Source organism: Camelus dromedarius, unplaced genomic scaffold, assembly GCF_036321535.1.
Source record: "Camelus dromedarius isolate mCamDro1 unplaced genomic scaffold, mCamDro1.pat HAP1_SCAFFOLD_114, whole genome shotgun sequence".
In the NCBI taxonomy this organism is placed as follows: Eukaryota; Metazoa; Chordata; class Mammalia; order Artiodactyla; family Camelidae; genus Camelus; species Camelus dromedarius.
The window spans coordinates 3,223,647-3,367,825 of NW_026989787.1; the positions used below are offsets into that span (position 1 = coordinate 3,223,647).

The 144,179-nt window shown below is 39.9% G+C and overlaps 1 protein-coding gene and 2 pseudogenes across 5 annotated transcripts; all 3 read left to right on the forward strand.

The window, feature by feature from the left end:
* Positions 1–5,275: 5,275 nt before the first annotated feature.
* LOC135320662 (saccharopine dehydrogenase-like oxidoreductase) lies at positions 5,276–67,161 on the forward strand. 5 transcript variants are annotated; one of them, XR_010379914.1, is made up of 8 exons: positions 5,276–5,511; positions 6,745–6,857; positions 14,275–14,324; positions 39,715–39,754; positions 40,547–40,628; positions 52,937–52,977; positions 57,523–57,643; positions 66,221–67,161. XR_010379914.1 is itself a non-coding variant. In XM_064483790.1 (4 exons), exons 1-3 carry the CDS (start codon positions 5,406–5,408, stop codon positions 14,281–14,283), a joined length of 228 nt encoding a protein of 75 aa, XP_064339860.1. In that variant the 5' UTR covers positions 5,276–5,405; the 3' UTR covers positions 14,284–14,324; positions 39,670–39,688. The 5 variants fall into 5 exon arrangements, 3 of the variants coding, with proteins under 3 accessions (XP_064339860.1, XP_064339859.1, XP_064339858.1); XR_010379915.1 differs by lacking the exon at positions 66,221–67,161 and adding an exon at positions 59,740–61,409; XM_064483790.1 differs by lacking the exons at positions 39,715–39,754; positions 40,547–40,628; positions 52,937–52,977; positions 57,523–57,643; positions 66,221–67,161 and adding an exon at positions 39,670–39,688.
* On the forward strand, positions 14,387–17,844 carry LOC135320660 (EMI domain-containing protein 1-like; annotated as a pseudogene).
* An 18,061-nt stretch (positions 67,162–85,222) lies between the features above and the next one.
* On the forward strand, positions 85,223–96,535 carry LOC135320661 (diphosphoinositol polyphosphate phosphohydrolase 1-like; annotated as a pseudogene).
* Positions 96,536–144,179: the final 47,644 nt, after the last annotated feature.

The window sequence follows — 144,179 nt, forward strand, 5'->3', positions numbered from 1 at the left end:
TTTAACAAATGTCTTTCACTGATACAAAGATTACCTCTGATATAAATTACGGCAGCATACAAGCACAGAAATTCACAAAGCAACTGACATTTACTGAATAGTGCTGTGTGCTAAGGGTAGTTTTGAGGGTTTTGCACAATTCTAAGGAGGTGTTGGAACTCTCAATTTGCAGATAATGAAAACAAGTCTCAACTAAATTACCATACGTGTCCAAGATTACAAAACTAATAAGGAAGAGATCCAGCATTTCAATCAGATCTGTGAAAGGCATAAGGACCAAAACACTGAAAACAACTGGCCAGGGCCGCCCCTTGCATAAACAGCAGCTTTCAGACTCTTCTCGTGAAAATGAGAAGAGGAAATAATGTGTTTGTTTGCTATTGAAGCCACAGGATCAATCTCTTCTGAGGGTGAGAGAGGGATAGGTCCCAGGCCTTTCTCCTGGGCTTCCCAGCGGCCACCTTCCTTCTCTCCATGTCTGTGTCCCATCCTTCCCCACCATCCTGCCCTCTTCCCACTGCCAACAACAATGGCACAACATATACACTGGGTGAGATATAAAAACCCGCTACAGAAAGAACACTCTGGCCACAACAGGTTCAGAAATGGCATAGTACTACCCCAGTAAACTAAGCGACAAGAGCTGGTGGGTCTGGTCCCCTCCAAGTGGCAGAGGCCAGCACACTGGGGGTTTGTCCCACGAGGACTCGGGCTAGTAACTATGCTGTTTTTTCAGTTCCGGAGTTCCATTGCTTCCCTGTAGTTCTCCACTGAGCTGTGCGTGGAACACGAGGGTAAAGTGTTGCTGAAAAGGATATACTGAAAACGCAAAATTTTACATTAAGATTTGATTGAAACTCAAAGTGATGTCAATTTTGCTTTCTTTAGTTCTGAGGTCAGGAATGGGGGTTGCATAGTCTTCTGTTCTACAATTCCAAATAAATGTTCATACAGAGTATCCAAATTTCTGTTTTAACTTTGTTTTGTTGGTCACTCAATAATCATTGTGTTAAGCCCTAGGGCTGAAGAGGGGGCAAGCCTGAGGTCCTGTTGTAGGTGTCAGTTCATGGAGAAATCATTATTATTTACCTTTTTTGTTACTCTTAACCTCTTTTTGTAGGGACAACTTTCCATCTGCTGTCATATTCCTTTTATCAGAACTCTGTATTTCTACTAGTCTACATGTGTTGGTGAAAAAGTATCTCAGCTTTTATTTCTCTGAGAAACTGTTTTGCCTTCATTTTTTAAAAGGTGTTTTGGTCTGGGAAATGGTCTAGACTAATGCTTTTTGTTTGTTTGTTATTGTTGTCTTTTCTTTCCCCCAGTACTTTAAAATATCTCTGTGCTGCATTCGGGCTTGTGTGATGCCCGACAAAATTCTTCTATCTTTCATATCTTTGTTCTGCTCTACATGTTGTGTCTTTTTATCTCTGGCTGCTTTTAAGATTTTCTCTTTACCTCTACCACTGTTGTTTTTGTTTGTTTGTTTGTTTGTTTTGTTTTGTTTTGTTTTGTTTTGTTTTGTTTTTAATAATTCGATTTTGTTGTACCTTGGTCTGTTTTTCTCATCAACCAGGATTTTCCTCCTGGTTATGCTTCATACAGCCCTGCTTGCTTACATGGTGGGTCATTTTTTATTCGATGACAGATGTGATGGGTTTTACACTGTTGGGTGCCCAGTTTTGTTGTAATTAATTATGGGGTATCATGTTTTGTTTTGACTTGCAGTTTTGGAATAAATTGGTTTCTTTTAAGGCTTGCTTTTAAGATCTGCTAAGCTGAATCTATAGCAGGCTGGAGTCTGGGGCTAACCTAGCCCCTCCACTAGGGCAGGGCCCTCCAGTTGCTTCACCGCAGTCCTCTCTGTTACAGAGCTGTTCCCCATTAGGTGGTGGGAAAACACGCTGTTCCCAGCTCAGTGTTAGCTCCAGGAACTGCTTCTTTTCGTGCTTTTTGGTGGTTTTCCACCAGCCTTAGGAAGGTAGTGTTCTCCATCCAACTCAGTACTCAGCTAGTCTGGACGTTCCCTTTTACACCTTCACAGATATCTGCATTGATTCTCTCTCTGTCTCTGTCTCTCTCCAGCTTCCTCTTCTCTAATATTCTGGTCCACAGTTTCTAGCTTCTTGGGCCTCCCTTTGCTCCAATCCTCCTCTTTCAGACAGTGCTGTCTGGGTTTTCCCTCAGTGCACATCACTTCGGAAACTTCACTCAGGCAACACTCCGGGCTACTGTCGGCAACACTCCGGGCTACTGTCAGCCTCACCTCATTGGTTTCTCTTTTCTCAGGGATCACAGTCAGACACTATCTGTTGTTCAGTGAGACTACTGTTTCATGCTTTCTTTCTCAAGTTTTCTTGTTGTTTCAGAAAGGTTTATTCAATCACAGTCAGAAGCAAAAATTCCAAGATAATGCCTTTCAAGATTTTTTAGTATGATTTTTAAAATTGTAGCCTTTGTCTCAACTAGAATTTATTTTGATGTATAATAGGAAGTCGGGGTACAGACATGGATGCTTTTTTCTCTTTAGATTACCAGTGGTACCAGTAGCACTTATTGTATGGTCAATCCTATTGTCTTTGATCTGCAATATTTATTTTGTTCAAAGTCAAGTTTCCATACATGCATGGGATATTTCTAGGCTATTTTTTTCAGTTCCATTGATCTTTTAAAATCCATTTTCATACCAATAGCATTTTGTCTTAGTCATCATTTCTTTTTTAAAATGAGTCCAAAGTCTTTGCATCAGATAAGTTTGATTAAAACTCCATCTCCATCTTTCTTTTAGGATTTCCTTTGGTTATTTGGTTCCTTTGTTTTTCCATATAGAGTCTATCTATGGTACTTTTATTATTTATTACTAAAGGACTTATTTTTAAAGTGTTGTTTTAACTGATTTTTGCTGATGTAAAAAAAAACCAAACTGCTTTTTAATATTAATTTTGTATACGGTTCCTTTCTAGATTCACCTATTAATAATTTATCATCTCAGTTCACAAAGCAGATAATCATATCATCTATAAATGACAGATTTGTTCCTTTCTTTTCAATCTCTGTATCTGTCCAAATCTTCTAGTATGATGTTAAATAAAAGTGGTCACAGTGAAAATTGTGATCTTAAAGGATTCTTTCAATATTTTATACTAAATAAGATATATACACTATTCATTTCTGTGTAGATTCTCTTAATAGATAAAGTGGAGCCTTTCCAATCTTAATTTAATATTCTTTAAAGCATCATGAACCATTACTTAATTTTCTCTTTCCCTGACTCTTATTGTGATATTTTTCCCCCCTCTCCTTCAATCAGTCACTATTGTCAATTACTTAAACTGATCTTTAAATATTAAACCAACATTGAACTTTTGTGATAAAAGCAAAGTGGCCAGTTTAGTCTTTACCATTTTTCTACATTATGGATTCTGATTGTTCGTGCTTTGGTTGGCAAGTTTGCATCTATCTTCACAAGTTAGTTTGGATGGAGATTTCTTTTTTCATACCTCCCTGATTTCAAGCGTATCAAGCCACATAAAATTGCTTGAGTAGTCCTCATGATTCTGTTCTCTGGTGTAAGATTGTGGAACTTTTTTAAGGTTTAAATGTCAATTGAACTCAACTGTAAACAAAATAGACCTAATGTTATCTCTATGAGAAGTTTTTTTTGGACTACTGATTCAATTGCTCTTAAAGTTCATGTGACTTTTAGATTTTTTTCTCCTTGGAGTCAATTTGATTAATTTTCATTATTCTAGAAATTTACTTATTTATATATTTATTGTGTGTAAAGTTTTCATAATTTTTCTTATTTTTTAATTTTCTGGAGTAATTTTATTTATATTCAAATTTGTACTTCTAAAATTATGTGTAAATGTACCCACTTTTTTCTCTATTAATCTTGCCAGAGCTTGTAATCTTTATGAAACCAAGGTTTTGATTTCGAGTTCTCTGTATTGATATACATTTTAGGTTTTCTTAATTTGCATATGTAGAAATTCATGTCTTTGTTGATGTCTTTCTTATGCTTTCTTCTGGCTAAGTTGTTCAAGCGTCTCTATTCCAAAGCTAAATGCCTTACAAGAACTAATAAACATAATTAAATGAAAAAATGATTAATGAGAAAGAGCTAGAAACATATGAATTCCAGTCATGACTATCTCTTACTAGTTGGTTTATCTTGGTTAGCTGATCACTTGGTAATGTATCTTAACCCGGATGAAAACAGAAATTCACAAGTAAGTTGAATATCTTAGGTGACCTGCTTTGTGCAGAATCTGTATAACCATTACCTCCTTGACCCGGCCAGTAAATTCTTACCAAGGTAGCCTAGCTTATGTTAGTTTTGTTTGCAACCACACCACAAAATCAACTCAGATTTAAAATGCTGTTAAGTGAAGGCCTTAATTTTTTCCACCAAATTGTTGTTAGACTGAATATTCCCCTATTTAGTACTTGTTCAGTCATCAACTTTAAAAACTGATCTTTCTTCTCATTGTACTTTATTACAAGGCACTGTAAACAGAATAAAGCGTATGAACATGAAATGTTCTTTTATATAATTTGCAAAACAAAATTATCTCTGGGAGTTACCTCCCCACGGAGCTTCACCAATAACTGTCACAGGCCATGAAGAGGGCCTCCAAGGCGGTGGAGGCAGGGGCCTGGAGAGAGGGCGGAGGCGATCCGTGGAAACCCCAGAACCCAAGTCCACTCACCACCTCCATCAGGCTCCTTAGACACTCCTTGGACAACGTAATTCTAAAGCCCAAATAAAAATTTTAAAAGGGGTGGGGTTCCGGGTGTAGGCTCTTCGGCCATCAGAAGGTTTTCATGAATTCTTTGGTTGCACAACCCCCTCTTGCAACCACATTAACTGGCTACAGCCACCGCCCGCTCCAGCCTTCAGGCGGGTGGGAAGATGCAATGCCTGGGGCCGGCAGAACTGCGCCTGGACCACGACCGGGCGAGGATGGGCCGCTGTCAGGTCCTGCCTGCCCCGGACGCGCACCAGCCGCGGAGCCAAGACCGCCGACACCAGTGCGGGAAGCCCCCGAGAGGAGGCGCGGGGAACAGACCCGGCGCCAGGCGGGGTGGGGTCGTCCGTGGGAGGGGCTCTGGCGCAGCGGCGCGCAGGCGGAGGGGCTGCTGCGCCCAGTACCGGGGTGGCTGCCTGAAGCTCTGGGTGGGCGCGGGGGCCAGGCGGAGTGGGCGTGGCCGTGGGCGGGGCTCTGGCGCGGCGGCGCGCAGGCGGAGGGGCTGCTGCGCCGGGTCCCCGGGTCGCTGCCTGAGGCGCAGGCGCGTGGACGCAGCCCGCCGGGGCCTCGCATCGCTGTGGGCTTCCTCTGACGACCCAGCAGAGGCCTTTCCGCCTGGCGGTGCTCGGCGCCTCTGGCCTCACCGGCCAGTTCATGACAGAGCAGGTGTCCCAGAGCGGACCTCCCACCTGCCGTGGGCCGCGCTGGCCGCTCCCCGGAGAAGCTGCGGAGAGTGCCGGAGAGGCTGCTGTGAAGCCGGGTGAGGGGCGCGGGCTCCGGGGACCCGGATTCGGCCCCGCCGCCACTGCCCCCGCTCGCACCCAGAAGCCCCCTTCTCGGGGCTGAGGGGTTCCGGGCACCGGAAATGGGCGTCCCTCCTCCCGCAGCGCCCCTCCAGCTCCCCAGCCCTGCTCGAGGCAGGGAGAAGGGGAGCGGATCTTCAGAAGTGTCAGCTTTGTTTTGCTCCCTACATCAAACAGTAAAACAGATGAAATCTCCCAGCTTGGGTTTTTCCTTTACTTGGGGAGCCCCGCTGGGGAAATAGAACTTTAGGTTTTCCTTTCCCAGCTCCATCCCATTTAGTAGCTGGTGGGGCTGGAGTTCTCTTGGTATTTGATGGAAGCGAAAGTGGAGCGCTGGTTTCTTTGGAATTGTTTGTACTTTGCCTTGTGTTTTGGAGCTGGGAGAAAATGCTTCCGAGTTTTACTGATAACATTCCTGAAGCTTTATTTTTTGCTTGTAAGAATTCTCCAGCAGTCCCACTGTTTAGCCGATAGCGACATGAAGGGAAAAGCCCAGCTGGGCTAACAAGCTAAGTCACAAATCTAAATGTAACAAGTGTCGGATTACTGATCTGAGTTCTGCTGGGCTAACTCGTAAATCTAAGTTAATAAGTGTCAGTTTGCTGATTCCCTGTTCATGTTTTTGCTAGCCAGCTGGATTTTCAAAGAGACATATCTGGCCTTGAAATGTTGGTTTGCTGCCTCATTGCCTCTACTTTAGTGATAATGATGTTGCTAAAGCTGTTCCATGCCTATTGGCCGAATACCCCAAGCTTGTACTTAACCCTATAAAACCTCATGCGCACGTCTTGGAGGTGCTCAGAGCTTAGGAGCAGAATCCCCTCTGAGCCCGCCAGTGTAATACATCTGAGTACTCCAACCCTCCGAGTGGTGCTTGTTTCTTGGCTGGCCTGTCATTTCCATAACAGCAAGACCTCTAAATTAGAGGGCCCGCCATTTACACGTTCCTTATGTTAGATTTTCTTTTAAAGGTTAGTAATGTTTTTTAGCAATCCTTTTAACTCCATTTTCCTCATAGTCTTTTCCTTTTCTATTACCTGATATAAAACCCTTTTGTCTTTTGTTTGAGAGGGAGAGTTAGATTTCAATATAGTTAGTAAATTTGTCATCACTGGTTACTATGAAAAGAAGATCTGGGAGATCTAATACTGTATCAGGATTTGCTTAAGACAATTTATTTCTTATTTTAGGAAGACCAACACTGTCATCTGAAATTGGAATAATAATTTCTGATATCACTAATCCAGCCTCACTTGATGAAATGGCTACACCGGCAACAGTTGTCCTCAATTCTGTAGGACCCGTAAGTAATCAGCCTCTCTTTGTATCAGAACAACCTCTTCATTTCTAGCAGAATCTGGTATTTTATATTCCAGAGAAATGTAAGAGCAGGGGATGGAAGAGTTGATTCAGGGACTTAACCCTATATGGGGAATTCTCACTTCTTGTGACAAGCAAATGGATATGACCAAGGTCTCCTGAGACAGAGAATGACACCAGACTCAAGGAACACATGCTGGTTTATTTAGTGGCTACAGCTATAAATGTCAGAATTTTTAAAAACTGTATACCCATTAAAAAGTTTGAGCATGTACCCCTAATCTAAATTTGTTTATTTTTAATTACATTCTGTATTACTGTACCAGTATATATGTTAAAATATGTACAGAGGTTAAAAAAAGGACTTGTTCATTTATGCAAAAAATATTTCTTGAATGTTTATTATATGTACACTGTACTAGTCTAGGAACATAATGTGCCTAAAACCAAAAATCCCTCACAGAGCCTTCAGTCAGTGAGAGAGACAGAGAAATAAGGTTGAAGATGCAGGTAGTGACAAGTGCTTTGGAGAGAAATAAAACAGGGAAAGGAGGTAAAGAGATTGGCGCATCAGTCTCTGTTAGATGGATGATCAGGGAAGGTCTCTGTGAGGAATGGAAATTTGCATGTGGACCAGAATAAAGTGAGGGAGAAAACCACCTGAGTGTTTGAAGAGAAGGGTCTTCCAGGAAAGAGCAGATGCAAAGGTCCTGAGGTGAGCATTTGCTTGGCAAGGCCAAGGAATGTGCCAGAGGCCAGTGTGGTTGGGTGAGCTGGGCAGAGGGGTGGGAAGTTAGAAGGAGAGGTATCTGGAGCTAGGTCACTAGGTCTGAAAGGTCAAGATTGAGGTTTGAACTGTCTCCTAAATGTGACAGACTCATTGAATGGTTGAAAGCAAGGGCATGATTTGATCTACAGTTTTGAGATTCTTTGGCTTTTGAGAAAGAAAATAGATGGTAGAGGACCAAGAGTGGGTGGTCAAAGCAAGCCAAGCACAGGGCAGGAGTGTTAGAGGTGCTGAGAAGTGGCTGAGTTCAGGTGTTTTGAGAGGAGAATCATAGCTTCTGCTATTGGACCAGATGTGAGGGGGACACTTTTGGTCCGTGGAACAGGGTGAATGTTGGTGATGTTTACTTTTCTGAGGAGGCTACCACAAGTGGCAAAACATTTGAAAACTAAGCATCTGAAAGTTATTGATAATTTGAAAAATGCAAGCAGAAAGGCCTTTATGAATTTTAGCAAGTAAAAATGTATTTAAATTGTTGTTAACTTAGATTTATCTCATTCTTAACTAGCTTAGGATGTGGTTCTGTAGTTTGTTGCTTGAATCACTGTCTTATGTACCTTCTTAGCCAGCTCCCTAGTCCTTCCCTTCCCAGTACCCTGGAAAAGCCCCAGCCCTGGTTATTCCAGCTCCCTGCTGACTCCATACCTGCATACCTCCTTGCTGACTGGTCCCACTTTAAATACGTGGGGACAAGCCTCCCCCAGGGCCTCAGCACCTCCAGCAGACCTGCTCTGTTTCTCTATGTGATTCTCCCCTACTCTCTGAAGCAGCAGTTTTATAACTTCTTTTCCCCACACTTTTAGCTTCCCATTTCTTTTTCCACACTCTTATCTGGTGATTTTCTTTCTTTTTTTCACTGTGACAGTAGAAGCTGTCAGAAGGGACCTTTTCTTCCCACTACAGGTCTTCCTACCCGCGCGCTTGCATTGCACCCTGACTCCTCTCACCTCTCATTGAAGGGCCCTGCCCCTGCTTCTACTGGGCGTGGGACTCAAAGCCTTCATGTTTACAGGTTCACAGTTATCATCATGTTCTCCCTCTCAATTGGGTTATTTCCCTCAACATACAAATATGGTGTTATCTCTCCCATCATAAGTAAAGCCTCCCTTAGTTCTCCGCACTCCTCCCACTGCTGCCATCTAGCAAAGGCCTGGAAATAGCTCCCTTTACTTACTGTCTCTCCTTCCCCACCTCCTCCTCCATCTCAGAGGAGTCTTGTGGGGCTTTATCCTTCCTCCTCAAATGAAACTGCTCTGCCCAGGTCCCCCTGTCACATCCCACCATCAGTTCTCAGTCCTCATCTGAGTCCTGTCTCCCTGCATTGCTCCCAGTCCATCACTCTCTCCTTGCCTCACATGGCCCTGAATTCTTGCCCTCTCCTAGCTATTTTTGATCCACCAGCTTTGCCTCAGTCTCCTCTTTTGGATCTTTTTATCCTCCTCCAAATGCCAGAGACTTCAGAGCTTAAGCCTTAGAAACTCTTCTGTTTATACTTCCTGACCACTTTTTTTTTATATTATTATTATTATTGTAGTAAAATATACATAAAATAAAATTACCTTTTAAACCATTTTTGAGTATACACTTCAGTGACATTAAGTACATTCACAATGCCGTGTTAACTGTCACCACTTTATTTCCAGAACTTTTTCATCATCACACAAAGAAACTGTAACTGGGCCAGTATTTTTTTAAAATGTTTTAAATGTTTCTTTCCTGAATGGAGGCACTGGGGATTGAACCCAGGACCTCATGCATGCTAAGCACATGCTGTATCACTGAGCTGTACCCTCCCCCACCGAGCGAGTATTTTTTAAACTGTGAAATCAATTCAGTGGGTTGAGACCAGGCATTAAAAAGGAAGTATTAGATAAACTGAAATAGAAAGTAAGGTGAATTACACATAATACTGGTAAGTGACTGGTTCATGAACACTTCGTTTCAGCTAGGTATATTCGTGCCTCGAGCTGCTATGTGAAATGCATTTCTTAGGGTGGGTTATGTCACAAAGATCTGAAAGCCTTGGCTGTAAGTAATATATGTCAATGATACCACATTAAGATATTCCCAGTGAGAACCTGCCCCTTAAACTCCAGACTGGTGGATCTAGCTACCTTCTTCTGGCTGGTTCTGTGTGGATGATTCATGGGCATCTCTAGCTTTTGCCCCCAAAACCTGCTCACCCCTAAGTGCTAATTGCATGGCTGTTTTCACTTTGTGATATGAATTATACTCCCGGGGTAGATGGGCTAACTCTGCCATGTGGGGGTCATAATTTGTTTTTTTGCAGGTTTTGTTTTTTAACTCATTTCTCTAATCTGTGACAGTTTAGTGAGAATCAAATGATATCTGTAAACTTGGTCAGGCATATGTAAACAAGCATTCTATCATAAAATACAGAAATGACTGAATGATTGCTTTTAAACATTATTGTTTATTGTCTCCTATGCCAGAAACTGGAGGAGGAAAAAACTGGTTTTGAGAGAAAGATGATGAATCTGATTTTGGACATGCTGAAACTGAGTTAAGGCAGGATATTTTTGAGTTAAGACAGGAAATATATACAAAATAGTGGAATTTTTTTTTAAGTAAGGAAATCTGGGTGAAGAGAAAATACTGGAGGGAAAATGAAGCCAAAATGAAATTGGTTTTGCCCCGTGTCCTGTGCTCTGTGGGTCCTGACTTTTATAACAGAGGCCACAGCTTTGGCACCTGCATCCCTGTGCAGCTCTGGAGAGAGAAGCCAGAAGCCAACGGCATGATGCAGCTGGAGTCAGGACAGCAGGTGAGATTTTCCACGGAGCAAGTCTAGGGGGGCGAGTCTCCTCTAACGGACAAAGAAGCATCTGTGGGGCTCACTGAACAAGCAGGTTACTGGTGTCTTCCCCAGAAAACCTGTTCCTGGGGAATTTGGGGAGGGACTAAGTAACCAGGGTGTTTAATGAGTGGCACAGATGATTCTAGCACAGGCGGACTGCTGGCCAATTTGGGATCTTTGGAGGTAAAATGACCAAGAGAAAGGCCAAGGAAACCTCTAAATGAGTTTCAAATGGTTCTGTGTAAAGGCTACTCAAAGGGATCTATTGGGTACAGAAAGAAGATAGAATTTTGAGTTGTATTCATTTTAATCTCAACTTTGTTGCCATTTTATGTATGTTTAAATGTATATTAATATAGTAGTCCATGTAAATGATTTGTAAATAAATTCTATAGTTTAGTAGGTGATGGATTTAAGGTGTGAACTTCAGTCTTGCTACTTTGAAAGCCCTTATTTTTTTTTTTGCTGCAGAGCCATTTTGGTTAGCATTTTAAAAGTTTAATTGCTTTGTTCTTAAATATTTTAATATTGGTCTAGATGTTTCTGTAAAGCTCTGCTTCAGATTTTTTTTCTTGAATGTTCAGTTTCTGGAACTAACATATTGATAGTATCATGAGAAAGCTGCAGAAAAGGAGGTTTATATCATTGGAAGCAGTGGCTCTGACTGCATTCCAGCAGATCTGGGGGTAATAGATACCAAAAATAGAATGAATGGTAGTTATTGATTAATAAGCAGTCACGGAATTTGAAATAGAAAGACTTCACGTTTGTAACCGTGATGAACTAAAATCTGCTTGGGAAAAGAAACATAACTATAAAAGGGGAGTGTTAAACACATGCTCTATTTTTAATATAGCTATACTTATTAGAATTACTATTGACACTATTATTTTTTGAGATGGTTAGTCTTATAAGTGTTCCAATTAAGGAAATTATCCATTGTTTCAATTTGGTTGTGGTTACAGCTGTAAAATTTCTGGAAAAAAATTCAGCAGGCGTTATGAATTCTAACTTGCTTTGTTTAGGAATTAATACATCTTACACAAAGTATACTTTGTATAGATACTATAATTAGAAGTTTTAGTTTTTTTAACCAACAAAGCTAGAAAGTATTGAACAAAGTTTTTGACATCTTTTTTCCTCATTTATAAAATGGAAACAATTTAAAAATGGAAAAAATCAAAACAAAAAGAATGGAAGAATTACTATTACAGTAAAAATAATGGGTATTAGTAATGTGCATATATAAAAAGTGTCCATCTAGAAAATGACTTGAAGCAAGTAAGTCCAGTTCTGTATAAACCATACTAGAGCTTAAAAAGGTGGAAACTGTTCCAATTTATATTGAAAAGACCAGCAAAGATAACACGGTACGTACGCGCGCGCAGACACACACAAACACAAACGCACGAGGAAGAAAGCTACAAATCAGTCTTGCTTGGGAAATTAATAGTAAGTAGAAAGTGCTAAATAGAATCTTAATAAATTCCAGTGGCATTTTAAAAGGATAATATATCAAGGCAGAGGTTTATTGTGAAGTTACATAATCACATCAGAATATCAAAGGCAAAAAGCTATATACACATTTCAGTAAATGATTTGAAAATTCATGCCATTTACTAAGTTAATTTTTAGAAATTGAGTAATAGAATACTTCCCTAACACAATCAATGTCAGAAAGTAGTAGCCAACATCATACTTAATGATGAATTATGCACAGTAAAGAGAAGGGCACGAATTGAACATCTTTAAAATATTTACTTAGTCTTCCAACCCATGGATCTGGTATATTTCCATTTTTTAAAAATCTCCAATTACTAAAAAGTTTAGCTTTTTTTCATGATGGTCCTACATATTTCTTATAGAGGTTATTCTTAAATATTTGATAATTTTTATTTTGAATAAGTCATTTTCTTTTTAAGGGAGAAATATTACTTTAAGATTTGTTTTCCCTCTGAGAAGCAAAATGGCGGATTTAAAACTGTTTCCAGATACTGAAACTTAGGAGTCAGCATTTTAACTACCCCAGCTGATTTTGGAGGGGGGCCCTGCAGACTGTTTTGTGGGGGAGGAGCCACTTGGGGGAGGCACTTGGGGTGGCTCTAGGCTGTGGATCCCCCACAGAACCCTCCCAAACTGGCACACTGGCTCTAGCTGGGAACCAGCCTGCTGGGAGGGGACCACTCTGAAGGCTGGCCTGAGGGATAGCTTGATCCAGAGGGCTTGTCCAGCAGGCCAGCCTGGTAGGCCTGAGGAGTGGGCTGGAGTGGGCCCCATCCCAGTGAGGGTGCGCAGAAAGAGGCAGCAACAGGGCAGACATCCAAATCTCTTTTACTGGGGGAAAGGGGGCACCGAGGCAGCCCACTCACTGCACAGCTTGTCCATTGGCGCTGCTTCCTGAGTCCTGTGGCTTCATCACACCTGGCAGCTGGGGCGGGCTGGAGAAGGGCTCAGTGCTCAGGACCTCAAGGGCATCAGCTGCCCGGAAGACTGGCCCCACGGCCACTGGGGACTGCAGCCGTGCTGTCTGGCTGGTGAAGCCACACTTCACCCAATGTCTTGCTGTTGTCCAATAGCTGGTCATCCAGTGGCTGCTTGAGGATGCCCTGGACACTGCACTTCGGCTGGAACACGATGCTTGACTCCCTAGTGTCAGTGAAGACTGCGGTCTTGTGGCACCGATCATGAGAAGCACATCCTGGGGATGGCTGGCCGTGTGAGCTTGGAGCCCAGGGCTCCCCCCCCAGGTGGCCCGGCGTCCCCAGCTGATGTCTGCTGCAGGTGGTTCCCATCTTTACTGTCACTGCTTTAGGTGGTGCATGTTCTTTCTGAGGAGCGCCTTAGCTCACAGAGCCATATTCCCAGGCCACGTTCTCTTAACCCTCAGAATCATCTCTAGGGAGTTGATTTTAATGATCTAGGCTTAGTTTCCCTCAGTGGTCAGACTAGCAGCATTTATGTGGCTTTGCTTCTCTTCTACTGTCACATCATTGTTGATGATGTGGTCATTCATTACCTGGCTCAGTGTGAATTTCCTAAGGCCCCACACTTTAATTTACTCTTGGAATTAAAAAAACTAGTAACAATGTCTCTTAAGAAATTGATATATTTCATTTCACCAGATTTTGAGAATTAGCTAGTCCGTTACGTTTTTCTTTTGTCTTACTGCTCTTGATAAGCTCAAAAATTATTAATTAAATACTTAAACCACTATCTCTATGTATTAGTCCCCATGGTTAATTGATTTCTCCCCTTTTTTCTGGTCTTGGTTTTATATTTTTATTTTTTACTCATTATATTTTTATTTATAATTAAAACAGCCTTCCTGTAGCATTTTATAAGTCATCACAGAGGCCCATTTTGGTAGGTTTTCTGTACGTTCATTGTAAGTCACTACTAGTAAGTCTTCTTGAAAACTCTCATATTGGAAAGTAGAATAATTCCCATGGATGTGGTTTTGAGAACCTACGGCCTTCCAGAATGAGTGAGCTGAAGTGTTGCCTTACTGGAAGAGACTTTCAGCACTGTCAGTCTGAATACTAGAAAAGTTTTTGTCAGTACCAACTGTCAGTTTATGCTAAACTACTCTCTTTTTGACAATTTACCTGGTTTTAGTTCCTTAAGTCTGTTAACAATAACCTATTAATACTGTTATAAGTGCATATTTTTCTGATTATATCAGCTGTAGGCTTAATAAAAATGTTCCTTAAATAAATAGGAATAGATTATTATTATTTGTCCTGGGTCAGTAGATTTTTATTTGATTTTACTTTTACCATTCTCTTCCTCTTTTAGGTACATTGACTGTTAAGGAAAGTTTCCTGACCTTACATTCAGGACCTGAGGTTAGTTTTGGTTTGTCCCATGTTTCCTATGTTAATATTCAAAATGTTTTGGAAATGATACACACCTGTTAAATACGATTTAGATTAAATTTTATATATAGTTTTAATTTTTAGTGTATGAAAGTCACTGTGCCTAATTTTAAAAAGATGGCTGAGAATTATTTTGATTTAAAACAGATTTTGTTGGGCCCTGTGCCTGCCTCCTGCCCTCTTTCCTGCCACTGCACTGGGGGCCTGGAACCAGGGTCTGTGCATCCTGGGGAAGAGGGTGGAGATGCCAGGCTGGGGGCGCTGGATGCTGCTCTGCTTCAGGCTCCTGCTCGCTGGGGGCAGCGTCATGTGGAGTGTTGGGGACCCCATTCTCTGAACGCAGGAACTGGCGCTCATTCATGGTGATCTTCGCTGTCTCGTGCCATGTGCAGAATGGCACCTATCTTCAGCGAGTGCTGCAGAATTGCCCCTGGCCTCTGAGCTGCCCTGGGCATAGCTACAGAACTGTGATGAGACCCACACACAAGGTGACATAAAAGACAGTGATGGCCTGCGAGTGGAGGTGCTGCCCCGGGCACTTGGGGGTGAGCTGCAGGGAAGTTGCAAGCTCCTCTGGCCCAGTGGAGCCCAGGTGGCTGGGCAGCACTGTGCGGCAAATGGCAATTTGGCCCATAGCCTTCTCAGGTTGTCTCAACTGCAGCAAAGAGATGAGTGGATGGAGCGGCTGAAGCTGTTGGAGGCCAAGGTGGCAGTGCTGACTGCCACCAAGCAGGCAATGCCCCTGACCCCAGTTGCTCCCAAGGACCCCACCCTGATCTGGGGCTCCCCAGCTGCCCAGGGCAGCCCTGGAGATGGACGCTTCCAGAGAAAATGTGAAAGCCTCACTGTTCCTGGAGATGATTGAGTTGGTGCCTAGGGACTTCCTGGGCCCACTGGCCCAAAGGGAGAACCTGGCAGCTGGGGCCAATGGGGATGAGGGGCCTGCCAGGTCTGCAAGGCCCCCAAAGGAGCCCTGGCCAGGCCAGAGCTGTGGGTGCCCCTAGAGGGGACCTCCAGTGCCACTTAGGCCCCTGGACCCCCAACCCCTGTTGGACCACGATCCGCCTGGATCTCCCAGCATGAGGACCCATTTCTGTCCAACACCTTCAATGAGACCAGCAGCCACTGGCTCATGGGTCCTCCTGGACCTCCTGGCCTCATGGGCATCCCTGGGAGTTTTACACACATGGGACCCCCAGGCCCCTCTGGACTCAAAGGAATCTTCAGCCACCCAGGAGAGAAAGGTAAGAGAGGACTGCGTGGGGAGCTGGCTCCTCAAGGCTCCATGGGGCAGTGGAGAGAACCTGGCCCCAAAGGAGACCCTGGTGAGAAGAGCCACTGGGGAGAGGCGTTGCACCAGCTATGTGAGGCTTTGAGGATTTTAGCTGAGAGGGTTTTAATCTTGGGAGCAGTGATTGGGCTCTACAAGCCAGAGGTGTCGGGGCCAGGCCCTGCTGGCACAGGCACCCCCAGCCTCCTGCAGGGCAAGAGGGGAGGACACACAGCCAACTACTGGATCGTGGCTCCTAGGAGCCAAAACAAGAGTGACTGAGTGGTGGTGGGCCCTCGGGGTTGGCTGGACCTGGCTTCCCTGCCCAGCCTGGGCTTGGCCAGCTGCCTCCAGGGTCCTACTATCCATATTTGTTAATATTCTCAGGGACCCTTCTGCCACCTAGGCCTTTGTGGTGGGCAGGTCTTGGTTCTGGCACCCTGTGCATGTCTGCCTCCCATGGGGCTGAGTGGGGACTGGGGCCCGAGAGGGAGGCATGGCCCAAGGGAGATGTGAGCCCTGGCTCAGGGCCTAGGTCTCAGTTTCCTTCTGCAAAGGGGTGATGCAGGCCTGCGGGGTGGAGATGGCAGGTGTGGAGCTTCTGTCCTCTTATCCACTGCCTTGCCCTCCAGGCCCCAAGCAACTGAGCGAGTCAGAAATCACTCCAGCACAGGTAGGGGTGAGGAGGGAGGGCAGTGTCAGCGCCCCCTTCTCCCCAGCCAGGCCTTGGGGCATGCCTGTACTTCCCCTCTCCTTGTTTCCCATGATCACTTCCCTGAGGTCAAGCAACCTGATCTGACTGGACCTCCAGGGCTCCTAGTCTCAGTCAGTCTCAGTTCTGACCCCTGAGCCCTCAGTCCCTCCCGTGGCCAGGTAGAGGGGTATATGGAGAGGGAGGGGCCCCCTGCTCCCAGAAAAACTTGTGACAGATGCCAGGAGGTAGATGTGTACCAGCCAGTAGAGGCCCCTGGCGCAATTTCCCCCAGAAGAAAACATAAAATAGACTTTGTTTACAGGAGTTGCACAATTCATTCTATCTGAATGAATTACCATCATCCTACAATAAAGATCGCCCTTTGTTTTGTGATGAATGTGGTCAGCCAAGAGCATTGTCACCTTTGTGCAAATCAGTGCATTTTTATTACGTGCCTAACTTGGAGTTAGATGCTACTGTGACCACACAAGAAATGTATGATGTAAATGAAACCTTATTGAATATACGGTCTATTAGAGAACATAAGACAGTTGCACTTCTGGGAAAGGACCATGCTTTATGATAGCACTTTTATGGCCGGTACTCTCTGACCCAATTCATGCCTATAGTTGAGGCTTCATAAGTATTTGCTGTCTTTAAATACATTCAGTATTTCAAATATTGTGTAGTCGTGTAAGAGAGTGTGGCACATGAGTAAGATGCAAACCCTGCCCTTAGAGGGTTAATGATTTGGCTCAGCAGGAAGTTAGCAGGCTTGTGATTAGAGCGGCAGGTGAACCACTGTGGGATTCTGAGAAGGGAGAGAACATCCCAGGGGGAGGCTAGAGGTGAAGGGTGTTTGGTAGATGCTGGGGTATAGATGGAATTTTAAAGGTTGGTGCTGAGGAGCTGTGGGTTAGGGAGAGGAAACAGTTTAATAAAGAGGAAATTGGGATGGTGTGGAGCATGTTTAATTATGGTTCCGCTTGTCTGGGTTGTGGGTTCAGATTAATGAACACAGAGAACTCTGTAAACTGTGCTAAAATGCGTGGTTACAGAGAGTATCCCCGGAGCATCAGAATAAAGGGAGACGCTGGTGGGCCTGAGTCACCGGGAGTGTCTCACAGAGGCCTTGTTAAGTGACCTTGAACAGTGACCAGCGTCTGTAAGGGGAGAGGCAGCAGCCTCAACAGCGGCTTCAAAGTAAGTCTGAGAGACGTGCGTGGACCCCGGGCGGCGCATGTTAGCAGCTCAGCTCGCCGGGAGGGGGTGTGCAGCTCGAGCAACAGAGCGCATTTAGCACGCATGGGAGCCTTGGTTCCGTCCCAGCACTTCCTGTAAAAAAGTGACTAAATACCCATTAATACCTCCCCCTCAAAAAGCAAGCAAACAACAACAAAGAGAAACTCACCTGGTTGAAACCAACAAAACAAAAAGGAGTGTGTTGATTCACATAACCAGATGTCTGCAAGTACAGTGTGGCTGGATCTAGATGTGTAAGTGGTCTTATCGGAAGTCTTTTTTTTTTTTTTTGGTCCCTTTTCCCTTCCTGTCTCTTCATTTCTTCTGTGTTCCTCTGGGCATGTGGGCTCTCGCAGTGACAGGGAAGGTGCTGGTAGCCCCAGGTATACACTGCCCCTAAGGTTCACGATTTCCTAGGAACAGCTGCCAGGTCTGTATATCAGATGATGAGGAGATGAGTCAAGCACTGGGTCCTCTGGTCCTTCTCAAGCCCGTCAATGTGACCTGGGGTAACAGAGTAATCAGACTGCCCTGGCCTGAGTCGTGGGCCTCTGGAAGGGGGATCATAGGGAACAAATTCCAAATAGAAAAGAGTTTTGTAAACAGAAGATGGGGCAGGGGTTATAGGGGATTAGTGCAGGACTGACAAAAGGCAGATGCCCACCCCGAGGAGACGGAGATAAAACAGGGAGAGCTGGAAAGGTGCTTCCTGGAAAGAGCAGCAGGAGGCGCTCTATGACAGGAGATGGTGGCCGTGCCCACTGCATAGTTATTGAGGATTCAATTAGTCAGTGAATACAAATCAGGACAGTGGCTGGCACTTAATAATCACTCAGCAAGTGTCATTATTATTATTATAAGGGCTCAAAGTTGGGGCTTACCCCAGAACCAGATGATTGAAGCATCCACATCAGCACAGCTCCCTCTAATTCCCCATAAAGCAAAGTGCAGAACCTTAATCTCACAAGGACGGGACAGAAATAACGCCCTTGAATCTGCATCCCTTGGCACTGGGTTGTTCTCCTGCCCCTTCTTATCCTCCTTTTCCCCTTAAGCTTTTTAATTTTACATGAAAAATTGAACCATAGACTATCTGTTAGACCATGAAACAAGACTCAAAAATTCATAGTTTGAAATCGTGTAGTCAGGAACGGTGCTGTGCAGTAGCGGTCCCCATGGTGACAAAGGTGTTCCGCACGTGCTGTGTGATGGCTTCCATGCTGCACGGTGTAGCTGGAGAGCGGGGCTCAGCCCGCGGCCTGCACTTACGTGGCTGCAGGGAAAGGGTGGTTTACACTTGGACAGGGGTGTGCGGCAGAGACCACACGTGGCCCGCACAGCCTGAAAATCTTAGTTTGACCTTTCACAGAGTTTGCCCGCCCCTTTTCTAGAGTGTTTTAAACTATAATGCAGTTCTACTAGAAGTCAGTGAGAAGATAACAAGAATTCAACCTCTTCACTTCTCACAGGTTCCTGGGGTTTTCTGCTACTTCTTAAGTCAGTTTTGGTAGTTTGTGTCTGCATTAGCTCTCTAGGACTGCCGTAATAGTGTACCACAACCTGGGTTGCTGAAACAACAGATGTTTACTGTTCTCGCAGTTCTGGAGCCTGGAAGTCCAAAGTCAAGGTGTTGGCAGGTTGGTTTCTTCCCAGGCCTGTGAGGGAGCATCTGTCCATGTGTTCTTCCTGGCTTCTGGTGGTTTGCCGGTGGTCTTTGGCGTTCCTTAGTCTGCAGACGCATCACTCTGACCTCTCTCATCTTCCCAAGGTGTGTGTGTGCGTGCAAATTTCCCCTTTCTGTAAGGACACCAGTGGTTTTGGATTAGGGGCCCACCTACTCCATTATGGCTTCAGCTGACATCTACAGCAACCCTGTTTCCAAATAATGTCATGTTCTGGGGTACTGGGGGTTGGGTCTTCAAAATACGAGTTTGAGGGGGCATGCAGGTTAATCCATAATGGTGTCTTTCTAGGAATTTTTCCATTTCACCTAGGTCATCTAACTGGTTGGCATACAGTTGTTTATAGTATTGCCTCACGCCCCTTTCTATGTCTGTAAGGTTGGTAGTGCCCCTTCTTTCACTCTGGGTTTTAGTGGTTTGAGTTCTCTCTCTCTCTCTCTCTCTCTGTTTCTCTTTTTGTCTCTCTGTCTAGCTAAAGGTTTTGAAATTTGGTTGATTTCTTCAGAGAACCAATTTTTGGTATTGCTTTCTCTGTTGTTTTCCTGTTCTCTCTTTTGTTTATTTCTGCTCTAGTCTTTACTGTTGCTGGTTACACCAATAATACAAAAATCAGTTGCATTTCTGTATACCAGGCATCATTAGAAAATGAGTTTCTTAAAAAGAGAGACTATAGGCATTTTTAAAAATTAAGTACTTAAGTAAACAATCTTATGGTAACCAGGGGTAAGGGATAAACTCAAGATTTGCAAATATTAACTACTATATATGAAATAGGTAAAAACAAATTTATTTTGTATAGCACAGGAACTATAATAAGTGTCTTATAATAACCTATAATGGAAAAGAATATGAAAACAAATATATATATGTATATGTATGACTGAAACATGCTGTACACCAAAAATTGACACATTATAACTGACTACTTCAATTTTAAAAAATCAAGTACTTAAAAATAAGTGATATAAAATATATAAGATTTCTATGAAGAAAACTATAAAATGTTATACAGAGACCTTAAAGAAGATGAATAAATGGAAAAATTCACCATTATTCATGGATTGGAAGACTTGATTTTGTTAAAATGTCAGTTTTCCTTAAATTGATTTATAATCCCATATAATTCCAGTCAAAATCTCAAGCAGATTTGTTTGCTTGTTTGTTTTATTCTGGTGTGCAAATTGACAAGCTAATTCTAAAATGTATATGGAGATGCAGAGGGCCCAGAATAGCCAAGATGTTCTTAAAGGAGAATAAGGTAGAAATATGCTCTCAAATATCAAGACTTCTTATTAACTTACTGTGTTGGCAGGGGCTCACTGCTAGCCCAGGGGAACGGGATGAAGGGCTCAGAGTAGTTCATGCATGTGTGAGTACTTGACTTATGGTAAAGGGGCTTTCCAGGAGATGATGGACATCCATATGGAGAAAAAATAAAATTGGACTCATACTTTGCACTATGTACAAAAGTCAACTTTAGGTGGATTATAGACCTAGAGTCATAAGGAAAAACAGTAAGCTTTGAGAAGATGACATATTTCATGTCCTCAAGGTCAGGAATGGGGAATGGCTTCCATTTTCCAGAAGTAAATTTTATTTTATTAGTTTATTTCTATTGAGGTATCCTTGACAGATAACAGTAAACTATTCAGGTGTACAACATAGTGATTCCATATTTGTATATATTACAAAATGATCACTGCTAGTTAGCACTCATCACCACACTTGGTTACGATTGTTTTTCTTGTGATGAGAACTTTAAAAATCTTCTCTCTTAGCAAATTTCTAATATGCTGTATAGTATTAACTGTAGTCAATAGGCTGTACAGGGAATGACTGCTTTAAAAAGACACAGATGCATTAAATACAAAGAAAGAGTGATACATTTGTATAAATTTAAAATTGAGAGTGTCTGTTTATCAAAAAATGCCACTAAGAAAATGGGAAGTTCAGCTGCACAGTAGGAGGTACTTCTAACACATGATGAATCCCAACAGCACACTTTTGAGCAAAAGAAGCCAAACTCAAAGAATATACCCTGTATGCTTTCATTTCTGTAAAATTCTGAAACAAGCAAAACTCACTGTGCTGTTTAGGAATGAATACTTACTTAGATAGTAAAACTCCAAAGAAAAGCAAGGATTTTTCTTGATTACCACAAAGGCCTTCTGGGCTTACATAGAAGTTTGCTTTATAATTTCATTAAATTACACATTTGTATTTTAAATACCTCTCTTTCTATTTTTCAATGAAATCAAGTAAAAACTGTTTTTAAATGAAATGTAATTTTTGCCTTTTTGATGGCTTATATTTATAAGAAGATATCCTTAGGTTTTCAAAAACATTTCTCCTGATTTTTGGAAGTCTTTGCAAATAGGTCACATTAGCTAGGCACAGATTAAGGATTGTTTCACAAACTCTTAAGACTTTTAGCTCTGTTTTAGTTTTAACAAAACAGAAGAAATTAATCTGCACCAAAATGGAAATCAGGTTGGTGTCTCCCTACCTTTCAGTGTCACCAAAGCTGTAAAATGAAATCCTGATTCTTTTGATGGTTTTATTGTTTCTTTTATTCTGCTTAAAGCAATCAGTGGTGTCTTCACACCTGCCTTACTGGTACTCCTCTTTCAACGCCTTGTGATGAAGTTGGTTTTGGATCTTTCTAAATGACAGTTCATTCAAACAAGGTAGATGGTATATAAGGCAGGACATAACACAGTCATGCACAATCCAAATTATAAATGAAGTTTAAAATATTTATATAATAGAGAATTAAAAGGCCCACCTGGGAGTTAGGTAAAGAAGGGACAGTAGTAAGGCAGTACTTTCTGAGATTACAACCTCCCCTGTGCTGTCCTTTCTGCCAATCATATCTTTTTTTTTTCCTATTTTTTTTTTAAATTAATGGAGGTACTGGGGATTGAACCCAGGACCTCATGCATGGTTAGCACTCTCACTACCACTGAGCTAAACCCTCCCCTCTGCCAGTCATTTCTAATTAGAGTTGGAGGTATGGGTTGTGGAAGGTGTAATAGTATTGGAAGAAATGGAAGGCACCAAGAGCTAAGAATCTCATCAAAGAGATGAAAAATAAATGGATGAATGAGGGTCTGGGTAAGATCCAACAAGGATTCGATGCTGGATACAGTACCAGAAAGAAATTGAAGTGGAGAAAGAAATTAAAATATAAATCATATTAGTAAGCCTTAAAATTAAAAAAAAAAGTTTTAAAAAGCCTGCTGTGGAACACATTCATATAACTTGGGTCTAGAATGAGGGGCGTTGGGGGCAGGTGGGGCACCAGATACACACGGAAGGACTTGATGGACAGTGTGTTATTTCTGCAGGTGTAATTGTGCTTATGAACATAGCTTGAAATTTTGAAGAATCAACATTGGGAAAGGGACTAGAGAGGCTAATTTTAAAGGTGCATGGTCAATTAGTTGAGTGAAAATGATGAAGGGAAACTCACTGTCTTGTTAAAAGAAGCAGAAATAATGGTATGAGGAAAGAAAAAAGGGCGTATGTTGTAATTATGTGATATGTAAATGGGGTGTAGATAGTGACTGTGATCAAAATAATGAGTGTTACTGCTGCCTCGCTGGTCATGGACATTCACCTCAGGCTTGTTAAATAAAGGATTGTGCCTTGCTCAAATAGAGGTGAAATGTTGTTTGTATTAATTATTTACTTGGTTTTACATTTGAGTAATTATCCCTTAAGATATGTTTCTTTAAGTCTTGAATTATTTCATCAGGGGTTATTCATTCATGATGATACCTGGAAGTCAGCAGTTTATGGTTTTGGAGAGCAGAGTTATTTCAAAAGACTATGAGTCAAATCTGAAGCCTGTCCCCATTGTTGGCCCCAAATTGAAAAGAAAGTATGTTATCTCAAAATCTGTTCTTTGGTTTACCTAATCTAAGCATATTGTTCTTGATCAGGCTGTTAATAACATATGCTGCTGAGAAAAGCTAAGAGACTTCTTTTTTCTTATATAACAGTCGTGTTTCTAGGCACCATTTCTTCCTAAGGGCATGTAGCTCTCCTTTTACAATGGAAACCACCTGGAGGCTGTATTGAGCATCAGTCCCACTTTGGCTGCATACACTGTGTTCATTTTTCTGTTGTGTCCAGATGGCCCAGGAGATTGCAAATGCCCCAAGGGCATGTGCCTCCCATCACATTGTCCTCCTCAGTGGGGAGCCAGCATCGTCCTCACACCCAGCTGGGGCCTGCACTGAGCAGGACCCAGGGCTGAGCTCCTTAGGGCAGAGGCTAGATCTGGTCTTCTCCCTGTCCCCAGTCCCCAGAGGGACTGGCACATGAGACCTGCCTCTAGGGGAGTCTGAGGGACAGCCCCTCCTCCTGCAACCCTGCAGCCCCAGCCTCAGAACACAGTCACCATGGTCGGGTCCTGAACCTTGTTCCGTGTGGATGAGGAGCAGCATATCTACATGGAGCAGGGCAGGAGGAGACTGTGCTCCATGCTCTGCCAGCTGGAACATGAGAACGAGCCCTGGAGCCCTGGCGGCCTTCCCCTTCATGAAGGAGTGGGCAGCCCCAGCCCTGGCTGCATGGCACCTTCATGAGCATTACATGAAAGCACTCCCATGCATGTGTGGGTAAGGACAAAGGGTCCCCGCTGGGCACATGCCACAGGAGCACAGCTTGGTGAGGGGACAGCTGCTGTGGGGAGAAGAGGTCACCATCCTATGGACTGCTGAAGCCCCACTCTGGGTAGCCAGCTTGGTGCATGGAGCATGGGCTGGGTTTCGGCTCCCAGTCACCCTTTTAGTGCCGCAGCCCTGGCAAGAATTAATCCCCACAAAGGAAGAGATCTTACCCTGAGCCTGGCCCCTGGCCTCCCCTCTTCTCCCTGCTGTTGGATCCCAGCTCACCCCACCTCCCCAGCCCTGGCTACCCCCTCTAGGTATCAGTCCCTGGGGGTCTGAGCTGGAGGGTCCACCCTCCCATCCAGGCTCTGGAGGCTGTGAATAGGTGGCTGTGGGAGCTATACCCAAAAGTGAGGATGTCTTTGACATTGTCCTTGTGACCAACAACCACGCTCAGGTGGGCATCCGTCTCATCAACAGCATCAACCACTATGGGGAGCATGAGGGGTCTGACCAATGATGTGGCCCCCAGTGGACTCCCGGGGCTGGGGCCGCACCTCTGCAGGGTGCAGGTGCACCCACTGGAGCCTCAAGCCCAGCGGGGAGCTGGTGAACTGGCTCTTAGGAGACTTTCATAGTGACTTCAGGATTGCTTTCAAAGGTAAATAAAATATAATTAATACCTTACCCTAAGCTTAAGTATTTCATCTATCATAATATATTTGGACTCTGGGAAAAATTAATTTTATGAATTTTCACTATCAAGATCAAAATTAAACATCAGTTAAATTTTATGCAATAAGACTGTGATGATCTTATGTAGACTAATCAATCGATCTCATAATAGTATTTATGTGTGAGAGCTCTAAAATCAGAGCTTGGCTATTGAAATGAGTGTCCTTTTCGTCATCGTCTAGGGAAACTGATGGGGAGTAATGTGGTTAAACTATATGTGTTAAGCGCCCATGGCGTGAAGGGTGCTGCATTGTTCCAACTTGTCACTTGCTTGCGTGTGAGTGTCGGTGTGGAGAACAAAGGGCAAATACTGAAGTAAATTTTAATTAAGAGTAGATCTGCCATCTTCATTGCTATTACTGACTCAAGAAGAGTTAAGATTTTTATTCAGAAATTTACCAATTAAAGCTGTGGTCACTGTAAATAGAGGTGTAGCGTGGGTCTGTCTTGCAGGTGGCTGCAAGTCTTAGTGCAGAGAACTCACCAGTTATTCCATTCCTTTCTTGGGAGCAGATGTATCTGTTGTGAAGTTGACTCAGTGTTACTTGGGTGAAAATTTAGAGCAATCACCTGTAAGTGTATATGATTCAATTTTTACCAAAGAGTATTCTGTGTTTATTTCAGTTCCCCTATCTGTTTAATGTAGGATTGTAATGTTTATGAAGCAATAAAAGAAAGAGCTAAATAATGCATGTTTTAGTTTCCAGAAGCATAAAGAATTAGTAGCATAGAGCATTTTGCATTTTATGGGGGCGGTGATAGCCTCCTCCCGTAATTCATATCTGGCCTGCTGAATACCTGTTCCGGCATCAAGTTCAGTTTGGGAAATCCTGGTTCTGTAAACACCTGACAATCCTGTTGAGAATTTCAGCTGCTGGAATCCCCTGCCTGTGGCTTATGCAGATGTCTGCCTTCTTCTATCTTCTCTCCTTACTGCCTCTGAAGTGTCCTCCTTTTCCTTTTGGTGAGGGAAGTAATTACTCACACTGCTGAGAATTGAAGAGAAAGCTATCTCAAGTTAAAAAAAAGTATTTTCTCATAGAAGAGGTTGTAAGTGGAGCCTGTATTCTATAATGTACAATTGCTAAACTCTGGTATATTATGGACTTTTTATAGATGGGTTATACGAACTTTTGTGTTCAAGTAGAGGAAGCTAATTAACATTTGCAACAATTTCTTTCCAAAAATGGCTTCCCAGTATCTGGTTTCTCAGCTAGCTTTTAGAACATAACACATTAATCAAGTGGAAACTGCTTTTGTTTGATATTTATGACAATAGAGTAAGTTCTAAGTAGGTAACATTCTTGTTTTACTTAGTCTAAGAAAGTAGGGTGTGGCATCCTGGCTTTATATGCTTTACTTAGGCTCAGTGCACTGCTTCTGTGACTGTGGGAGGCAGCACTTCTGTTATTTTATTTTTTCAGTTGAAGTACAGTCAGTTACAATGTGTCTGGTGTACATCACAACGTCCCAGTCATGCATATACATACATAGATTCATTTTCATATTTTTTTCATTAAAGGTTATTACAAGATATTGAACATAGTTCCCTGTGCTATAGAAAAGAAACTTTTTTAAAAATTCATTTTTATATGTAGTGGCCAACATTTGTAAATCTCAAACTCCAAATTTATCCCTTCCCACCCCCTTTCCCCAGTAATAAGATTTTTAAGTCTGTGAGTCTGTTTTATAGATGAATTCACAGTGTCTTTTTTTTCTTTTTTTTTAGATACCACATATGAGTGATATCATATGGTGTTTTTCTTTCTCTTTCTGGCTTACTTCATTTAGAATGATGATCTCCAGGTCCATCCATGTTGCTGCAAATGGCATTATTTTATTCTTTTCTTCTGGCAGAGTAGTATTCCATTGTAAAAATATACCACATCTTCTTTATCCAGTCATCTGTTGAAGGATATTTAGGTTATTTCCATATCTTGACTATTGTAAATAGTGCTGCTATGAACACTGGGATGCAGATGTCTTTTCAATTTAGAGTTCCCTCCAGATATATACCCAGGAGTGGGATTGCCGGGTCATATAGTAAATCTACTTTTAGTCTTTTGAGGAATCTGCATACTGTTTTCTGCAATGGCTGCACCAAACTGCATTCCCACCAGCAGTGTAGGGGGATTCCATTTTCTCCACACCCCCTCCAGTGTTTATCATTCAGGCATCACCTCTGTTTTCTTTTTATTCTTTATGAAGTTTGGCATTGGAAGGCAACTTCTCATAAAAGTAATAGTTTAATGAAATTAGACCTTTAGAAGTATTTTCCATGAATTAAAAAAAAAAAAAGTATCACCTAAGATTTTTTTTCTTCCTTTAGTTCCCTTGGCCCTTCTCCTTTGGTTACTTTTCAAAACAAGGTCCAATACAAAACTAGGTAATCTTTTTCTTTGTATCCAGATGTCTGAAGCAATACTTCTCTTTATTTTGTTTGTACGTTTCCCCAGTGCAGTGACAATTATACCTAAGACTTGCAGAGCACTTACTGTGTTTCAGATACAGCTTTATGTTCTTTACATAAATTAGATTACTTAATCTTTTCAAATATTCCTTAAGGTAGGTGTTATCTTCATTTTACAGATGAGGAAAGTGAATCACAGGGAGGCTAAAAACTTTGCCAAGATCCTATAGTGTGTAAATGACCAAGCTAGGAGAAGAACCCAGCCGTCTGGCTGCAGGAATTGTATTCTATTTACTTCACAGAGATTTCAAATATTTTTATTCTTTTGTTTTTCTCCTTTGTTATCTCCCCCTTCTCACCTCCTCTCTCCCTCTCCCCCATGCTTTCCTTCCCCTTTCTCTTCCCCACACCCTGGATCTCCATGGTAGATAGACTGAATCACCACCCATCCAGTATCCTCCATGATGTGACTGCTTCAGGCACTTCAGACTTAACACATCAAAATCTGACCTTCTTTCCCCCAAACCCTCTTCTGCCTTCTCTGTTTCACATCTCAGTTGATGACACTATCATCTGCCCAGTCATGAACATAAGCAACATTCTAGAGTTTTCTCTAGATCTATCACAACTACCTTAGTTCAGACTCTTAACTCTCTCTCTCTCTTTTCCCTTCTAATTGTGGTAAAATACATATGACATAAAATTTACCATCTTAACCATTTTAAGTGTTCAGTAGTATCGAGTTTACCCATATTGTTATACAGCCTCCACCACCATCACCCATTTCCAGAATTCTTTTCATCTTACAAAACTAAAACTCTATACCCATGAAAAAAAAAAACCTCTCCTTTACCCCTTTTCCCCAGTGCTTGGCAGACATCATTCTACTTTGTATCTATGGGCTTGAGAACACTAGGTACCACATGAGTGGAATCAGGCAGCATTTGTCCTTCTGTGATTGGTTTATTTTACATAGCATGATGTCCTCAGAGTTCATCCATGTTGTAGCATGTGTCAGAATTTCCTTTCTTTTTGAGGCTGAATAACATTCCCTTGTGTATACAGTTGTCCCTCGGTATCTGTAGGGGATTGGTTCCAGGATCCCCTACAGACACCAAGATCCATGGTACTCACATTCCTTACATAACATGGCATAGTATTTGCATATAACCTGTGAACACTGTTCTGTATACTTCAGATAATCTCTGGATTACTTTATCACATCTGATACAGTGTAAATGCCATGTAAATAATTATAAGTGCAATGTAAATGCTATGTATATAGTTGCTGGCATGAGGCAAATTTAAATTTTGCTCTTTGGAACTTTCTGGAGTTTTTTTCCAAATAATTTTGATTCATAATTGACTGAATCTGTGGATGTGAAACCATGGATACTGAAGGCTGACTGTATATACCATATTATGCTTATCAATTCATCTGTCCATGGATACTTGGGTTCCTTCCACCTTTTGTCTGTTTTGAATAATGCCTTTATGAAATTGGGTGTGCAGATTTCTCTTTGAGATTCTGCTGTCAATTCTGTGGGGTATATACCCAAAGGTGGAATTGCTGGACCCTACAGTAATTCTATTTTTAATTTTTTGAGGAGTCATGAAACTGTTTTCCACTGCAGCTCCACCAATTTACATTCCCACCAACTGTGCACAAAGGTTTGAATTTCTCCACATCCTTACCAACACTTGCTATTTCCTGTTATTTATAGTAGCCATCCTAATAGGTGTGAGGTGGTTTCTCATTATGCTTTTGATATTTGCATATTTGATATTTGATGATTAGCAATGTTGCACTTTGCATATGTTTATTGTCCATTTTTATAATTTCTTTAGATAAATGTTTACTCAAGTCTTTTGCCCGTTTCTAAAATTGTATTGATGACTTGGAGAGCTTCTCTATATATTCTGCATATTAATCCCTTATCATATATGGGATTTGCAAATATTTTCTCCCCATTGGTGGGCTGTCTTTTCACTCTGTTAATAATGCATGCCCTTATCTCTCAGCTGAACTGTTCATGGCCTTCCTATGATTTCTTTCTAATTCACCTTCCCACTGCTGTACAAGAGAACTATGATGCAAATCTGATCCTGTTCAGAAAGATGGCTCAACATATGCAAGTCAACAAAAGAAAAGACAAAACCTATATTATCATCTCAATAAGATGCAGAAAAAGCATTTTATAAAATTCAACATCCGTTCATGATAAAAACTTTCACCAAAGTGGATATTGAGAGAACGTATCTCAACATAATAAAAGCCTTTTACTACAAACCCACAGCCAACATAATATTCTGTGATCAGAAGCTCAAAGCCTTCCCACTAAATTCAGAAGGATGAGGATACCTTCTCTGCCCACTTCTATTCAACATAGTAGTAGAAGTCCTAGGCACTCCAGTCAGATGAGAAAAAGAAATTAAAGGTTTCAATACTGGAAGGGAAGAGGTAAAATTGTCATTATTTGCAGATGACATGATACTCTATATAGAGAACTCTGAAGACAGTACACAAAAACTGTTAGAAGTAATACATGAATTCAGCAAGATAGCAGGATACAAGATTAATATATAAAAATCTGTTGCATTTCTTTACACTGACAATGAAATATCAGAAAGAAAAAGCAAAACAAAAAATCCCATTTAAAATTGCATCAAACAAACAAACAAACCTAGGAATAAACTTAACCAAAGAGGTGAAAAGCCTTTAAGCTGAAAACTGTAAAGCATTGAAAAAAGAAACTGAAGATGATTCACAAAAATGGAAAGGTATCTCATGCTCTCGGATTGGAATAATATTGTTAAAATGGCCATAGTATCTAAAGCAATGTACAGATTTAATGCCATCCCTGTCAAATTACCCAGGACATTTTCCATAGAACTAGCACAAATCATTTTAAAATTTATATGGAACCACAAAAGACCCAAAATTGCTGAAGTAATCCTAAGAAAAAAGAACAAAGCTGGAGGCATAACCCTCCCAGACTTCAGACAATACCACAAAGCTACAGTTATCAAAACAGCATGGTATTGGCACAAAAACAGACATATAGATCAGTGAACAGAATAGAGAGCCCAGAAATGAAACCACAAATATACAATCAATTAGTCTATGACAAAGGAGGCAAGAATATACAATGGAGAAAAGACAGTCTCTTCACAAATGGTATTGGGAAACTGGACAGCTTTATGTAAATCATGAAACCAGAACACTCCCTCACATCATATACCAAAATAAACTCAAAATTGCTTAAAGACCTAAATATAAGACATGATACCATGAAACTCCTACAAGAGAACATAGCCAAAACAATTTTCGGTATAAATTGTAGCAATATTTTCTTAGATCTGTATCACAAGGCAAAAGAAATAAAAGCAAAAATTAAAAAATGGAACCAAATTAAACTTAAAATCTTTGGCACAGAAAAGGAAACTATCGATAAAATGAAAAGACAGTGTATGGAATGGGAGAAAATATTTGCAAACAATGTAACCAAAAAGGGGTTAATATGCAAAATATATAAGTAGCTCATACAACTCAATATCAAAAAACAAACAACCCAATCAAAAAATGGGCAGAAGATCTGAATAGACATTTCTCCAAGGAAGACATACAGATGGTCAGCAGGCACATGAAAAGATGCTCAACATTGCTAATTGTTAGAGAAATACAAATCATAGAAACCACAATGAGATATCACCTCACACCTGTCAGAATGGCCATCATCAAAAAGTCTACAAATGAATGCTGGAGAGGTGTGGAGAAAAGGGAACCCCTCTACACTGCTGGTGGGAATGTAAGTGATATCATATATTTGTCCTTCTCTGTTTTGACCTCAAATTTAAGAGTTATTTGATCTCATTCTGGGAAAAGTCCATTGGTGTTTTGATAGAGATTTCATTGACTCTGTAGATTGCCTTGAGTAGTAGTATGATCATTTTAACAATATTAATTCTTCCAGTCCAAGAGCATGGTATTTCATTTGTGTCATCTTCAATTTCTTTCATCAGTGTGTTATAATTTTTTGAGTGTAAGTCTTTTACCTCCTTGGTTAGATATTCTCATGTATTTTATTCCTTTTGACATGATTGAAAATGAGATTGTTTTCTTAATCTCTCTTTCTGATAGTTAGTTGTTAATGCATAGATATACAACAGATTTCTGTGTATTAACTTTGTATTGTATCCTGCAACTGTACTGAATTCATTTATTAGTTGTAATAGTTTTTTGGTGACATTGTTAGGATTTTCTATATGTAGTATCATGACCTCTGCAAACAGTGACAGTTTTACTTCTTCCTTTCCAGTTTAGATTCCTTTTATTTATTTTTCTTGTCTGATTGTTGTGGCTAGGACTTCAAATACTATGTTGAATAAAAGTGGCAAGAGTGGGCAATCTTGTCTTGTTCCAGATCTAGAGGAAATGCTTTCAGCTTTTCATCATTGAGTATGATGTTAGCTTTAGGTTTATCATATATTGCCTTTGCTATGTTGAAGTATGCTCCCTGTGTACCCACATTTTGGAGAGGTTTTTTTTTTATCATAAGTGGATTTTGAATTTTGTCAAAACCTTTTTCTGTATCTGTTGAGATGGTGTATCACAATGATTAATTTGTGGTTATTGAATTATCTTTACATACGGAGGATAAATCCCACTTGACCATGGTTTATGATCAATTCAGTTTGCTAATATTTTGTTGAGGATTTTTGCATCTGTGTTCATCAATGACTTTGCTTGTCATGTGTGTGTGATATCTTTGATTGGTTTTGGTGTCAGGTTTTGCATCTGTGTTCATCAGTGACTACCTCTGTGTGTGTGTGTGTGTGTGACTGATATCTTTGACTGGTTTTTGTAACAGGATGATTTAGGAAGTTTGGAAGTATTTCTTCTGCTGTTTTTGGAATTGTTTGAGAAGGATAGGTATTAACTCCTCTTTAAATATTTGGAATAATTTACCTATGAAGCTATCTGGTATGGACTCTTGTTTATTGGGTATTTTTTTTTAAATTATGGTTTCAGTTTCATTCCTTGCAACCAATCTGTTCATATTTCTATTTTTTCCTGATTGCATCTTGAGAGATTTTACATTTATAAAAATTCATCTATTATATGTTGTCTACTTTATTCACATATAATTGTAGTAATCTTTTATGATCCTTTGTATTTCTGTGGTGTTGGTTGTAATTTCTTTTTCAGTTCTGATTTTATTTATCTGAGGACTCTTTCTTGATGAGTCTGGTGAAAAGTTTATCAGTTTTATTTATCTATCCAAAGAACCAGTTCATTGATCTTTTCTATTGTTGTAGTCTCTAGTTCATTTATTTCTGCTCTGATCTTATTATTTCTTTCCTTCTACCAACTTTGGATTTTATTTTTGTTTTTCCAGTTCCTTTAAGTTTGAAGATAGGGTTTCCCCCTTGTTTCCTGAGGTAGTCTTGTATTGCTATAAACCTCCCCCTTAGAACTGCTTTTCCTACATCCTAAAATTTTGGATTGTTGTGTTTCCATTTTCATTTGTTTCCAGACATTTTGTGATATCCTTTTTCTTCAATGAGCCATTAGTTGTTTAGTAGCATGCTGTTTATCCTCTCTGTGATTTTTGCAGTTTTTTTCTTATAGTCAATTTCTAGTCTCACTGTGGTCAGAAAAGATGCTTGATATGATTTCAATTGTCTTTAATTTACTGAGGCTATTTTTGTGGCCTGGCATATTATCTATACTGGAGAATGACCATGTATGCTCAAAAATAATGGATATTCTGCTACTTTTGGATGGAATGCTTTGTGTAGATTTATTAAGTTTATCTGAACTAATATGTCATTTAAGCCAGTATTTCCTTATTGATTTCCTGCTTATGTGATCTGTTCATTGATATAAATGAGGTGATAAAGTCCCCTACTATCATGTTACTCTTAATTTCTCTTTCTATGTTTGTTAAAATCTACTTTATGTATTTTTTTTTTACTTGTTTTTTTTTACTTTACGTATTTAGATGCTCCTATGTTGGGTATGTGTATATTTACAATTTTTATATCTTCCTGTTGCATTGATCCCTTTATAATTAGTAATATCCACTTTTGTCTCTTGTTATAGTCTTGGTTTTAAAGTCTCTTTTGTCTGACATAAGTATTGCTACTCAGTTTTCATTTCCATTCACATGGAATACCTTTCTCCATTCCCTCACTTTCAGTCTGTATCTTTTTATCTGAAGTGAGTGTCTTGTAGACAGCATATATCTGCATCTTGTTTATGTATCCATTCAGCCATTCTTGTCTTGACTAGAGTATTTAGTCCATTTACTTTTAAAGTAAGTATTGATAGCCATTTATTTATTGCCAGTTTGTTAATTGTTTTCTGGTTGTTCTTGTAGGGTTTTTGTTTGTTTATTTCTTCTTTTGCTCTCTTCCTGTGTGATTTGATGACCATCTTTAGTGTTTTGTTTGGATCTCTTCTTTTTTTGTGTGTGTATCTATTGAAAATTTTTGGTTTGGGGTTTCCATGAGGCTTACATATAGCAACCTGTATATATTTGTGGTAATTGTAAGTTGCTGATCTCTTAAACTCAAACATGATCCAACAACCCTGTATTTTTACTCCCCCCTCTACTCCACATTAATGGTTTTCAAATCATATTTTACTTCTTTTTATTTTGTGTCTCCCTTAACTACTTGCTATGGATATAAGTGATTTTACTACCTTTGTCCTGTAACTTTCCTACTGGCTTTACAATTGCTCTACTATATTTACAGTATATTTGCCTTTACCAATGATTTTCTTTCCTTTCATAAATTTTTTTCTTGTGTTTCTTGGTCATTTGTCTCTATTTTTTAAACTTTTTTTTTATTGACTTATAGTCCTTCTACAATGTTGTGTCAAATTCCAGTGTAGAGCACAATTTTTCAGTTATACATGAACAAACATATATTCATTGTCACATTTTTTTCTTTGCTGTGAGCTACCACAACATCTTGTATATATTTCCCTGTGCTATACAGTATAATCTTGTTTATCTATTCTACATATACATGTCAGTATCTACAAATTTTGAAATCCCAGTCTGTCCCTTCCCAACCCCTGCCTCCTTGGCAATCACAAGTTTGTATTCTATGTCTATGAGTCTGTTTCTTTCTTTTTATTTTTTTTAGATTCCACATATAAGCAATCTCATATGGCATTTTTTTTTTCTCTTTCTGGCTTACTTCACTTAGAATGACATTCTCCAGGAGCATCCATGTTGCTGCAGATGGCATTATGTTGTCAGTTTTTATGGCTGAAGAGTATTCCATTGTATAAATATACCACTTCTTCTTTATCCAGTCATCTGTTGTTGGACATTTAGGCTGTTTCCATGTCTTGGGTATTGTAAATAGTACTGCTATGAACATTGGGGTGCAGGTGTCATTTTGAAGTAGGGTTCCTTCTGGGTATATGCCCAGGAGCAGGATTCCTGGATCATAAGGTAAGTCTATTCCTAGTATTTGAGGAATCTCCATACTGTTTTCCACAGTGGCTGCACCAAACTGCATTCCCACCAGTGGTGTGGGAGGGTTCCCCTTTCTCCACAGACTCTCCAGCATTTGTCATTTGTGGACTTTTGAATAATGGCCATTCTGGTTGGTGTGAGGTGATACCTCATCATAATTTTGATTTGCATTTCTCTGATAATTAGTGATATTGAGCATTTTTTTCATGTGCCTATTGATCATTTGTATTTCTTCCTTGGAGAATTGCTTGTTTAGTTCTTTTGCCCATTTTTGGATCGGGTTGTTTGGTTGTTTCTTATTAAGTCATATTAGCTGCTTATATATTCTGGAGATCAAGTCTTTGTCAGTTTCATCATTTGCAAAAATTTTCTCCAATTCCATAGTTTGTCATTTTGTTTTCCTTATGGTTTCCGTTGCTGTGCAGAAGCTTGTAAGTTTCATTAGGTCCCGTTTTTTATTCTTGATTTTTTTTCTATTGCTTGAGTAGACTGCCCTAGGAGAACATTTTTGAGATGTATGTCAGATAATGTTTTACCTATATTTTCTTCTAGGAGGTTTATTGTATCTTGTCTTATGTTTAAGTCTTTAATCCATTCTGTTTATTTTTGTGTATGGTGTAAGGGAGTGTTCTAGCTTCATTGATTTACATGCTGCTGTCCAGTTTTCCCAACACCATTTGCTGAAGAGACTGTCTTTATTCTATTGTATATTCCTGACTCCTTTGTCAAAGATTGGTTGACCAAAAGTTTGTGGGTTCATTTCTGGGTTCTCTGTTCTGTTCCATTGGTCTATATGCCTGTTTTTGTACCAATACCATGCTGTCTTGATGACTGTACCTCTATAGTGTTGTCTGAAGTCTGGGAGAATTATTCCTCCAGCCTTTCTTTTTCTTCAGTAATGCTTTGACAATTCTAGGTCTTTTGAAATTCCATATAAATTTTATTATGATTTGTTCTAGTTCTGTGAAATATGTCTTGGGTAATTTGATAGGGATTGCATTCAATCTGTACATTGCCTTGGGCAGGGTCACCATTTTAACAATATGGATCTTCCAATCCAGGAGCATGGGATATCTTTCCATTTTTTAAAATCTTCTTTAATTTCCTTCATCAATGGTTTATAGTTCTCTGTGTATAAGTATTTCACCTCCTTGGTTAGATTTACTCCTAGATATTTTATTACTTTGGTGCTATTTTAAAGGGGACCATTTTTTTACTTTCTTTTCCTGTTGATTCATCATTAGTGTAAAGAAATGTAACTGATTTTTGAACATTAATCTTGTAACCTGCTACCTTGCTGAATTCTTCGATTAGTTCTAATAGTTTTAGTGTGGACCTTTTAGGGTTTTCTATATATAGTATCATGCCATTTGCATATAGTGACACTTTTACCTCTTGTTTTCCAATTTGGATCCCTTTTATTTTTCTTTCTTGCCTGATTGCTGTGGCTAGGAATTCAAGACTATGTTGAATAGGAGTGGTGATAGTGGGCATCCTTGTCTTGTCCCAGATTTTAGTGGGAAACTTTTAAGTTTTTCACTGTTGAGTACTATGCTGGCTGTATGTTTGTCATATATAGCTTTTATTATGTTGAGATATGTTCCCTCTATACCCCCTTTGGTGAGAATTTTTATCATAAATGGGTGCTGAAATTTATCAAATGCTTTTTCTGCATCAATTGAGATGATCATGTGGTTTTTGTCCTTTCTCTTGTTGATGTGATGTATTACATTGATTGATTTGCGTATGTTGAACCATCCTTGTGTCCCTGGGATGAACCCAACTTGGTAATGATGTATCATCTTCTTTATGTGCTGTTGGATTCTATTTGCTGATGTTTTGGTGAGGGTTTTGGCATCTATGTTCATCAGTGATATTGGCCTATAATTCTCTTTTTTGGTAGTGACTTTGCCTGGTTTTGGTATCAGAGTGATGGTGGCTTCATAGAATGAGTTTGGAAGTATTCCCTCCTTTTCAATCTTCTGGAAGAGTTTGAGAAGGACTGGTATGCGTTCTTCTTTGTATGTTTGGTAGAATTCCCCAATGAAGCTGTCCGGTCCTGGATTTTTATTTGTAGGGAGGTTTTTTATTGCTATTTCTATTTCATTTCTATTGATCGGATTGTTCAAGTTGTCAGTTTCTTCTTGATTCAGTCTTGGTGGACAGTATGTTTCCAGAAACTTGTCCATCTCCTCTAGGTTATCCAGTTTGCTTCCATATAGTTTTTCATAATATTCTCATATGATATTCTTTATTTCTATTTTATTTGTTGAAATTTCTCCATTTTCCTTTCTTATTTTGTTAATTTGTGCTCTCTCTTTTTTCTTCTTTTTGAGTTTGGCCAGAGGTTTGTTGATTTTATTTACTTTTTCAAAAACCAGCTTTTGGTTTGATTGACTTTTTCTGTGTTTTTTTTAAATACCTATATTATTTATTTCCTCCCTGATCTTTATAATTTCCTTCCTTCTGCTGCCTTTGGGTTTTTTTGTTCTTCTTTTTCTAGTTCTTTCAGCTGTTGGGTAGATTATTTATTTGAGATTATTCTTTTTTTGAGGAAGGCCTGCATCGCTATAAACTTCCCTATTAGCACTGCCTTTGCTGTGTCCCATAAATTTTGTGTGGTTGTGCTTTCATTTTCATTTGTCTAAAGGTATATTTTAATTTCAACTTTGATTTGCTCATTGACCCATTGGTTTTTAATAACATATTGTTTAATCTCCATGCTTTTATTTTTTCTCCTTTGTTTCCCTGTTGTTGATTTCTAGTTTCATGGAATTGTAGTCAGTAAAGATGCTTGAGATAATTTCTATCTTAAAATTGTTGAGGTTGCAAAGGGTTCTTTTAAACTAAAGCAATCAGTCATTTAAAGAAAAAAGGTTGTTCATATACATAATTTTGCTTTGTATTAATCTACTTTTTGTTCTTCATAATTCCAAGTTAATAGGAGTAGTACTCAAAGTACATGATTTTAAAATTTATATAGAAATATTTTTATGACGTGATACATACTGCAACTGCTGTTGTTTTATGAGATGATGCTTTATAGGGCTTAGGGCTTAGGAAGAAAAAGCAAATATTAATGTAGAGTGTATATAGGAATTCTGTGTGCAAAGAATTGAGTGAAATTTTACAGTTATGTTTTGTTTATGTAAAGTCAAAACAAAGCTAAAAGCTCTGCCTCATGACTCCATTAAAATTTTGAATTAGACTTTACATTTTTGGAGCTTTACTCAGGATTTTAAATGTCAAAAACTGATCAAGTAACTATATATATATATTTTATATTTCACAAAACATTACTTGCTGATATTGATGGTGTTTCTAATAATATTACTTTGTAGCTTCTGCAAAGTATTAGATCTGTCATTTTTTTGAAATGATGTATTTTACATGACTCTCTTTTTTTTTTTTTGAGGAAAATCAGTAACTATCTGATCACCCATTCATAACCCTAGTACTTATCTAATTATAATTTTTATAATAGTTGTTTTCAGGAAATCCTACAAGTCAATTCTCCCTCATTGCTTTTGTTTCCTAGTATCTAAACAGCTTCCTCCCTTTTCCTGAAAGCTTCCTGCTGTTGCTTCCAGACCTCTTACTAGGGTGGTCTTCAGACTCCCCTTCTCCAACTTGTCTGTTCCTTTTCTAAAGGAAATGCATTTTTTGTCAGCCTATTCTAGGAATCGGACCCAGTGGAAAATCTAATATAGACCCCTTATTAGAAATTATTAATAATTTCACAAAGGTGGCAGTAGAAAATTAAGCCAAGTGTAGAGCCCTTCTAAGCACGGGACCCTGTGTACCACACATGTTATGGACTCATGAAACTGGCCTTAAATTTTTCCCTTGGTGGTTATGCCCCAGAACTTTGCTTCTTTTTTGATGTATCCTTACCCTGACTGTATGTTTCTTTCCTGCACTCTGATTCCCTTTTTTTCCTCCCTGTAGTTGTGTAGCCCCAGAGTCTTGAGCTGCAGAGAATCTTACATTCCCTCTTCCTGTTTTCATAGAAAGAAAGCAAAAAAGAGCAAATATTTGGGAATTTTTCTTGAAATAATTTTATCATCAAGAAGTGCTCCAGATATTCTTGGTAATAAATCATATTTGAGAACTGAAGTTGTCTAAGAATTCTACTCTGAAATATTGTATTTTGATTTAGTTTCCTTGGCTCAATATATGATTAATTACTGAAGTATATATCTGTTCAAAGCTTGGTTACATATATGTAAAAATTAATTCATTTGACAACAGTGTCTATACATGTGATGGCAGCAGTCCCTGAGACAACTGTTTAAAAAAACAGAGTGTTAAAATATTAGCCCTTGTTATCATCATTAAAAGGGCAATACCCTCCCTTAGACTTGGCACCACTTTAAGGATTAAAGAGTTCTTAGCTGACCCTCCTCTTTCTGATCTGTGCCCTCATATCCTCTGGGAACCATCTTTTTCCTTATCTACTTTCTATCCTGGTTTGCTTTATGTGTTTCAGAAGTAACATTAATCTGATAACCCATTAGATGGTCAGAAGGTACCAAATCATCTACTTTGTTTCTCCCATGAGATAAATGGCATTTGTTTTTTTATGCTGACTGTGCAGATGATCAAATGACATTTAGTGTCTTGGCTCTGTCAAAGGGATACTTGCAATTGTGGCAATTATGAATTTTGTTCCAATTGAAAAGGAAGATTTGGTGACTAGTATTGGGGGATATGAGGAATATTTCTGAATAATTTCCTCAAAGTAAAGTTGTATATATACTTAGTTGGGTCATCACTTATTTGGCTCATAATTTATTCTTGGGCTTACTTTTTGTGACACTACTTTCTCATAGAATGTAAATTTTTAATGGGAGGACAAAAACCTTTTATTTGTAATAAATAATACAGTAAGTATACCCTATTGTATATTATCAATTAGAACTCTCCATTGCATATTGCATTTAAGAATTTTATTTGTTATGTTTTCACGAGTGCTTGTGACATTATTTTAGTTATTTCAGAGTAACTTGTGTGCTTTCCACATAGAACTTTACAAAGTATACAACTAAATATGTATATTTATAAATATATAACCAGGTTTTCAAAACTTTAAAATCTTATGCTGCTTTTATCTAAATAATTTACATGAAACTGTGTATGTGACTGTGTGTTTTGGGCTTAATTATTTTAGCAGTTGCCGTAAATCTTCATTTGTTATACTGTTGTGTGTCAACAGGTATAGTTCAGAACTTGAGGTGCACTTGAACTTCCCTAAGGTAAGTATTTATATTTTGTGAAATAGAATGCATATGAAAAAACCATTAAATATGTGTGACTACATTAATATAATAATATTCATGTACAAAGGATGATAAATTTAAAATTATATACATATCAGAGTGAACAGCTGTAGCTATATAGCAAATAATAAGAGTAAGTTCATTTCTGCATCTGAACATAATTTTAAATTCCCCAAACTAAAATCTATTGAGAAACATTTGATAATGGGATAAAACAAATATTTATATAGGTTTTTTTGTTTGTTTTCTTTTATGGGGAATGCATAGAATAGGTTTGGAACCCAGTGAACATATATGTCTAAAGACAGCTATGAAATATTTCAAATAAAAATATTTTACCTACATGTAGTTAGATTGACAAATCATGGTTGAGTACCTTATTAGTAGACAGATTTGCATAAATATCTTATTAGTAGGCCAACTAAGGATCAAACTAATTGTATTAGATGATTTTATAATCCTTTATGTCTGATCAAATGGTATCACTGAAAATGTACTTGAAATTTGAAAATGAAATTAAAATTATCCTAATGAAATATGGGTCATAAGAGATACCATTAATCTCATAGGTTTAAGATGTTTTAATTTTTTGTTGAGAACACCTTAGTATTCAAAACCATTTTGTTTTAGTAAAACTTGTTATACATTATAAATTTTATAGTTAATTTGAAGTGACTTTGGTGATTCAAAAATTTTTATAAAGTTTTTAAATGACAGTTATTATTCTACTTTAAACATTTTAATGAATCACTCTTCTTATCCTTAAAGGAAACCACATGATATGAGATGCTGAGAAAAATTAAATTGATGTATCTCCAGTGTACAACTTTCATTTGAAGATTGAATAAAGGTGGGTTTCATAGTCACAATTTTTTGAATAGGTCTATAAATAACAGGAAAAATTCAGTTACATATAAAAATTACTTCTTCACATTGGCTGCTCCTATGTTTATATTTTGAATGATTCAGCTAAGAGGTGGTGAGAAAAATAGCAGGTCATCAGGATAAAATAGAGACAATGCAGTTTAATCACTTTTTTTGAAATGTGCTTAATGGAAAGGATGAATAACGGCCTTGCTTCAAAATTAAATTCTATTGTCTTGAGTGAAAGATTTAAGTGTTAGCATAACATTCTTCTTATGTGAGTTATGCTGTAGTTTTTTGTCATTTTTTGCATTACAGTGCAGGAAATGTTGCTGATTTATTGTTGCATTTTTAAAGGGCAATGCTACACTGAAACTAGAGACTGAAGGAAGGTAAAAATCATATTTGTCAACAACTGAGCTTTGTCATGGTTTATAATCACTGACTACTTGTCCTATTTATAGGGCTGTATTTAAAAGTAAGCTAATCTAGCAAAATCAAATATGATTGATGTTTTCCCATTTATTGTTTTCTAATGTTTCATCTTTTGGTTTTAAGATGTTATAAGAATCAAGAAATATGAAGGTAATGAATGCGTAGTACTTTCCATTTTCATTATGCTCATTTGAAGAGAATTATTTTCTAAATATTCAGCTTGGGTCCTATCAACACCCATTATAAACAGAGTAATTTTTAAAATATCAAATGAATTATGAACACTCTCTTCAGCTATGCAAGTGAGATGTTAAATGGTTGTGTGAGGATCTGAATGTTCTGGTCTAGTATATAAGGTAATTATCACCAATGTGAAAAACGTTCCTGCTTATAAATTATAAGGACTTGAGAGATTGAAAGTTTTGCTAAATTATTTCTCAACTGAACCAAAGGAAGAAAAGTCTAATTGACAACTTTTTATTTTGCCAAGCATTTGGAAACATAGTGAGTGAACTTAAATGTTACTATTCAAAAGCTTAAGAGTATGAATATATTTATAGTCTACATTAAAATTCTGAGTTCAGTTTCTTAGAATCATGAAAAATAAGAGAAATAACTGTATTTCTTTTAGTTTTCAAACAAGCATTCATCAGTAATTTGTAAACAATAATACATTATTTTTATATATCTACAAATTATACTTCTTTGATATTCCATACTTCACACAGTAATTATTCAAGGTATAGGAAGAGCAAAAAGATTTAGTAAATGACTCAATTATTTAAACTATTAGGTATGGAGGCAGTGCAAACAGGTGAAAAATTAGTATAAACAGATCCAATGATTATAACCTTTGTGGTTAATGTGGATAAAAGATATCTAATATACTACAACCAGTTATTCTGAGTGGACTGGGTATAGTAAATTGCACTTACTAGAGTTGTCATTCCATGGAAACTTTATTCCATCATTTGGATCAAGACTGAATCTAAGCTGAGATAAATGTTCTAATGTCATAGATACCTAAGATATTATACTCCACCTTGAAAAAAATGGTTTTGTGTTTATTGTGGATTAATTCCAGAGGTTAGTGTTTCTAGAATTCAAAATACAATAGAGCTAAGAATGAATAATATAGAATTAGTAAAGCTTGATCTATAATTACCTTTAACACCAGGCAAGAGGTAAATTTAATTGCAACTGACCTGAATAATGGAGTGGGATGGAAGGAAGGAAGTTTATTTACTTGAGACACCAAATGAAAACTGTGAAACACAAAGGGGAAAAGGCAGTTTCATTGAGAATAAAATATTCGTGTTGATAACTTACATAAGACAGAAGATGGAGTGTTTTCTGCAGGGAAATTACTTTCTTTGATGAGCTCCATTTATGCATGATGGAGTTTTAAATGTTTTGAAAACCCCCTCGGTTATTTTTTCTTCCTTTCTATTCTTGTGGTTTTAATTTCACACATAAACAGATGTAAAATTTTCTTGCTAAAACCTTCTTACTCTGCTTTAAGTTGAATTTATAACAGAAAAAAAAAAAAACAGAATGCCTCCCAATGACAGTGATTAGGAAATCAGTATTTAAGGCATCAGTTTCATGAATTGCATGGTGAACAATGGCTCCATTCATTTTGAAGCCACCCTATGATGAAATACATCTTTATTTACTTTGCTTATTTTAAGGATTGTTTGTTTAAAGCATATTCTTGAGGGATGCTAAGTATTGTATCTTCTAACTAGCAGCTTGAGTTTGGAAGCAATTATGTTTGAGTAAAATCCACTATGTAATGACTTTGTGTGGCCTGCAAGCTGCATGTTAAGGCTCACATATTTACTTCTTGAGGATAGAAAGCTATTTGTTTTACTTTGTAATTTAATGTGGGAAGCATTTTAGAAGCTGCAATGGCAAGTGAGGATCTGAATCTTACATATTGCCTATCACCCTAATCAAAAAAGAAGGGAAAATAGAATATACCTCATCTCTAGAGACTTGGATTCCAATAGTAGAATATGAAACTAGAGGGGAAAATAGATGTGTGGGTCTCAGTATGCAAACTTGTTTGTCCGTCACAGAGTCACCATGCAATCTGACACTATTTGAAGGAGGATGCTAGTATCAGCCTCACAAAAGGCTGAGTCGAAAGTGGGCGGAAGAAGGAATGTTTATAAGTTGATGTACATTAGCTAAACATTCATGGAGCCTGCTTGCATGCAATTGCCTGATGCATTAGGAGCAAATCTTTAGGGAAATGTATTTAGTGACATAATCATAAACAGAGCTCTATAGAATTACCAAGTGTGGTGAGTAGATACCTACACTGTTATTAGATTGGAGGGACCCTGAATTTGCTGCCTACTTCAAAATAGTTTACAAATCTCTCTCAGTGGCCCAGTTCTGCAGTCCTTGATAGCAGGAATCTAACTCATAGAGTCAAGACTATGTTTTCACACTTAAAAATCTAACAAAATCTAGTGATTCAAACATGTTTTTGGATGTTAAGAAATACTAAACAATAAATAACTACACACACTTGTAATTGTTTATATGTATATATACAAATACACACTCACATTTTTTAACTCTCATATAGATAATTGAAAAATATGTGGATTCATAGCAGAATAATTCTTAAGAAATCAAAGATTTTAGAATGTCTCTACCTTTAAATATGAGACAGTGGTTTTGCCAAACTGCTGTATATTTGACAAATATTTATTGATTGTTAGTCCTTGGAGATTCAGAGACAACTGTTACCCATTTACAGGCTGAAAAATCACACAGGTAGCTGAGGTAGACAGAGAAGTCAGTCAGATTTTCATAGCTTAAAATGATAAGTATAAATTAAGTACAAGTTGTTATGCAAGTGTGCTTTACTCTAAGAAGTAAAAGGAAGGTTTTGAGCTTGGTGATGTGGAGTTGCATTCTGAAGAGTAAATGAGTGGAAGGCTTTGATGGAGTGTGGGGATGTAAGGGATGTAAGGTGAACAAGACATGGAAATATAAGAAAACCTGAACCTTAAAGAGGACATGGAACTCTAAGACAGATCATATGTTAGGTCACAAAACAAGTCTCAGTAATTTTAAGAAGATTCAAATTATATCAAGCATCTTTACTGACTACAGTAGTATGAAACTAGAAATCAACTACAAGAAGGAAACAGAAAAATTCACAGATATGTGGAGATTAAGCAACAAGCTACTAAACAGCCAATGGATGAACAAAGAAATCAATAGATAAATAAAAAAATACCTTCAGAAAACTGAAAATGGACATACAACATAACAAAATATATGAGATGCAGCAAAAACAGTTCTAAGGGGAAAGTTCACAGTGATGGACGCATACATCAAAAAACAAGGAAAATCTCAAAGAAAGAATCTAACTTCACCCCTAAAGCCTGGGTGGGGGGGAGAACAAAGCCCAAAGTTACTAGAAAGAGGAAATTAAAAAGATCAGAGTGGAAATAAATAAAACAGAGACCAATAAGACAATAGAAAAGACCAATGAAACTAAGAACTGGACTTTGAAAAGATAAACAAGATTGGCAAACCTTTAGCTAGACTTACTTCAAATTAGTAATAATCACAATTGAAAGAGGAGAATTTACAACTGATATCAAAGAAATACAAAAGATTATAAGATACTACTGCGAACAATTATACACCAATAAATTGGACAATCTATGAGAAATAGATAAATTTCTAGAAAACACAATCTTTCAAAACTGAACCATGAAGATATAGGAACTTTGAGTAGACCAATTTACTAATAGGTAGATTAAATTAGTCAGAAACCTCCTAACAATAAAAAAAAATCCAGGACCAGACAGCTTTACTGGTAAATCCTGCAAAAGATTCAAGGATGATTTAGTGTTATCCTTCTCAAAATCTTCCGGAAAACTGAAGAGAAAAGAATGCTTCCAAATTAATTTTAAAAGACCAGCATTTCCCTGATACCAAAATGAGACAATTACACCTCACACAAAACAATTATAGGTCCATATCTCTAATAAACGTAAGTGCAGAAATCCTCAACAGAATATTAACAAACCAAATTCAACAGTACATTAAATGGATCATACACCATGATCAAGTGGGATGTACTCAGGCACACAAGGATGGTTCAGCATTTGCAAATAATTCAGTGTGATACACCACATTAACAAGTGAAGGTTAAGGGGGTGGGAAGGGATAGACTGGGATTTCAAAATGTAGACTAGTTAAACAAGATTAAACTGTATAGTGCAGGGAAATATATACAAGATCTTATGGTAGCTCACAGGGAAAAAAATGTGACAAGGAATATGTATATATGTCCATGTATAACTGAAAAATTGTGCCCTACACTGGAATTTGACACAACATTGTAAAATGATTATAATTCAATAAAAAATGTTAAAAACAAAACAAAACAAAACAAAAAAACAAATGAAGGTTAAGTCATACTATCTCCTGAATAGATGCAGAAAAAGCATTTGAGAAAATTCAGGACCTATTCATGATTTTAAAAAACTCTCAATAAAGTGGTTATAGACAGAACATACATCAACATAATAAAAATCATATGTGACAAGCCCATAGCTAACATCATACTCAACAGTGGAAAGTTGAAAGCTTTCCCTCTAAGATCAGGAACAAGACAAGGATTCCTGCTCTTGCCACTGTTACTCAATGTAATATTGGAAATGCTGTCCAGAACAGCTAGGCAAGAAAAAGAAAAGGCAGCCAATTTGGAAATGACAAAGTAAAACCATCGTTATTTGCAGACAGCATGATTTTATATATAGAAAACCCTAAAAACTTCACCACAAAAACTGTCAAAGCTAATTAAAAAATTCAGTAAAGTTGCAGAATACAAAATCAATATACAACTATCTGTTGTGTTTTTATATAACAACAACAAACTATTGGAAAAAAGAATTAAGAAAACAACCCTATTCACAATTACATCAAAAAGAATAATATCTATGAATAAATTTAACCAAGGAGGTGAAGTCCTGTGCACTGAAAACTGTAAGATATTGGTGAAATAAATTGAAGATGACACAAATAAATGGAAAGATATTGTGCTCATGAATTGGAGTGATTAATATGGTTAAAAGTCCATTTTACCCAAAGCAATCTACAGATTCAGTGTAATCCCTGTAAAAATTCCAATGTCATTTTTCACAGATAAGTCCTAGAATTTTTATGGAACCACTCTTTAGGGTCCCATAAAACCACTAGTGGAATAGTCAAAGCCATCTTGAGAAAAAAGAGCAAAGCTGGGGATATCACAGTACCTGATTTCACACTATATTTCAAAGATGTAGCTGTCTAGACAGTATGTAGAGACATAAAAAGAGACATATAGATCAATGGAATAGAATAGAGAATAGAGAGCCCCAAAAGAAAGCCACATATATATGATTAATTAAGGTGTGCAAACAAGGCAAGAATATACAATGGAAAAATGACAGTCTCTTCAATACATGGATTTGGGAAAACTGGACAGCCACATGGAACAGAATGAAATCAGACTGTTCTCTTTCACCATGAACAAAAATTTACTCAAAATAGATTAAAGACTTGAATGTAGGACCAGAAACCATACAACTCCTAGAAGAAAACATAGCGGGTAAACTCATTGACATTGGTTTTGGTGACTTACTTTTTGATTCTGATTCCAAAGGTAGGGCAACAGAGGCAGAAATATGCAATTGAGATCACATCAAATTAAAAAGCTTCTGCACAGCAAAGGAAGCCATCAACAAAATGAAAAGGCAATCTACTGAATGGGAGAAGATATTTGCAAGTCACATAATTGATAAGAAGTTAATATCCAAAATATATAAAAAATGCATACAGCTTGATAACAAAAAGAACAAGCAATCCAATTTAAAAATTGGCAGAGGATCTGAATAGACATTTTTCCAAAGAAGACAATACAGATGTCTAACAAGAACAGGAAAAGATATTATCATTAATCATCAGGGAAATGCAAATCAAAACCACAATGAGGTGTCATTTCACACTTGGCAGAACAGTTATTATCAAAAGAACAAGAAATAACAAGTGTTGGAGAAAACATGGAAAAAAAGGAAGCCCTTGTGCATTGTTGGTGGGAATGTAAACTGTTACAGTGACTGTGGAATGCAGTATGGAAATTCTTTAAAAAATTAAAAGTAGAACTACCAAATGATCCAGCAATTCCACTACTGGGAATTCATCTGAAAAATAGGAAAATGTTAACTCAGAAAGGTATATGTGCCCTTATGTTGACTGCAGCATTATTTACAGTAGCCAAGCTATATTTATGATGGGATACTACGAGGTCATAAAGAAGAATAAAACCTTGCCATTTGTGACAGCATGGATAGATCTTCAGGGCATTATGCCAACTTAAATAATTCAGATAGAGAGAGACATGATTTCACTTAAATGTGTAATCTATAAAACAAAACATGAACAAAAAAACCAAACTAACAGATACAGAGGCTAGATTGGTAGTTGCCAGAGTGCAAGGGTGTTGAGAGGTAGATGGATTTGGAGATGGGAGTTAAGAGTTACAAACTTGTAGTTACAAAATAAATAAGTCCTGGGGATGTAATGTACAGCATGACCACTTATGTCAATAAAATTGTGTTGCATATTTAAAAGTTGCTAAGAGACGAAGTCTTGAAAGTTCTCATCACTAGAAAAAATTTTGTAACTTTGTATGGTGACAGAAGGTAACTAGACTTACTGTGATCATTTTGTGGTGTATATGAATATCAAATCATTTTGTTGTTCACCTGAAACTAATATGTTCTATGTTGGTTATATCTTACTAAAACAAAAGCAAAGCAAAAATAAAAGAGAACATACAAAAAGTTTTATATTCCTTCCATAAAGCAGCTGGGTAAGTGGAGAGGGCACTGGATTGCATCCTGGCTCTGTCCAGCCACTCTTGATGGTCTTTGCAAGTACTTAACTTTGGAGTTTCATTTCTTTACCAATAAAATGTATTTAATAAAACATTGTCTTCCAGGGATGTTGTGAAGATATACTTTGTAAATGGTACATAGGAGTAGGGATTCAGTAAATAGTATTTAAAGAGATTACAGTAATCAACAATGACCTTAACCAGAGGTTCCCAGTCTTGGCTGCATATTTGAATAACTTAGGGAACTTCCCAAAAGGATTCTTGAATGCTGTTGTTTACATTTCACCCCCTAGAGAGTCTGACTTAACTGGGCATGGTATAGTCTGGATATGAAACTTAAAGGAGAATACAGGAAAATATGAAAAAGAATAAGAAACAGTTAAAAAAAAAAGAGGAAATAAATGTAGAGTCTACCAATATCCTAAGGAATAGATTTCCTTCATTTTGTAGAACAGAAGGATTGCCACCACCATTAGGTGTGGTTGAGAAGCATTTCCAGGTCTAACGTGTTCCAGAGCAGCTGACTTGTGAGGAGGGCTTACCAACAGAGGAGGAGATTCTGCATTCTAGAAGTCTCTTCTGTGGAGTGCATCAATCCTATGCTTCATATTATGGTGGAATATGTCATAAGTTTTCCTTGGAATAGAAGCTGTATGGAAGAGGTGGTGAGGAAATCTAAAACTGAGGATAAAAATTCTTAGAGCTCTTTAAATTTCTTCAGTTGATTCTATCTTATTAATATGCATCTAAAAAGAGACTGAGGCCCTGCTTTGAAGATGTGAAACACAGCAGAAGTATTCCTGCCTAAGCCTGTAGCCATAGGTGTGATGACTAGCAATGATATTTTAACTATGTTAGACAAAAAAGAAATAGGCTGAATTATAACAGAAAGAATTGTAAATGTGTACTAAAAAAAGTGAGAGCTCAGTTTGAATCTTAAAACCATTTACTCCTTTTTTTTTTTTTTTTTTTTAAATAAGCCACAATATTCTACCCTGGTTACTGGAAAAGAGATTGCATGGCAGAATCGTATTCTCTAATATTGAACATCAAAGAAAAACCAAAAGAAGCAAAATTATTTTTAATAGATTCAGATTCCTAAGACTAGAATTTACTTTTTACATGAAAAACAACTATGTTGATATTTTGATTATGTGAATAATATATATTACACTGTTGTGATTTTTATCTGGGACTTCCAGATAAATGAATTATTTTACCCATGAAAATATTTTAGACTAATTGAAAAATAATTACATTTATTTTTCCCCCATGAAAATCTTTTGATATTGCAGAAATATTTCCCTGTGAAATGTACAATTGCTGAAATATTTCCCACTTAAAATCATTCTAGTTACTTTGTGCCATTCTTAGGATGGAAATTCTTGAAATCTCATCATCAAAAGAGATTTCACTACAGATCTTTAATTCAGTGCATGCTAAGCAACACCTATAAAGAATTTTAGGAGTAGAAATTAAGTAACAGACTACAATTAGAACAGATAAGAATAGTCGCTGGTGAAGTGAATCCATTTTTGCTCTTCACATCAAATTCACGTACTTGCAGACTTGTCTGTAAATGCTGTTTTCATTTTTGTATGCAGCGTTTATGCAAGGTCCCTGTACAGTCTGACATTTGCTTCAACCACTCAAATGGACTGTTTTTGTTGTTGTTAAACACACCAGCTATTTTCATGTAAACAAACCCACTAATCACTTTTCAGTCCCCATCTTATTTGACTTCTCATCAGCATTTGATACAGGTAAAAGTCCTTTTTAGAGACATTCTTTTTGTTGAGGCCCACCAGACAAAGACCACTTGTAGTTGAACAAATTGGACTTCTGGATACCTGGTGCAGGAAGGAGACTATATTCCATAGGAAACTGTGAGGCATCTTAGAGTGTGCCAAGAAGCTCTTGTTATAGGTTTTGGGCTTGTATTATTTGATTTGGAGGAAGGTTCAAGGAACAGAATCTGTTCTAGACTGAGTGCTTTGAGGAAGCAACTAGATTCTATAGCTGTTCATCTTAATTTTTACTTTATAGGTAGAAATAACAGGATGAGACTAAAGCTATAATTGTGAAGGAGCAGCTGTCACTCTTATTAGTTGGGAGTTGGGAAGTTTGGAAATATTTGTAGTTTTCATAGTGTTCTTGTGTTTGTCTGCATTCAGAGTCCTCTTGTTTTCCTTTCACAGCATCATGGTTACATAGTGACCTCATCTCAAGCTGGTGTTGAAGTTGTTCATGTTCAACTGGAAAACACCATGGCCTAGCTCTGTGCCAGGCCAGCTTCCATCTGATGGCTATCAGCACTGCCTTTTTCTTTCTCAAGATCATGGTACAATATTCTCTTTGGTTTCTTTCTACTGCTTAGCATGCTCCTTTTCAGTCTTCCTCACACTATCTCCTATATAATCTTTAACTCTTAGAGTTTCCCAGGCCTTATATCTGAATCATATTTTATATTATCCTACACTTCTTATGCAGTTTCAGTTTTTTTATGATTTTAATTACTGTCTGCTTTCTTCAGACTGGAACTATTCTCTGCCTAAAAGATGAGTTGGAAAACTATAGCCCATAGGTCAAATATAACCCAAAGTCTGTTTTTGCCCAGATGTGATGTGGTTTTTATATGTTTAAATGTTTAGAAAAAATCTAAATATGAATAACATTTCATGACATAAAACTATATAAAATTCAAGTTACAGTATGTAAACAAAAAAGAAGCAAAGTGTTGCTCACCACCTAGTTCTACAAAGGTTAAGTCATCAGCCACTCCAGTTGCCCACCCACAGTGTAACCTGAGAGGAATTCAGGATGAAAAACAGGGTGAAGCACCTGTGCTTTGAATAAGCAGGTCCCTTAGATAGATGTATATTTCAGAAAGAATTTTAATGACCCCACATTCTTGCATCTTCTCATACATAGAAAAGTGCTAAAGTCATTAACCTGAGATACCTGTTCTTTGTGAATAGCAATCTTTTACCAAGAATGTATGCTTGACTGTAAGTAAGTATTTCTCAGCCAAAAGTCATATATAAATTGGCTTCTCTCCACCTTTTTAGAGCAGTTTCCTCAGAGCTACTAAGCAGCTATCTCCTGAGCTATAGTCCTTACTTAATAAGATCCCTGAATAAAACTTAAACTCATTCCTCTCATTTTGTACATTTTTCTTTAAGTTGACAAGTGTCCAAAGATAAAATTTTATTGGAATCCAGGCATGTTCATTTGTTTAGGTATTTTCTATGGCTCTTTTTATTGCTACAAGAGCAGTGTTGAGCAGTTGCAATAGAGAGCCAGAATTATCTACTTGCTGTCCCTTTATAAAACAAGTTTCCCAACCCTTGCTCTAAAATCATGTATTTAACTAATCTGTGAGATTTTTCAATTGATTATTTTAGTCATCTTGAAATATTTAAAAGAGAAATTTTACTAATCTCCAATCCATACCTGTGCCTGTTCATCTTAATATTTGGGGTCCCTGCCACACAGAAATTCAAATTAGAAACCACAAATCATCCTTAATTCTTATTTTTCCTCTACCCCATATTTTAGTCCTACTGGAAATACATTGCTTTCACTTCTGAACTATATCACAAATAGGTCAGTCAGTCTCCACATTTTCTGCCATCATTCTGCACCATACCATCCCCACCTTGCAGCTGGTCTACTCAAACAGCCTCATCACTGGTTTCCCACTCATGTGACCCTTAAGTCCCTATCCCATGATGTTTTCTATCATTACATCTGCTCATAGCAATTATGATAATTTTATGTAAATATTTGTGTTTAAATTCTATATATTTACTTATTTATTGTCTATCCAAACACATAAGCGCTACTGAGGTGACTTCATATGTTTTAGTTCAGTAGAAGATAGAAACATATTGAATGGTGACTGATGTGGAATAGAAGGCCAGTAAGTATTTTTTTAACCAGTGATTAACCTACTTAAAGACCACAAAGATAGAGGTACAGTTACCCCCTCACACACACACACCTGCACACATTCCACTTCTAAGGGAAAAATATTTATATATTTTGCATGTACACATTTATCAGTTGAGTATGCATCATTTTACGTTTGACCCACATCTATGGGAGAGGAAGTTTGCTCTGGGAAGGATGAGTTGATGCTGATTTTATCTTAATTTTTAAGAATTACAACTTGGTCAGTTTTTGTTGTTGTTAGTGGTGATGATAGTGACCTTTTTGCTAGCAAACAAAACCAGCGATTTACTTACATCATTCTTGTGACTCAAAAAATATCTTAACTGAACTGGTTATTTACTTGATAATTTGTTGTCAAACAAACATATATTTAATTTTATACAGGAGAGAACTGTCCAGTTATTTTTATGTGGATTTTAAATAGGAATTTGGAAACTCTTCCAAAGTAATACTGAAATAGGAATGTAGACTAACTATATAACCACTGTTTTAGAGTGTGTAGCAATTGGAAGAAACTGCTGAATGCATGAGTTAGGGTTTAGGTAGAACCAACATGGTGAAATGGCCATAGGCTATGGCATGGAGCATCCATTTGAGAACAGTTTTGTAAACTGATAGAGAAAGAGGCCAGACTGCAGGGCTTTACAGGTAAGTTACCTGATAAGAAAAAAATGTGGTGAATTGGCAGTAAAAGGGAGAACAAAAATGGGATGGTAGACAGATGGAGAACCAAATACAGCAGGAAAGGAGGGGGAAACACTCTCAGTGTTGGCAGGCAGAAGAAAAGAAATCTAGTTAAAGTGGAAAAAATTAAATTTGGCAGTGAGGAAAACATAAGAACCATAGCACTCAAAAGCTTAAGTGCCTTACCAAGTTTTGCATAATAATTTGGATTTCAAAAAATGTTTTTACACAATTTGTATCATATGGCCCTCACAAAACTGGGTACATCTGAGTAAACTGAGACTGGTGGTTCTATTCCTATTTCACAGATTAGGAAAAAGAAGCTCAGTTCCTGGGGTCAATGCAGTGGGTAAGTAACATAAGGGAGAACAGAAGTGTTCTCACACCTATGTTTTTATACTTTCCACTATACCATGTTGACAGTGTGGTGTTAATCTTTAAACAGAAGGAGATCAAAATCTGCTGTGAGGAAGAGAAGCATTTAAGGAATTGATCCAAAAGAAGTGGTCTCTTTTCCCTCCCACCCACTTAAACTATTATCACATTTAAGTGAATTTCAGTAAGCCAGAAGTTTGGAAGGAGATGACTCATGAAGAAGCATGGGTAGCATTAATTTATTTTTTAAATTAACTGGTCATACACCATGTACAAGTGTCAGAGATACAGGTGAATAAAAATAGCCATAGTCCCAGCCTTGACAAAGCTCATTCTTTAGTGGAAAGGATCGGCTTTTAATCAAGTAAGGAAATTAAATATTTGAGTACAAACTTAAATATGAGGCTGTGTCAACAGTACTATGAAAGAATGTTACATGGGGCCTCATTGAGCCTACAAGGGGTGGAAGTGTTTGCTTTATGAGAGGATGAAAGTTGATCTAAACTCTAAAGGAGGAATGGGAGTGAAAAATCTGAGAGGGAGTAGTACTGGAGCCTTTTAAGAAGGTTCTTACATAGGAAGAAGTCAAAGGATCTGGTATGACCAGAATACTTCTATTTCACTAACATTTGTGTGCCCTGAATTATAATCTACATATAGAATTCTTTCATTTTAAATAGTTATGCAATGATATTGAGCCATATAATTCTGATTCAACAGTTTTCTCAAGTGATGGCTTAAAAACAGAGAACAGAAATGACTTATATAATATTAATTTCTGGTAGAATTTATTTATGTACATATATATAATAGTAGACTATGTATAATGATATAATATATATAATAATATTCTTGCAAATGTCTCAAATAGTGTTTTGCACATGATAAGCAGCCATGAAGTAGTGATTAGCTACTTTTTCAATGTACGTTTATTGAAAACCTAGTAAGTATAATATGTACAAACACATTCCTGCATGCTGTTGTCCTCTATTTGACCAAAGAATGATCAGGGCATGTTTTAAAAGAATACTTCTTACCATGAAAAAGCCATTACCATATGTGTTTGATGTGCTTATAATCTCTAGATTTATGCAGTCTTTTTTGCCTTAACCTCAGGTAGGGCAGGACAAATCCATTCTTGCAGTGCTGTAAGTGATGAAAATATTAAAATATTTTTTATCTGTGCTGTCCTCAATGGTGGTCATTATCTACATGTGGCTGCTGAGTACTTGGAATGTGGCTACTGCAACTGAGACTTGAATATTTTAATTTATTTTAATTTAAAAAGCTGCATGTGACTAGTAGCAACTGTATTGAAGTGACACTTCAGAGAGATTCAGGAAAAGACTTTGAGTTCCCGCTGCAATACTTTTGATACATTTGACATGAACTTGATATTTCTTGTAGCTGGTGGCCTGGATCTAATTGAAAGAGATGTTTTCTTAGTATGAGGGAGAACTTAATTTAGGTTAAAAAATTTAGGTGTGAACAGAAGCTTATTTTCCCAACTCACTTGGGGAATAACAACTGAACTTGTTTACATCAAAAAAATCTGCAAAACCATGTAGATGAAATTGCACAGTAAGTGATTTTTTTTGATGACCCAAAAGAGTAAACAGTTTCCTTTATGCTTACTGTTTGAGTAACAGCCACTTACAAAAGACAGAAATCATAAAAATGAATGAAATAAATTTATATTATAATAAACATTCAGAAAAATCTAGTGGTCATCTAAAGAAGCAAATGGGAGATTGTAGTCTGTAATCTGTGGTCAGTCAACTCACTTCTCTTCATCATATTCAATATTTAGAGTCTCTAAAAACATCATTTCTGTCTAAAATATTTATATTTAAATGTGAATGCATACAATTAATGTGTTCATTCAAAAGTTATAAAAAGAATATACAAAGTGGAAAGTATATTTCTCTTCCCTGTTTGAATGATAGCCATCTAGCTCTGCTGCTTAGAGATTGTGTTTCAATCAATTTTCTTGTTTTGTAAAATTTCAGAGGTACTTAATTTACTCCTTCAACAAGTTTACTGAATGTCTATTATATGCTAGGCATTGTTTTAAGTACTACTTTACAAAAGTGGAAATAAAAAGCAATTAAAAATTTCTTTAAAAATTACATTCTAATGGAAGGAAATAGGCAATAAACAAAATAAATAATAAAAACATGTGCTGTATTAAGTAGTGATAAATGCTATCAATTTTTAAAAAGATTTTAAAAGAGGTGAAGGTGTTGAAGGAGGAAAGGGAGTAAGGATTGCCTCAGCTGGGGAAGGAGTTTACATTTTAAATAAAATGAGCAGAGAAGGACCTTCAGAGCTTTATTTTCATCAAAGACATGAAGGAAATGAGGGACTGAGATATGTTTAGGCAGAGAACTGCATGTGCAAAGATCTTAAGGTAGGAGCTTGTCCAGTACCTTCCAGAAAAGCATCTTTACAATCTGGCTGGAACAAGGATCACAAGACAGAGCCTTTTTATGCCAAGTAATTAATACACCATCTAATGATAGTTATACTGTTCTATGTTGTATGTTGTTTTCCATCAAATGTTTGATGTCTTTAGGTTTTGAATAGGGCCTCCATGTCTCTGGTTCCTGTCATCTCTATTAACTACACATTAACTTCAGATAACATAATTACATATTGGGGTGTGATTATGTCTCTTATGGAATGTATTATATAATACTTACAAAAATAGCTAAGCCAATTTCTGTTCCAGTGTTCTGTTCAAAGTCCAAGTTCAGTTTGTAATGTAAGATTCTGTCCTATATAAGACAGATTGTTTTGCACTGAATACAATTTAATAAAAACTTACCAAATTTTAATTTACTTGATTATAATAACATTATTGCCATTATTTTTACAGAAAAATAAAAAACTTATGGAAGAGAACATTTCACTAATTTAGTTTATTAATGAGGACATCAAAGTCTAGTGTGAGGTAGAATGATTTGCCAAAGACACATAAATGAGACTAGTTACAGCTAGCATTATTGTGTTTATAATATGTGATAGCCATTGTGCTGAATACCGGCACTATGCAATTTTAATCTTCCCAACAATCTGAGAGGCAGTCATTATTACTGTTTTACTAGTGAGGAAACTGAGGGAAATAAGTTCTGTAAAGTAATGCAGCAGATAAATGGTACAGCTGGGATCCTATCAAGGTCTTTATATCTCAGAAAGAACTCACACTGATAACTGCTACACTACTGGAGTTACAGGGACAGGAATATCCCATTAAAAACAGAAGAAGCAGAGAGGTTTCTGGGAAAGAGAGCAAGTTTTCACTGTGATCAGATGTTGGATTGAATTTTGCCTCCACATAGCTGAATATTTTGGGGCAAGCAGTGTAACTTTCAGTATGTTTCTAGGTGTGAATATTGAGGGACCAAATTACAGTCCCATATTTGCTTATCAGGACTTTGGCTTTATCCAGTATGGGTAAAATTAGAAGCCATCAAGCTTCCTAATTTAATTTGTGAGTACATTCTTATAGAGTAAATAAAAGAAGCTGTTCAGTTGAGATGAAAGCCTTTATATGCCAAAAAAGAACATAGATTATTATATTAAAAATAAAGCTCATAATTTAAAATGAAAGTTTGGTGCAATGCCAATAGAAAACCCAAAGTATCTGCTTATTTTAAGATTAAAAGAGAATATTGAAATTAATAAAGTGTTCATTAATTTGTCCCATGTTATCTGCTTGCTTTTCACTTTTTTTCCCACATACATTTGAAATTTTACTTATATTCAATGAAGAAAGTCCATGTTATCAGCATGGATCATTATGTATCGACATTGTAAATGGCATTTAAAAAGTAACTATTTTGTTTGCACATGCAGAGCTATAAACTGCCCAGTTAGGTTCATAATAGTCACTCAGTATTTATACTTCAATTAATTTGATATTTTTTTCAAATTTAAAATAAATTTACTTTTATGGGTAAAATAGCTTTGAACAGGCTACTAATCTGAAGTTGTAACTGTTTTTATTGTGCTTACCAAGAAGCAAATTTTCAGTTACCTTGATTGCTGTATTTTGCCAAACATCTTTTTTTAACCTATTCTTTTGTATATGAAAATGATATGATTTACCCACTATAAGTAGAAAAGCTTCAAATCATTTTTTACATTTTTAGTAATGAATTTACAATAAGCATCCAACCTCCCACACCGAGACTTCTGGACAACTAGCTGAGATTACAAAGTGTAAGCTGTGGCTAGGGATCAGAGATTACTCTGCATAAATTTAGTTTACCCTTATGGAGATTAAAAGCTCATTAATACTTCATTCTTTCCAACTGAGATAAAAGTTTGAAACAATTAGTATTTGAAAAAATATTTTCTCCCATTAATTTATTTTTTCACTATGTAATCTGTGTTGGTTCCCTTTTAAGTAGTGATAAAGTGTAGTTTAAAATAGAAGTCTATGGACTATATCTTAGGTTTTGTTGTTGTTATTGTTTTGGATTACTATCCCCTAACAACTTTTATTCCCTAACAGTTTATACAGCAACTTAAACAACAGCAATGAAAAAGTAGCATCTAGGTGTTCATTTCATCTGCTTTCCAAATGAAGTGACCAAACACCTCAAGAGGATCTGGATTTTTCCTGCAAGGAAGAAGTGAGAAAACATTTTTAATCATTAAGACAAGAGAGTTTTGCCACTTGTCAGTGATGCAGACATTGTGTACTAGCTGCTTTATCCTGAAGGCAGTTTATTAGTTACACAGATGTGTTAGAAATTGGGCTCCTGGCAGGGTTTGACATGGCTAGTGAATAACTAAGTGCAGTTTTTATGTACTTCACCAATGTGTTGTGTTATTCTTACCGATTATTATATGCAAGTAAAATGTAAATCTGTGTGATTATACAGCTTCTTTTATATCCAAACATTATCCATAAAGAAAATATTCATGAATGGAAAGAGATGGTAAATATTGGTGAAAAACAGCCAAAGGTTTTTTGTTTTGGTTTAAAACTCTGACATAATTTAAAATTATGGAATATTACTCAGTATTTTCATAATAATAGCAAGTTGACAAATGATACTCTGAATAGACAATCTGTAATGCTACAAACCAGATATTAGGGAGACTTTTGTATAATGAGTTAGAATCATTCTTTCATTAATATCCCTCCTTGGTAGTACATCAGCTCTTCTGGCTCATTAATGCAATGTTGAGGATTTTCAAGTGATGGTGAAAAATGAAGTAAATAAAATTATAGTGGTCCTAAGACAGAATGTCTTTATAAATGCTTTAGTAATACACTTCTAACACTAGTAAAATGGGAATTGAAAAAGTGATTAATTTGTAATTAAGGCTTTTAGAAAGTAAAAATTTTCGACTACTTTTGATATTCCTTTTCTTTAATAGTACAGAATTGTAAAACATGTCTTAAGAAAATAACATACAAAATTTTTTTCTCAGTGATAATTTATTTTTTCCATCTTTACTGAAGTACAATTGACAAATCAAATTGTATTATTTAAAGCATGGAACATGATGGTTTTATATACTTATTATGTACTGTGAAAGGAATCCATAGTTAATTAACAATACCACCACCTCACATTTTATCTTTTTTTAAAAATGAGAACCTTTTAATTTCTACTCTTCTAGCAAATTTCAGTTAAATACAGTGTTGTCAGTTATAGTCCCCATATTATACACTAGGTCCTCAGACTTTATATATATACAGACTTTATTTACCTTAAGTTGGAAGAACTTGAGACAATTAATTAGATTGGGGGCAAACTGGTGACACCATGAAGATGCTTTGCTACTTCAGAAAAGTTGCTAAGATCTAAACTAAGCTTATTTTCAAGGAAGCAACCTCAGAGACAACACACTACCTTCTGCCTTGCTCTAAGTTAACTACAGTTCATGTCTCTCTAAGACAACCCTTAAGTCCTTATTACTTCATCTCATTTTTGAGATATCCAGGGAGACATATAACCCCCAGCTCTTTCTATTGTGACCCATGATTTCAACATATTAGTTTGGGAATCTCATTGATGTCAAGTGTATCCTAATTCTGGTCTAAAATAAAATTAAATTGGTTAACAATTGGAAAAGCTATGATTTAGCCACAGCCCTGTGGCACAATTTAGAAGAAATTTCATAAGCTACAATTTATTGAAGCTAGACATTGACCTAAATGCCTTCTAGGCACTGCGTTATTTACTTCTTACAATAAGCTAATTTATCAGGTAAATAAAAGCCAGTATTTATCCAGTTTAGAGATGAGAAAACAGATATTTTGAAAGGTTAAGTTATTTGCCTGAAGTTAAACTAGTTATCAGCAGCATCGAGATTAAAATATTATAAACTCTGCCTTATTGTAACTACTAATATCAAATTTACTGTTTGTTTGGTTTTTTTTTACAAACTATATTGTCCAAAATGTAATCTACATATTTTTAATGCAGAGGCTTGACTGTAGACTTATTTTAACACTGGAGCATTAAGTCCCCAAAGTTTGAATATTTTAAATAAAAGTATCTAACATATGTATAGGGAACAGAAATTAACTGTGACCCACATAAACACATATAAAATAAAAGTTTAATCTGATTATTTGAAATAATTTTCTGCTTATTCTTTCCTTTTGAATAAAGTAGAATGTATACATAATGTAGAGAAGAAAAAATACTTTAAAACTAGGAAATATTTTATATTAATTTATCTGAAAGAGTTACATTTTACTTCTTCACAGCTTGTTGTCTTCACTTGTCTTCAAATAAACTGAAACTTGAAGTAAAAAATTTCACTATACCTACACATAGTAAGTACATGATAAATACTAATTACTCAGTTGATTACATAGGATCAATTAGAGTAAACATTGTGTGCCAAGTGACTACCCAAGGAATTCTAGAAATCAGTTAACATTTTTATGTAGTGCACAATGCAAGGCTTTATTATGTGTTACTGTGTCATTATACCTTGGATTATTTATTGTGCTAATCACTAGGGTTGCAAAAATAAAAATATACAAGAATCTCAAATATAGCAAGAGTTGCAACCAAGCAAATCACCTCACAAAATTATGTATAAAATTCAGAGGGATGATCTTGAAGGCAGTGAAGGATATTAAAAATCTCATAGAAGAGATAATGCCATACCAAATTCCTACTCACCCTGGAAATCACACTGGTTTTGAGGTTGAGTAGGAATTTTGACAAGGCCATATACAATTGAAAGTTATGTGTGTGTGTGTATATATATATATATACATTGTGTGTGTATGTATATATGTGTGTGTGTGTGTGTGTGTGTGTGTGTGTATAAAATGACTGTGTGTATATGTAAAGTTATGTTGGGGGCTGGAACATTGTGGTAGGCAGAATAATGACCTCCCAAGATATCCAGATCCTGGATCCTGGAACCTGTGAATGATACCTTATAGGGCAAACAGGACTCTGCAGGTGAGATTAAATTAAAGATCCTGAGATGGGAGGAATTACCCTGGAATACCCTCATGAGCCTACCTGTGATCACAAGTGTCCTGGTAAAAGGGAGGCAGAGGGAGATTTGACTACAAAAGGAGAAGAGGTGATGTGATGAGGAAAGCAGAAACTGGAAGATGTGTTTTGAAGGTGGAGAAAGAGCACAAGCCAAGGAACACAGGCCACTGGAAGCTGAAAAAGGCAAGGTGATTGGATTTCCCTCTCAGCCTTCACAAGGAAGCATCCTTGCTGATAATTTGAAGTCAGCTCGTGTATCTAATGATTTCAGACCTCAGACCTCCAAAACTGTAAGATAATGAATGTATGATTTATTAATACCAATAAGTTTGTGGTAGTTTGTTACAGTGGCAATAGGAAACTAATACAAGCATGAGCTCTCATGCTGAAAAGCCTCACTAGAATCACAAACCTGACTCCAAAGAGCATGGGATAGGAAAGAGTTCCAGTTCCAGAATCCTAGGAAACAAACATTGAAAACTGCATAAAGAAGATCCAATGAGAGAGACTGAAAAAAAAAAAAAATCAAGGGAAAGAGTATAAAGAAATGATGATGTTGAACCCAAAGGAAGAATTCTGTAGAAATCTGCCCTCTCTTGCATACCAGACAGAGAGACAGTAGAGATAGGTGATTGCAAAGCAGTGCTGGCATTCTAAATGAGATTATAATTCATAAATCTGTATTTGTTTTTCTACCAATATTTGAGGTAATGGGATTAAAAAATCAAATGTAATGGGAATATGTACATCAAAAAGGGTATGAACTTGCAGGAATTTATAAAGTGCTTCATATGCTTTCCCTTTTGTACTTTAGGGTATTCTAAATTTTATTTTAGTATAATGATATGATAGTAAATGCATTTAAACCTGGCCCTCAATTATGAGTCTTAAAAATAACCCTACTAATTCTTTATGATTAAAAAAATTCTCAGCCGTTTGGTTTTATAGTATATATGCATATTGGTGAGTCTTCTCACTGCCTTTTATAAATAAAATGCTATTATGGTTTCTGGTTAGAGGTTAGGAATTTTCATTCTCTGGAAAATGAAATTAAAAGAGATGAAACACATTTATACACACTAGAAACAAGGATACCAGTTGATCTGTGAAATGTGAAGTGTCTGATGCAAATATGAAGAAAAAGACATTTAGAAAGGAAAATATCTACCTTTGAGTGCCCTTTTAACTTGGTCATGATATCACTGTGGTTATTATTCGTGAGTAGTAAGGTCATTAATCTCCATTTGAATAAAAATAAGGAGCCAGACTTGTTTGTATGAAATCAGAAGGCATTCTAAACTTCGTGTTTTTCTACTTCATATTTCTTAGATAAGGAGATTCTTTGATCAAAAGGCTAACAAAAATGACTGTTTTCTGTAAGTTTTATTCACATACAAAGTTTAATTTTAGTAGACACTGCTTTTGAACTAAATATAGCCTTTCTTACTAACCATAAGTCACACCAAATTGAGCTGTTATAAAATATTAAATCAATTTTACTTAATTTCCTCTAAGGATGTAAAAATGAGATATTTCTTTTCACTTATTTATTTATTTATTTTTTGGTGAACAGTCAGTTTACAGTGTTGCATCAGCCTCTGGTGCACAGCATAATGCCTCAGTCATACGTATACATTCATGTATTCCCTTTCATATTCTTTTTCATTCTAGGTTACTACAAGATATTGAATATAGTTCCTTGTGTCCTTTTCCCATTTTTAACATATTTATTACAACAAACCTTATATTTCCATGTATAGAGGACTTAGATCTTGTTTCCAGTGTTGAATCATGGAATTCTAAAGAGCCAGACACTTCTCCACAGCATTTCCTCGCCTCACCAATGACTTGGGCAGGAGGAGATCAGGGCTCAGTTCAGGATATGTGGTGATTCTCCTGGAGATTTCACTGTTTTTTCCATCAAGGCCCTCTTTATGCACAAGCACTGGCTATAAGACTTCAGTAAGTGTCTCCTTTCTTAAGATATTTAAACATATTTTACTGAATTAGAGACTATTGATAGGTCCCAATAGAGTGGGTGGTGAATGAAGAGCAGCTCTCTTTGGCTTCCAAGAAAGTTTTCTAAAGATGTTTGGTTTCCTTCTCTGACTGACTTTCTGGTTAGATGATACACTGAGTGGTGATGGTTCTGTCCCTGCCTATGTTGGGGACAGTTGGCTGCTAGTGTGTTGTAATGGCTGCTGAAAGCTGGTGTTATAGATTCTCTTCAGATCCAGGATTTGTCACTAACTATTCATGTAAATTTGGGCAAAAATTATATTTTGTGTACATCAGTTTTGTCATTTGTAAGTGGGGATGGTAGTACTTATAAGTAGTTTAGAGGTTTATGAAACTTAGTGAAAATAAAGTGCTTAACACAAAACCTAAGTTAACAGCAGGCATTTATTAAGTAATAGCTATACAAATTATTATATAATGATTTGTGCATTATATGTTATATAAAATTATATATTACTAGTGATTTATGGAAATGTAGGCCTGACAAGTTAATCATGGAGGAAGCCTCCTTTATTTCTCACTATATTTTTTAATCTTCTAATCCCAATTCCTGGCGTATCTGAGGACAGAAACATAGTAAAGCCTATTATGATTGCATCAGTTGACTATTTTGATTCTACTTTCACAGCATATAATACAGTATTCTGATATCCCACCTTTTTAATGCAAAGCTTGGGAATGATTTCCGCAGTTAAAAAAAAGAAAAAGAAAAGGCAGGACATGTGCTAACATCTTTAGGTTCTTGTATCATTGACTGAATTCTACAGATAATTGAGTACAGTCTTTGTGCCAGAAAAAGTTGCAGGCACTAATATCATGCTGAGTGTTTTGTGAATTACATCACCATCACTTGAAATTAAAATCTTTTAATGTAATGGTACAGACTGGCCTACCATCATTAACAGTTACTAAGGAAATTTACAATCCACCCACATGAAAGAGAGAAGAAAATACTATTGAGCACTTACAATGAACTATGTATTTTCATTTATAATATCTCAAATAACTTATTTATTAAAAACTGTAATGTGATATTTTATACATTAGATGAAGTAACCGAAAATCATAGAAGTTAATAAACTTTTCTAAAATTGGACACATAAATGAATAGTGTACCTGGAATTCTTCCCAACATAGTATTTCAAGTTTTACGCATTAGACATTAACACAACCAAACTAAAATATGAATTTGTTATTATTCATTTTATATTCATAAAATGCTTGTAGCCAATTCATAACTATTAGAAAATAGAATCAAATAGTTGGATATTAGAGGTAGAAAATGTTTTGCAGGGAGAGAATATATCATATCTCTTTTCTTTTTCTCCTTTTTTGTAGCTTCTTTTAAGAGGAATTAGGAAAACAGGATTTTAAGGTGTTTATCAGATTTCTAAATGATATCTTATGTCCCAAGAAATAACAAAGCCTTAGAAATTGTAGAATGTGTTAATAAATACAAATGCATCACAATTAGTAGTGTAAGAAAATCATGCTCCTGATGTTACATATTCTGAGAGTGACTGAGTTTTTCTTGGCATTATATAGCCTATTTAGAGATTTATGTTATAAGACACAAATTTTTAGTTTCAGTTCTTCTCCTAACTCCAACTTGGTGACTTAGAAAATAGACATATACATAGATAGATAGACAGCTAGACACACTAGCCTCCTCCTTGATTAGATAGAGACATATATAGATAGATAGTCACACCAGCCTCCTCCTCTATTAGATAGATAGCTATACAGACAGACTAACCTCCTCCTCTTCCTCTGATAGACAGTTACAAAGACAGACAGACACAGACAGGAAGACACACTGGCCTCCTCCTCCTCCTCAATTAGGTAGATAGATAGATAGAAGGATAGATAAATGATAGATAGATAGAGACAGACACACATACAAACAGACAGACACAAGAGCCTCCTCCTCCTCCTCAGATAGAAAGACATCACACACACACTAGCCTCCTTCTCCTCCTCAATTAGGTAAATAGACATACTAGCCTCCTCTTCCTGTATTAGATATAAAGACAGATAGACACACTAGCCTCCTCCTCCTCCTCCATTGCTGGGTCCTGTGGTAGTTCTACTTTTAGTTTTTTAAAGAGCTTCCATACTGTTTTATAGTGGCCATACCAGTTTCCATTCCCATCAACAATGTACTAGGGTTCCCTTTTCTCCGTATCCTTGCCAACATTTGTTATCTGTAGACGTTTTGATGAAGGCCATTCTGACAGGTGTGATGTAGTATCTCATTGTGGTTTTGATTTGTATCTTTCTGATGATTAGCAAAGTTGAATGTCTTTTTAGGAGCCTGTTAAACATCTGTTTATCTTCTTTGGAAAAGATCTATTGAGCTCTTCTGCTGATTTTTTAATCAGTTTTTTTATATTGATGGATAATACATTCTTATAACTACCACAAAGCCCAATACACAGAAATCTGCCAGCTCTCCCAGAAGCTCCTCCATGTGCTCTGACTCAATCATAGCCCCTTCCCTTCCTTTAAGTAAGTCCTTTCCTCTAAGTTACTCTTACAGAAATCACTTCCTTTTGTTTATGATTCTCTTACCCAAGTATGTCTCCCTAGGTACTAGTGTTTAATTCTGACCATTTACAAAGAGAGTTGCTGTTCCTTGTAAGTCTGTTTTGGTCTACAGATTTATTTTTCATACCTTCCTTGAAATATACCTGTTTGATTTGTTTTTCATAGTCTGGATTTGACTGATTGCATACAGGTGGTACATTTTAGCACATTCATCCATCCTTTTTACTTCCTCAAACTGGCAACTGGATCCAGAGGCATGATTGGGCTTGATTTGATCCTCTGTCAGAGAGTATGGTGTGTTATTTCATAAAGAGTCACCTAGTGTCTCATCTCCTTTTTATGATGTTAGCAGCTATTGATATTTCATGCCTCCATCCATTAATTTATTGGAAGTTGAAAAGTGTTATTAGTCTTTGAATTCTCTCATTTCTTTTTCTTTTACTAACAGAAGTAATTTTATAAAGAGATGCTTTCCCTTATTTGCTATTTGATTCCTTAGGGCTACAATACAGTTCACTTAGGAAAATTAGTAATGATGTATTATTCCAGCATTCACTAGTTTAGCTATTAGGGCCATATTTGAAGGCCAAAACCCTAAAAACTGTCGATGATAATGAAGCAGCTGTAATTTAAAATTTTTTTAATTGGAGAAATAAAAATTTGTCAAGCATATTAAGAGTACAGATTTTTCCAAATACCATAAGAGCAATTATTAAACTTGACTGTCTTATACGAATGCCCTTCAGAGGTAGATCTTGTAAATGCTAGTCTTGCCATTGGTATTTTTACACAGTAGAAACTATACAGCAATAAGAATGCATAACAACAATTTATGCATCTTAAATACATGCAGTTTTCAATTGGCTACTTACACATCAGTAAGAGGGGGGGATGTCTCTTTTTTGTTAATTTTTTCAGGCCCTTTGCCTTTCCCACATAAATGTACATTAGAACTGTATATAAGCATAGATATAATGTTGAGGTAAGCCTACTCTTGTGCGTAAGAAGAAAATCATGCTTGTCTTAGATATATGGTTATGTAGTCTTTATATGTAAATATTTATCTTTCTTTCATACAGATTACAAATGATTTAAATATTTTACTAATGTAACCATACAGATTTCTCTATATTCCTAATATTGTTTCCTTCTGTGTTATTCCAGTAGTGCTGCTTGGCTCATTAGACTCTGTTGCAGAGGGCAGCCTTGATGAGCAGGATAAAGCAACAGCTAAGCCAAAGACCCTGCCAGGTGTGACTGATAATGAAATGACAGGGACGGGTGAAAGTGAGAAACTAGCTGTTCTCTAAATACATAAGAGCCTGTGACTAGTTGACTTCATTTCTAGGGAAATATATATAATACATAATAATATATATAACTATCAACAATAAAACTTTACATTTCATATTTTCTACCTCTTTCTGTGTAAATAATCTGAACTTGCTAATGGTGACACTTAATGCTAGCAGTCTCAGTGAAGTGTGTTTTTAAATAAATACTTTTTAAAAAAATGAATGAATGCTGTTGGTACAAAGTATAGCACTGTAGATGAATATTAACTAATTTTCTGTGCCCCCCAGAGTATTCAGTTAAATTTGCCATGTGTAGGAGAATTGAGACTTTGGTGTGGGGCTTTTCCATAGTTCTCTCTGTACAGGAAAAAGCTAGCACACATCCCCCAAATTCTGAAATGTCTAAGACCATTCAGACTTCACCAATGGTTGTAAAGGTCTTTAAGACAATGACTTTCAGACTTTTTAAATACAGTGGAACCCTTATCTCCAAATGGAATCTTAGATAGTATTCTATAGATAAAAATTATATTTTATCAGCATAAATATAAATGTTTACATTCATGACATTTATTTAAAAATTAGTGATAACAATTAAAACAGACCACTACTGTTAAAATTGGGAGTTATAGATACTTGTTATATTCTTATATCATCAGACTTACAATATGTTCGTATATTTGTTTTTGTTGTATAATACAAAAATACTCTTGGTTGATCCCTTAAATAGGTGCAAATAGGAACTTTTCACCTTTCTTTGCAAGTCCCAGTTGGCTAGTTTGGTCAGCTAAAGCAAACCAGACTCTTGAAGAAAAGATCAATAGAAATGATAAATCACTAGCCAACTCTGAACATCTGCTTGCATTTTATTTTTATTTTGTTTTTTTAAATTTTTTATCAAATTGTAATATGCTTGTAGAATAATTCATGTATCATCATAGTGCAGATGATGAATTTTCAAATGCTGAACACAGCCATGTAACCAGCAACCAGATCATAAAAAACAAAACATGATCAAAACCACAAAGCCCACTCAGATCTCTTATTTCTAGTCACTGCCATCCCAAGAATCACCATCTTGTTTTATCCACTTCCATTTTGAAATGTAAGTATAAAAGTTAATAATTACAGCAGAAATTTTCCATCAAGACATGTCACTCATTTACTTGTTATCATCCAATTGAATATTCCACCATGATGAAAACATGTGCTGGGCAAGTGCTCCTCAGTCTCACCGCTGGTTAAGTACATGTCATGTATGTGCTGTGATAGTGCACTTGCACTGTTCTCAGTGAGTAGATATGAGTTCTTGTAAAAGACCAATGTAGAGCTACAGCTTTTCTAGTCAGTGACCCATTATGGGACACACAGGACGGCCAGAAGAACTTGATTCTGTGATGTGTGTGAAAACAAAGCTGGAGGCCAAGTTACTATGCTGGTGGTCTTCAAAATACTAGTTACATAAAAGGCACATCTGAGTGTGCAGATAAATTTCTATTACAGTTTTTATGTTTTAAAGTGCAATTCCAGTCAAACATCTGTGGACCCCATGATTTTCTCTGAAAACTATCATTATGTTAAACTCAGTATGAAAACCACAGCTATAGATTATAAGAAAAACTCAGAAATAAAAATGCTATTACTGAATTTGGGAGTTCAAGATTTGCAGATACTAACTACTATGTATAAAATAGATAAACAACAAATTTTTACTGTATAGCACAGGGAATAATATTCAATATCTTGTAGTAACCTATAATGAAAGAGAATATGAAAATGAATATATGTATGTATGTGTATGACCAAAACATACTGTAGACCAGAAATTGACACAACATTGTAAAATCACTATACTTCAATTTTTAAAAGAGTCAAAAAAATTTATTACTGAAAGAAAAAGTCTATTAAGATGATCTGGGAAGTTATATAATGCTAATTTTTAAAATCTTATTTCTTAAATGTTCTTGATTCTGAGGTAATTTGATGAGTCACTTACTAGAAGAGTGTAGAGTATGAGTTTATTGTCTTGTGGCCTTGGATTTATATTCCTGGCCTTGGATTTATATTCCCAGCCTTGCCAGTTAGCAGCGGGGTGACATTGGAAAATTAATGCGTCTAAGCCTGTTTCCTTTTCTCTAAAATGAGCCCATGTGATGATCAGCTGAGATAACATACAACCTAGTATGTTGCTGAGATTCAACAAGCAGTGCCAGCTGTGTGGTTCTCATTATGTGCATCAACCTCTATTAATATTACAGATTATGTGAAATAACCTGAAGGCATGCGTATAAATTCCTATTGGCTGTGACCTGTTAAATTTACCTAGTATTTCAAAAATACACTTGAAAAATCTTCAAATCAGCATATGAACTTAGTTTAAAAACAGAAAAGATCAGTGGATCTTTTTTTAACCATTTGTTTTCTGGGATTAAGCAGGCTTGGTTTAGGTGATATGTTGTCAAAGATTATCTTTTTTATTAATATGACTCATGAAATTCCTTGTGCTTTATTGTCTTTAAAAAGTTGATGACTATAAAATAAGGGCCAGATCTAGCCTTTTGCTAGTTTTCATGTCTCACAGGCAGGTGCTGTACTGTGCTGTGGCCATGTGACTGGCATAGTCACTGAATGTGACAGTACTCTACACATTGGGACCCTTGCCACTGCACAATAGAATTTGACACTTCTCAACTTGTAAGTGGGAAAAAAATAGGAAGCTTTTGACCTGTAATAATACACAAAATAATTAATTACACAGTATCTTCTTTTTCTAATGTAAAAGGCAGAGAAGTCAGCCCTTTACTTTTCTCTCTAGAAAATACATGAATAGAGTTAACATACGTGACCCTGGGGTTATTTTTAATATCCGTTGGGTTAATGACTCAAATTAGGAGAAACGTACTTTTCTCCTGCTCCATTGTCTGAGCAGCCCCTGATGTCTCTCTGTCTTCCATTTCTAATTTCTGACTTTTAGGTCATTTGCTTTTCTGCATGTTTGCTCTGCTGTTGCTTTATGCTAGAACCCCTTCTTTCTGACACCTCTCACCTGTTAAATTAGGTTGAGTGTTCAGTACTGCTATGCTAGTTACCTTTGGGATCATTTATTTTATGCATACTAAGTGATACTTACACCCCATGGTATTTCTGTAGAGGAGAAAAAATACATTGTGCCTTTTTCTTTTGTTCATAAAATCAATTCTATCCTTCAGTCAGGCTACTCTGAGTCTGATCAATGGTTTAGGGGGCAGGCAAGATCTTTTCCCTAAAGTCCTACTGAATGTCTCTGCCACTTAGAGACTCTCCTCTGATGATATACCCTACTTTTTTGTTTTTAGTTTATTTAAGCAACTCTATTCCTTTTTGGGCATGCTTCAAATAGCAGTGGTGACCTTGTTACTGAGTCCAAACTCATTCTGCTTGCCACAAAACAGGCAAGTAAATCAGGAGACAAGGTGTTGGGACAAGGAAAAGTGATTTTATTTGGAAAGCCTGAAGACTGAGAGGATGGCCAACTAATATCTTGGAGAACCATCCTTCTCCAGTCAGAATACAGACTCCTTTTATATGGAAAAAAATAAAACAACCCCACAGGGGAGGGGGTGTGGTTGGTTGTTGCAAACTTCTTGCTGTAGGAATTCTTTGTTCTTGCAGCTGTCCACGTGGGTCAGGCCATGGTGTCCCTGTAAACCTCCAACAATACAAAGGTTATTCTCTATTTTGCAACTTGCCATCTCTGCATAAGGCAGAAGTGCTGACATCCTTAAAGGTCAGAGCCCCAAGAATAGGCTCTCCTGTCCATTTCAGGCTAAAGGCAACATTGTTTCACAAAAGGTGCAGAGCTGGCAAGACTAAGCCTAGAAAACAGGGCACAGTGGTTAAAACTAAAGGAACAGATCTAATATGGTGTCAGATTTGTTCTCCTCTGTTACAACCTGAAGCATTAGATGGAAAGATAGCCCATTGTAAGGCATTCTTACACAGTCACATGTAGGAATTGGCTATGTCTTAAATTTAGAGTTGAAAGTAGTCCCTCAGAATTTTATACTATGCAAGTCACAGATTATGTAGAGGAAGAGGAGGCTGTATATACTGTTTTATTTTTAGGTATTAATTATGTAGTTATGGGTATCAGGAGAAAAGGAGACTGCTCACCCTGTTTCTCTTCTTTTTTTCCAATCTTCTATGACACTTATTCTTTTCCCTAACTTCCAAAATTCCACTGTTAGTAATGAAAGGTACAAAATGAGTTAAGAAAAGACATCAAAATCTTAGATCATTATTGTCATTAGGTCCTTTGAATTCTTTTTTCCGGAGTTTGTTTCTTGGTGGGAAGAGGAGGAGTTTAACATGGATGGAAGAGTGAACAATGACTTCAGGTTTTCTCTTGTGGATGACTGGGTGAGTAATCATGCCATGGGTAAAACAGCAGATCCTGGGAGTAGAATTGGTTTTGTTGGGGAATATAATTAATTCATTTGAGGTTGTGTTAGATGTGATTTACTTATAGAACAGTCTGAATGTTTATTTGGAAATTTAATATTCAGAAATGAATTAAGGACAAAAGACATAGATTTGTAAGTCACATACATATGTGTAATAATTAAGTGAAGATTCTTGATGAAATTATCCAGCCCTCTTCCCTAAAATGAGATCTTTTAAAAAAGAGGGCTAAAGATGGAGTCCTGAGATGAGCAATGTACCATAAAAGATGGAGAAGTATCCATCAGAGTGGTGGGGAGAGGAAGGCGTTGTATGGGAGAAAGTTCCCAGGGAAAGGGCTGTGTCAGATGTCTCACCGGGTGAAAAAATTACAACAGTTGAAGAAATGTAAAGGCAGGATTTGGCCACTAGGAAATTACTTTTTTGTTACAGCAGCTTTTACACAGGATATTGGAACACATATTGGATGACAAAGTTGGAGGATTGAATTTCAGTGGGAGAAACACAGAAGATGAGATGCTTGGTGGCATCAGGAGGCAAAGAGAGAGAGAAAGAGAGGCAGAGGAAAGAAAGAATCCTTGCATAATTATGTCAGTTTTAGAAATTTAAGAGTAGTTTTATCCAGTGCAGAGATTGATTACGGACGGTAGGAAGAGACAGTAACTTGTGGAGTGAGATTTTACAATGACCACATCAGGACACATCTCCGCCTGCTGACAGGGGTTACTGAGCCCGCTGTGATTTCATGCTCATGGGCTGTGCCACGTAATACCAAGGTTTATATTTCACCCTGTCTTTATCACATCGTACTGTCCCACAGCCTTGTTCACCATTTCTGGTAGATTAAGGGGTGACATTAGTGTTTTATATTTTCGTGTATTTGTGTGGCCATGCTAGAGATTACATTTATTTCAACAGGTGTTTCTTATGGACAGAGCAGCAGTGACACTGAAGCTCTACATCAGACGTATTGTCATGTAGCCCTTTCTTGGGAAGATGCAAATGAACAAGGATCTGAGAGTGATGCAGGGGGACATACCGAGAGCTCGGTGAAAGAGCATCCTCAAGAAGATAAAGAAGAGGTGGTATATTTATACAATGGAATACTACTCAGCCATAAAAACCAACAACATAACGCCATTTGCAGCAACATGGATGCTCCTGGAGAATGTCTTTCTAAGTGAAGTAAGCCAGAAAGAGAAAGAAAAATACCATATGAGATCGCTCATATGTGGAATCTAAAAAACAAAAACAAAAACAAACAAACAAAAACAAAGCATAAATAAAGGACAGAAATAGACTCACAGACAGATAATACAGACTTGTGGTTACCAGGTGGGTGGAGGGTGGGAAGGGATAGACTGGGATTTCAAAATTGTAGAATAGACTACACTGTATAGCACAGGGAAATATACACAAAATGTTATGATAACTCACAGAGAAAAAAATGTGACAATGAGTGTGTATAAGTCCATGAATAACTGAAAAATTGTGCTGAACACTGGAATTTGACACAACATTGTAAAATGATTATAAATCAATAAAAAATGTTTAAAAAAAAAGAAGATGAAGGATCCTCTAAAAACATCTCTACCATGGAATGTGGTAAAATCTTATTCCTTTGAGACCCTCTCTAAACAGTTTCCAGTGTGGTGTAACTTAAATTCAATTTACTGTAGTGATTGTTTCTCAGTCTGAATTTATAGAGTTTGCTTAAATGGAATCTGGGAATCATCGGTTTAACTATAAAGTTAGAGCTGAACATAGGGTAAAATTTCAGTTCCTCCTATATCTTCCCAAGTTAAGAAATCACTTAAGTATTTTCACATTATTTATGCTTTTCCATGAACATATGCTAAAGTTATTTTTTAAATAGAGAATGGTATTTGGGATCAACTAAATACATATTGTGTGTGTGTGTGTGTGTGTGTGTGTGTGTATACACCCATACTCATATATTTGATGTGTATGGGGGGAGAGAGAGAAAGTATATAGATATATAATTCAAATATAAATACCTAAGAAGATTTTCTTGTACAAGCAGGTTACAGTGGGAAACTGGGATTATTATATGTGCCATTTTATTAACTATGTCAATCGGAGACAGTGTAATTTTGGTGGTATTAGACATTAAATTAAGCAATTTACATAATATTTTCGGTTGCTATTTTAACTTTTCTCCCCTCTTAGATCTGCCCATGGTAGAGGAGCTGATGAAGCCTATCAGAATAGATTCCTTTGGGGTTGGTGGTTTTGATTTACAACCTGTCAGGTAAGAGTTTTTTGGAATGGATTGTGCGGGGTGTTTGTTTATTTCTTTATTGTCTTGTCACTGGAAACTTTTGGCATCATTTGTTCTGTTAGCCACCCCTAGTGAATGATTAACGGGTAGCTAGTATGAGCCTACCTGTGAGACACTCCTCTCTTCCCTTAATATTAGTCTTTATCAACTAGTTTCTCAAAATTCTTCTTGTGCTAATTTTTTAAAAAAATAGATGCTAGTAAAAATGTTAGTACCATTAGGTAGGTAATCTTAAAACTTTTCACTGAAAAAATAAAATTTCATCAGCTTTAATAGCTCAGGGACAGTTGACTCAAATGGTGAGAGAACACGGATTTTATTCTGTATATGAGTCATCCATTTGCTTCTTTTTAAACCAGTTATTTCTGCACTTAGTCACAGACCAGCCGTCATCTCCCAGGTTGAGTTCTTTGGTCACAAGATAAACAGGCTTTTATCTTCTTTTTAAACAGAAAATGTTCCAGCTCCAGTAGCTTTTAATGGAAGCTTGTGGGACCTTGCTGTCATTCACCAACACAGGGTACCGTGTCCCAGTAACTTTGTCATACGACAAATGTCACATCCATTATCTCATGAGATCCACACAATAAGTAGGTCAGGCATCTTTATCCCCGTCATTCAAGTGATGAAACTGAGGTGAACCAACTTAGTGGTGGGGCTCTCACAAGAACCAAATGATGACAGCTAACATTTTTACCCCTTGCTTACTGTGGGCTTGATATTGTGCTAGGTTCTTTACATATTACATTTCATTTACTCTCACAGCAGCCCCATAGGGTATATATATTCCATTATCACCACCATTTCATAGATAAGAAAACTAGGCTTAAAGAAGTTAAATAAATTGCTTAAGATCACATAGACATAACTCAGCAATGCACTTGGATTGTCAGGACTTTGATCTCTGTGAAATATTTCCGTGAAAATCCTGTCATCCATTCTTGTATTATTTGTTCGTTTGTGTTTTCAACAGACAAGTTTTTGAGCCCCTCCTTGAACCCTGTGCTCATCATGAGATCCACGTGCAGTGATCCCCTGGTCTTGTTTGTACTGCGTGTGCTAGTTGAGAGAAAGGGATGTGCTGTGGCTTATCCTAAACCCCATCTACTTGACTGCTAAGTCTAGCATTCTTCCCCTGATCTACAGTGCTAGTTAGTGTTTTTATGGGGCTGACTGGGCTCCCTTATCACTGCTGTTTGGGGCTACACTTGTGTCACTGAAGAAATTTTTCTACACATCTTGTGTCTTTGTTGGCATAACTGACACCATTTTTGTAATGTGAATTCTAGAGGTGTTTACATTTGTGTTTAAAAGCTGAAAACAAGTATACTTACATTAAAGGCATAACAATAATTATAGGAATGTCAGTAGTAGGAAGTTGAGTATGCATATCCAAAAGCTCTTTAGTAAACCATAGGATAAGTAATCCTAGCTGCTGTAACAAATAATCCTTAAAATTTTAGTAGTTTAACATCATCAATTACTTATGTCTTGCTTACATCATAATTCCATGTGTCTCAGTGGAGTTGGGGGTGGGACTCTGCTCCACATAGTCATTTAGGGACCCAGGTGGCTTTCTGTCATCAACACATGGTTTTGAGGTCCTCCTGGCCTCATCAGTCAATAAGGAAAGGAAATAGATGGTTAGCATGTTTCCTTTTAAGTGCCTAATCACAGGAGTCTTAACTCCCTTCAGCCCACATTGTGTTGGTAGGAACCAGCACATCCAGCTAAACTAGGTCCAAAAGGGCTAGGAAGTGTGGTTTGCTCATGTGCCCAGAAACAAGTGTAAATGTGTTTGGTAGGCATCTAGCCAGTTTCCACCAGAAACTTCCCTTCTAACAGCCAAATATCCATTCCACTCTTCATTGAACAAAGACCTACTCAGCCCTTCCCCAAAGCAAACAGCCCAGGGTCCCATTCAGAACAGTATCCACCTGGAAGGCCAGGGTTTCCAGGTGAAGCACGTTCTCTTTGTCAGGTTTCAGTGTAGCTCTCCATTGTCTACTAATCAGTGAATTAAAAGGCAAGTTTCATCCTTCCTTTGCCACCCCAATATGATGGTGAGACTAAGCCTATTCCTATTCAGAAAGGAGAAGAGTGAGGAAGCTACAGCAATCAGCAGTGCAGCTTTGAGACCCACTGAAAGGCCTTATGAAGACCCCCTACCTTCAAGGTGGGCATTTCCCTTAATTAGGCCATTATTCTGCTCTTAAGGAGGAACTACTTTATAAATATATTGTTCTATGTAGCTCCTGGTTCCAGTTGTCTTGTGTTTCTTCACCACTGGCTTCAACTGAAGTGGGTAATGGGGGAGGGGACGCCCATCTTTGAGGATACACTCTTTTCTCCACCTGCTTTCTGCCTGCAGGAAGGTGGTTGTAAGGCTGTCAGACAAGTATCTAGCCTTTTTTTTTTTTTTTATAAGTAGAGTTCTGGTTTCTTTGACATCTTTGTCATCTTTGTCATCTTTGTCATTACAGCTCCTTCAGAAAGATTTTTAGGCTTCTGATCTATTTGGTTCCAGTCAGTCCCATGTGCTAGTAACTGCATTTAAAGAAAATTAGTTTTTGTTGTTGTTGTTGTTTTTTCTCAGTTTAATTGCAGCTGCCTGGTTATTATGAGGAACAATAATCTGAAGTTGGAAGATGACACCTCTAACGTGATATTGGCATTGCCAAGGAACTGAGTCACTCTTCAACGAAGAATTCTCATGAAATCTTGCTTTTTCATAGCATTTTTCAGGGCTGAATCTTAACTGTTTGAGTCCAGATGCAGAGAGTGAACCTAAGAGGCCCTGAGTTTATAGACTCTGTTCCCTGGATTCCTTCTTTAAAGACCAGCCCATTCTGTCTTGAGCTCATCTGTTTCACGTAGTATCTTGTTATCAGTAGCCAGTAGTAGCTGGCACTTAAACACTTCCTGTCCTCTCCTGCTGTTCTCAGACTCTGCTGAGGACCCCAGACTCAGGAGCTAGTCGTCAGTCTTATTAACCTCTGTGTGTGACAGCTTAGCAAATATTTTGTCACTTTTCATAAAATGTGAGTTTGCCCCCTCTCCAGCCTCTAGTATCAGTTTCCTTGCCACCTAGAACCCGACCACTAAGCCCATGACACGTATTTTAGCTTCTGGTCACCGTCACCTCACATTCTAAAGGCCAGAACTAGTGCTGGTCTCATGTAGACTGGAGGTGGAGCGGAGTGCGGTTCAGCTGGTGCGGGGCACGCATGGGGAGCAGTGTTAGTGAGCAGCCGGCCAGGTTCTGCCGCCACAAAGAAGGAAGAGCTCTTAGGTTTTCTGATGATTCCAGCTACTTCTCACAGTTATCTAGCAATTATTGAGAAGCCAATCTACCTTATATGAATTGGTAGCCTCTTAAACTTTTCTTTAATCTTATTTTATAAATTACAAAATTAAGTCACCTCATTGACCATAATTAAGGTAATTTGAAAATGACAATATCTGTATTTTTGGAGCTCCCATAATATGCTGATGTTCACCCATATTTATAAGATCTCCTTAAAGGATGTTTCTCATATTTTAAAAATGCAATGTTCTGAAATGTTACATTGCATTTAAGTGTTTTAAGCCACAGAAATGATTTCATTTAAAAATCCTAGTGATTTTGTTTTAAGATTTTCCTATACTGTGATGAAATTCATGCATTTTAATATTTATATTTTATGCTTCATCGACATAAATTATGGTTGATTCTTTACTTTCTACTGGAAATGTATGAAATATTTTTCCTGCCTCAAATGTATGTTGACTTTATAATATGGATAAAAGATATATTATAAAAAGGCCACTTAGAAATTCATTTTTTATTTTTCTTAAACAAGAGCAATCTCAGTATTGTTTGGTTTGGCTTTCCTTTGAAGTAGTGCTTTGAGTAAACCATGAAATCCCTTATATTATACTGTATTAAAATTATTATCTGAAATTTAAAACAATTATGTGACACCATATGAATATACTGTTAACCAGAATTGTAAGTAATATATTTAACATTAGTGACCTAATTTGAGAGTTACAGGTATTAAATATATTTAATAGTATTATATGTTAATAATATAAATGTTTCCATGTATATCATGTGTATACATATATATTAATAAAACTAATAATTGAGGAGTCATATAGGGTTCACTCTCTGTGTCCTGTTTTGTTTTATAGCTACAAGAAACTGGCTGAGAATAAAGAAACTGAATTTGTTAACAATTTACCCCTTAAGATGAATCCAAATGTTATGTCTCAAGAAACAAAATGTGAACCAATTTTTGGACAAAAATGAAGAGCATATAGTTTTACAAAAGTCACCAATGAAGGTACAGAAAATAACTGTCCAAGAGTAAATACTGTGTAAGAATAGATAAAATGTACCTTGATATTTTAAAGAAAAAAACACCTGTTGGTCCTTGATTATTACCTCAGGATGACAAAAATACATAGGTAAGTGTTTATAGTTTATATCGATGGGACACAGTGATCAATGAAGTTACATAAACACTGCTGACAGGTATGTACTTCGTGAGCCAGCGGGACTGATTACAGAGTAACCTCCAAGTGGATCCTGGGCATCTGTGAGCAGTAGCTGTTACAACACCCTGTCGTCCCCAGATTTTAAAATGCCACTGTAGCATTGGCTTTCTTTTAGAAGCCATTTTTTACACTTTAATTTTTTTAAACACTCATAGCCCAGAATTTGAGTAGCATAAGAAAATTGTTTATTCTGGTGCTTTTTATTCAGCCTTATCAGTAGTCTGTATTATGCAAAAGGGGGCAAGTTGGCATTTCATATAAATGCTGTTAGTGACTGTTGAGAAACTTATACATCTCTGTTCCTTGTTTCTGTTTTCTTGATTTATTCTGTTTTATAGACTCATGACCACAGTATTCCATTTTTATTTTATGGATTTGATTTATGTGTTTACCATAAACTAAACATAAACTATCTCCATTTCCTTGTGGAATAAGGCAGGTGCTAAGCAGTTTTTACCTTGAGAAATCTGGAGAAAAAAGATAAAACTTTAAGTCATTTCAACTATGTTCTTCCCCACTCTCCTCCATGTTCATTCTTGTAATTACATGTCTTGCTTTCTGGGAAGCCTATTTTGTTTTATTATTTTGCTATTTTTGGTTCTGACTTTGAAGATGTGCTACAAAGTACTAAAGTTCTGATGAATTAGGCTTGGAGAACTTGAATGTTGTGGCTCACCTTCTACAAAATGTGTTCTTCAGTAAGCACTATGGTTTTGCCATCTGTTAAATCATATTTACAACTGTCACTGATGTTTAAGTACTGAAGAATTTGTACATGTGCACAGACTCTTAGATCTCAGATGAGTTACAGAGAAGCAGGGGCTGGTTGGTACATAGCTACCACACAAAAGGCCAGAAGTGCCCCTCCTTTATTTAGAGAAAACCCCAGAGTGGATTATATGCATCAGTTAGGAGCTCAGGCTAAGGCAAACCCAGTTCACCATTCAAGACATTTTCTACTCTTGGAAAGAAAACTTCAAAGGACATTATGAAAAATAAATACTTGAGATCCATCCCTGCCTCAAATCAAGCCAGGAAAAAAGGTAATTATACATACTTTTCATAATAAAATTCTGTACACATAATGTATTATTTCATTTTCCTTATTCTCTACTTTCCCTGTTTCCTTCTCTCCTTCTGAGAACTTTCCTTATTCGTAGAAAAAAAATTAATCTTAAGGTGCTACATTCCATCTCTGAAAGACAGATTCAGTTCACTTCAGTTCAGGGGGTTTGTCATCATTAATTCTAGGTTTTCCTGAATGAGACCCAGAAAGTATGGGAGGTGAATATAAAATAGGAGAGCCAAACCCCTCCTCATCTGGTTGGCTTTGTAATATCCAAAATGTTTGCCAGAAAAGAGCTATAATTTAGATTGCAATGTACAAATGAAGGTGGATACAGAGAGAAATATCTGGTTGTGAGTTGAGTCTAGTGTTGGAGAGTCCGGATGTTTTATCAGTCACCTGCATGATTTATAAAGCACCTCTGCTAGTTATTTCCTGGTGGAGTCATCCATCTTGGTGGGAGGAAATGGCGGTTTCCCATGTAGAAGCCCATGCCACTATTAATAGGAATAGAAATTCTCAAGTCAGACCAGTGTCTCTGCTGCCTTTAGACTCCGGCGGGGCCGAGAGAGCAGTAGAGCCAGAAGTGATTCATGCTTTCCTTTGTGGCTCAGCCGAGTAGGCATCCGAGCCCATCACTGCTGCCTGCTGTGACAGAGGAGAGCTAGCCTCACTAGGAAAGTCACTTCCAGCTTAAAGTGCCTCCCCGGCCTTTCCCAGGACCACTTGGACTGTATTAGAATTCTTTTGGCATTGAAGTCTCTCCACTTCTGTCTGTGTGGCTGTGTCCGCTGCAGCAGCCTGCATGTGTCAGATGTAGGGCTCGTATCTGTCCGTGTGCAGGAGAGCAGCTGGAGTGGTGGCTGTTCTGTGCACAGAGGAATCAGATTCTGTTGATTAATGCAGCATCCTTTCCTCCTGTTCTTAACGTAGGGACCTCAGATCCCTTCCCCTAACAGGCGCCTTGTGTTCTCTTACTTTCTCTTCCTTTTCTGTGGAGCACCTGCTTGTGCTGCTGTCATCTGTTCATTGTTGTTAATAACTAACCTTCTACTGGATCTAGTGCTCAATGTTAAGAAAAACACTCGGAACATTTCCCAAATTTTAGAATCATCAAGAGGAGTGTGAAAGTTTTTCATTAATGTTTTAGAAGTAGTCATCCTGTCTGTACCTTTGAGAGCAAGAGAATGAAGTTTTGTTTTTAATATTACTTTATTATATTTATTTTGGACAAACTAACCCCCAACATTTCTGAAGTTTACTTTATCCAAATTCATTCATATAACAAGTGTTTTTGGGCACAGGCCTGGGTCTAGGCACTGTTGGACGCCCTCCAGGTACATTGATAAGCAAGGCAGCGCCACCTCCCCTCCCCCATCTCATGGAGCTGTCATCTGATGAAGAGGGACAGACACTTAACAATGAGCATACAAGTGAGTAAATAATGTTACATGTTAAGGGGAAATAGAAAGCAGAGCAAGCGTGTCAGTGGTGGAGTCCAGCAGGTCACCATTTGAAATAAGGTAGAGTCGGCCTTGGTGAGAGAGCCCTTTGAATGCAGACTTGTAGGAGGAAATGGAATTGGCTGTGTGGGTGTGTGGGGGAAGCATATTCCAGAAAAATGAAACAGTCAATGCAAAAGTCCTGAAGAGGGAGGAATGCCTGGCATCTTGGGGATCAGCATAGAAGCCCACATGGCTGGGGCAGAGTGGGCAGAGAGGGGCAGGGGAGGTGAGGTCGGGCATCACAGGGACAGGCACGGTCGGCTTTTCTAGGGCATTAAGCAGCCGTGGGCTTTCACTCAGTGTGGAAAGGTGAGCGCCTGCGAAGTTGTGAGCATGGCAGTGACTTCACCTGATGTATCCTTTAGACAGATTCCACGGGCTGATGCCATTGACTGAATGCATTCAAATATAGACCCACACCATAGGGACACAGGAAGAAGCACAGAGACCAGTTAGACAGGGATTTGAGGAATCCGGGATGGGAGTGATGGGGCTCGATCCAGGGTGGTGGCAGTGGTGGTAATGAGAAGCAGTTGGATGGGGATGTATTTAGGAGATAGAGCCGAAAGTCTAAAAGATTGGTCCGGGGTTGTGAGAGAGGCGTCATGGGTGATGGCAGGGTTTGCGGCTTGAGCAGCTGGAAGAATGTGGTTCCTCTCCGGCTGGGATGGAGGGAGAGGCAGAGTGGGCTTGGGGGTGGAGGGAGGACCAGGAGTTGAGCTGCTGAGGTGCTAATTTTGAGATGCCTGTTCTGTGTGCCAGTGGAGATGGCAAGGAGGCGGTCAGATAGAGGAGTCTGAAGTTGAGAGGGAGGTGTGGACTGTAGGTATCAAGTGTTGTGAAAAATGAATATTTTTGAAGCCGTGGGTTTTTTTTAATCGAAGTATAATGGATTTACAGTATTGTGTTAATTTCAGGAGTACAGCAAAGTGAACCAGTTTTTTTGCAGATTATATTCTGTTATAGGTTATTACAATCATTGGGTAGAGTTCCCTGTGCTGTACAGTAAATCCTTGTTGCTGAACTATTTTATGTACAGTAGTTTGTGTCCATTAATTGCATACCCTTGATTTCTCCTTTCCCCCACCTCCCATTGTTAGCCACAAGTTTCTTTTCTGTCTGTGAGTCTTTCTGTTTTCATATATGTTCATTTGTATTATTTTTGAGATTCCCCACGTAAATGATATATAGTTTTTGTCTTTCTCCATCTGACTTACTTCATTACACATAATATTCTCCTAGACTTGACAAAGATTATCAAGGGAGCATATCTGGAGAGAAAAGGCAAACCAAGGCCTGAGCCTGGGGCGTGCTGAACTAAAGAGGTCAGGAGGGAGAGGGGTAATCTGCAAGGACAGAGCAAGGTTGAGGCAACCTGACCATGTGCGCTCCTGAAGCCAGGTGGGGAGAATATATAGAGGAGAGTAGATCTGCTGTGTCTGCTGCTGCTGAGAGAGAATGAGGATTGACAGCTGACCTTGGAATTTAGCAGGAAGGAGGCTGTCAGCATTGGACAAGCAGTTTCCGTGGGCAGGTGGCTGTGAAAGGAAAACTGGGAACAGGAGAAGTGGAATTGGCTACTTCAAGGTATAGACCCCCTGGAGGAAAGGGTGTAAAATTTGGGGGGGGCAGTCGCTGGCAGGAGGGTGGAGTCAGGGAAGCCTTTTGTTTCACCTTGTTTTGAATTTAATGAGAGAAATCGTGGTACGATTGAACAATAGAATGTTTGCACTTTTTGGAAAGATGCGGTAGCCAGGAAGAAGTGCATGATGAGGGGAGTCGTAGAGCAGAGTCCTCGAGTGGAGGGGATGTAATGGGGTCCAGGGCACAGTGGGAGGGTTGGCTTCAGGTGGGAACATGGACAATTCACCTGTGGAAAAGCAGAGAGGAGGGGAGAGGTGGGTGTGGGTACTGGTAGCGGGTAGAAGTGGTGAGAGATGGGGGTAATTTCCTCCGGTTGCTTCCACTTCCTCTGAGAAGTAAAACATGTAGTGATGAGGCAGCAGTGAGGATGGGGCCAGGGTGCTGGAGGGGAGCAGGTGTGGGGAGCTCTCCTGGAGGGCTGGGCTCCCAGCAGCAGGAAGTCTGCTCCAGGTTGGTGACTGTGAATGTGAGCTGGGACCAGGCAGACGGGTGTGTGTGTGTGTGTGCACGCGTGTGTGTGCGCACATGTGTGTGTGAGTGTGCACAACCACGTTCTCCCACATGACTGCAGGTGTTGGTAGTTGTGTAGTTGGATTTACTAAGAGGAGTGGTTTTTGCCCAATGAGTGCAGCGGACTGAGAGAGGAACAGGAAGGAGCTGCCCTTGTGTATGGGAAGTAAGTGGAGTCATGAAGGAAGAAGACACATTGCGGGTGTGGACAGTGTGAGAAACGCAGGATCAACAGAGTGTGTCCCAGAGGCCCGGGCTCTGTGGGCATCCAGGTGCCAGAGAGCATGCCTGGTGGGGGGGGGAAGGACTGCCAGTGAGTAAATGCCTAAGACTGAGATGCATGCACGGTTGCATTACTGGTGACAGAAAAAGACCTGGAAAGCCAGTGGGAGAAAGCATCTGGGGCAGAGAGATGTGCATAGGGAGGGAGTTGAAGGGTCTCTGATGCGCAGTTGGAAATCACTAAGAGTGAAACCAGACGTCAGGTCACAGTCAATTGAAATGAGGGGGATGGCATAGAGGTTGACAGGTGAAGGCAACCATATTTTTATTAGCATTTTCCCTGATTTCAAAATTTCATAGTGTTTGCGACTGCCAAAATAAAAACACATCTCTAAAATTCATATTTATTTAAATACATTGGCAAACTATGATTTTCTGTTTTTGTACTGATCTACTTTTTCTCATTAGAGTCTCTGTTAAATAGGATTAAAAAAAAAAAAAAAACTCTGTCTTTTTGTTGGAAAATTGCCCAGAGTGATTTTAGTTTTATTCCAAAGAACTGGAATTCCTTGGGGGTGGTTGTTACTTGTGACAGGCTGGGTGTCAGAGAAGCAGCCTCTGAGCCAGAGGCGAGTGTACAGAGTCTAGAGACTGTGCTTGGCGTCAGCACTGGCTCCGAGGGAGCAGCCCCTCGTGACTGGGGCTGGCGCAGTTTGAAGGCTTCTCTTTTTCACGCAACCAGGAAGCCTGGGCCAGTTAATTCAGAGCTGGTGCACCTGTGCCAGGAACCAGAGCCCCCCCTTCTTTCCTGCTGCAAAACCCCTCGTTTGTGACTTTAGTCTTTCTTGTCACAAGACAGCTGCACAATCTCCAGCCCAGTCAGGAGGAAGAGGGTGAAAGGTAAAAGGTTCATGCCTGTTAACACAGCAGCTTAATCAGAGAAGTAGTCACTGTCCTGGAAGCCCCGTGTTGGAAATTTTTGCTTTCATCTTACTGGTCAGAACTTTGATCCTGTGCCCCTGCCCCCTGCTCCACCCCAGGTGCATGGAGTCCAGGGAGAGGTGTGTTTTTAACTGGCACATTGCTGCCCAGGGCAAAATTTTAGTGTGGAGGAAGAGGAGGTTGTCAGCTAGCAGTGTCTGCCATGTGGTGATTTTGCTTTTTATTCTAAATTAATTTTCTTTGACTGTCGACATGTATTTTTATTTTTAGATTAGTATGTTTATTGTCACAAAAGGAATAGTTGCTCATTATTTAAATTCAAAAATACAGAAAAGTAAAAAGGAAGAAATAATTTAGCCAGAAACAGCTGGTGCCATAGTGGGTGAGCCTCATCCCATGCCTCTCGTGTGTGTGTCCTTCTGCAGATGGAAGGAAGCAGGGATGAGAGCTAGAAGGAAGGAGACAGGCAGGCATATGGACAAATAAAATTGGACAAAGCATTTTATAATAACAGATCACACTTTATCAGTTCTTTTAAATAAAACATTAAGTTTCATTTTACTTAAATCTGTAAGAAGAAAAAGAAACTTCATCCTGAGAAATGTTATGTCCCAAAATGTCCCTTCAAGAACATAGATTATGAAAACCCCTGAAAGACTGCCAAAACCGTATTGTTATTTTTAACTCCTTTTTCCAGTTTTATACATGATCAGTTTTCCCTTCTATTAAATATGTAGTGAAACTCTTACATCCCCTACTCGCATGACTCCTACCCATTTTTGTTGGTTTTATTTTTAATAAGTATGTTACTTATAACCTTATTTTATATACTATATATGTCATATCATATTATATATACTTATATATGATTGTATTATTTATAATCAATATATTTATTATATTCTCTCCAGCAGCTGTAATTCCCTTAAGTGTTTGAAAGTGGATCTTGGTTCTGGTTATTACAGAGCCAGAATGCTTTTCACCAGTCCATTAGCCATTGTTCCTCCATTCTGGAATTATTTTGATTGCCTTATAATTTGACTGAATTTTTTGAAGCCATTTTTTTTAAAGAAGGGCTCAGAAGTCCCAAATTCTGCAGTGTTTTCATGTTTGAATTTTATATCTAAGTAAATTTTCTTTCCTGTATAAAAGGAAAAGATACTGTCCATGTACTATTACTGAAAATAACAACTTAGAGAGGTCAAAATTAAGAACCCAGGAAGGGAGAATTGTGGTGTAAAAGCACTGGCTGACTGCAGCTGGAGCAAGAACCACCTGCCACACTCCTGGCCGCCCAGTCCTGGTAGAATAACAGTGCTGGCAGGTCTGACCCATTCACTGGCCACGTTAATGGGCCTCCAGTGACTTGGAGGGATTAATGGCCTGATTTTACAATGACTCAAATAGATCTTTTATGAGTGCTTTAAGGGGTTTCTACAGAAAACCTACATCCAACTAGCCAATTAAATGTGATTACTACTCTATAAGGAAAACCTAGAAAAGATTTGAAGGAAATCTTGGGGTGAAGTACTTTTGGGGACTTGGCTCTTCTTTTGACTTTTCTGTAGTTTCCAAATCTTTAAGAACCATTTATTTCACTTTTAATGAAAAAAGTAAACTTTGCATTTAAAAAGTTAACATCCTAATCGGGAGGTGGCGGCCCTGGCAGCGGTGGCACGGGGCCTGGGGGGGGGGAGATGGGGGAATGAGGCGGCGGCTGCGGGCCACGGCTGAGCCGAGTAGTGGAGAAGCGGCTCCCCCTCGCTGCTTCCCTTGGTCGAGCCGGGGGAGTGCGCGCGGCTGTCTGGAGCGGGCTCCCCACCTTCGACTCCCGCGACCCGCACCGCACCCCCAACGGGGCCTGAAGGATGATGACGCTCAAGTCGAACAGACCCGCACCGGTGACGGCGCCGGCTACAAGAAGAGGGCCGCGTGCCTGTGCTTCCAGCGACAGCGAGGAGGGTGTGCTACTCGTGAGCAGTAGTCGCCATCCAGACCAATGGATTGTCCCTGGAGGAGGCACGGAGCCGGAGCAGGAGCCGAGGGTGGCAGCAGTCCGTGAAGTCTGTGAGGAGGCTGCAGTAAAAGGGACATTGGGAAGATTAGTTGGAAGTTTTGAGAACCAGGAGAGGAAGCATAGAACGCACGTCTGTGTGCTCGCTGTCACGGAAGTGCTGGAAGACTGGGAAGACTCAGCGTTGGAAGGAAGAGGGAGTGGTTTAAAACAGAGGCTGCCATCAAAGTGCTGCAATGTAACAGACCTGTGCTAGCATCGTATTTTGAAACGTTGAGGCAAGGCTGCTCAGCCAACAGTGGCACCCCGGTTGCGGCCACCACATACTCAGTTTCTGCTCAGAGCTCGATGCCAGGCATCAGATGACTGAAGATTTCCTGTAAGAGAAACGGAAATTGGAAACTAGACTGAAATGCAGGGCTTCCCTCTCAGCCTTGCTCTTTTCACCTCCCCTCACAGGCCTCCTCTTTCAAATAAGGCAAGGTGGGCAGCAGAGAAAGGGCTCATTGATAATGCTGCTGTTTGGTGTTACGTGATGGGGCTTTTTTTCACCCTCCTTTTATTGAGCAGGCGGGGCTTGGGTATGTAATTTGTAAGTAAGTTTGTGCATGATCTGTCTCTCCCTTTTCACACCCCTACAAGTCTCTGAAGAGGCAAACAGCCTTTCCCCTGCCTTGGATTCTGAAGTGTTCCTGTTTGTCTCATCCCAGGCCTGGCCAGATATTTTTCTTTGATTTTTAATTGTTTTTATTAAAAGATACCAATATGAGATGAAATCTTTCAAGAACTTGTCCTATAATGTGTGTTAAGTCCAGTAGGTTGGTCACTTTTACTGCAGGACACATTTATCTACACATTATATACTGGGCATATAATATGTAAATAAATGACTTTTAGAAGAGGAATTTACCTGTTTAATTTTTCAAGGTTTTTTTTTTGTTGTTTGTTTGTTTTGTTTAAATTTGGGGTGTTTCTCAAGTGGAGAGCCTCACAATTTACTTTTTGTTTTTGATGCTAGTGGCTAGGTAAGTTTCCCTGTCCTTTCTCTTTTCCCCAGTCATTGAGTCTAGTTATGTAGGGTATGGGAAGAGCTTATTAGCAACCTTCATTGTGCTCCCAGGATTCATGGCCTTCTCTTCTCGAAGCTGTGTTTCCATGCCAAGAAAGAAAGAGGAAGAAACATATTTTCTTTTTTATTACCAAGCCAGGAGCAAATGGCCTCAGCTCAGATCTGGAGAAACAGTGATAGAAATGGAATGCCTCCCTACGTGTTGACAATAGGGATTTGAACTGGATTCTTGGGATTATTATCTAAAAGACTGGAGCATGGAGCACTGTTTATATCCTGCTGGTTTGGAATTTTTTCCATAATGCTACTTACCGCTGACAGCGGCCTTTTTGTGCATACATGTCTTACACCGTGTTGAACTGGATATTGTCCTTGTGCTTCAAAGCATCCAGCTGTACTTGGCAAGTGCAACTGTACAGTCCTGTCCCCTCTCTGGGTAACCATGTTAAGTTCCTGAAAAGTACACAGGAGGAAAATTCAGGTGTTTGCTTGTCTTTGTGATGATACAGCATTTGTAATTGCACCATGAAGCATGCTCAGAAATACTAAATTTGTCTCCCACTGGGATGTGGAAGGTCCATCTTCTGCTGAGAAGTGGTATGGAAGAATGCTTAATCACTTACTAGAACAGCTACGTAATGCATTGGCCCACTTCAAACTGTCTTGTTGGTTTTTGATACATATTTGACGCTGGCTTCATTTGCCAGTTGTGTTGCTTATTTGGGAAGTAAGCAGAAAAGGGTCTTGAGACAGGAGGGGGAGGGTGGGGAGGGGGGCAGCACTGATCAGTCCCTGGCTTGGGACAGGAGTTTGTTGCTATACTCTTACTGGCATCTCCTTTGTCAAAACATAGCCAAGATGTGCAATTAAAATTGTAGTTCCCTTTATTTAAAAATTCTAGTAAATACTCCAATTTTGAAAAAAAATTAACATCCAGAAATAATTATATTAAATAATGTAAAATTTCAATTCTTCACTTACCTCAAAGGTAGTCAGGGAAATGATCACTGGGGGTCAGTTCAGGACCTGCAGGGTTTGAATATGGGCCTCCGGATCTCTTCTAGGGATTTCCCTTAAACTTTCTTTTTGTATTATTAACTGAATAATTTATTGGCCTTAGAACCATTTCTGCTGTTTGAGGATTTATGAGGTATCTTAAAAGCCAAAAATTTGACCAAAATATACATGAATAACATTTTTTCTAATGTAATGTATGATATCACAGTATTAGAGAAGGATTATCATTTTTTAATCAAATTTAAAGTAGTTGTTATAGTTTCCATGCAATTTATATTATTCCAGCGATACTATAACTTGATATAATTTATATAGAAAAATGTGCTTTAAAGCCCACTTAATCTGAACTAGAATGCTTCATAAAGTTATCAGCTGCTCTTTGATTCCTCTTTTAGATACTTTGTTATTGTTGTGAACATTTAAGAGTAATTTATTTAAAGTGATGAAACCTGAAATTATCCCGATCCACATTCTCCTCACATTTATTTAGCTCCATGTGTCATGGGACATGAGCCTTGGGTCAGTTGGCCTCCGTGTCAGATGGAGTAGAGACTGGTCCCGGGCATGGGTCCTGCGTGCGGGGCCCTGCGTGCAGGGGGACTGCTGTGTGAGGGCACTTGTTATGCACCAGCCTGCTGTGAGATCCTCACTTGTCTTAGTTCTCCGGTTGTATTTGTGCTTCTTGTTACATAATTGCCGAATACACATTCAGCGTAGTTTGTATTTGTGGTGGTTTTTTCCATTGTTTATAACATTTAGGAATATCTGGAGCAGGACTCACCAAGCCTGCAGCTCCAGCTTCCCACGGGGAAAGCTGCGTGGCTACCCAAGAAGCCTGAGGGCCCCTCAGAAACTGATGCCTGTGTTCAGTTTCTGAATGTAGGTGTTGAATTTCACAGTAATATTCATAATGGTTGTATGTCTTTAAGTATATGTAGAAATTAAATAATAATGAAATATATGAAATTTCTTCTGCACTGAGTGATACCGCACTCACTCACTCTTATTGAACATTTATTGATTTTTCTTGTGTAGTAGAACATTGTTAACTGTGTCATTTTCATTCTTTGTGGTTTTTTTCCCCTAACCCACTGTGTTCAAACCTAATATACAACTCTACATACTGAAGTAATGCTTTTCCTTAAAAGGGTTCTTCAGGATACGGTGGTGGGAACAAGGAAGCAGAACTATGTTTGAAAGAGCTCAGGAAGCAGAGGGAAAATGGAGCTGGGGGCGCAGGCCCTCGGGGAGTGGATTACAGTCACATTCTTAGAAAAAAAGAGCGAGAGCTTTGGAAGATAAGATGGAGGAACTACAGAGACAGCAGGAGAAGGAACTTTTCCAACTGAGTCAAGACAATTATATTCTTCGAGCCAAAGGACTAGACACATTGTCCTACTTTTCCTTTTATTTATGGAAAAAGAACTACTACTCTCCACTAAATGCACTGTCACCCTCTGTCCCTGTGGCTCTTTGACTTGATGCATTTGCTGTCAGTGACTTGGTTCCCAAGAGTGCCTTCTAACAGAAGAGCCTAAATCGAACCCCTGGGGGAAAATCAGAATTTAAATTGGCTCATATTGATCCTTCTCTTGTTAGCAGTCCTTTTTGAAAATAAATCCCTTAGTTCACGGTGACCTTCAAGGAAGACAGAGTTTCAGAAAGATTGCTGTAGAAGGGCTAAGTTCAGAGAATGACACTGTGTAGCATTTCTGAGTTAATGCCATCATCAGAACCATCAGCACAGAGCATCCTGTAATGAATTAACCATCACTGGTGTTAAGCTAATTCCAGTGTGGTTGTAAGACAGTTCTAGGTCTGTGCGCCTTGTGTTTTCTTTTATTCTTCCATACTTCATCACTTCCTTTTCCAAATAAAACTATTTCTGCATTTTCTCAGTGAAGTAGCTTTGAAGAATCAAACAAAAATCAAAGGTGGTTGCAGTTTGAGGAAACATCGGATCCTGTCACTGAAGAAAAAGCAAAGCAAATCCAAAAAGAAATAGGAACAAGAGACACTTCTTCAGGGATGTCAACAGGTATGGTTCTTCAGCACATAATGGGTTTGCTATGAGATCTTTTGGTTTTGAAAATAAGGCATTTAAAAACATTTGTTTCCATTTAATAGGTAATGGGAATTCTGGCAATGTGAGGAAGTAATCATTTGACTGGTCTGCACATTTGTCATGGGCAGAATTAAAATGGTTAAGAGCATAGTTTCTGGATGGTTCTTGGCTTCACTGCCTGCTGTGCAGCCTTGGGCAAATCACATCCCCCCTCTGAGCCAGTTTTCCCGTCTGTGAAATGGGAATGAGACTGACAGTACCTGTCTCACAAGAATGGTTGTGAAATTAAGATAAGACAGCGCCCCTGTCTCCCGGAGCCTTGCAGCAAAGGCAGGCTGATTCTGCCCCCGGCCTGCCTGCTGGGGGGGAGCCCCCCTTCCCTAGTTGGAGTTAAAAGAGTGTGGATTAAGGGGGTTTTCACTGGTGTAGTGAGCCAGGGGCCCAGAGAGGCCCACGCCCCCGTGGGAAACCAGGATTCTGAGGGTGCGGGGACTACGTCCTGGCTCTCCCTGAGGGTCACGGGGCCTTTGTCACCTGCTGGTCAGGGCTCGGCTGGGCCAGCGGGGTCTTCCATGGGCTCGGAGAAGCCACTTGTGTGAAATTAATGCCACATTAGGAAGTATATATATTTAAATCATAAAAAAAAACAGTGCAGACCAACCTGAGTGCCCTCCACACAGTAACCAGTTAGTGCTTGTTGCCTGTGACTAATTTTATAACCATGTTCCCTTAGAAACTGTCCTATTTTTCTTTCATTTTCTATAATGTTTTTCAGTAGACAATATTGGCTGGTTTTGATATTATATTCAGAAATATGAATCTGAAATCAATTGCCAATGCCCTGAGATTGAAAAAAATTTGACTTAAAATTGGGAGAAAATATATGTGTCCTGTAGAAGTCAGACATTTGTTCTATGTGATGGCATCTTGGTGGAGCTGACCTGACAGGTAGGCAGGACAGGTTCGGTGGTCTCCAGGTTAAGCTTTACCTTCATTTCCTCCCCACAACTCCCCCTTTTTTTTAATTCCCTCCCCCTTCTGTCTCATTATCTTTTTCTCCTTTGACAGTAGTAGCCTAAGCCTACAGCCTGCCAATAAGAAGCATTTTCACTGCAGGGATGTCCAGAGAAAGTGTTAACCACATCAGAGATGGCAGCATTTACTACAAATGGGGTAGCACTGATTTTGCAGGACACACGGCCCTAGAGTTATTGAGAGCCATCCAGACCCTCCGCCTGCTGTTCTGCACTTGCTGCGCGGAGCGTGCACTTTAAGGAACAGACCTGTGAGTATTCCAGCCACCCCTCACACACACACAGAACACAAGACTTGTATGTCAACATATGTACGTATTTTTCTGGGTTTCAAGAATTCTGCAGAATTAAGCACAGACTATCTGCCAGGCATTAGGCCAGGCGTGGTGAGACAGCTCAGAGTTTCATTAGATTCACAAAGGTCCTTGGTTTTCATCAGATTCTTAATTTTAAAGAGGTTAATAAGCCAGAGCATCTAAGCATAGATTGCCACTGATCTCACTGTCTAAGCCCCTCTTTAGCTCAAGCCAGGTGCTGAGCTGAGTGTAGGCTTTATTCTGCCTCATCCTGATCTTCCAGAAACACCGAGTCTCTACCTCCTTGCTTACAGAGAGCTCCAGAAAGAAGCCTGGCTACCCACTATGGCTCCATCCAGTTACCTCACCACAGAAAGTTGGGCAAAAAAACAGAAAAAAAGAAGGTGCAAATGTCACTAAGTCCAAACTCTTTCTGCTCACTGCACAAGAGGCCAGTAAATTAGGAGACAGGTTCTTGGGGCAAGGAACAGCGACTTTATTTAGAAAGCCATTCAGAAAGCCGGCAGACCAAGAAAATGGCCGACTAAGGTCCTGGAGAACCACCTTCCCCAAGTCAGAATTCAGGCTCCTTTCCTACTTGCTTGGTTGTTGCAAACTTCTTGGCATAGGAATTCTTTGTTCTTGGAATACTGTGTTCTTGCAGCTGGCAACGTAGGTCAGATCATGGTGCCCCTGTAAACCTCCAACAAAAGAAATGCTATTTTGTATTCTGCAACTTGTTATCTTTATATGAATGGAAATGTGTTAATGTCCTTAAAGGTCAGAGCCTTGAGAACAGGCTCTCCTGTATATTTCAGACTATTGGCAACATTGTTTCACAAAAGGTGCAGAGATGGCAAGTCTGAGCCTAGAAAAGAGAGCACAGGGTTAAAGTCAAAGGAACAGATCTAATATGGAGCCGGGTTTGTTCTTTTCCATCACACAAACAGCCCCCCTGGCCTTTCCATCCCTGGTGTGCAAAATCAGGACGTTGTTTTTCTTGCAGTCACTCGCCCCACTTACCCCTGTGAAATGCAGAACATTATACTGACAGGCTCGTTAGCTTTGGGAAGTTCTGCAACTTTTTTTTTACTAAGCATTTTGAGCATTTTGGAAACAATTGTTTTCAGCTAACAAATTGTCTTTTGAGAAAATTGAAACAGTTTGAAAAAAATTTTAAAGCTTACTCAAAAACTGAAGAAATTTAAAGACTAAAAATATTTAAAGGCTGTATCTTTCATGAGCACATATGCTAATGTTATATAGGTCCTGCTGAGTGAACTAAAATGTAACTTTCTATTTATAAAAAGGAAAATGAAAAATTGTATAACCAAGTGAAAGATCTCCATGAACAAAACAAGAAAAATGAGAAGTGAATGTTCAAGGAAAACCAGAGCTTATTCAGTGAATTAGCTTCCTGAAAATAAGTCCTTTTTAGATTCTTAAAATCAAATCAATTCTTTCTAAGCATTTTATTGTTATATTAATAATACATTTAGTTACACTTGGAAATTTTAAAAATTATACACTGATTTTCAGTTTTGTAACTTTCATGTTTTTACTTTTCAGTGGATATTCTTTTGGCATTAGACGACTAATACATACTTCAGTATTTTCAGCATATTCATATTTGAATTTGACATCAGTTTTAGGAAGTTGAACAGCCCTCTTGATCCTTCATTAAGCCTGGGACACTTACATAATGCATCTCAGTAATGATGCTTTTAGTAATAATAGTAAACTAAATATACAGTATCATTTACTGTCTTAGGTCAGGTTCCAAACAAGTAGAGCCTGAGCTGGGGGTCCTTGTGGAGGTGATTTCCTGAAGGATAACTCTCAGGAGAAGGGGAGTGAGATAAGCAAGGTGGGGGTGGGCAGGGGGAGGGAGGGCAAGTGAGACTGTGGTCTCAGTCAGAGGCTGGCATCATTCTTCTCTCACCATGAAGCTCAGGAGAGCAGACTGCACCCCACAGTTGGTCCCCAAATAAGGCAAGTGGGGGAAAGCCATTTACTCCCCTATCCAGTCAGTCCCTGGCTGAAGTGTGCTGTAGGAAGTGGGTGGGGGTATCTCTAGGCCAGGGGGCAGGGACTGCCATTTGGTGAGGATGTTTCTCCAGAGTAGGGGAGCCTGCAAGTGGTGAGAACCAGCACTCACTGTGGTGGGCTGGTGGAGCACCAGAACCTACACAGGAATCATGCTCCCCACTGTAAGGGCTTTGGATGTTACTACACTCACCTTTAACATGTTAAGTGAAGGAGCTGAACTGACAACCATGGGCAAGCTAGGTCCTGTCTTCTTTTAAGAAGTGACTAATCATTTCCCCTAAACATTCAAATAGGACTGCTGTCAGAAGAAACGTCTTTGGCTGTGAATGTCATGTATGTTACACATATTTACATACTTCTTCCATTTTTCTGTAACATAACTTAGGGCATTGAGGCAGGGCTGCTGGTTGCTCACACTGATCTTTCATGCAAAATAGAAAAAGATACACATTGTATAGACAAAGCTAGAAAGTACACAGGTCGGCAAGTGAGGGCACTTTTGCATAAATTAGGGGGGGAAATCTCCTTTCCCCAGGCCAAGGCTAATGATCTGCCCAGTTCTGATGCATGAAGATTTACATCTGCTTCCTTCCCAAATGCTTCAGTAAAGTGTTCCAAAATTTCACCTCTTATATTGCCTGGTTTTTAAAAGAGAAGATCCATTCCAGGGCCCAAAACTGGAGCTCTAAATAATTTTCATAATGAAATAAATGATTTCTTTAGTACATTGGGGTTAGATGATCATATATGGAGTTCTAACGTCCTTTTATAATGTCTCTGGAGAAACAGAAGAATTGATTCTAAGGTTCAGGTGGTAGACTGTATTTGGTTGGTTAGTTTCCATGTGTATGACTGGCAATGTGTGTTTCTCAGAAAGGAGTCTAGAATGACATGACAGGGGGCACAGAACCCACAGGAAAAATGCAGCAAATCTTTATGGGACATTGTTTTGTTTTTTCTCTGAGAATTGGCAGGAAGTATTTTTATATTCCTAATAAGCCAACACCCTGAGGGTTTCCATTCTTTTAGATCCCGCATCAAAATTTCCCTCAGAGTATAGTCCTCATTTAGTATTTTACTCTTTAGAGAAAATGAACTTTTTGTCTTCAGTGACACAGAGTTCCACTGTGAATTTGTTTTTAATTTTTAAGAACTGAATATTTTGTATTGAAAGGAGTAAGGACCAGAGTGGTGGACGATCAGGTCAGAGAGGTGGCCAGAGGCCCCTGAGCGTGTCTCACAGTAAAATCTTGAAGAACCTCAGTAACTCTCCTGAAATGACATCCAGAGAAGGTCACACAGAAGATACAACAATGAAATGATGCAGCCAAAACCCATGATAATGCAGGGCTTTATGGATGGATTAATTTTCTTGGTAAGGCAGTTTTAAGGTAGTGTGGTACAAAACTTCTGACAATTTTTATTTTGAAACTGAACTGTACCAAGTGTCCTCCAATGAATCCAAGAATTGCTTCAGCAGGTCTAAGTTGAGTCCCATGTTCATTTACTGAGCACCTGCCCTCTGCTTAGTGCCATCAGGTAACAAGGTGGTGACATCAGTGTCGGTCCCCAGAGAGCTTGCAGCTTGTTAAAGAGAAAAGGCCTGCACAGAGGTCAGGGTCATGGGAAACAAAGCCCTGAGCGCTGTGCTGGAGCGACATGGAAGGTTCATGGGGAGGTGGAGAGGGGTCATCAGGAAGAGCCGCACTTGAACTCAGTCTTGAAGGATAAGTGTGACTGTGAAACAGAGGAGTGAGGGTATTGAGAGTTGTGTGGAATGTTGGGCCAAGCATTTTTTTCCCTGCATTTTTCATACAAGGGTGAGCAAAATCAAGTTCTGCTTTCTAGTAAATATATACTGTGTCAGGTGCCAATGAGTGTTTAGGGAAGAAAATAAAGCAGCACACCTGGGGGCCATTTTAGAAAGAGGGATTGAGGAAGGCCTTCCTGGGGCCGCACCTGAGCAGAAGCCCTGAGCCAGTGCGGAAACGAGACACCTAGCTCCGGGGGGGGGCAGAGCTGCAGGCAGGGGACACAGTGCCAGCACCCTGGGGTAGGAGTGTGCTGGGCATGTTCCCAGGACAGCCAGGAGGTCTCTGTGGCTGGAGTGGAGCAGGAGGGGGAAGATTTGTGGGAAATGCATCAGAAGAGTGGGCAACACTGGGTTGTGCAACACTGAAGGTCATGGTAATAAGGACTTTGGATTTACCCTAAGAGAGAGGGGAGCCACAAGCGGGTTTCAGATGAAGGAGTGATATTAATGGACTCTTCAAGAAATTCACCTCTTCCTGTGTGGAGGACAGACCGCAGGTGCCGGGAGGGGAGAGGCGGGCTAGTTAGGGGGTCGTCGTCATCCGGGAGCAGTGAGAGCGGTGGCGGGGAGGGCCCTGCAGCTGTGCTGGGCACATGCTCAAAGCTGGCTCTGGCGGGCTCCGGGAAACTCTGGGAAGCCCATCATCCTTTGGAGGGGCTGGGGTAAAGTCAGATCTAAAATTTAGGGAAGATAATCAGCAGCAGAACTTAGGATGGGTTGGGCGAAAGGGAGCCTGTACCACAATCTGTCGTGGTTAGGAATAATTTGCTTTTGTATTTCTAGGAATATCAAGAAAGAGAAAACCGGTTTATTGGAAGACCTCAAAAGACTGAAGCAAGACAAGCAAGCTCTTGAAGCAGACTTGGGAAAAATGAAGACAGAGACCAAGCCAGAGAGCAGGTGCATGCACCTCATGGAGCACGCCGAGCTGGGATAGTCACTTTATACTCGTAACTGTTCTGAACTTGAGTGTAAGTAGTAGCAATTGGATAATAAAAGCAAAATGCTATTCCTAGAAGTATATTGTAATTTTAGAAACTTTTAAAAATTAGTTATTAAGAGGTATTTGCGTTTGATTGGTTTCTGTAGCAATAACTGCAAGATTGAAGAAACTCAAAGATTATTTTGAATTCGTGGCACTGCGTGCACAGTTGTTTGCAGTCCTCCCAGCCAGACGGTGACCTTCCAGGGCCTGGTCTCCCTTTTTATCCCTGGGCCTGAAATGTAAGCTCTCAAGTGTTTAACAAATGGAAAGACAACACCATGCTGTGTTTGTAGAAGACTGAAAGGTGAATATTGCATTCCCCACCGGGGAAAACAAAGGAGGAGTTAGATAAGAATGCAGGAAAGTTTAATATTAAAAAAATTAGAAATAAACAGAAGGGTACTAGTAAGGGTTTCAGGGAGGAGAAGAGTTTGAGCTGAGTCCTGGCAGGTGGAGGGCCTTGGGAGGAGAGGAGGGAGGCCACCCAGCTGTGTCTCATGGGCGTGTCACTGAGCGCACCTGTCCTGGGCCAGAGGCGGGCCAGGCACAGGGCCAGAAAGGTCGATCTGCAGAGCCCTTGTTTGCCAAAGGAAGTATCTTTTCTCTGTGATTTTATGATCTTCAGTGTAACATACGTACAAATAAAATCCACTAACCTGTTTGTAAGAACTATATTTTCCTAGTCTGTAAAATAGAATAATAATCGTCACTCCCATCATGTGTTTGTTGTGTTAAGTAAAATCATACAAACTTTGAGAATTGGGACTGTGAACACAGCCTTCTTTTACTAACACACTAGACTGGACACAACCTTGCTACATCCATTGTTTTGTTTTGTTTTGTTTTTGCCTCTTATTTTTTCATAATGTTTTCATTAGATAGGCATTGGTTTTCATGTGAAATATTTTAATTTAGTTATTTCTATATTTTGAAAAATTTGGGTTATTGAGTTACTTTATCTTATAGGTGAAAAATTACATAAAATAAAACTTTTAGAAGAAACACATAAGAAATGAGTTACCTGCAGAAAAGATTACAGCGGTGTGCTGAAAACCAGGGGCTTCTGGGTAATTATGCAGTTCAGCTTCAGGAAGCAAATGAAGATACTGAGAAGCTCAGACCTGAGGTGATAGAGTGCTCCAGAATGTGTTCCTCTAGATGAACGCTGTTAACTTTAACAGCCAGCTCTTAGTCTCATGTCACTGAACCAGTGCTCTAAATTCTGTTAATTGAAACAGCTGATTTGGGTTTGGTTTTCTTTTCTTTGTGTAGTCTGTTTTAGATTAGACTGAGAATACAGTCCACTGTCCATATCTAGGGTCTCCCTATCCAGTGGATTCAACCAACTGTGGATTGAAAGTATTTGGGGAAAAGCAGAAACTTCCAAAAAGCAACACTTGAATTTGCCACACGCTGGCAACTACTTACATAGCATTCACATTACATCAGACATCATGAGTAATCTAGAGATGATTTGAAGGATACGGGAGGGAACACATAAGTTCCATGCAAGTCCTATGCCATTTTATACAAAAGGCGTCAGCATCTATGGATGTTGAAATCTGAGGGGAGTCCTGGAACCAGTGCCCCATGGTTACCAAGGGATGACTGGAAGTCCAGGCTCCTTATCCCAGCCTGTCAGGTCCCCACGTGGTCTGAATGCTGCCTGTACCACACTCTCCCGCTCACTCTCCTCCAGCCCTGCCAGACTTCCCTCTGATTCTTGAACAGGCCACACTCACTGCACTTCATGTCTGGCCCCTAGAAATACCCGTTACTTTCTGAGCATGGCTCTGCTTTAATAAAATGAGCTGCATTGGCATTAGAGAAGACCATATGGAGGTTCCTTTAAAAACTGAAAATGGACTTAATTCATGATCCAGCCTTCCCACTCCCAGGCAAATGTCAGGAGAAAACTAATTTGAAAAGTCACATGTACGTCAATGTTCAAAGCAACACTGTTTATAATAGCCGGGACATGGAAACAACCTAAATGTCCATCAACAGATGACTGGATAAAGATGTAGTGGTATATTTATACACTGGAATACTACTCAGCCATTAAAAAGAACAAAATGCCATTTGCAGCAACATGGGTGGACTTGGAGGTAGTCATTCTAAGTGAAGTAAGCCAGAAAAAGAGAAAAATGCCATAAAATATCACTTACATGTGGAATTTAAAAAAAGACACAAATGAACTTATCTACAAAAGAGAAACAGACCCGTAGACATAGGGAAACAAATTTATGGTTACCGGGACAGAAGGGGATGGGAAGGCATAAATATGGGAATTCGAAAATTGCCCCCTTGGGGAGTGATGGAAATGTTAGCTATCTTGATTGTGGTAATGCTTTTATGGTGTATACATCTATCAAACTTCTTCAAATAGTACATGTGAGATATATGTAATTTACTGAACAGGAATCATACACAATAAATGTGTGTTTTTTTTAGGATTGACTGCATTGTGTCCTATGTTTTTGTGTCTTCAGTGAGTGGGTCTTCAAGTTTCCAGTCTGCCATATTTTCTGAACCAGAAGTGCCCTCCTTCCTTTTTCTTTGATAAACTGTCAGTGGGTGGCATTTATTCCCATGGCTTCAACTACTTTCTGTTCACTGATTAACTGTCAAATCTTCTCCAGCAAGGACATCTAATTTCCGTCCAAGAAATATACTTATAATTGACAAGTAGATATTTCCACTTGATAAACTCATAAAAATCTCCAGCTCTGTATGTTTGAATTTACACTTGCTCAGAACTAGGTTTGCTTTTTCAACCAATGGCATCACCATCCCATCTGTTTTCTGTCCCATACATCTGGGAGTTTTCCTTCACTTCAGTCCCTCATCCCCCATCAGTACTAAAATTCTATTCATTAATGTCCCCTAAGTCCCCGCCCCTCATTCCCCACTGCATTAATTCCCACCCCTTTCTAGTCTCCCCAGTGCTGTTCTTTAGAGTGAACAGTCCACTTTTCTCACTTTTAATGATTAATCTGAATGTCACTCTCCTCCTTAAAACACCAAAGAATTCCCCGCTGCATATGTGAGGGAGTCCACACTCCCTGATTTAACGTCACACCTTCTCAGCACCTAGTTGCTGCTTTTTTCAGCCTCAGCTTCTGTTAGTTCCCCACAGCCTCTAGCCTCACTGACCTTCCTTCCCTAAGTGCAAGGTGCTATTAGACACGACCAGGCCTCTGCAAGAGACACGCAAGCTGCCGAGAATCCCATGCCTACCTCGCACTCTCCTGGTCTACAGATTTGCTGGAATCCTTCAGATGTCAGTGCAGAAAGCGTTTCCTCTCTGACACCTTCCCTACCTTCTAGAACCCTGCCCCAGGCAGTGCAAGGGCCCCTCTGAACTTACAGTATACATGATGCCAAGGGCCTCTTACCACATTGTTTTGAAAACCTATTTAAATTTGTCTCTTCCACGGCACACTGTGATCTCCTTGAGGGATGAGGGGCTGTGTGGTATTTGTCTAGACAGCTAATGTCTGGCACAGACCCCGGGCCATCAGAAACAGTCTGCTGACTCATCAAGAATTGTCGTCTTTGTGATGTAAGAAATACTACATGATCTCTGATCTTACACCATCCGGCAAGGGTCAAAGTCATTTCACATAGAACTACACAGGCAAAATATGTGTATTCTTTTCCTCTTTGTGAGCCCGAGATCATAGGCATCCTGGAACGGAGGTGTCACTCTAAGCCTTCTGTCCCCTAGGCTGTCACGTCCAGCTTCAACAAACTTTTTAGAAGTTGTAGGGATACGTGTACATCACCCCGTCTTACAGCAAATGGCGCTTCAGCTTGACCCAGTTTAATGTCCATATAAACATCAGAAATCTTCCAAACTGAAGCCTGAATAAACATTTCCTGTCTTTCCTTCCAGTCTGTCTGCCATCTGCAGCCCACATCCACACTGCTCACCTGTGTCAGACCACCTTCCATCTATAAACATTTTCAGTGGGACAGTTGGATGAGAACTAATTACAGCAGTCATGAAAATGGTCCCATGAATGTAGGCTCTGCACAACAAGGACGCTTTGACCGGAGGCCTCAGCTGTGGCCTGCAGGATCTGTTCACGTTTTCTGCCTGGCTTCCCTGCAGACTTTCTGCAGAAAATCAAGCCTGCAGTTAAAGTCATAGAAGGCCCAAGAAATCCAGAAAAATAGAGTGAGAGTCATCTCCTTGGGAATATTTTTGAAAACAATCCACTAATCGGAAGAAGAGCTATAAGAGGTTCGTTTCAGAGCAGATGATGTCCAAGTGCAGGTGGGTCAGTTTTGTCATTTTTGCTCGCTAGTTGGCTTTCTGCTGCTTCTAACACGTCTCTGTTTAGAGAAGTGGCCTGAGTCGGCCCTCAGAGCAGAAAGGTGAGCTGGGCCTGGCGACAGCCAAGCTCCTCTGCTGTGTAGTAACCCGCTGAGAAGGAAGAGATGGCCCAGGGCTTCCTCTGACGCTTTCTCCCTTCGTTATAAACTCTCTGAAAGGAAAATGGAGTAAAAAAATCTTAATTCAGTATGGTATTGTCAAAGTATAAATATAATTGTCTTTGGAGGTGAGGGTATATCTCAAGGGATAGATTACATGCTAGGTTCAATTCCCAGTACCTCAATGTAAAAAAAAAATAAGAAAAATTCTTTAAAAAAGAAAGAAAAAGAACAAAGAAGAAAAGAGATCTCAAACAACCCAACTTTAAAGAGAAAATTTTTTTTTTTAAAAAATAGTAATCAGCTCGGTCTTTTGCTAGATTAGGAGTTTGGGATTAATAGATACACACTACTATGTATAAAATAAATAACCAAATCCCAGGTCCTTAATAACCTAGTTCAACCTGAATCCTTTCTCTTTTTTCCCCTAAGCAACCTGTGGAAGCCTCTGAAATTCTCATCTTATAAAAGAATTCATTTAATGGTGGTTTGAAAGTTACTGTTTAAAACATTTATTTGTGGTTCCATGAATATAGGTCTAGTAAGAATGACAGAGAACCAGTAAACAAATATATGACGTACTGCCAGGTAATAATAATTGCCACAAGGAAACATAAAGCATATTAGGAGAGAAAATGATTGAATAGGAAATATGTGCATGCTATTTTAAATAATGTGGTCAGATAAGTCCTCTCTGAGGGTAAAATAATTTGAACAAATTCCTGAATGAAGCAAAAGAATAAGCCACGTAGGTAACAGACAAGAAAAGCCTCCCAGGGCCGGGAGAAGTGTAAGTACGAGACTTGGAGTTACAAACACAGCTGTCCCAGTGGGGACCATCTGGGCAGTGAAGATGGGCTGGAGCAGAACGGTGAGACCTGAGGCTGCAGAGACGGGTGAGGGACCGGATCACACAGGGCCTTGGTAGGGACTCTGGATATTCTTCTGAATAAAATGGAAACTCACGAGAGTATCTTGTACAGGAGAACAACTTGATCTGATTCATACTTTAATAAGACCATTGTGGGTAAAGTATGCGGAATAAACAATGGAAGCAGGGCAAGGTAAGCTGATGGGAAGCCAGTGGGAAGAGTGCTGCTGACCTGGAGAAAGACACTGAGGTTGGGCTGGGATGATGGCGGGAGACGGGCTGAAATGGGGACATGATTTGACAGTAATGGTCACAGGCCTTAGTGCTCGAGTTCGACACAGAGACACACAGTGGTTCAGGTTGATGTGTATGTGATATTTGGGGCTGAGTCATAGTTTTTCTGCAGGGACTTGACAGGAGAATAAAGTGGGAACATTGATGTCTGTAAGAAGGGTTGGTCGGCATTGAATTCCCCCTAGAGCCGCGTCTCTGTTTCTCTGTAGATGAAGTCAGCAGAGCAGGGATGGGTGTTCCTACTTCTGCAAAGAATTGCGTATCCTCCTCATTGACAAATTCGAGAGGCCGACCTGCCCATCCAATTGAAACATCTTGAATAAGCTTCTTTCTATCTAGGAGATTTCCAACTAAGATGTCAATCAAAAATTCCCGTGTCCAGAGTTAGAGCTGTGTGCCTTTGGGATGATCTCAGAGACGTCTCCACAGAGGCTCGGTGTGCTCTCCCTCCCTCAGAGCACACAGTTCCCCTTCAGCCCGGTGGGTCTTAGCAGAGAAGATTTCACTAATAGCCCCTCTCAGGCCCTGGGGACCAACCTCCCGGTGGGCCAAGCTCTGAAAGCAAGCAAGAGGTCCAGGCAAAGGAGCTGGACATGTGTGCCCTTGGGGAGGGCTTTATCCAGGGAGCCATCTGGAAGATTACATGAGGACAGTCTACAAAAGGGTGGGAGGTTTGATGGTACAAATGGATTTTAATTTTTGCTCTGAATCTGATTCTGTCCTTCATTTTGTTAAGGAAGTGTTCTTAGGCCAGACATGATTCTCCTTTTTTCTTTCTATTTGATCATCCAGGAGGTTTAGATAGGTTATTTATTTTAGGGTAAGAACCTTAAAAAAATCCTTGCAAATAGCATCTTATTGGGCATTTGGACAAGAAAACCAGTAAATTCTCCCAGCAGTATTGGACCCACTTATTCCTCCAGGGGGTCTCCAAAGGTATACATGTTCCAAATCTGGCCCAAAATCAATGAGCCTTTTTTTATCACTTCACCATGGACAAAAGATATCACTAAAAAAGGTGAGAAAAGAGCAGGTCCCCATCATCCAGAGTCCCTCCCAAAGAGCCCACAGAAGTGAAGAGAAGATGAACGAGAGAAACGGTTTATTTATACACACGCAGGAGCCAACCAGAAAAGTAACTCTCATGTTAAGTGGTGAAAGTTAAAGGCTTTTTATCAACCTAACTTAATAGGGCAAAGGGAGAGGAGAGAATTGGCTTCCATGACAGGTTTTCTTCTACATCTATTGAATCTCAGGTATCTTCAGCTTAAAGTGCTTTTGTATTAACCGTGGGTTCCATCTGACTTTCCATTCCTCGAACTTTGTTCTTTTTCAAGATTCACTCATGTATTCTGAGCCCCTGGATTTTCCACGTGAATTTTAGATTGATTGTCAGTTCCTGCAAAACAGAACCTGGGATTTGGGTAGGCATTCTTTTAATCCTTAGATCTATCTGTGGACTATTTTCATCTTAGTAGAATGAAGCCTTCTGCTCCATGAATATGGGATTATTTTCTGTGAATGTAGGTCTTAATTTCTCTCAACAGAATCTCTCATCTATTGTAGTCTTCAGTGCCCAAGTTTGATACTTCTTCCTCACCTCTATTGGACGCTGATTCAGAAAAGACACGACCTCCTGGAGAACCTCTGCTGCCACGGAGCTGACATGGAGCTGAGTCCTGAAAAGGCTTTAAATTCTTTTAAAAACAGGATTAGTGTACTTTAATTACTCCATAGATGAATAATGAATGGGTCACATTAACATAGGATTTTAATCCTTTTAGAATTAGTAGAGTAATACAGACACATTACAAAAAATTGAAATATTGCCTAAAAGAGAAGAGATTTGTAATTCCCACCCACAGAGGTGACTGTGATGAATGATTTGTTGCTTAGGTCTCAGTCTCTGTGTCTCTCAGTATGTCTCTTTCCATCTCTGCCTCTCACACACTCACAATCAGATCAATTTACATCTATATTGATTTCACACATATGTGGTAGTGCAGGTGGGACCCTGGATGCAGACAGTGGGTCTGCATACTTCCACCCTGAGGCCTCCCTTGACATTGGATTGAGACCAGGCACCCACTTTTCCAACTGCACAGCATTCATTCATTCACATCAACCAGAACGAATGGACCCCATCCCCTCTCCATCAACATTAGTGTTGCCTTAATTCCGACTGTTTCAACCAGTGCTGTGATGAACACCCTTGAAAAGGCATCTTTGAATAGGTGTGTAAGGATTTTAGTGGGATGAAATGTAAGGATCAGAAGTTCTGGGGAAGAGATTCATCTGTGGCCCTTTGATGCGTCCTGCACCCTGTTCTCCTGAAGAGGAGCGTCCCTTCACTCTTCCCTCCAGGGGATCTGCTGGAGCCTCTGCCTGCTTACATTGTCGCCAGGGCTGGTTGTCACCTGACTAAAGACCCGCCAGTGTGATGGTGACCGGTGCTGTCTCTGCAGTGTTTCCGTCTGCCTGAGTTCTCACCTGAGAGGTCAAGCCTCTCTAACACACACTGGCCACCTGCATTGCCTCTCATTGGAACTGCCCATTTCTGTTCTATTTCTGTTTAGAACACTGGGTTTTGAAAGATTTTTGGACTACAGGGGTGGGAAACCCTTCGCCAACCTTGGGTTATGAAGAATGCTTTTTCCAGGTTGTGGTTTGTCTTTCCAGCTGTTTTTCTGGGCTTTTGCTAATTTTTTTTTATTTGTTTGGTTTTGTTTTTGCCACAGGAAGAGCTAAGCATCTCCCTTATGTCTTCTGGCTGTGGTGTCTCAGGGGGAATAGCAGTGTCTACCCTGAGATTATGCACAGAGTTACTAAAAGGGCTTCATTTTGTACATCACATCTTTAATGTGATATCCCTGGATATCCCCTTAAAATAATAAAAATGCTGTTTCAAGTGAAAACAAAAAAAATCACCAGCCCCAGCTTAAAACATGTGGGCAGGGACAAAAAAAAACCCACCTTTTTTAAAGTTTCATTGACAGGGAACACCCAGGAGAGGTAAAGACACGCAGAGAGAAAGAGGACTTGGGGTTGTCAGGGGCTGGGTGAGGAGGGAGGGGAGTGCACGCTCTGGATCCATGGTTTCACTTTGAGGAAAGAAATAGTGTGAAACTAGATGGTAGTGATGGTCGCACAACATTGTGAATGCCCCTAATGCTCCTGAATTGCACAATTTAAAAGAGGAAATGTCTATATTTTATTACATGAAACTCTAAAAAGAAAAATAAAGGATGCCATAAATGATGAGAAACAAACAAAGAAACTAAAGAAAACCAAACAAAAACATCTCCAGCGGAAGGGAAGTCAAGTTTGGGAGGGGGAGGGGATTGACGGTGGGATTTTGGAGAACATTTTGGAGAAGAAGGTGTGGGTGGGTGCAGAGGGGGCTCTGCCCCAGGGGGTGGTGATGCCTGAACTGGTTCTCCATTGCCCAGCAGTCCAGCTGCAGATGCAGGTTCAGGAGGAGCTGCAGGAGATGCAGGAGGGATCTCGGGGTCTCCTGCTGGATCCAGATCATCCTTTTTTGGTCTATGATATCTTCCTCTGCCCCTGCCTCCTGTGTAACTATTGGATGTGGAGAGAGATTTAAGTCTTGTGGAAGAGCTCATGCTGTGAGAGAGGAAAAGTTGACCCACCTGCCTCCCTTTCCATGTGCCTCTTCAAGGACAGAAACCTTCCCAGAGCTTTCCAGACAGCTCCCACCCAGAAAGTGCCCACAGGATGTGTTCTGTGACTGAATTTTTCCAGACAGGTGGTCTGAGGCCATTCTTTGCTCTGGTCCCAACAGTAGCCTCTGGGGACACCTCCCTGTGTGGCCCAGCACTTGCCCCTCCCTCACCTACACACATGCAACACCCCTGCCTTTCTGACCTTCGGGCTCTGCTTCGGCGGCCCCTGGTCCTCCACCTGACTTGCAGCGAGGTGGGCACGGTGCTCCAGGTCAGAGCCGGGTGTGCTGAGCTACCCGTCAGCCCCGGGCATGTCCCTGGGGAGAGCCCTGGGTGATGTCTGGGTCGGAGGCCTGCCCCACTGATTTCTGGGCCGTGGTGGTGGGTACCCCTCCATATCCAGACCCACCTGGAGCCTGCGCTGGCCCTCAGAATAGTGGCACACCAGCCCTTCACTTGGGGAGGGGGCGTTGGTGTTCTTATTCATCAGCTTCTGTTCAGTATGTGGTATCTGGCTCTTCAATGACAGTGACCAGCAGCTGACTCGGCCTGGAAGTCTCAGAGCCCTGCCCGGCCAGGAACACTCCTGATTCTGTCCACTCGACCCTCTGCTGCCAGGTCAGACTGGGACCTTGTTCAGCTCAGACACCCAGGAGGGAAAAGACATACCCAGAGAGCATGGGCTCCACCTCGGGCAGCAGGACCGTTCCCCGGCTCTCCACATCCAAGCCAGCCAGCTTTGACCTGGGCTGGGGATGTGACCGGCCCCCTAAGCCTCTGACCTGCTCTTGCTTGAGGCAGAAGCCCATCCCCAACATGACTGCTCCACCTCCACCAGCCAGGAAAGGGCCATGGTTCTACCTGGGTGGGATCTGAGTGGTGGCCCAGCCTGGGCGGGCCTGCCTTGGGCCTCCCTGTTTTACCTTTGGGTGTCTCTCGCCAAAAGGCCAGAGGAGCCTTGAGTGAGTCCTGACTCAGCGCCGGTAGCGTTGGTACAGCCCCTCGCTGCTTGCTTTCCAGGAGCTGTGGCCTCTGGATAATGGGATGCAGCAGAACATGCCTCTGTCTCCAACCAGGTGAGCTGAGTAGGGACTTCTCTACAGAGTGGATGCCTGGTGACTTCGGTTCCATGTTCTGTTGGGCTCTATTGTCAGGGTAGTGAGGTCACTTACTGGGGTCCACTTATCCAAGCTTCCTCCTGACACAAAGCTCCCCAAGGGCCCTTCTGGGCTGCCGATCTCTCATTTCTCACTTCTTGCCATGTTCACACACAGTGATACCAACTCAGCCTCCCCCATAGCCCTGGGGAGGCCTGGATGCAGCCAGTGCCGCAGCTCTGAGGACACCTGGGGTCAGACCTGGCTCCCCCCACTCAGCAGTGCTGTCACCCTGGACAAGCCACGTGCCTCTCAGGGTCTCCCCAAAACCCCATCGGCACAGTGGGGATCATTCTGGCCCCTGCTTCCTAGAGAAGCCATCCTGTCTCTAGACCTAGTAACACCTACTGCATCTGTCACCCCCCGGGCTGGCATCACAGGGAGCTCGTGCACAGACTCAGCAAAGGAAGGACCCCACAGAGGGCTGGCGGAGCACAGAGAACATGCCACACCAGCCGGGGTCTGCCCTGGGGTCTGGAGAAAGTCACTTTCCTTGCTACATGCTTCCCAGCTCCCAGTCGTGAGACTGAAATTAAATACAACTCTGACATCGTCTGCTCTGGCATACAGCCACCTAGGTCATTCTGTCATGTTGACATACAGGTCCAGTGTCTCATCTCGGCCTCTGTGGTGGGCTGCCCCACAATGGTTTCCTATTTTTTGCCTTCTGTTCCCACGCCATTGTGTGATCCCCACACCCTCCCCTGGAAGGTGGATGGACTTTGGGACCAGGTTCTGACATGTAGACTGACTTGTGAAAATGTGCGTGAGTTCCACTCATTACCAGCTCCAGTGTTCCTTCTCTCTGTCTCTGTCTCTCAGTGCCTCTCTCTCTGTCTTGTCTCTCTCTCTGTTTCTCTGTCTCCCCCTGCATTTCTGTGTTTCAGTCTGTCTCTTTTCCTGTATGTATGTGTATATATATTTATGTGCATATGTGTGTATTTATGTATGTATTTTTCTGGCCCACGGCAAGTCACTTCTGAAAATCCCTTGATGACATATTGATTATTTTGAATTCATGTTACTGAAGAAAAATTATCTTTGAAAATTGTGCAAGAACTTTGGTGGGTTCTCCTCTAAGGACCAGCACTGCTAGGGAAGGGATGCACATTTGGCGCCTTGATGTATCCTGCACCTTGTTCTGCCGGAGAGAAGCGTCCATTTGCTCTTCCCTCCAGGGGACCTCCTGGGGCCTCTGCCTGCTCACGTTGTCACCAGGGTTGGTTGTCACCGGGCTAAAGTCCTACCAGTATGATGGTGGCCAAAGCTGTCTCTGCAGTCTGTCTGTCTGCCTGTGTCTTCACCTGAGAGGTCAAACATCTCTAGCAGACACTGGCCACCTGCTCTGCCTCTCGTTGGAAATGTCTGTGTGTGTTTTGTTTCTTTTCAGAACACTGGGCTTCAAGAGGTTTTTGGACCACAGGGATGTGAAGCTTTTCTCCGACCTTGGGTCATGAGGAAAGGTTTTTCCAGGCTGTGGTTTGTCTTTCAATCTGTCTTTCTTGGCCTTTGTTTTCTGTTTTTGTTTGCTTTTATTTTGCCACAAGAAGAGCTCAGCATCTCCCTTCTGGCTCTGGTTTCACAGTTAGAACAGCAGTGCCTACCCCGAGATTATGCCAGAGTTACTAAAAGGGATTCATTTGGTACGTCTCATCTTTAATCCAGCTGGTTTTCCTCTCCAAATACAAAAATGCTAATTCACGTGAAAACAAACAAACAAAAATTCACCCTTCCCTACTTAAGATATGTGGGCAGACAAAAATAATAAAAAAAGCCACCTTTTATATGATTTCATTGGTAGGGAACCTCCAGGATAGGTAAAGACATAGAGAGAGAAAGGGGATTAGGGCTTGTCAAGGGCTGGGGGAGGTAGGATGTGGGGTTCGCTTTGTATACAAGCTTTCACTTTGAGGAAGGAAATAGTCTGAAACCAGTGGTGTTGGTCTCACAGCATTGTGAATGCACTTCATGCTCCTGAAAACTGCACAATTTAAAATGGGAAAAGGCTAAACTTTATTCTTATAAACTTAAAACAAAAATAGAATATAGTATAATAGAAAAGAAAAAATCTGACTCCATAGACGATCTGTTCTTTTGGCTTTAACCCTGTGCCCTCTTTTCTAGGCTTAATCTTACTAGCTCTGCACATTTTGTAAAACAATGTTACCTTTAGCCGGAAATATACAGGAGAGCCTATTTTCAAGGCTCTGATCTTTAATGACATTAACACTTTTGCACTTATATAAAGACAACAAGTTGCAGAATAGAAAATAACTTTTGTTTTGTTAGAGGTTTTACAGAGGCACTATGACCTGGTCTACGTAGACAGCTGCAGACCAAGATAATGGCAGACTTGGAGAACCATCTTCCCCAAGTCAGACTTCAGGCTCCTTTTCTACTAAAAAGGGGAGGGGCTGTGGTTGGTTGTTGCAAACTTGTTGGTGTAGGATTTCTTTGTTCTTGGAATCCTTTGCAGCTGTCCACGTGGGTCAGATCATGGTGTTCCTGTAAAACCTGCAACAAAACAAACTTTTTCTATTCTGCAAATTGTTATCTTTATAGGAGTGAAAAAGTGTTAATATCCTTAAAGTTCAGAGCCCTGAGAATAGGCTCTCCTCTTTATTTCAGGCTAAAGGCAACATTGTTTTACAAAAGGAGCAGAGCTAGCTAGACTAAACCTAGAGAACACAGCAGAGGGTTAAAGGAAAATGAACAGATCCAATATGGAGTCAGATTTGTTCTTCTCTATTACAGTGACTTTTGGTGAGAGCTAACATGATGATTCCTGGGTGGGTCCTCCACTGTCCCAGGCTGGAGTTCAGGCAGGATCACTGCCAGATTCCCCATGACTTTGGACCTGATCTCCCGCAGAGAAAGTGACAATTATTGGATTAAAATTACCTGTCAAAATCCCTTCAATTGCCTGTAAACTATACCACAGCAGGGGATGTCTCATTGGCCAGTCAACTGCCAGTCTCCCCTGATGCAAGGGACCAGCGTCGAGGGGTGCTCCAAGGTGGCCTGGCCAATGCACCTGCCTACATTGCTCTCCAGCCTTGGCTTCCTAACTTTGATGCTTTAAAAGCTCCCGTCCCTCTTCCCTCTGGCCTGGTGTGAATGAACAAGATCCCTGCACCCACCTGGGCTGAGCCCAGGCCATGCACACAGCCCCATGCACACAGCCCACCATCTGCTGTCTACCCCTGGGCTCAAGTGCACCCTCTGAACTCCCCCACCTCAAATGTCTGTGTGCCAGTGCCTCCGCCCTAGGGGTCCAGATCACCATCAGGACCATCAACAACCCAAGGCCCACAGGCCAGTGGCTGGCAGCCTGGGATCACCCTGATCCATCAGGTCAGATGAGACACAGGGTGCGGGGATCAGGGTGCCAGGGCGGGAATTGGAACCGCTTTCAGCCCAGCCTGCCTCACCCTGTAGCCTCAGACATTAACTATGAACGTGCACACTAGGCTGGATCCCCCACTGGTGGCAGTAGTCATCATTACTGGAGCCCGGATATCCCCACCCCAACCACAGGGTGAGGGGTGAGGGAGTCAGCTCAGGGTAGGGTTGCAGTCAGAGTGAAGGGGATCCCATGGTGAGGGAGTATATGTTGAGGAGCGTGGGGCCCGCTCAGAGTGGAACTGACCTGGCTGAGAGGTGAGGGGGATTGTTTCAGGATTTTGGGGGTCCTGTGGTGAGGCATGAGGGTGTAGGGGCCTTAGGTTAGGACCTAGCAGGACGGAGTGTCAGGGCACGGACCTCAGTGTGAGGAGAAGAAGCCCTGTCTTCAAGGTCTTGTGGGAGACTAGGCCTGGCCAGGGGTGGGAGGGTAGTAACAGGGAGGGGAAGGTGAGCAGGGGAAGTGGGGCTGGCGGGGTGCGGCCTGGCCCAGGACAGTCGTGGTTCTAGTTCAGTTCCAGGACCCAGTCAGTGGCGGGGTGAAGGCTCTGGGGATGGAGACCCGGTGGGACGAGCAGGAGGGGCCCCACCTGACCCCCCCTGGACCCAGTGCCCAGGTCCGGTAAAGCAGGAGACCCACCCGAGCGTTTTGCGCTGCAGGCGGGAGGAGGAGGGGCGCGCACGCGCAGACGGACAGACGCGCGGACGCCGGAAGCCGCCCAGAACACGTGGAAGCTGGCGGGAGCCGGGTGCTCCTGGACCAGCTCCTGGAAGAGGAACACGGCCTGGGGTCTGGGCCGCCGCTTGCCCGTGGCTCGGCTGCCGCTGCCGGGCAGTTAAGGGTGCGCTGATGGGGGTGCGCTGCTCGGGGAGCCGGTGGGTGAGGCGTGCGCTGTGCAGCTGAGGAGGCGCCCAGGGAGGGGTGCGGAGGTGAGGTCCCGGCCGTGCGTCCCGTTAGGACTCTTAGGCGGGTCCCAGCCGCCGCTGTGGTTTGTGGTAACCCCGCTATTAGTAGTTCCTGAACCCCGCGTTTTTGCCACCGCTTATACCCGGGTTTAGGAGAGCAGGTACAGCCCCGGGAGGTGGGAGGGCGCCGGACGGCTCCGGAGCATCTCTGACTGGTCCTCAGACCATGGCCTGCTCCTGGGAGGCGGGTGTGGTGCGGTCGCGGGGCCTCGGATGGAATGGAGGCTGCCCCATGAGAGCCCCGGGATTTGCTCCCATCTTTCCCATGGCCTGACCTTGGGGGCGGCCTGTAAAGCCCCAGGTTTGTGGGACTCATATTACAGGTCATTCTGCTCCTGGGAGGTGGGCTCGGTGCGATCATTGTGCTGGGATGGCTGCAGAAGCAGCGGGAAATGGTCGCAACCCCCGCGCTCCAACAGGGCAGCCTCAATCCCGCCATCGCAGCCGCCACCTTTCCCTGACAGCACAGCACCTGCCTTCCAGGAGCAGGCTGACCTGTAACCTGAGTTCCACAAAACTGGGGCAGCAGAGGCCAAGCTCAGGCCATGCGCTGGGGAGTTTGAAGCAAATCCACGGGCTCCCAATGGCAGACCGCAAACCTCGCCAATATCTTCGACCACACCGTGCCCTCCTACCAGAAGCAGGCTGACCTGCGGACCGTGCCTGGAGTAGCTGAGGACGAGCCCTGGACAGGCCGTGGGGGAGATGGGGGCAAGTCGACCAGCTTGCCAGGTCACTGCCCATCTCCCTGCCACTGCCTCAGATTCGTGGATCAATTGTTTTCAAGTCAGTGGGTTCCTGAGAGGCAGGCGCGGTGCAGTCAGGTGGCGGGGGCTGTGGGTAGGGGTGCTGCCCCAAGGGGAGTAGGTGGACTTGCTCCCATCTCCCCCAGGGCCAGACCTGGGGACGGCCTCTGCTGCCCCAGGTTTGCAGGACACATGTCATGTCAGCCTGTCCCTGGGAGGAGGGCTCAGTGTACTCGAGGCAGCCTCAGTGGCTGACAAGGATTTTAGAAGTGGGCTCTAGCCCAGCATAACTAAATCCTTTCTTCTCTTGCTTGCTTCCTCAGTTGGTGGCTGTATCGGCTTTTCCATTATAGGTTATTGCTGGATAATGAACATAGGTTTCTGTGCTATACAGAAGAAACTTTATTTAAAATCTATTTTTCTATATAGTGGCTAACATTTGTAAATCTCAAACTCCCAAATTTATCCCTTCCCATTGCCTTTCCCTGGTAACCTTAAGATTGTTTACTAAGTCTGCAAGTCTGTTTCTGTTTTGTAGATGAGTTCAGTGTCTTTTTCTTTCTTTTTTTAGATTGCACATATGAGTGGTAGCACTTGGTATTTTTCTGTTTCTGGCTGCTTTCACTTAGAATGATGATCTCTAGCTCCATCCATGTTGCTGCAAATGGTTTTATTTTGTCCTATTCATGGTACAGTAGTATTCCACTGTATAAATATGCCACAACTTCTTTATCCAGTCATCTGTTGCTACATTTAGCTTGCCTCCATGTCTCGGCTATTGTATACAGTGGTGCTATGAATACTGGGGTGCAGGTATCTTTTCACATTGGAGTTCTTTCCAATTATATACCCAGATGTGATATTGCTGGGTCATAGGGTAAATCTACTTTTAGTTTTTTGAGGGATTTCCATGCTTTCCATAATGACTACACCAAATTGGATTCCCACCAGCAGTGTAAGAGTGTTCCCTTCCCTCTACAGCCTCTCTAGCATTTATCATTCATGAACTTCTGAGCGATGGCCATTCTGACTGGTGTGAGCTGATACCTCATTGTAGTTTTGATTTGAATTTCTCTGTTTATTAGTGATATCGAGCATTTTTTCATGTGCCTATTGGCCATTTGTGTCTTCATTGGAGAAATGCTTGTTTAGGTCTTCTGCCTATTTTTGGATTGAGTTGTTTGTTTTTTTGTTATTAAGTTGTATGAGCTGTTTATATATTCTGAAAATTAAGGCTTTTTTAGTCATATCATTTGCAACTATTTTCTCCCATTCGTAGGTTGTTGTTTCCTTTTGTTTTACTTATGGTTGCCTTTGCTGTGAAGAAATTTATGAGTTTAATTATGTCCCATTTGTTTATTTTTTTCTCTTATTTCCATTGCCTGGGTAGATTGCCCTAGGAGAACATTGCTAAGTTTTATGTCAGATAATGTTTTGCCTATGTTTTCTTTTAGGAGATTTATCATGTCTTGTCCATCTGCATCTTAAGCCTGTACTCTAGATCTGTGCTTCAGTTTTGAATTTGATCTTCTTAGAGAACACCTACTCTTACCTCATATGTCAGATTCAACATGTCTAAATCTGATTTCATAATCTTTTTTCTTGCAGCGTCTCCACTTATTCAGTGGGATAATCATTCTTCCGGTCTTGAATACCCAAAGGCTTGGAATGATCTTTGATTTATATTTCTCCCACCACCCTCCACATATTTTCGGCTTCTTGAACTGTATGATTTTAGTTTCAAGTGTCTATTCTGATTGCTGATACTATGATGAAGAGCTTTCATCCCTGATACATGAATTTTTCCTTCTGTTGAATTCTTGGATATTCTCTATCCCCCTTTCTGTCAACCTACAGTTTTGACGCTCCAACATCTAGAGTCAAGTGAAAGACTTACCACAACCAGATCTCAGCCAGGTAGTCTCGACCCTCCATTATTTTAGACTTACCTTATGTGTTCCAATCATTATGTGACTTAGACTCCTAGGGTAACCTGTGCCTAATTAAAAACCAGGAGTCACCAGCCTTTTCCTATCCAGTCCTCAGTTAAAACAGCTTAGAATTGCCCTGAGAACTAGTTGGAGCCCCATCCACTTCATAGAGTCTTCCCTATTTACTCCAAATACTTCTAGCTCCTCTCTGTATTCCTGCAGTGTTTATGATCGGTAGCCTGTAATCTTGGCTTTGAGTACTGACTTGGTACCATTGCCGGGTGGTTTCCAATGTATCTCCTCACTTAGCTGGTAACTGGAGAAGACTCCCTTGTTCAGCCTCCTTTATACCCCTCACCCTGCTTAGCATCGGGCAATAGCAGGCATCCAGGCAGTGCTTACCAACTTTACTTATTTGCAGGGGTGGTGGTGTGGATTATAGCTAATAACTATTAATTCAGTGTTGCAATTAAAAAAGAAAGCCAAGAAAATCCATAAAACTTTATCTCCATGTTCAGTTTAGTGCTTTACCTCAACAGTTTCCTTAACTCTGTGTTTACATTCACATAGTGTTCAGTGCTTGTACCGTTCCCTGAGGCTAGCAGGTGAGATATCATTATGTTTGACTTTCACGTTACATTTCATATTGGATATATTTGTGCAATGACAAAACCTTCGTTTATAAGTAAACAGCCGGAAGCCCAGAGAGACTAACAGCCTAACCCAGGGTCACCTGGTTAGTGTTTGGCACAGACCAGGACCACGGTTCACATCTTCCAGCTGCTCCTCTTCCAGTGCCTTTTCATTCCAGTGCTGGGGAATGTAGCCCCATCAGCCAAACGGCCAAGTCACATTGCTGCCCCTTTACCTGCCAGTGATGGCAGTGCTACAAAAAGTGGTAAAGGAAAGGTCAGAAATAGGAGTGATAAAAGACATGGAAGTGCTGGAAATGGATCCTCAACCTCCTCCTCCCTATTTGAGCGCCTCACAAGTGTCCCACTCTGACAGTGCTGTTCATTGTTTATGACATATTCTTTAAAATCAGACTGATTTTTTATAGGACATGCTTTTATCCTGGTCCCTTTCCTGCTAGTAGTCAATGTCATGGGTAGAAAGTGCCTGACTGTGCTGTTTGTCACGTAGGTGGGAGGGAATGTGGGAGAGGGAGCAGGTTGAACTGAAGCTGAGCTTTTTACAGCTCTGTTGTTCTAGGACCAGAGCAGTTCCACTCTTCCTTTCATCACCTCTCCACCTCCGAGTCCCAGCCACCCACTCCTGCCTGCTTCCCCACATGCCACATCCTGGGGAATGACAGGGTGGTGGGCAATGCCCTCTCTGCCCTCTGCTTTGGGAGGTGAAGGAGTCTGCTTTAACTTTTGAGCTGTTTTGGTAATTGGGCTTTTCCAGCTTTTCTAGACATCTCCTATCTAGCTCTGAGAAATTGGAGATGTAACTTAACCATACATGGACTCTACTAATGTATTCAGTGGCATTAATGTGATGTTGTCTGTAAGGTGTTCTGTGACTGGATAGGAGGTTTTTTATCTCACAGGATGCTTCACACCAATTCTAAAGACCTACAGGCTGCAGGTGTAATTCAATTTCTTACATGTCTGTAAGGCACACATGAACATTATTTGGTAATATGACCATATGTTCATTGATTACAGTTAGTCTGCCGGCTCTGTATCTAATAAAAATTTAAATTCCAAACGCTTGAAGAAAATTTGCGGAACATGTCTTTTTGCCTGTAAGTAGTTGCAAAAACTGAAATCACATCTCTACCACAGGCCACAGTGTTTTCCAGTAGAGAAAGCCCTCTACTTTTACAACCTGTAAGTAATGCGGTGGTTCTTTGCGTGAGCTGAGGGATACCAGGGTATTTTGTTGGAAAACTAGAGTGGCATGACAAGTATTCTGGGACTGGTTACAGTTGAACCTCTACTTCCTATATCCTGGACTGGTTACAGAGGCAATGTTAGTGCAGTAACCAGCTCCTGAATGCAAGTGTAGCTAGGAAGACAACAGAGAAAATAGAAGGGATATAAAGTAATGGAGGGACTTCATAGCATTACAAATGGTGAGTTTGACACCACCAGCTGCTGACGTGGACTTGGCAGGAATTTGTGAGAAGTGGTGAGTGTCTTTGCAAGCAGGATTGTCCTGCAGCTTTTGGGGTGAACAGGCAAATGGGAGAGCAGATATGGTGGCCACCCTGGGGCTATTTGTGTCTTGAATGTGAAAATATCTGGTCCCCTGTTCAATTTTGCAGCCACAACTTCACATGACTCAGGGCATTATTTCCACCAGAAAACCATAAAAACATAAAGAACCTCTGTTTCCCAAAGTGTTTGTTCTCGATCTGAGATGATTGTCCTTTGGTGGGAGGTAAGTGGGCGGTGGGGCCTGTTACATCACCCCCTTTCACTAAAAGTCTACCTCACTGTTTTTCACCCCACTCCTAGAGGTGCTGTCATTCTATTACACCTAGACCTGTGAGACGGGCTTGCTTGAATCCTCACGTGAAGAGGGACGGTTATGTGCAGTTTTAAAAAATTGCTTGGGTCATGGGGTCCTATGTTCCCTCCATTGGAAATCACTCTTCCAGAGCAAATAGTATGCATCTATAGAAACTATATTTTTTGTAAGATGTCTTCAGAAGTTTTGCAGTAGGTTTAAATATTTGCTTGGTGATGGCGTCTTGATTGTTTGAAGGTGGCAACCCTCACTAGGGGCTTTGCTTCCTGTCTGAGATTTCCTTTACTGACAGTAGAGTGTTCATAGGCAGAGTTAGAAAGTTACCTGGTCTGAGAAGCCGAATTTGCCCGCAGCTGGGAATTGGCAGAAGAGTCAGTTATGGAAGGAAGGCTTTAGTATTATCTGGTAGCAGAGTTCTGGGATCCAAACCCTGGGAAACCTCAGCTTTTGTAGAGTATGTTCTGTAACAAAAGGCTATTGGAAATTTTAACACTTGTTATGGGATGTAGAGTTGGGGAAAGACTTAAAAGTGAAATAACCTTAAAAAAGAATCTCCAAATATTTTAAAGAAGACAGTTCTCAGAATGAAAGCTTTTCTGGAAAAGACTAGTTCTTCACTTCACAGGGGAAGCAGGGAGCAGGTGTAACTTCACTTACGGTAACTTAGAAGGTAAATTTCACCCTCCCACTTAGCTGTGTCCTGGTGTCCGTTCATCTTCCACATCTGTAGTTTTAGACATGACGTGTCATTTTCTGGTACTGCATTCTGCTTCTGAGTGAGAGACTGACACAAAGTCACATAGCAACTGAAAAATTGCCCTAAGGGCTTTATTGTTAAAAATGTGGACCTGTGGCAGGGTGCTGCATTTGCAGGTGACTTTCGGTACAGAGAACACTTAAAAGAATGCAGTGTTATTTCTTTTTTTATTCCTTTAAGCCTTTGAATAGAAGGTTTTCTTTGCAGAATTTCTGGAGTACATCAGAACAAGCAGGAACTAAAAATAGCTTTAAGAATGTACCAGTATAGACGTTGCTTATAGTATGGCATCTGTCTTAAAGATAATTCTTTAAAGCAGGAAGTTGTAACTCTGAATTTCTTAAGCAAATATAAACATTCTTGACACTTAATGACATTCTTTGTGCGGTGAAGCTGCTTTTGCTTCCATTCTGAACATTGAAAGGCCTTCTATGATACTTCTACCACTCCTCAATATTTTATTTTCCCTCTGTTGTGAACTTGTTATTAAACTTGAAGCAGATATAAATACCATTAACTTGCTACATATGTAGATATTCAGTGTTACATAGTCAGAAAGTTTGTGTACATCACAAGTATCTACATAATTCCCCCCTTTCCAACTGTGTTCCTTATGAAAGGATGGTGGGAAATGGCATTATGGGGATATGTCTTACACTACACAGTGTTTCCCCTGTTCCCTTTATCAGATCTGGATGTTCTTTCATCTTTCGGTTTCTAGACTTACTAGCTCTTTTTCTTAAGCGAGGTGTAACTCATCCCCCTGCACACACACACATGCGTGTACACACACACACACACACATTCTGCCGTAGGGAGTAGCGTGCAACATCCCATTCTCCCACTCCAGCTCTGATCCCACCCACTGGAGGCAGTTTCTTGCACGAATTCATTTGTAAGTTCCATTTTAAAACTCGAGTGGTCGGGAAATAGGACTGATATCCTCACCTAGTAGGCATGCCCTCAAGGATAATTTCTATGGTTAATGCCAGGTTATCTTAATGTTTGAGTACCTGGGTTTCATGTCTTCCTGTACCACCTGTTGACCCATGATTCCCACATTTCTGTCTTCCGCTAGACCTTTTCTCTCCAACTCTGGACTCTTACAATCTTCTGCTGATTTGACATCTTCACTTGGAACTCTGATATCTTAAGACCAACATGTGTTAAAACTGAGCTCTTGGTCCTCCTACCCCCCAAACTGGTTCTTTCTGCAGCCTCCCCCATTCAGTTAGTGAGAACTTAATCCTTCCAGATGCTTGGGTCAAAAATCTTGGAGTTATTCTGACTTTCACTGACATACCACTAGAATTCTGTCTATAGATCTGGTTTAACACTGCCTTTAAAACATATCCAGAACCCAGCCACTTCTCACCATGGCTCCTGCCTCCACTGCTGCTTCCCTGCCCTGAGCCACTGTCCTCTTCTCCTGCACAGCCCTTCTCAATGGCTTCCCTCTTTTAATCTCTGAACCATTTCGACTATTCTCACCTGGCACTCAAGTGAGCCTTGAATACCTAAATTAGATTGTGTCGTCCTTCTGCAGTGCCTCTCCATTTCACTCCGGGTAAAAGCCACAGCCCTTACAACGTCCTCCAAGGCCGTACAGGATCTGCACTGACCCTTCTCCACAGCTCCAGCTGTGCCCCCATTCTGGAACATGCGAGGTGCGTGCTGGCCTTGGTGATGGTTATTCCGTCCACTTGGGACTTCTCACCTCCTAGTCCTAGTCCTAACCTCAGTCCTCTGTGTGGCCTGCTCTGGTATTTAATACAGCATCACCCTTATCCCATACTCTCAACCCTATTTACCTTGCCCTTTTTTCTTTTTTCCATGGTTCCTCTTTCCTAACATGCCACCTCCTCTGCTGCTCTGTTGTGTGAATTGTCATCTCCAACCCCCACCCCAGCTAGACCCCAACCAAGCTCCATGAGGACAGGACTTTTGTTTTGTTAATTGATCTATTCCAAGTGCCTAGACTAGTCCTGGGTACATAGTAGGCAGTCAAAAATTATTTGCTGAATAAATTAAAAGACTATTTTAAAACTGAATCATCCTTTCAGGAACGGGTGAGGAAAGGAAGCTGCATGAAGGAAAATGGCGCAGTAAATAATGATATTTGCCTGTTGTTCTTTGTGTGATATATATGTGTTTTAGTCTTAATTTGGTATCCCAGTTTCTTAATTTAATAGCTGTATTAAGGTGCAATTTACAGGCCATAAAATTCACACATTATAATTGTTCAAGTCAGCCATTTTAGCTATTTCTAGAGTTGTGCAACTGTGTCCCCAAAATGTCCCCTTCTGTCCATCCATATGTAGTTCGCCCTCCCCTCAGTGGTACCCTGATATTATATCTTTTTGTTTTTTTGGCAATCACATCTCAAAAGAATAATTTACACAGGAGTACTAATATAGCTTTGTACTTTTAGAAATGACACACTTAAATATGAAATCAGCAGTCATTGCTGAATGTAGGTAGCAGTATCAGACATTGGTGAGAAGAATGGACTTGAGTGTCACACTGGCTGCAGTCTTACCCAGCTCCACCATTTACCAAGTTACCCAAATTATTTTCTGCCCCAAGCTCTTTATCTGTTATATGGGGGTAATAATAGAAGCTTACAGAGTTGTGAGGATTAAGAAAACAGGGAAACAAAATTTAGTATAGTGGCCAGCTTATGTTATTACCTAAAAAATAGCCTTGCAGGTAGACAGCAAAATTCAAATCAGTTTCTAAAGTATGTGTAAAATATGATCTAGTTCCTGCCTGGTTTGTAAACACGTATGCTTACTGCAGAATGTAAAAGCAGGCTAATATCCAACAGAAAAGATCATTTCTCAGCATTTCTTTCAAAGGTAGTTGCAAAATCATTTTTACTAAATTTTCTGTGCCCATCTCTGACAGAGCTTTGACAGCAGGGAGGTAATTATCTACTTTTCTGTTAAAATCATGCTGACCATCAGAAAGTGTTCTGAATTATATTTTAACCTTTATGTTGGGAAATACTGTGAGACTTCTTCAAAATTAATGGGGGGACGGGCATTCATTGTAGCTCTTGTAGCCTGATAAGCCTGCACTAAATTATCATTTTTAAACTTTTAATTACAATTAGTTAATTCATTTTTTGCAGGGGGGTGGTAATTAGATTTTTATTTATTCATTTTATTTTTAGAAGAAGTACTGGGGATTGAACCCAGGCCCTTGTGCATGCTAAGAATATGAACTTTCACTTGAGCTATACCCTCCCCCCTAAATTATCTTTAACAAGGTCTTTTTCTCTGTTTTGTTATTTTCTTTTATGTACAGATGCACAAAGCAGGGTCATCAGAATCCTCTCAATTCCAAAGATGATAATAGTGAAAAATATTGCAGAGTGACAGTGAATTCTTGGCATATGAAGAAAGATTGTAAAGTCCTGAATGAATTAAGAAGTTATTGTTAAATTAACATACATGTAACCATGGCTCTCTTACCTTTATTTTTCACCTTATAATGAAGATACTCCACACCCGTCAAGGTTGCTTTGTTTGATATAGGGAATATCTAAAGTCTTTTCTGCAAGTTTTTTAAATAAGTAAGAGCAGGTAATTTTTCAGAATTGGAAATGGTGTAATCTGCTCTGTCTAGTATGGTAGCCACCGACCACATGTGGCTATTGTGAATTGAGATGTTTTATAAGTGGAAAATACGTAATAGATCTTCAAGACTTCATACAACAAAAATAATGTAAAATATTTTTTAATAAGTTTTAAAAGTGTTTATCACACTTTTGAAATGATAGTATATTGGATATTTTGAGATAAATATAATTATTACTGGAATTAATTTCACTTGTTCCTTTTTATTTTCCAAATGGGATTATTGGAAATTGTGATTTGAGCTATGTTTCTATTGACAGTGCTGGCTTGTAAATTATTGCAAATAATATGAAAAGAAAACTTTGATTAAAAATTTTGTAATTGAATAGTTGATTTACATCCTAGTATTTTCAGGTGTACAACACAGAGGCTCAACATTTTTATAGATTATATTCCATTTAAAGTCACCATAAAATAATGGCTATATTTCCCTGTGCTGCATGATGCAGCCCTGTAACCTATCCATTATATACGTAGTAATTTTTACCTCTCATTCCCCTACTCCCTTCCTGCCTCCCCTCTCCTCCTTCTCCCCATTGGTAACCACCAGTCTGTTCTGTGTACCTGTGAGTATATTTCTGTTTTATTATAGTCATTAATTTGTTTTATTTTTTAGATATACATATAAGTTAATACATAGAATAATTGTTTTTCTTTCTCTGACTTATTTCATTTAGCATAATACCCTGTAGGTCCATCCATGTTATTGCAAATGGCATTATTTTATCTTTTATGGGTGAGCAGTATTCCATTGTGTGTGTGTGTGCGTGGGTATATATGTGTGTTTATATATATGTATATATACATATTTATATAATATACCACACCTTCATTATCCAGTCATCTGTCAGTGAACATTTGTGTTGTTTCAGTGTCTTGGCTATTGTAAATAGTGCTGCTGTGAACATTGGGGTGCATGTGTCTTTTTGAATTATATTCTTCTCCAGACATATACCCATGAATGGGATTGCTGGATGACATGGAAATCTATTTTTAGTTTTTTAAGGAACCTCTGTACTGTCCTCCATAGTGGCTGCACCAATTTACATTCCCACCAACTGAGTAGGAGGGTTCCTTTTTCTCTTAAAAGGTCAAAAATTCTCTACATTTATATACTTTCCTTACAGTTTAGGACACAATTTGGCAAAAGCCAGATAGAATTTAATAGCAGTTAATACAGTATTTTTTTTTTAAATGGCCATGCATTATGGATAAATATGTTACTGATGAGTTGGTTCTCTATTTTTGTAGATGCAGAAGTTTTTATAGCTTCACAGACATTTCAGCCTTGCAGAGAGAAAAATTTCTTTACATTTTGCTTAACTTGTCCGGGTGGCTTTATCCAATTTGGTCCAGGCCTGCAGAGGTAAATACACATCCAAACCTGAACCATTTGAATGTCTGCAAGATTTTAAGAGTCTAGAATGTCAGATCTGGACTATAACTCTGGTGAATGACATCAGTGAGTGGACTCAAGAAAACTCCATTTGAGTCCAAAACTTTTCAAAAGCCAAAAAAGGCTTTGAAATTGTGGCAAAGCCAGAGAGTTTTGTGCTCCACATATGGCCACAAACACATGGGGACAACCACAGGCCTTCTGGAGTGCCAAGGGAATTCCATGTGGGAGTCCAGCACTCACAGGAATCCAACAAATCTCTGCCTGCCAGAGCACCTTCATTGCTACTGTGCTGTTTTGAGCAAATGTCTTTTCATCAGGTTCAAATTGGTTTGTTGTTATTTTTGCATAAAAAAATCAAACACATTCTTGTTCCCTTCGTGAAAGTAAAAGCCTAACATTTTCTGGTTTCTTTTGACAGAGAAAACATGAGCCTATGAATCCAACCTCATCTATGATGGTCTGCAGCTGGGAGCAACCAGATCAGTGTCAGTCCCTTTGCAGCCATTGGCTGGGAGCATGCATGTTACCCGGAATGGTATTTGAAACATGTCACACTAGCCGTGCCTTTGCTGTGGGCTGGGAGGCGAGTCAGTCAGAATCTGCATTATGGAATGTATGTTTCAGATCCAAAGCTAGGAGATCTTTTCTAATAGCCAGAGAATGTAGTCATAAATATATCTATTAATTATGCAAGAACCTTTTTAAAGAGTTTTTTATTATAAAAATTTACCCCCAGAAATTGAAAATGAAAGAACAGTGGAATTAAAAATAATCTGTACCTTAATTATACATTAAGAATCTTAAAATCCTTCTAAACTTTTTTTATTCAAATGCAGATATTTTTCCCTTCCAAGAAGGAAAATTATTATTTCATATTTTTTTGCTTTTTCCTTTTATTATATATTCCATATCAATAAATATAATTCTTTTAAATCCCTTTTAATGGCCATTTAACACTATATTAAACAGATATGTAATTAGTCCTAGGTTTCAGAAATTTAAAAAATTGTCATTACAATACCACTGCAAAGAATATTTTGGTGTTTCTATTTTTAGTTACTAATTTGGACTAAAAATTAAGAAGTTTGCTTTTCTTCATCTAAATCATTGTTTATTTTATGAATGAACTGCAAGGATTTTAAATAACTTTTCAGTAATTTCAACAAAGAAATTATCTTTAAGGCAAATATGTATGATGGTTTGCAAATCTACTTTTATTATATCTTCACTTTTACCAGTGTCATATGTGTGTGTGTTTGCACAAGTGCTTTAACTACCAGCAACTTAAGAAAAACCTGTGTACTAAAAATGTGAAAATAGTTAGTTTCCTGGTTTGTGTTTTCATTCTCCCAATATAGGTTTTGGATGACAAGCTTGTATTTGCAAAAGTACACACCCTGTGGGAGGTGCTCTGTACATACGTTGAGATACTGCACATAAAATTGCCTTTGAAGCCCAATGATCTGAAAACCTGGTCCTCAGCCTTTGATAATTTCAGCTGTTATCTGAAAGTCCCCCAAGTGGATGAAAGTATCATCAAGCTGGAGCAAGAGTTTTTCATTTCCCTATTTGAGAAGAGCTGCGTGAATGGCTTTTATATTCAGGATAGAGATACATTCTTCAATCCAGCCACCCGAAGCTGCATTGCAAGTCTAAACCGAGTTTAGCAGCTGTCTTGGGGGTGATTTAGAGCCTGCTGTTGAATTATCAGTGATTTGGTTTGGTTGGTTTGGTTTGGTTTTTAAAAGCTGCCCATAAAAAGAAAAAAAGAGAAAGAAAAGAAATATGCCTAGAGATTCCTGTTAGGATAATAAACAGTGGCTGGTTAGTTACCCTGTATAAACCACACACTCTCTTAGAATCTTTTTAGGTTTACTTCATCCTTTCTCAGATCAAGTATCAACTAAGGGATAGTGTTAAAAAAAAATTCGGGATTAACAGGCTTGTGAGCTCTGGGATCTGCAAGGCAGCTTTCCCTCCCCATGGTGTAAGTCAAATGGCAGAAATGAAATAAAGCACGTCATGTATCCTCCGGTGTTAACAGGAAAAGGCTAATATTCTTGACCTTGTTTCTTCCTGGGTAAAATGAAGACAATATGTCAGGAGGCGAGACGCTCACTTAGGGCAAGAACCATGTTGTTTTGTTCACTGCTAAATCCCAGGCACCGGGAAGGCTGAGTTTAACAAGTGAATGGATGAAGTGTAGTTCCCCCAGAGTTACCATGTGGGGCAGTGCGGATTAGCAGCTAAGAGCATAGACTCGAGAGGGGAGGGTACAGCTCAAGTGATGGAGTGCATGCTTAGCACGCATAAGGTCCTGGGTTCAGCCTCCAACACCTCCTCTAAAATAAACCAATAACCCTAATTACCTCCCCACCCCCCACCATAATTACCTTATTATCTCCCCGCCACAAAAAAAAAAAAAAAAAAAAAGAGAAGTGGCCAAGAGCGTAGACTCAGGCTGGAACACCTGTGCTGGTTTCTCGCTGTCGACCTTGTAAAAGTCATTTAGCCACTGTGTTTATCAAGTTCCTCATCAATAAAATGGGGATAATAATATTACCCACCTTGTAGAGTTGCTAAGGGGATTAATGAATCTGTGTCAATGTTAGAACAGCCCTGGCTAATAGTAAGTACTATGCATCTGTCAGCTCTTTTCATAATTATTGACGTGTTATTATCAACCAAATAAGTATTAGTTCTTTGTAAGGGAAATGCATTTTAGACCATTTCATTTATCATTTTCTGTAATTCAGGCTTTTCCCTCTGAAATACCATTTTCTGTCTGTGCACTAGGAAGCCACAGGGCTTTCCAAATTTCATCTGTCTGGGTTTTTGTCATGATGGCAATACTGCAGTGTTGACATTTTTTAGGGACTCCATCTGAGATGACAGCAACCCCTCAAATTCAGGAGCACTTCTCTAATGGATAACATCTCGCATGAAATGAAGTTTTTAAAATGTAACAGCTTCAGACGCTTAATGATGCCATAAATGCAAGGATGTTATATCTAAGCTCTTTAAATAAATCCTGTCATTGAAATAATGGAAATACTGTATTATAGTGCTCTATGACTTTGTTATCTTTGCTATCCATTTATCTGACTCTCTAAGATCAAAGAAAGCAAAGACTGAGATTGATCGTTACTACTTTGTGGTACACGTATTTGTGGATGAAGACAATACTGAAATGCACTGTTTAAGATATTAAAATGGACACTAAACAGCTGCTTGATGCACATGCATAAACAGAACAGGGAGCTGGGTACAGGGAGCAGACACTGAGCTTCCTGGATCAGAGACTCAGCATAGCAGTCCAGCCCAGCCGTCCACATGTTTTATATTTATGTACCAGCAAAATTAGCAGTGAGAGTCTTAAATGAACTTTGGGGACACTTGCAAACAGCTGTCATGATTACTACTGTGGGACACCAGGATCCTACAGTGTTTAGTTGGCATCTGCACACAGCCAGTTCTTTTCCACTAAAGCCTCTTGTACTTGCTGGTCCCACATCCAGGCTGAGGAATCATCTCATGTGGTGTTTGGGAGGGAGGTAAGTGGAGTCAGAACCCATACTAAGGCTGGGTGGGTAATAATCCGGTTCTAGTACAGGAGAAAGGAATGTAGGTCAGGTGGGAAGGAGAATGACTGGATTTAAATTTTGTTTCTTGAGTAAGCTAAATATATAACATCATGTCAAGTTTCTTTGTTGTTTATATTCCGTGTGCTGTCACCGAATATCTACTGAATTGTGGGGACAAAAAAGCCTGGGTTTTAGAATTGACCCTGCCCCTAAACAGCCAGAGTCCAGGTTCCTCTGGGGGTCCAAGGAGGGGGCTGCACCGTCAGGGGTCCCTCCACTGCAGCAGTTTGGGCACTTGGGTGGCCTAGTTTTTTGGCTTTTGAAGACTGGCCCGCTTGTAGGACATTAAGCATCTGCAAGGCTCTCACCAGGTACCCACAGTGGTCCCAGGACTGTAACATCCAAACGTTCCTTTCCACCCACTATTGCAAATGACCCTCAAGAGGTTAGTATTAATACTGGGTGAGAATTATGAAAAAGTATATGGTACCTCCATCCCTCCTGGCAAGTGAGGGCCCCATATTTACAAATGACCACGAAGTGTTAGCACCACATTTTAACAACAGAACATGTGAAAACGTGGTGACAGTGATGCTCACCTGTTTACTTCTGCTTCCCAATGTAACTTTAGCCTACGTCAGAGGACATCAGCTGCCCCAGCAAACCGGGCCTTCTGCACAGGGAATGGGCTCCTCCTCAAAGGATAGACAAGAAGCAGCCCTTAGATCTCATCAGGTGAGCTGTTGTAGAGAGCACTCCAGTGGGAAGGGCTCAGGGTTGCCCTCATGGCATCTGAGTGTGACAGTCCTCCAAGAGTGTTACCAACCAGGAAGCTCACAGGAGCTCTGAGCTTTATTGCCCCAAGTCTTTTCTGGAGGCTTTATTACAAAGACATGATTTATTGGGTCACTACCGACATGGCTAACCCAAACCCTAACTGTAACTCAAACCTTTCCTTAGCCCTAACCATTGAGCCCATTCCTCTCCTGGTGGTCACTCATTTGTCACAAAGCTCAAAGCGCCACTCCTTTAATCACATGATTGGTGTCTCTGGCTAGCCAGTCCCAATCCTGAGTCATCTCATGAACACAAGCCATCCAAGGGTCCACCATGAATAGAAAAGACACTCCTATCTTGGGAAATTTCAAGGCTTTAGGGGTTGCCATCCAGGAACTGGGACCAAAGACCTACCAAATTCTTCATTAAACAGGAATAAATGTTAGATTTCACTTAAATTATAAAATAAGAGACGGAGGACGGAGAAGATGGCGGAGTACAGGGATGCTCATTGCTCACCCTCTCCCACAGATACAACAAGACCTACATCTATGGACCCACTCAGCCAACCAGAGAACCTGCGGAACTCCGACAGAACATTGTCCTCTTCAAAAGATAAAGACGCCAAAAATCTGGTAGGAGAAAAGGAAAAAAGAAAGAACAAAAGGCAAAGCAGCGTGGGACGGGTCCCGCGGGGAGGGAGCGGCAAAGGAGGACTGGCGCTCGCCCGCTGGGTCTCCCCTCTCCAACTGAGAGGCCAGCTGGATGGAGGGGGAGCCTCCGAGGCTCTGATCTGTACAGAGCAGCCCTTGACTGACAGAACTAAGTTAAACGGGCACAGAGCGTCCCCCCGACACCCAGCCAGAGACGGGCCAGCAGCGACGGGCAGGGCCAGGCTGCACAAGCCGGGTGGAGGATGGGGGCAGTTGCACGGATACAGCCCAGGTGGAACGCAAGGGGCTGCGCGCCATGGCTGTGGGTGCACAGGGCAGAACAACCTGGGCCCTCCATAAAACAGCAAGGTTGATGTGCTCTCGGGGGAAGGGTGCATACCCCCGTCTCTGAAAACCTGCAGAAAGTTTTCGGGGGAAGAGAGGTGGGGCTCAGTCACAACCGCCATATCGCCATATCCTCCGGCGCTTAGCACCCAGGCGGGGGCGGGGGCGAAACCTGCAGCCACACCGAAGGGCTTAGCAGCCTCAAAGGCCAGACTGAGACTGGCCTACATACAGCCCGGGGCAGATAGGATCCTTTCATCCTGGTCCCTCAGAGAACTTGCTCCACAAAGACAAACAAGGAGCTGTGTTCTGGCTCGGAGCAGGGACAGGGCTGTCCCTTGGTCCTCCCTGAGCCCACCTGCGGAGCGCCGACCAGGGCAGAGCGGGCAGCCGCACAGAGCAGCGGAGCTACCAGCGGAGGCGCAGGTAGAGCAAGAGAGGCCCCCCACCTTTCGGGCAGGAACACAGCCCCTGACCGAGGTCCTGGGAGTGGGCACGACCCGCCCTCCTACCCGGCCAGTCTGCAACATCTGACTGCGGCATCCGGAGGGGCATCGACCTGCCCGCCCACAGCAGAGGAGAGCTGCACCTGACCCAGTGTTAGGAGGAGGCGTGATCTGCTTGCCGACAGGTGCTGGGAGCAGCACAGAAGAGGGGCCAATGGAGGGCCTCTGAAAACAGCAAGCTGAGCTTCCAAAACAGGATGAAGACAGAAAGACTTCACATTAAAAGCACACAGACTCCAGGAGAACACCGACAACCCCCTTTTTTTCTTCTTTTTTAAAATCTGTTTTTAACTGTTCTATTTTCTGTTACTCTCTTAATTTTTACCTCTTAATACATTTCTATTTCTCTTGGGTTTTGATGTCCTGTTATTGATTAGACAGAGGTTTCAAATACATCTATTCATCTCCCCACCCTTTTTTTAAAGGTTTTAAAAGGACGTCTCAACCCGATTAATACTCTGCTTCAACTCGCTCTTCTATTATTCATTATACAATGTTTTCAAACCCTCTTTCTCCCTTCTTTTAAAATTCCTTCTCTCTCTCTCTTATTTTTTTTCTTTTATTCCTAAGATCTATTCCTAAATAGGCATTAGATAGGTTAAACTTTTAAGGACCATAATAGACAACTGATACTCCATAAACCACACTGCCAGAGAGGTATGAGCAAGATGAAGCAGAGAAACGTTTCCCAATTAAAAGAACAAGAGAAATCCCCTGAAAGAAAGATCAATGAAATAGACATTGATAGACTACTAGATCAAAATTTCAAAAAAGGAGTGATCAAATTGCTGAAGGAATTAAAAAAGATAGTGTTTAGAGATATAAAATGTGTCAAAAATGAAATTGAAGCTATAAAGAAGAGCCAAGTAGAATGGGTAAACCCATTGACAGAGATGAGGAATGATCTAATAGCTGTGCAAAGTCAACTAGATAATGCAGAGGAATGAATTAGTGGTCTAGAAGACAGGGTGATAGAAAGCACCCATTCAGAAGAACTACAAGATAAGCAAATAAAAAATACTGAAAATAGCATAAGGGAACTATGGGATAAAATAAAGCATCCCAATCTTCGCATAATAGGGGTCCCAGAATGGGAAGAAAGATCAAAGGGGGTTGAAAAGGTTTTTGAAGAAATCATGACTGAAAACTTCCCAAACTTAAAGAAGGAATCAGATATCCAAGTACAGAAAGCTCAGAGGGTCCCAAACAGGAAGAACACAAATAGACACACACCAAGACATATCATAATCAAGATGGCCAGAGTCAAGGATAAAGAAAGGATTCTAAAGGCAGCAAGAGGAAAGCAAAGAGTAAGTTACAAGGGAACCCCCATAAGGCTCTCAGCTGATTTCTCTATACAAACACTACAGGCCAGAAGGGAGTGGCAAGATATATTCAAAGCCCTGAATGAAAAAAAAAGATGCAGCCTAGGATATTTTATCCAGCAAGGCTATCCTTTAGGATAGAAGGAGAAATAAAGAGTTTCACAGACAAAAAAACTGCAGGAGTTTAGCAACACTAAACCCATGCTAAAAGAAATATTGAAAGGGCTATTCTAAATAGAAAAGCAGCAGGATGCTGCAGAAATAAGAAACTCACAACTGGAAAGGTGATAACTCATGAATTACAAATAAAGTAAACATGAAATTATAAAAGAAGACATACAAATCACTGAGAGTGGGAGAGGGAGGCAGGGAAATATAGAATATTTTTTTCTTTCTTTTTAAAATTGTTTTAACAGTAGGATGGGTTTGAGATCATGTTACTATCAGTTTAATAAATACAGTTATAGTAATGGGTTAATAGATTTACAAAATAGGGTAACCACAAGCCAAAAATTTACAAGGGAGTCACAAAAATTAAATAAAATCCATGAAAATACAAAGGAAAATTACGAAACCACAAAAGGAAGAAGAAAGGAACAAAGAGGATATACCAATTCAACTGCAAAGATAAGTTCAAAATGGCAATAAACACACATCTATCAATAATTACTGTAAATGTTAATGGACTAAATGCTCCAGTCAAAAGACATAAAGTGGCAGACTGGATAATAAAGCAAAATACTTCAATATGCTGCATACAAGAGACCCACTTTAGGGAGAAGGACACATACAGTTTGAGAATGAAAGGAAGGAAAAGATATTCCATGCAAATGGAAAAGCCAAAAAAGCAGGTGTTTCAGTACTGATTTCAGACAAAACAGACTTTAAAACAAAGGCCATAAAGATAAAGAAGGACATTTTATAATGATTAAAGGAATGATACAAGATGAAGATATTACACTTGTTAATATATATGCACCCAATAGAGGAGCACCTAAGTACATACAAGAAATACTAACAGAGATAAAGGGGGATATTGATGGGAATACAATCATAGTTGGAGATTTTAACACTGCATTAACATCACTAGACAGATCTTCCAGAAAGAAAATAAACAAGGCAACAGAGAAATTAAATACTACAATAGAAAAACTAGATTTGGTGGATATTTTCAGAGCATTAGACCCCCAAAAATAGGATATACATTCTTTTCAAGTGCACATGGAACATTTTCCAGGATTCATCATGTACTTGGGCACAAAAGAAACCTCAACAATTTTAAGAAGATAGAAATTATCTCAAGCATCTTTACTGACCACAATGCCATGAAACTGGAAATCAACAACAGAGAAACAAAGGAGAAAAAAAGGAAAGCATGGAGATTAAACAATATGTTATTGAAAAAACAATGGATCAATGAGGAAATCAAAGCTGAAATTAAAAAAATACCTTGAGACAAATGATAATGAAAGCACAACCACTCAAAACCTATGGGACACAGCAAAGACAGTGCTAAGAGGGAAGTTTATAGCGATACAGGCCTTCCTCAAAAAAGAAGAAAAATCTCAAATAAACAATTTAACCCCAAACCTGAATGAATTAGAAAAAGAAGAACAAAAAGCCCCAAAAAGCAGCAGAAAGAAGGAAATAATATAGATCAGAGGGGAATTAAATACAATAGAGATTAACAAGACCATAGAAAAAATCAACCAAACCAAAAGCTGGTTTTTTGTAAAAGTAAATAAAATCGACAAACCTCTGGCCAAACTCACAAAGAAGAAAAAAGAGAGAGCACAAATTAGCAAAATAAGAAAGGAAAATGGAGAAATTACAACAAATAAAATAGAAATACAGAATATCATACGAGAATATTATGAAAAACTATATGGAAGCAAACTGGATAACCTAGAGGAGATGGACAAGTTTCTGGAAACATACTGTTCACCAAAACTGAATCAAGAAGAATCTGAACACTTGAACAATCCGATCACTAGAAAGGAAATAGAAATAGCAATTAAAAACCTCCCTACAAATAAAAGTCCAGGACCGGACGGCTTCACCGGGGAATTCTACCGAACATACAAAGAATAACTCATACCAGTCCTTCTCAAACTCTTCCAGATGATTGAAAAGGAGGGAATACTCCCAAACTCATTCTATGAAGCCACCATCACCCTGATACCAAAACCAGGCAAAGACACTACAAAAAAAGAGAATTATAGGCCAATATCACTGATGAACATAGCCGCCAAAATCCTCACCAAAATTCTAGCAAATAGAATCCAACAACACATAAAAAAGATTATACATCATGACTAAGTGGGGTTCATCCCAGGGACACAAGGCTGGTTCAACATATGCAAATCAATCAATGTAATACATCAGATCAACAAGAGAAAGGACAAAAACCACATGATCATCTCAATCAATGCAGAAAAAGCATTTGATAAAATTCAACACCCATTTATGATAAAAACTCTCACCAAAGTGGGTATAGAGGGAACATATCTCAACATAATAAAAGCTGTATATGACAAACCTACAGCCAGCATAGTACTCAACGGTGAAAAACTCAAAAGCTTCCCACTAAAATCTGGGACAAGGATGCCCACTATCACCACTCCTATTCAACATAGTCCTGGAAGTCCTAGCCACAGCAGTCAGGCAAGAGAAAGAAATAAAAGGGATCCAAATTGGAAAAGAAGAGGTAAAAGTGTCATTATATGCTAATGACATGTTACTATATATAGAAAACCCTAAAAGGTCCACACAAAAGCTACTAGAGCTGATTGAACAATTCAGCAAGGTAGCAGGTTACAAAATTAATGTTCAAAAATCAGTTGCATTTCTTTACACTAATGATAAATCAACAGAAGAAGAAAGTAAAGAAACAATCCCCTTTCAAATATCACCCAAAGTAATAAAATATCTGGGAATTAATCTATCCAAGGAGGTGAAAGAATTATACACAGAAAACTTTAAAGCATTGATGAAGGAAATTAAAGAAGACTTTAAAAAATGGAAAGATATTCCATGCTCTTGGATTGGAAGAATCAATATTGTTAAAATGGTCAAACTGCCCAAGGTAATCTACAGATTTAATGCAATCCCTATCCAATTTCCCAGGACATATTTCACAGAACTAGAACAAATCATCATAAAATTTATATGGAACCATCAAAGACCTAGAATTGCCAAAGCTTTACTGAAGAGAAAGAAAGAGGCTGGAGGAATAACTCTCCCAGACTTCAGACAATACTATAGAGCTACAGTCAAGACAGAATGGTATTGGTACCAAAACAGACATATAGCCCAGAAATGAACACACAAACTTTTGGTCAACTCATCTTTGAGAAAGGAGGCAAGAATATACAATGGAATAAAGACAGTCTCTTCAGCAAATGGTGTTGGGAAAACTGGACAGCAGCATGTAAAACAATGAAGCTAGAACACTCCCTTACAACATATACAAAAATCAACTCAAAATGGATTAAAGACTTAAACATAAGACAAGATATAATAAACCTCCTAGAGGAAAACATAGGCAAAACATTATCTGACATGCATTTCAAAAATTTTCTCCTAGAAGAAATAAAAGCAAGAATAAACAAATGGGACCTAATGAAACTTACAAGCTTCTGCACAGCAAAGGAAACCAGAAGTAAAACAAGAAGAAAACCTACGGAATGGGAGCAAATTTTTGCAAGTGGAACCGACAAAATCTTGATCTCCAGAATATAGAAGCAGCTCATACTACTCAATAAGAAAAATATAAACAACCCAATCCAAAAATGGGCAGAAGACCTAAACAAGCAATTCTCCAAGGAAGACATACAAATGATCAAAAAGCACATGAAAAAATGCTCAATATCTCTAATTATCAGAGAAATGCAAATCAAAACTACAATGAGGTATCACCTCACATCAGTCAGAATGGCCGTCATTCAAAAATCCACAAATGACAAATGCTGGAGAGGCTGTGGAGAAAGGGGAACCCTCCTACACTGCTGGTGGGAATGCAGTTTGGTGCAGCCACTATGGAAAACAGTGTGGAGATTCATCAAAAGACTAGGAATAGACTTACCATATGACCCAGGAATCCCACTCCTGGGCTTGTATCCAGAAGGAAATCTACTTCAGGATGACACCTGCACCCCAATGTTCATAGCAGCACTATTTACAATAGCCAAAACATGGAAACAGCCTAAATGTCCATCAACAGGTGACTGGATAAAGAAGAGGTGGTATATTTATACAATGGAATACTACTCAGCCATAAAAACTGACAACATAATGCCATTTGCAGCAACATGTATGCTCCTGGAGAATGTCATTCTAAGTGAAGTAAGCCAGAAAGGGAAAGAAAAATACCATATGAGATCGCTCATATGTGGAATCTAAAAAACAAAAACTAAAACAAACAAACAATAACAAAGAGTAAATAAAGGACCGAATTAGACTCAGAGACAGAGAATACAGACTTGTGGTTACCGGGGGTTGGAGGGTGGGAAGGGATAGCCTGGGATTTCAAAATTGTAGAATAGATTAACAAGATTACACTGTATAGCACAGGGAAATATACACAAAATGTTATGATAACTCACAGAGAAAAAAATGTGACAATGAGTGTGTATATGTCGATGAATGACCGAAAAATTGTGCTGAACACTGGAATTTGACACATTGTAAAATGATTATAAATCAATAAAAAAAAGCTAAAAAAAGAAAAAGAAAAATGCCATGAGTGTTGACAGGGGTTACATTGGATCTGTAGATTCCTTTGGGTAGATGGCCATTTTGATAATGTTGTTGTTTCCAACCCAAGAGCATAAGATATATTTCCATTTCTTTGTATCATCCTCAATTTCCTTCATCAGTGTTTTACAGTTTTCAGAATACACGTAACCTCCTTGGTTAAGTTTATTTCTAGGTATTTTGTTGGTTTTGATGCAATGGAAATGTTTATGCCAGTTCTAAAATTCTGGGTTTTGAAGTTAAAAATGAATGAAGGCCAAAAAAGGAAAAATACACTTCTCTCTTATGGGTGAATTGTATTCCATTACCTACATATGGTGAATCTCCTTTATCCATTCATCTGTTGATATGTACTTGGGATGCTTTCATGTCTTGGCAATTGTAAATAGTGTTGCTGTTAATAGTGGGATGCGTGTATCTTTTTGAATTTTTATTGTGTTTGGTTTTATTCCTTTAATAACTACATAAGTTTAAAAAGCTAAAGCTCTAAACAGTCTTAGAGACAATGAACAGTACATACATGTAAATTTAAAAAATATGTGCAGTAAAGATAGCTGATAGACTAATGAGGGATTTCCTTTTCTGTGACACTTTCCTTTTTTCTTGCTGCCTTTAGAATTCTATCATTGTCTTTAAATTTTGCTTTTTGAATGATGGTATGTCTTGATGTGAGTCTGTCTCAGCTGATCCTGTTTGAGACTCTCTGATTCCTATGCCTTGATACTCGTTTCTTTCTTCAGATTAGGGAAGTTTTCAGCCTTAATTTTATCCAATGTTTTCTCAGCCTTTTTCTCTCTCCCTGCAGGGACTCCTGTAATGTGAGTGTTACTATGCTTGCTGCTGTCTCGGAAGTGCTTTAAACTCATGTAGCAGGCCTTTTCTTCTTGCTTTTTTGATTGGGTGTTTTTCATTCTGTCTTCCGGATTGCTAATGGATCATCTGCATTGCCTAATCTTCTGTACAACTTGCAGTTCTGCTCTGATTGGTCTGTTTTATATTTTCTAGTTCTTTTGACAGTTCTCCCGGTGCTCATCTCTTCTTTTTCCCAGTTCAGTTATCATTCTTGTTGCTATTGCTTTGACCTCTTTGTTAGGTAAAGTATTTATTTCTTTTCATTATGGTTATTTTGTTATTCTTTCATTTAAAATGTGTTCTTGTGTCTTCTCATTTTAACTTTCTTTATTTCTGTGAAATTAGGTGAAACAGTTGCCTGCCCCAGAATGAAAGGTGTCCTTGCATGAGAGCATTCCTGTGCAGTCTTCTGTGCCCAGTGGGTTTGTTGGGAACAGCTGGACCTGAAGTGATCCTGGGCTGCCCTCTTCCCCCGGGACGTGCTGGCAGCCGCTGCAATGGGGGCGGCAGGGCTGGAGTCAGAGGGGCTGGAGCCAGTTCCAGGTTGAAGCAGAGGCTTCTCCTCTGCTCAGTGACTGTTCCAGCCCTTTCAGGGGTGGCACGGGGTCCTGTGGGCCTGGAGCAGGATCTCTGTGGAAGTGGGGTTCTCCTGGGTGTGGTGGCAGTCTCTGGTTTGGGATGTGGCTGAGGCCTGAGGGCTTGCAGCAGCACTTCTGTACTGGTTTTACTTTTTCCCCAGTGTGCACACCTTGGCTAGAGGGTGGATTGGGGCCACAGAAATTGGGGCCTCACCACTGAGCTGGCCCCACCCCGTCAGGCGTGCACAGGAAAGTGAGTTCTGGTGATGGCAGGCCCTGCCCTGGTGCTGGTGCTGTTCCCTGCAGAGTGTGTGCGGGGACACTAGCTGGCCGTGACTGCCGGCCGTCTTTTCAGAGGCAGGGCCACACCCAGGCCAGCGCCACTTTCTCCCATGGTGTGCACTCTCACTGGCAGTGGAGGCCTCCACCTGAGTGGGGAGCAGCACCGGAACACGGAGGGAGGGAGCAGGAGCCTGGGGGAGTCCGGGGGTCCCCCTGAGCCACCCCTGCCAGCCGGCCGGAGCCCCAGGCAGTTTTCAGCCTGCTGTGTCCCTGCTGTGATGGGGAGTCAGCGGGTCTCTGCACAGGCTGTTTAAGAGCAGTGGCTCCGCATCTTACAGCGCCCCAGCAAGCTCGCTGGTTTTCACTCCAGCTGAGGGGACTCCTCATCCCGGTGCTGAACCGCGTGCCTGGGTGCCTGACACGTGCTTCAGACCAGGACGTAAGGCGTGGGTTGTTGTCAGGGCTGGAGCACCTCTGTGACATCATGCTGTCTGAGCACGGATGCCCACAGCTCCTACTGTCTGTGGCTGGTGGGGAGCCCTGCACGAGTGGCTGTACATCTGCCTGGCACAGACAGATGGGGCTCGTTATGATCATTCTTTGTAAAGATAGTATAAGGACAGGATATGCCATCTGGTTTTCCAAGGGATTGAATATTATAATGTGTGATGTGCCCCAGCTGCCTCGTGTGAGCAGCATGACTGCAGGTGCTCTGGGTCCAGGAATGCAAACTCCAGGTAAGCCCTTGGGAACCAATGGAGCAGGTCCTAAAGGAGTCTGCTTACTCTAAATGCTCTTACTCATGCCAGTCATAGGGAAACACCAGATTAAGAAATGGATGCTGTCTGAGTTTAGTGTTGTTATTATAAAATGTAAGGAACCTACAAGATTCTGGGTAAAAATTAATGCAGTGACAAGTGAAAATGATCCAAGGAGTACATACAGTAAGAAACAGAGTCCTGAATTTAATCATCTTGTCTGATTTTCTCAGTGGATAGTAAATAATTAGGGTTTTGACTAATGTTGTTTTGATGAAACTATAGAATGTGGTCAGTTGTGAAGTGTGAAAGTCTAAGGATGTTTGTAGTAAGGGTACTTGTGATGACACAGTTTTGGGGGTTAATGATTGCTGGGATGGATGAAATCGGCTGGCTGTGTATGCTGGTGGAAGAAGACACATTGTTGATGCAAGTGGAGGCACTAACAGAAAGGAGGCTAGTGAAAAGTGGAGGCTGTGTCAGTTGATTCAGGAGCAATAAGCTGATAAGGCTGGTTAATAGGCCATAAGGTTTAGTGTTAATTCAGAGGATATAATTTTGGTAATCGTGTTAATTGTATTACTATAATGTTTGGAATAATGAGTTTTAGCCTTGAAGAAGGTTAAGATTTTGTACACAATCAGTACCGCAGGCGCTGGATCCCACAGCTGTTAGTGATGGTCCCGGTGCGGCCACACAGGCGGGGAGCACTGATGGCAGGTGTTATGCCAGCTCACGTAGAATGGGTGCTGAGCGTGGTGACAGCGGCTGTAATGAAAAATGATGATATTGTGCCATCTAAGCATAGTAATTGGGGATGTTAAGTGTGATTTATATATTAGTATCCATATAGGGTACTGTAAATGCAAAAAGGATAGTAAAATAGACTAATGCCATTTGATAATTATGAAGTTAATTACAGTTTTATTAGTCAAAATGTTTTTGTTTAAAGTAATTATCATACATTCATTCTAATCCTTTTAAATTCATTCATAGGCTAACTTTATGGCTACTAGTAATGTGATTACAGTTTGTGCCATGAAGAGTTTAGTTTTTAGGTTACTCTTCTGAAATGCTCAGGGTAGGGGTAGGAGGAGGGCAACTTCTAGGTCAAATATAGGAAAGTAGTGACAACAGAGAGTAAGTAAATGGAGAAGGTAGTCATGCTGGCCCTATAGAGTCACATCCACACGTGTGTGGGCTTGATTTTTCTGGACACTGACTAGAGGAGGTCAGAGTGTGGTCGGGACAAGCTGTGAGTCTGGTAGCGTAGTGGTGAGTGATGTCAGTATAAGCTTTATTGTTTCTCCAGTTACAGGAAAAGCTGTAGACTGGAAGTCATTTGTTCTATTTAATACTAAAAGAGTAAAATGCTCATCAATAGATAGCGATCTGTAGGAACAATCAAACTATCTACAAAATGCACTATCAGGCCACTGACTGAAATCCAAAATAACGAGATGTATAGGGAAATTTTAGTTGGGACAGGAAGCACAGAACGAGAAAAGTAGAGCCAATAATTTTGTGTAGTCAGTGGAAACTTTTAACCATGAAAACTACTGAGCCAAAAACTCCATCTGAAATTGAATTTTATATTCTTCTGACACTTGCAATAATATAAGTTCTTAGAGGAACTGTAATGAATCAAACTTTAAGAATTTTTTATGACTTCTTTCTGTTAGATGATGGTGAGCGCAAGTGAGGGGAACTTCAGAGGCTCATAGAACTGAAGTATTAAGAAGTTATTATGGGAACTGTGTGTGTGGTCAGTGTGTTGTTAGGTGATGTGAGCACATATCTTTATCTTTTTTCTGATCAGAAGGTAGATGGTCATTTTAGGATCTATGTACATTTGCCTGTGTGTGTGTGTGTGTGTGTGTGTGTGTGTGTGTGTGTGTGTGTGTGTGTGGTGAGAGTTTGGTCGTGGGGAGAAGCACTGTGAACTTACCCACCCTGTACTGAGAGCTGTAGGACATCCTTCCCTGCTAAAAATGACCCTGCTCTTGTCACCACATCCCCACCCATGACAGCACTTCTTTGTAATGAATGTACATAATGTCCTGTTTGTCATGGACCAATGCAATGCATCCATTTATAGTTCATAAAGTTATTTATATTTTAAATTAAAAGTACTTATATGTATGATGGATTTTATGTTGTTACTCTTATTTACCTTGGTGCCCGAATTAATGGTAATAGAAGACCCATTTCCTGAGACAAAGTTGACTTGTCGTTAAGAGTCAGGATCCCTCATGAACACATCCTCACCTTTTGTCCTGACTGATGCATGACTTAATGTCATTGCAAGAGGAATTTCCCAAGGAAAAGCCAACGGTCTTCCTCAGAACCTCAGGGAGTAGGTCACAGGATGGGCTCCAGGTGGAATCGCTTCCCAAGGTAGATCTTAGTTCAGGGTTAAGTTACAGCACTCGCCGCCCCGAGACCCTAAGGTGATTCACAACCCCTCTGTCTTCTCATCCATAAAATGGGTTATTGAAAATGTTGTGTAGTTGGAACACTGCACTTTGAATTTGGTCAGTTTGCACAGTTTATTGCTTAGTGTGAGACCTCAATACCTTTGACCTGATGCTAATTGGTGATTTACAGGGGGTCCCGATTCCTGAGGGTTGGAAGGAATTCTGATTGACAGTAGGAGGAGACCCAGGATCCCTGAAGCCTGCTCACCCTGGATGGGACTCAGTCCCTCCAGGCCAGGGGATCCTGGAGCCAGCACAGCGCCTGAAGCCCGGCTGTGGGACCAGGAAGGCCCAGCAGTGCGGTTGGAAATGCAGCCCCACTGGGCCTGTGAGCAGTCGGGGTCAACTCCCCACAGGGCAGGAGGGTCTCTCTGACTCCTGAGACTGGCAGGCCCCATGTGCTCAGTATTTCTTGATTGAGTGAACACAACAACCCCCCATATCTAGACACCAAGTCTTCCCACCGCCCCAAAAGGGTTTCTCAGGCCCCTTCACAGCCAGTACTGCCCCAAAGCACAACTTTGCTTCTGCCCCACCCAGGTAGTTTCTGCCTCCTTGAACCTGGGTGTAAGTGAATCACCCAAGGGCAGTGTAGGGGGTGTGACAATATATAATTATTTTTTATAGTTTTATATATTTTTGGCAAAAACCATAGGGCTTATTTTTATGCATGTGACATACGTACTTAAAATTAATGTGTCACCTACAGGTGTACTACAGATAAGGACAGCCACATGGGTGTGGCGATGTGATTAAGATGGTGTGCTGTTAAGATCTCCGTCTTGTGGACGTTCTCTCTGCATTTTGTGTGCAGTGCTGAGCGAAGGGGATAGAGGACCTCCCACCCTGCCTGTATATTTGATTCCTCCTGGTTCTGTCATTGTCTACCTAATATGTTTTTCAGCCACTGCCCAAGGGAAATCCTGGGAATTTGGAAAAGAAGGAGGGAGCACCCACGAAGTAGGGGGCAGGGGACATCAGTTGGGCAGGACCAGAAAGCATAAGGTCAGAAAAGTTTGCAGGGAGGACCCAGGTTTAGATGGCAGTTGGTGGTGGGGTATCAGTTAGGCGGGGCACATTGTAAAAGTGACGTCACCCAGAATGTCCACTGTGAGGTGCCAGGGGCAAAGGCAGGTGATTGGCCGAGAGAGGTCATAAAGCATGGGGCGTTGCTAAGGCAGCGTTCAGACAGGAGAAGGCTTGGAGGGAGGCGTCTGGTCCCCTCCAGCTGCTCCTGAGAGCCCGCTTGCCTGCTGTTTGTTTTCCTGACCTGCTGACCTCCTGACCTGACTGAACCCTCCTTCCTCCCCTCAAGAGCTTGATTGGCCCTCATCCTTTCTCTGATCCCCTTCTCCTCCCAAGTGCCCAACCCCTCTTCCTGTCACACTCCCTCCCCACCCCTCCCCAACCCTCCCCTCCCCTCCCCTGCCCCCTCCCCACCTGAGAGGACCAGGAAATGTAGGTGATGGGGATGTTCTGGTCCCACGTGCTGGGGTGTACTGGATATGAATATACAACTGTGAGTAAACATCGGGCATCAGGTGTCCTCCTTTTTCCTGGGCTCTTTCACACTGTGGTTAAATAGATACTTTCTCATAGGGTCCTTGATGGGAACGCATCGTTGGTGAAGCCCGAGGCTCTCAGGACAGGTTTCTTGACCAGCCTAGAGCGGCTCTGGCCACCAGCATCCTCAAGATCTGAGTCCTATCAGGACCTCTTGGACCAAACAGCAGGTTGACAGGATGAAACCTGAATTAGTTACTTTATTGCATCAAAGAAGGAAGTGTGAACATCCTAAAAACCATTGAGTTGTATGCCTAAAATGGGGGAGTGGGTGAATTATATCTCAGTAAAGCAGTTTTTTAAAAAGCGAGAAACTCCTATTTACTAGAAGTCATAGTGAGACTGGCTCCCTGAAAGCTTGTCAGGATCCTGCTTCAAGTTGTGCGTGTTCCGGTTCTGTCCCTGTGTGGTGTGTTCTCCTGTGTGTGCACCCTTCCTGGTGGTGACGTCTGGCAGTCCTGGGAGCAGTGGGGTCTCAGCACTGGGTTGGTGCTGGTCTGTTAAACAGGGAAATGTCATCTCTGCTCTGTGCTTTCTGGTTTGTTAACTTACAGCAACTTTGTTTTTTCTTTGAAGTGTATTCTTTTCAGAAATTTTAATGTAACAAAAATATTCAATAGCCCTATAAATTTTAAAATATTTTTATTGAAGTATAGTCAGTTTACCATGTTGTCCATTTCTCATGTACAACAGAATGCTTCAGTCATATAGGAAAATACATATATTCATTTTCATATTCTTTTTTAACCATAAATTACTACAAGACATTAAATAGAGTTCCCTGTGCTGTACAGTGTAAACTAGTTGTTGTCTACTTTATAGAGATTAGTATTCATGAATCTCAAACTTCCAATTTTTCCCTTCCCACTCCCTTTCCCTCTGGTAACCATAAGTTTGTTTTCTATGCTGTAAGTCTGTTTCTGTTTTGTAAATAAGTTTGTCTTTTTTTTTTATTCCAAATATAAGTGATATCATATGGTATTTTTCTTTTCCTTTATGACTACTTCACTTAGAATGACATTCTCCAGGTCCATCCATTCCCTGTTGCTGCAAATGGCATCATTTTATCATTTTTATGGCTGAGTAGTAGTCCATTGTGTAAAATATACCACAGCTTCTTTTTTTTTTACATTTTTATTGAGTTATAGTCATTTTACAATAGTGTGTCAAATTCTAGTGTAGAGCACAGTTTTTCAGTTATATATGAACATACATATTTTCATTGTCAGAATTTTTTCTCTGTGAACTAGCATAAGATCTTGTATATATTTCCCTGTGATATACAGTATAATCTTGATTATCTATTCTGCATATGCCTGTCAGTATCTACAAATTTCAAACTCCCAATCTGTCCCTTCCCACCCCTCAGCCCCTTGGCAACCGCAAGTTTGTATTCTATGTCTGTGAGTCTGTTTCTGTTTTGTATTTATGCTCTTTTTTATTTATTTATTTTTTGGATTCCACATGTGAGCAAACTCATATGGTATTTTTCTTTCTTTTTTGGCTTACTTCACTTAGAATGACATTCTCTAGGGACATCCATGTTGCTGCAAATGGCATATTGGTTTTTTATGGCCAAATAGTATTTCATTGTATAAATATACCACCTCTTCTTTATCCAGTCATCTGTTGATGGACATTTAGGCTGTTTCCATGTCTTGGCTATTGTAAATAGTGCTGCTATGAACATTGGGGTGCAGGTGTCTTTTTGAAGTAGGGTTCCTTCTGGACATATGCCCAGGAGTGGGATTATTAGGTCATATGGTAAGTCTATTCTTAGTCTTTTGAGGAATCTACAAACTTTTGCACAGTGGCTGCACCAACCTGCATTCCCACCAGCGGTGTAGGAGAGTTCCCTTTTCTCCACAGCCTCTCCAACATTTGTCTTTTGTGGACTTTTGAATGATGGCCATTCTGACTTGTGTGAGGTGATACCTCATTGTAGTTTTGATTTGCAATTCTCTGATAATCAGTGATAATGAGCACTTTTTCATGTGCCTGTTAGCCATTTGTATGTCTTCACTGGACAATTGCTTGTTTAGGTCTTCTGCCCATTTTTGGATTGAGTTTTTTTTTTTTTTCTTATTTAGTTGTATGATTTGTTTCTATATTCTGGCGATTAAGCCCTTGTCAGTTTCATGTTTTGCAAAAATTTTCTCCCATTCTGTAGGTTGTCTTTTTGTTTTGCTTATGGTTTCCATTGCTATGCAAAAGCTTCCAAGTTTAATTAGGTCCCATTTGTTTATTTTTGCTTTTATTTTTATTGGACTTTTAGCAAATTCTTAGTTATCCCTTTCCTTTTTATCTTGGAGGCTGCCCCCAGGGACTCTGTGTCCAGCTAGGTTGGTGGGGGAGCCCTGAGAGCCGAGCTGATGTGAAAATCAGTGGCTGCAACCTGTTGTGATGTTTACAATGAGGAAATGCTCAGGAGGGATGTGACCAGGAGGTGGACGAGTTGTCTTTTTTTTTAGTGACGTGTCCTTGTGAAGAATGTTGATTTCCCCAAAGCAGAAAGTGTCCTTCATGTCTTTAGAATTGTCTAAATATAAAGAAAATTCAGATACATGCTGTGAAATTTTTACTGTGTCAGGATAAATCACCTCCACACCCTAAAAAAGAAAGACTGAGAACACCTCATGGATTTAAGTGGTTTGTTCTGATAGGCTTCCACCAGATTCTTACGGACCTGGAAAAACCGAGTGTCAGGAACAATCTTTGCACTGAAGCAGAATCAATGCCACATGAACACTCCACCCAAAGAAGAGTCTGTTCTGTTTCTTTTGAGCCTACTAAGGAGGGCGTTTCTAGGTTATCTTTGTTGGGATTCTCACAGGTTAGTCAGCCCTCTTTCCCTACCACATCTTTGAGCATTTGGATAAACTAACTTGTCCTTCTCCACTGTTGCTCATGGCCGCTGACAGAACCTGAGTCCATCGGCCCTGATGGATAGACTTTAGGTAGGAGGCAGCTGCTGACGTTAGCACTCAGACAGTGCCGTGTGTAAAAAGCATGCCCATGTTGGAGGGGGTTTTACCAGTTAGCGACTAGATGGTGTTTGTTTTTGTGCCTTTTATCTGCATGTCTCTCCTTTGTGCTGAGATCCACTGCTCTCTCAGATGGCAGCTATGCAAAGACAGTGCATGTTTTCCACCAGCACACATTTTACTGACCCCAACTGTGAGAGCTGACAATGACAGTGTTACTGATTTCAGAGGCTGCTTTCTAGAGGGGTTTTATTTGCACAAGACTGAAACTTGGTGTCTAGATAAAGTACAAATTACATTGTGCATTTATTCCCTCCTATAATACTTATAAATCTAGTTTTTACAAAACTATGTGTTTGGCTTTTGTTTTGGTGACTGTACATTCCAGAAATACAAATTAATTTTCTTGGTGGCTGTTAATGGATGTAGGTGCAGTACTGTGATATATGCATGTAAATTATTTGTACTGATTATTTTGAGTTCTCTTTTTATGTAACTTCATTCTTTGAGTAATCTTGTATAATATGATTAAAACTCTATTATACAAATCCCTATTTATTTCAGAAGTCTGACATTACATGCTCTGGTTCAGAACCAAAGTGAATATTGAAGAAAACCTCCATGGTTTTTAGATAGTTGGGCTAAAATATATCATTAATTTTTGCTGGAATAGTACTTTTGACATTATTCTAAGAGCTGGTCTGCTTTCTTACTCATGTCCAGTCTATAAATGTAGAAATACATCTCTGTACATCTCTCTGTATTTTAACACATACCTTCATTGCTCTTTCCCCATACATGTTGGGTGTATTTTTGGAGACATTTCATAGGGGTTTGTCCAGGTACTTCATGAACATACAATAGAAGATGGAGGCGTCCCATGCCCTGTAGGTTTGTGTTTGCTTATTTTCAATTTCAAGTTGGCTTCTACATTCATAAGTTAAGTTCTGTTAACTATTTTAAAAATATTTGCAATGTGCCTGTCAGCAAAGTCAAATCTCTAACATTTTGTGTATCAGGTATTTGACGTATGTGTGCAGCAGTGAAACTATTACCAAATCAAGGCAGTAAACATGCCCACACTCCCAAGAACTCCTTTGAACTCAAGT

Excerpts from the sequence above, each read along its gene's own strand:
- LOC135320662 (XM_064483788.1), top strand. The coding sequence starts at position 5,406 with ATGACAGAGCAGGTGTCCCAGAGCGGACCTCCCACCTGCCGTGGGCCG. Across the intron at positions 5,512-6,744 it reads AGAGGCTGCTGTGAAGCCGG|GAAGACCAACACTGTCATCT; the intron begins GTGAGGGGCGCG and ends TTCTTATTTTAG. Across the intron at positions 6,858-13,055 it reads TCCTCAATTCTGTAGGACCC|CTGGTCATCCAGTGGCTGCT; the intron begins GTAAGTAATCAG and ends GTTGTCCAATAG.